The sequence below is a fragment of the Panthera leo genome, chromosome A3 (genome assembly GCF_018350215.1).
Source record: "Panthera leo isolate Ple1 chromosome A3, P.leo_Ple1_pat1.1, whole genome shotgun sequence".
NCBI lineage: Eukaryota > Metazoa > Chordata > Mammalia > Carnivora > Felidae > Panthera > Panthera leo.
In genome coordinates, this window is record NC_056681.1 from 127,816,471 (window position 1) to 127,959,775 (window position 143,305).

Genomic DNA, 143,305 nt, shown 5'->3' on the forward strand with positions numbered 1-143,305 from the left:
TCCCAGCAGCCAGAGCAAAAAGAGAACCTGGTAGGAATGAGCTTAGAGCCTTATTCATCGCAATGGTTTTTCCTTTTCCATGGCCAGAGTTCCATCTCATCCAAAACACCTAAGTAGGCCCCTTATCGACTCAAAAATAGAAAAATCAGGGTGATCGGACAGAGCTTCAAGAATCTCTAGGACTTGGAGGCCACTTAACTTTCTTTTGGCTCATGGGTACACAAACAAGGTTGCAGAGGCTGCAGAGGATTGGGGCAAATGGACAGGAAGTCTTCTGGAATGACAATTCAAAAAGGTCTTTCAGAGAAGTTTCATTATTCTCTAGTGGGGGAAGGGGGCGAGTGGAGAGATTAAACAAGAGATTCTCATGACTTTCAACATGCTCTGACCATCAGAAAATGTCCACGGCCATACTGCCAACCTCAGAGCCTTAGGACATGTGGCCGTAAACCGGGAGAAGGAAGACCTCAAGTTTTAACCCCCCACTGGCCTTTATAAAGTAGCCAAAACAGACAGGGACCCACATGGCCTGGATTCTACCATCACTGCTCTCCCCAAGCTGTGTGACCAAGGCAAGCATTGTCATGGCTGGACCTGTCTTCTTAGCAAAGACTTTTGTCAGTTTAGAGCTAAACTGCTGATGAATGAAACCTTAGAGAAATGACCGAGCACCGCTTTTCACCCCAAAGAGAGACAGCGTATTTGTAAGCTTTCAGTTCTGAGAGGCTGAATGCCTCTTAAGCAAAGGTATCATCACCTCCCAACAGGGAAACTCAGAAATTCCTTCCTAGCCCAACTGTGCCTCCCTCCAATTCATTAACCTGGCTTGTCCTCCTTCATACCTGTGTGAAGCCAACAGAGCTACACACGCCCCGGTGTCTCTCCAGAAGGAACATGGGCACTTGATCTGGACCATACAACTTCTGCCCCAGGAGTTCCTTGTGCCTCAGATTGAATGTTCCTTCAGGGAAGGAACCAACTTCCTCTTTTATTCTGCCACAATGCCTAACGTACAACCTCAAATCCTAGTGAATTTTGAAGAACACAGTCCTGGGGACAAACTACATGAGCTTATAAAGCCATCCGCCAAAGAAACAAACAGTACCGACATAGCCAAGTTTCACAATCCTGCGTGTGTTAATTATACTTCTCGCTCTAAACGGTTGAACAAGTCTGGTGTCCCCCCTTAATTCTCCGAAACATAAATGAAAGTGTTTAGTAAATTATTGAATGCTAGGAGTTATAACACATGGACACAAATGACGTCTCCATTCTGCGTAAACTGGAACAAATGCCTTTACGTCCCTAACCTCAGTTCTCTCTACCCTAAGTGAGGACAGTGGCCCGTCCCCAACTGCACGGATGTAAAAGGACTACCTGTAGAACCCAAGCTCCCTCTACAACGCGTGGACTATTTGTGTTTCAGGGACAGCGCTTAACTAGTGCTATGAAGGGGAAAAAAAAAAAAAAAAGCTGCATCATTTAATTGCTATTTATTTTCATAAACATGAGGTATTTCAAAGTGCTATAAGATGCAGCACTAAATATATACATTTTGAAGAACTTAAACACAGAACTTTGCATTTACCCAGTTCTATGAACCAAACATGAACAAATACATTAACAGGAAGAAACAGGCTAGGAAAAAGGCATATATATATAGTAAATTTCTTTACAAAAGTTTCTTAGTTCAAAAAGTGATAAAGTAATATCTACTCAAAACTTTCACAACTCATTTTCATACGAAAATATAAGTATCAAATTTAGTTATGTATCAGCATCATACTAAAGTATACAGGCCGTGTAAGAATTAGTACAGTACATAACAGAGATTAACAATATATTTGTATACAAAACATGCTCCTCAAACATTGAGGTATTACAGTACTTAGGTATGAACTTCCAGTCTAATACTGGCCGCAAAAGCCACCTCTCATTACCCAGGACGTATACAAAAGGCGGGTGTGTCAATGGTATTTACAGAAATGTTCCCCAGGGGTTATCAAATGGCAAACCCCTTACGTGACCGTCTGCTGGAACTTAAGCACCATTTTAAAAAAGAAGGAATGACTTTCCGTTGTTTGGAAACTTGGAACAAACAAGGTGACTTCAACAGCCCAGAGGCTCCCAACTGTCACGAACTTCGACCGCGGTCTCGGAGGTGACATGGAGGAAAACTGCAAGGGCCACCCAGCATCCCATCATGCGGGCCCTCTCCCGAGGTCCCGGCAGAACCCCACATGTCCTGCTCCCCACCCAGATCCAAACTCGACGGGGAGGGGGACCGATTTGAAAGTAAACCCACATTCTTAATGTCAACACAATGTTTGTTTAAAAAAAAAAAAAAAAAATCAAAATGTGCAAAGTGGCAGAGTGACTGTCCAGTTTCGAGAAACGTTTAGCAAGTCCGAGCGTGTTCAATTTTCTTTAGCAACTGCTGCTGTCTTGCCTGCAACTTCTCCTTCTCCAGCAAAAGCTGATGCTCCTCGGCCTGGAGGGAGTGGACGTACTCGGTGGCTTTTTTCAAAATGACCACCTTGGCGGCCTTCTCGTTCTTCACCAGCTCTGGCACGTGGTCCCTGAGCGTCAGGAAGCTGGACCGCAGGTCATTGCGGCGCTGGCGTTCCAGAATGTTGTGGTTCCGGCGGCGCTCGCTGTCCTCCGAGTCAGAGTTGCGGGGACTCAAGCTCTTAGCCTTCGGGGGGATGACGCTCTTGAGGGGGCGGGGCGATGCTTCGCTCTTGATCTTCTTCTGGGGCGGCACATCCTCGCTCTCCACGTAGGGGGAGGGGGCGGCGTAGTTGTGCTGCTGGTGGATGGGGACGCAGCGCTTGAGAATCAGCTCCCCGGACTGGGCCCTCCCCGGGCCCGGGGCTGCGTTCTTGGGCCGCACGGTGATGGTGAAGGTCGTGACGGCCTTGCTGTTGGAGGAGGACCTTCGCTTCTCCACGGTCACCACGTCAATTTCCTCCTCCTCGTCTTCCTCTTCGTCATCTTCATCATCTAAGAACGAGAGGGGAGTCATTCTCTTGGGGAGACACAGAGGGGCTACCCTGAGGTCCACGTAGAGGCTCTCACGTCAGGCGCCGGCCCAGTGCGCAATCATCGTGGATCCATCCACACGGATGTGGACGGCACTGCACGGTGGGTCTCGAAATTAGATACATCCGGGAGTTCCCCCCTCCCCCACACCGCTGGACTTTTTTTCAGCCTCCACACTCAGACTTTAGCCGGTGGCAGAAATATAAACCTGGGCTTTGGGGTCAGGCAGAATCCTGACTCCCACCGCACACCAGTTGTGGGACCCCGGGCAAGTTACTTAACCTTCCGGAGCCTCTATCTCTTCAGCTTTGAAATGGGGAGAACACCACAGGGTTCTGGAGTTGGACAGGTACTACGTGGAGAACAGAGCCTAGCAGACGGATGCTCCGCAAATGGTAAGCTTTGATCGATCGTCATTATTAGTTTGTCCCAAAGACTCACTCGTATTTCTCTCTCCACGCTTAAGAATTGAGGATCCCCATTTTAGGAGCATCGTCTAGCAACTGACACACAGTTGAGTTTGATTTCAAGTCCTTAAGCTTGAAGGGGCACTTTTACTAACGAAGGCCGAAAAATAACCCGCCTGCCATGAGCCTGAGTTCTGTATCAGTAAGCAGGTGTTCATCTAACAAAGACCAAATCTTAACTACAAAGTCAGAATCCACGGGAACTCTAAACCCCCAAGTGGGGGCGGGGCGCCGCTTCGCAAAGTCCCGGGCAATAACAGCAACAAAAACATGTAGCATCGTGTCTACGCTTCCCCCTCTCTCCTCTTTTACTACCTCACCGGGATCGAAAATTATTGTTTAAAATGCAAGCATGAAAATCAAAACACATCTTCTGCTTGATCTGAAGGGGGCCGGAAAGCTGAACAATTGTGGGATTTGTTCTAAAGCCGAAATGTGAGGCTGTTCCAGTCTGTGGGTCCCTTTAAGCCAATGTTTTGGTTTTCTGCCAAGAAGACAGCTGTTGGAAGGAAGTGCTCCCTCACCGAGAGCTGTCAAGGCACAGACATTAAAGGGACAGACCCGATTCAAACTGGAGGCTTATCACCAAGTTTCCTTCCAGGAGCCTTAGATGAATCCGTCCTCGGCCCTCAAGGAAATTTGGGCTTTTTTATCCACCTGCGTTCTGAAAACACTTGGGTTTTCAAGATCCAAGGGGCCCCCAGCTCCCTGCTGCCGGGACAAGGGCTATTCAAGTGTTTGGACAGAGTTCTTTTCACCTCCAGAGTTCCAGGCAAAGTCTGGGTTTTAACCCAACCCTTCAGTTTAAGGCAGACAGAGGCACACAATGGAACCAATTGGTGGGTGCTCCCAGGGTGTGTACATTCTGGAGGGCCTAAGTGCCTGCCCTCACCTTGAAGGGCACTGGGTCACAAAATAACTCAAGATCTGGCATTCTGGCCAGAGACAAAACTGGACCCGGTGCTCACTGCACGTCATGCAGAGGCAGCCCCTTGAGAATGTACACAACCGTGGCTGTCCTTGCCACCAGCTGCTGAATGGAGGGGGGGAGGCGGTCCCACCCCCCCCCCCCCCCAGCCTTTCAGATCCTTGGCCCGCCAGCCAGCCAGCATATCGCCGCCTGCTGGCCACGGACCAGGAGCAAATAGCCCACCACCCACCGAGGGCGGGGAAGACTACCGAGGCTTGAAAAAAATAAATAAATAAAACTGGTAGTAGCCATCTGTGCAACCTCCCTCTACCTTCCTGCGCCCTACATAGGATTTTTGCACCGCCTTTGTGTCTTCTCCCGGCGCCTGCCCTCCCGACCTGGGAGGCAGTCCCTTTCCACCCTGGTGCTAACAGGTTTCTGCCCAGAAAACGCACCCAGCGCGCCTCTCCACTCCCACCCAGCTTTAGCCACCCAACTTTTCCTAATTTTATCCCTTGGACCGGCCGCCCCGGAGAGGTGGGGGACGGGTGGGGTCCAGTGATAGAGTCAGGCTCCCGCAGAGGGTGGCAGGCACTTCGGTGAAGGTGAGACTTTGGGGAACACCCTCTTGGCAGCTTTCACTCCCCCTCTTCTCCTTATCCTGGGGGGGCTCGGCTTGGAGGAAACCGGCCCTCTGCCACCAGCACTACCTCCAAAATACGCTCCCCCGCCCCCCCAGTCAAACCCCATGGACAGTAACAAAGGGATCGCGACTCCCGCTCCGGGACCCCAGGGAGGCGGCCGGCCCCCGGCACGGTCTTTACCTGAGTCGCTCAGGGTGTCTTCTCCGGAGGTGCTGAGGGCCTTGTGGTCACCGCCACTGGCCGGGCGGCCTCCGGGGCGCGGGGGGACGGCAACCGGGGCTCCGGCCGAGGCTGCGGCACTCGCCCCCGACGCGACCGCGGCGCCCGCCGCCGCCGCCGGGGCACCGGCCGGGGCGGCTGGCGCGGGCTCGCGCTTGTTCACCGGGAAGGGGAAGACGACGGCGGGATCCACGCACTCGGCGGCCGGGTGGGCGAGCTCGGCGGGCAGGGCGGCCCCGGCGCGACCCGCCCCCGCCGCCGCGCAGTGCCCGCGGCCGGCCGGGCTGGTGGCGCCCGCTCCCGGGGCCGGGGCTGCGGGCCCGGCGGCGGGAGGCCCGCGGCCGTGCTGCAGCTTCTCGCTCACGGCGCGCTCCAGCTTTTCGCGGGCCGAGAAGCCGCTCCACATGCAGTCCTGGAGGATGACCGGGTTGGGGGTGAGGCCGCTCAGGCCCCCCAGGCCGAACGCGTCCTCTTCGGCCGGGTTACCCCACAGGTCGGCCTCGGGCAGCAGCATCTCGGTGGCCCAGTTCGGGGGCTCGGGGCTGTGCTCCGGGAAGGCACGGCTGGGCGACAGCGGGGGCGTGGGCAGCAGCTCGAACTTCTTCCAGATGTCCTCCCCCGGGGGCGTCGAGTCGGGGCCGCCGAAGTAGAAGTCATCTTCGTCCGGGTAGAAGCAGGGCTGCAGCGAGTCAAACTCAAGGTCTGGGTTCTTGCAGATCATCCCCGGCATGGTGGACGCGGTGCAGCTCGGCATCGGCTCGCCTCCTGGCCGGCGAATGAGGGCTTCTTTCCGCTCCGCTCCTTTTAGTTAGGGGGGTGCTTCCTTCCCGTGGGGGGCGCGGAGGGCGGGGGCCCGCGCCAATCTCCGACACTGCAACCGACAGACACACCAGGAGAGAGTTGGCAACCGAAGCCTAATGTGGGGGGGGGGGCAGTGGGCGCCCCCTCTCACCCGGCTCGTCAGTCTCCCCTGCAAGCCCCCCACTCCGCCTGGTGCTCCCGAAGGTGGAGGAAGTTCTGGCTCTCGCTCTCTCCCTCCCTCCTTTTGTGTACAAGCTGTCTACGACAGGGGGTGGGAGGGGGCATGCAGATGCGGGGGGTGGTGGTGTGGCTCTGCAACTTTGGAAACTGCCATTTCATTCACACTCGGCAGTGCCTGGGGGAGGGGGCCGCTCAAGGCTGCAGAATCCTAGCTCTCTCCAGCTCCCCGACAACCCAGTTGCACTATGTAGGTCCAGCTGCTCAAAGGAAGCCGGAGGCTCCAACCCAGCTACCGGCCAGATGATCTGGAGTACCCTCAGTCTCTCCTTTGTAAAATTGCAACCTCGGGAGTGCAAAAGGTAGCGGGGGATTTAGGAAACTTTGCAAAGGGAGAACGCCTTTCTCTCGACTGAGACCCAACGACGGGCACCCAACCCCCCCCCCCCCCATTAGAACAGACGCCCCTCAGCAATCCATCCGCTGCAAGCAGAGTCCTGCCAATAGCTTATTTTGAACCTTTCTAACCCCACCCCCACTCTTACAAACCCCCCACAACGTCCTCTTCCTGGGAGAGGGGAGAGCCTGAACCCCAGTTCCCCGGGAATGGTGCAGGGTCCCCGGGAGAGCCGCGTCTCCTCGCGGCTGGAGCAGTCGTGACCCAGATTACCACCGCGGCGGCCTCGCCCTAACCCCCCTCTCTTCTTCCTCCAGGGGCACCCTTTGGAGAACCCCAGCTTCGGGGTCGAGACGCACCCGCTCTCCGTCAGCTCAAACACGGATAAATGTTCTAGAGAAGGGCGAAATTCTTTTCGATGAAGCCATTACACCCCTCCTGGCAAAGGCTGTAAAAAGGATTAGGGCGGGTCTCTTCCACCCGGGGTGCCTTCGGGGCTGGAACTGGCTTTTCAGGGAAAACCCCGAGATGGTTTTGTTTCGGAAGCAGCAACAGTCCCCCGAGGATACTCGAGCGCCCTGTGCGCGAGCCGCGATCCCGTCCGGGGCTTGCCTTCCCGCCGCGCTCGCCACCCGGGGGCCGCCGGGCAGTTTGCAACCCCAGCTCCTTACCTCCCGCCGGCTGCCGGGGATCCAGAGGCGATTCTGCGCGGGGGTCTCCGGGTGGCCTGGGGGTGGTGGTCCTCGGGTGGTTGCAGTCTGTGCGCGCTTGCGCCTGGCTAGCGCTAGCTCGGCTCCAACCCAGTTCCCAGGAGCCCCCCGCATCCACCCAGCGCGTCCAGACAGATGACTGTCACTGGCTGCGCTTTGAAGCTCGGGGGATATTATTAACTGAAAAATCTGACACACCCGGGGGGCGGGGAGAGAAGGGGGCTGCGGCACAGACAAGGGGGAGGGAGAAAGGCAGAGGAAAGCGGCTTTACCCCGCCCTCCTGATTTCCATAAAAATCAGGGGAGGCGCCAAGGCTTTCGCGCCAAAAGCCACTCGCTTTTCTTCTTTGCAGAGAGGAGGCTGCAAAGCTGGGAAAGCCCGGGGTGTGCTCCTCCCTCGCTTTTAGACCCCCGGGCTTGCACCCGGTGCACTCTGCGAACCAGCTGCGCGCCGAGCGGTGCAATGCAGCACCCACCCTGCGGGCCTGGCAGTTGCTTGGCATTAAAATATTTCTTTCCGGAGGGCTCCGGGGGTGTGTACTGGGGGATGGGGGGGCGGGGGTGGGGGAGCCGAGGCTCCGATCCCAGCCCCCGCCCTGACTGCGTTTGTGTTCGGCTGAGCGCGACGGCCAACGTCGAGCAAGGCCTGGCGCTGGGGTTGCTCGTGTAATCTCGAAGGGAGGCTAGACCGAGGGTGCAAAATGGGAGGAGGAGGACGCGCCCATTTAGAAACGAGACCGCAGGATGTTTCTAGTTTTGAATTGAAAGGAGAGGGGCGCCCCCCTTGTTTGAAAATAAATAAATAACTTCAGGCTACGAGGGTGGCGCCGCCGTGGTTTCTTCGGCCGAAGGCGACACCTCGCGGAGACCGAGAAGAAAGCGGAGTTGCTGGGTCTGGTCTTCGGGGCTGGAGTAGGGCCACCCCGCCGCCCCCCCCCCCCCCCCCCCCCGCGGCACTGTCACCAGCCCTCCCCACTGCGCAGGGGGTGGCGGCGCGGGGCGGCTTCCGAGGGAAAAGAGCGTTAAGACCTGCCCCCACGGGCTCCCAAATTAGCTTTTGCAAAGCTAGTATTTTCCCGAATTATGGGGAGGCTGATGAGGTTCACATAGAAGTAGTGGTCCCCACCTCCTGGAGACCAAACCTCCTGGCTCAAAACCCTTGACTGCAAATTGTTGGAGACAAAAAGAAAGGCTGCTGTCGCTACTTGGCTCCTTTGTGCCTCAGTTCCCTCATTTGTGAAATTGGGAGTTGGTAATGGCGCTTAGGTCACAGGGTTGTTTTGAGAAGGAGCGTTATAAAGGAGCTTAGAACAGTGCCCAGCACCTAGTGAGCGTCTGCAGGTACAGGTAGTACCCGATGAGGTTTCCAGGGAAATGGAGACCCCCCCCATCCGGCAGCATTACCGTCTCATCCCACCCCCATGGTCAAATCCTCACTTGATTCTGGTCAAGCTATGCTATCTGCACAGGTGTTTGGGGGAGACGGGGAATCAGAGATCATTGCTGCTACCCCAAAACTCCCCAGGGAAAACCCGGATTCCCCTGGGCAGCCCTCTTCACAACCAAATACCTCATGAGGTGGAATTTTCCCTTGGAAAGCATTCCCTGGGTGGTTTTGGGGTGGGGGAACCTGGCCCCCTGATTGGAGTGGCAAACCTTCTCGGTCTCCCTTTTCCCAAACTGGAAATGCGACTCATTCCGGCCATTCACCCCAGCGTTCAAACTAATCACGGCTGAGGATGCGGGGGTCAGGGGACAGCCCCTAAAATGCACACATATTAGCATTTGTGAAGGCCCTTCCCACCCTTACCCTGGATGCCTACATAATTCTGGGGAGAGAGGCGAATTCCCAGAGTTCTAGGAAGTGGCCCATGAATGAGGATGGGCTGCCCCTTCCAGGCACCTCTATTATTATTATTTCCTTCACGTGTGTAAAACAACTCACCTTTGCAAAAGCTTTTACCACCCCCACTTCTGCTTTTCCCTAACCCCCTAATCTAAACCAAGCCCCCCTGCTGTATTCTCTGCAAGCATTCTGGATTTTCCTCCAGAGCACTTACTGCCATTTGTAATTATATATGCCTGGGAATGTTTGTTTAATGCCCACTTCCCTCGGGGGGCTGCAGGTGGGGGCGACGGGCTGTGCCTCCCTCACTAGACCTGTGAGCTCCTTGAAGGACAGGCCTTGTCGGAGGCAAAGCAAATTACCTGTCTACGGTAATAATACCTGACTACAGTAAGTCCTTGATGATCTGTTCAAAGGCAGAGATCCCAGAATGAGTCCTAAGGTGGCCACCTCTTCCAATATAGTTTCCGTTTATTGACAACAGTAGGAGAGAAAAATGAGTGTCACTCGAGAACTTTCTTCGGGCCCCCAGCAGCCACAGTGCCCAGAAAAAGCACTCAGAATTGCCTGCCCTACCATTTTACCAAAATGAAAGGACACTTAAAATAGGCCAATGTGGCCCCCCTTTACTACGTTTAAAAGTCCTACCTTTGTCCTCTCTCACCAGACGTGTGCCCTTCAGCAGGCCATTTGTCTTTCTCCCTTGACTTAAAAAAGAATGGAAAAAACAAACAAACAAACAAACAAACAGAAAAAGAGGGGACAAGGAGACAAGAGACCCAGCAAATCAGGTATCCTTCCAGGACCTCAATCTCTATCTCCTCCTTTTAATGCAAACCAGTAATTACTGACAAGTCTGAATTTGAAGGTTAACAGAATGATAAAATTCAACAAGTATTTATTGGTGCCTTCATTTGCAAGTGGAAAGATAAAAGACTTTGTCCGCCCAGAAACCTTGCCGCTGCTGCTTCCTAGCCTGCTTGTAGAGCATTTTTCAAATGTTGCGATGCTCTCAGGCTGTGTGGACGCACATTAAATAAAATCTTCAGATGGCCTCGAAGACAGGGTTTGCTTCAGCACACATCTACTCTGTCCCAAGTCAGGGCACAGATGAGTCACAAACCTCACCATGGACTCAGCCAGACACACTTCTAAAGTGGACCGACGGATTGCACAGAGTGATACACAGGATTGGGTTTACAAATAAGGAGATTTTTGAGGGAGGACAATGTTTTGGCCTGTAAATCCCTTCATTAAAAACAAAACAAACCCCACACACATTCACAAGGGTCCAGCCTCGTGACTGGCTAGGAGCTCCGCAATGTCGAGATATTTTTTTCCTGATCACAAGTTAAGGGTCTCCTCTGGGTCCAGCTTCAGGGACCACAGTTTCTCCTAATAACTTCACTGGGTCTCTCCCCGCTCCGAAACAAAAAATTGCGTCATTTTATTGCTGGTTAAATCCTCTTAAATCCCTGACCCTTCATCTGGAATATAGGAAATCCAGATCTCTGCCTTACCCAATCGCAAAACAGAAAGCAAACAAACAACAACAACAACAACAAAACCAAACCAAAGGGGGAAGAAAAACAAACAAACAAACAGACAAGAAAGAAAAGCCTGCATTGAAGATTTAAATAGAAAAAAGACTATAAAAGTATAAGAAGAAAATAAAGATTATTTTCTGAGACAGCCCAGAAACAAGGAGGGAAAAATTGACTATATTTGACTACCAATAAAAATTAAAATTGATAGTTAAAGTGCACCCTGAACGAAGTCAAAAGACTACAGTGTGACAGAAAATACTTGCCTCGTCTATAAGAGAAAAAAGTATATCCCGTGTATTCAAAGAGCTCCTACACATTGAATAGGAAAAACAGCCAGATAGTAGTAGGAGTCCAGGATAAGAGTAGGTAATTCACTGAATAGGAAATGCAAATTGTTCATAAACATATGAAAAGATGCTCAGCTTCACTAGTAGTCAGGGAAATGCAAATGAAATCTCAAGGAGATTAACATTTTTTGGTCTAGCAGATTGGCCCAAGTGTTGGCAAGGCTGAGGAGGGGGTGGGGGCCTCTCCTCCAGGGCTGATGTTCCAGCCCCGAGAGTAAAAGCAATCCCACTCTTCCATCTTATAAGACATAATAAAACAAAAATAGGTACACGAAGTTGCGTGTTGCAGGATTTTTGTCCGGAACAAAAACACTGAAAACAATCTCAATGCCCATCAATAGGGGAATGGTTGAATAATAGGCAGTCGCTAAAAGTAATGCATCAGATCTATAGGTAACGGCTAAGGAAATATCCGTGTGTAGGAAGGAAAATGAGCAAAGTATGGGTCAATGTGCCTGGCAGCTTGAATATTCGGGCACTTAGATGGGTCAACACAAACCCGTAACCGGTTATTGGGCGAAATGTGCAGCACGTTGCGAAGAGTGGTTTATTTTGAAGAATGGAATCAGACAGGTAGAGGGAGAAACTTTCCTCCTACTTTTATGTTTTGTTTTGTATTTAAACCGGTGGGATGAAGAGCCAGTTTAATTTTTTGTTTTTGTTTTTGTTTTTTCAAAAAAAAAATTTTTGTTACTCCCAGGACAGCTAATCATGAAGCTAATCATTTTGGGGGGGCGGGGTGTGGGAGTAAAGGATCCTCTCCTGAAGCCTAAAGTCGGTCCCAAAATTCTCTTTTGTTTCCCAGGCTTGCTGGCAGTCTTTCAGACCAAACTGGTACCACGCTGAGTCCACCGAGAGGGGGTTCAAGGAGACCAAGAGGAGACAAAATGGGCAGTGTCTTAATTAGGACTAAACTCAAACAAGCCAAAGCCATTTAAAGTACACGATGTTGCATGTGCCCAAGGCAAGACAGATTTTTTTTTTTTTTTTTTTTTTACTTCTGAGGCTGGAGGAAAGTTGGAGATCCAGCAATGAGAGGGTTTTGGGGTGGAGAGTGTTATTGGCATAATTGTGTTTAAAACAAGAATGATCCTCATTGAATGCCAGTAATTGAATGACAGATTTAGAAAATGAGAAGTATCCAACAGGCCCTGCGCTCCCCTCACAGACTGTCACTCTCCCTGGTTTTGAGGCAGCTCAGACAGCCCCCTCCCCCGGGAAGCCTTTTCTCAGGCTTCGTATATTACAGAGCCTTGGGGAAAGAGCAAAACCGGGGTGCATGAAAATGCTCCGCGAGCTGCAAAGAACTTTGTGGAAGGAAGGTGCTATTGCTGCTGTACAACTGAAATCCCCATTTACCTGTTTTCTCCATGTAAAAAGGCAAGACAGGAATGCTGTCTGGGAGGCAGGTAGGTTGCTCAGGGCCAGGCACCTTGGGGATGGGTGAGGCCCGTAGGCTGGCACTCTGGAAACTCAAGGGCTTGCGCGGAGGGGAACCCGGTCTTCCCAGGAGCCTGGGAGGGCTGCAGGGAATCCTGACTGCACAGCCCCTCTGCGCATCCATTTGGCATTGCCCCTCAGATGGAGCAGACTTTCACACCCCGGTCGTCTTTCTCTGGAATTACTTTCCAGTCTCCGGGACTTCATTTGGGTGTGTCCACCATCCACTACGTTTTTCAGACCTCCTCTTCAAGTGATTACATAATAAATGGTTGATTTGCCCACTGATTCTTGCTAATTTCAATTTCCTTCAATGCTGATGACACTCTCTATAGCTCCAAGGACCACCCAGGTCCACCTTAATATCTGCCCCGGGGGAGGGGGGGCCCTTTCGGTTTCCTTGTGTGTAAATAGTGATCGGCGATAAGCCCCTATCAGTCCATTTCCAGAAACTGCTGCCTCTGGCCTAGAAAGTCTTTCTTTTCTGCTTCAAATCCTCTTCTCAAAGATCAGCTGGAGACTCCAGAAAGGAATGCTGATCTTTCCCCAATCCTGCCTTTCCCCTGCAAGTCTCCGCCGACTGCATACAGCCTGCCGCCAGCTTGCATAATCCACTTGCTTTCTTTATCGGGGGTCCTGTTATGTGTAACTCCCCTCACGAGGGTAACAGTCCTTGAGTGGAAGAAGCCTTGCCCACATTATCCCGGCACCTTGCATAGTATCTGCTGGCTGCCTTGAATGGTGGAAAGCACCGAGCTCTGAAGCCAGACAGGCCAGCGAGCTCTGCCGGATCAGGTAACCGAGACAGCCACTCTGAGCCTTAATGTCTTCATCTTTATATTGGCCTTTCATGGGGCGCCTGGGTGGCTCAGTCGGTTGAGCGTCCGACTTCGGCTCAGGTCATGATCTCGCGGTTCGTGAGTTCAAGCCCCGCGCCGGGCTCTGTGCTGACAGCTCAGAGCCTGAAGCCTGCTTCAGATTCTGTGTCTCCCTCTCTCTCTCTCTGACCCTCCCCCGTTCATGCTCTGTCTCTCTCTGTCTCAAAAATAAATAAACGTTAAAAAAAAATTAAAAAAAAATAAATTGGCCTTTCATGAGGATTAAGCGGGGTAGCATCCATATTCTTGCCCCAGTCTGCATGCGAGAGTTTGGTTAGCCCTACATCAACAGAGCGCAGCACTTGGGTTCCCAGTTGAGCTGCTCCTCTCACGTACTGGGACTAGTTACTGATCCTTTCTCCAACCAGAACGACCCCCCGGGTGGGTCCCCCTCTCTCTCCTTAGCTTGTCCTTGACCTAAGTGACTTTGCACTTGGAAGAAAGTACTGCAAAGCCAAGGTAGCCAGGTAGCCTAAGGTAGTAATGGAGCACAAGACCACAGGAAATGAGTGGTTCAAGTCTAGAGTTGTGAATTGTTTGCTGAAGAATCTTACATTGGCCATTCAGCATCTCTTGGCTTCCCTTTCCGGGTTCATTAGATGGGAATAATGAGTCCCATTCCTGCTCTTCCTTAAGGGAGAGATGATCTCCATAGAGCAGTGGGTTGAGATTCCGAAATTAAGTTTAACATCCTGATACCGTATTGATTCTATAACTTAGGCAAGTCTCCTTTCAGCGGCCTAGTTTTCTAACCCACTAATAGGGGTAATAATACCCTTTTTATTGCAACAGAGCAGATGTGAGATCCCCAATCAAACTAAGACCAAGTAGGCTACCTTGCATTGTATTATGAACTCCAAGGAACTGTGGGGGTGAAAAGCTTTATTTTAACATAGCAAGTGCTTGAAAAGTGGTAAAATCTCTACCCAGGAGCAGTGTGGGATTCTGTGTGAAGTTACTAAGACAGGGCTGTTGGGGATGGACGCTAGAATCATCTTACAATATTTATGATGGTCATATTTCCTGGTAAGTGGCATCACATCCAAAAACCTGTCAAAGGGACAGATGGCATTCTTAGCACAAAAGAGGAAACCAATTAGAAGTTAAAATACAGAAAAACGGGAACTTGTAAATGCTAACAAATTGTTTCAGTGTGGAGGACTGTGCTATTTTCCCTGACACTTGCTAAGGAAGGTTTCCGTCTGGTTCGGCAACGCTCACGGGGCACTGGCTGTTAGTGTCTAAAGACATCGCACAAACTCTCTCTTCTAATCCCCTTGATTTCAAACTTTCATACCTAACCCAAGTTGTCAGGCAGATGCCTGACAATTGCACCTTGTCACTTATACAGTGACAGATTGTTTCTTTGCAGCTCGGAAATGAGCACTAAGTGCTAGACTTGAAGAAGCAAATCTCTGAACACTGTACTTACGTTCATTTAGTCTATCAACAAACCTTTATATATGATTTATAACTTCTGCTGTCAAGCCGGTGGGGGTGATAGACAAAGACATAGACAAATTCAGGAAAACTTATTTTGTGCTGTAACATACTGTGTGCACAGAGGAGCGAGCTTTTGCCCCTACCCTGGGGAGGGGAAGATGGCTTCACAAACTGGGGGACATTTAAGCTATGGGATGAAAAACAGGACTTGGCCCGAGGGATAAGTGTGGATGGCAGTTGTATTAATCAGCATGGGTGAGGCTATGCTGCAGTAACAACCCACAAATCTCAGTGCCTTAATATAGCAAAGGCTTATTATTTGTTATAGTTGTTCTCGTTACATATTACAGCATTCTTATTAGACAAGAAGCCACTTATGCAAAAAGAACAGGGCAAAAAAATATATCAAGACCGAAGCTGCAAAACTTCTCGTTGAAACTTCCCACTAGATTAAGATGGCCACCAGTTGGACAATACAGTGTGGGGGGAGAAAACCCAGAAAGCATGGCTGGACCAAAGAGTCTTCACAAACTGAAGGTACCGAACATAGCTGGAGAGAAAGAGGTATCTGGGTAGCTGGATCTGTGTGTCTAGATCTGCGAGGACTCAACTATTCACAGGGAGAAGCCCAGGCCTGTCGCTGAGCCCACACTCCTACTGTTCTTAGGAACTCTCTGTGCCACAGACACAAAATTTGCAATCGACTCAAACACGACGGTGGCACTTATTAGAACTTTTCGATTTTCATGATGCATGGCCGTACTTGCCACAAACAAAGTGCCCGGAAAATATTTGTGGAACGAGTGGACGAATTTCTCTCTCTTCTCCCAAAGCAAGACTGACTGATCTCTGCTACGCATGCATGGAAGGTCAAGGCCAGAGTCCTTGGGAAAAGTGAGGCCACAGACCTGCGGTTTTCAAATTTGGTTGTAGCAGTTGGTTTCGTAGTTTTATTAAAACAATAATAATAAACAACTTTTCCAGGAAGTCCAGTGTTTTTGAAAAATGAGATTGAAGTGGAATGGCTGGGGTGGATTGGGAATCGGGGACCCTGAACCCCAACTTCTCAGCCTCCTTCTGTCTCCCTCTAGAGGTACTTCTGGGCATCTTTAGGATTTTCGAACCCAGACTGAATGCCACTCCTTTAGAGAAATCAAATCACACAAATAACAAAAGCCCAGCACTCTCTCCTGAAACCAGCAGAAGTTTCTGGACGCCATCTTTCTTCCTGTTAAAAGCTGCCGTTGTCTCCACTCTCCTTTGAGGGGTTTGGGGCTGTGGTGCATTTAGTTCCACAACAGAGGAATGTATGCGTTTTCTTTTTTAAAGTTTATTTACTTATTTTGACAGAGAGAAAGCACGTGTGAGTAGGGGAGGGCCAGAGAGAGAGAATCCCAAGCGGGCTCTGTGCCCTCAACACAGAACCCAACGCAGGGCTTGATCTCAGGAACCAGGAGATCATGACTTGAATGGAAATCAAGAGACAGACACATAACCGACTGAGCCACCCAGGTGCCCCGACGTGGACTTTTTCATGAGGAGATCACTGAGAGAAGCCACTGGCTATGACATCCTCACAATGGCATGCCTGCAGGTTCAGGACCACCTCCAGAGGACAGATTAGCTAAGCGAGGTCCCCAGTGCCTCCTGAGGTCAGGAGTCCTGGTAGCTGTCACCTTTTCTGCAGAGTTTGCTTCGGGTCCCAAGGAAGACCGTCTTTCTCTCCACGTGATACTCATTTCTCACAGTCCGGGCTGCAGGGAAGGGAAGGTGATTGCCAATCGACTCCCCACCCTGGCCCACCGTATTAGCTGACCACAGTGTCTGCCCCTTCTGTGGGCGGTCTTCCAGTCCCTGCTCCCGGCACTGCCAAGGTCAGCCACACCCGCAGGGCCAAGGACTGAGCCAAGGACAGCCAGACCCGCAGGGCCCTCATCCTGCTGTCAGAGGGGCAAAGTCTCCTCGTCTCCTACCAGACTTCTGCTCGATGGGCAGAGCTGGACGCCTCAATAAACTTCCCAAACACCGCCATCCATTCCAGATGGGGTGTCTTGTCTCCTTTTCCTCATTCTGCTCCGTTAAAACCCCGGGTCAGCCTGAGATGATGCCACTCCACTCACCCCTGAAACCACGTGGATGAGTGCCGAGATTTTCATTCTGTAAGCTTAGGGGGCAAGTGAGGTCCCCTGCCCTTCTCTGCACTCACGGAGGCCCCGGCGGCCCCAGCGTCAGGCCGGGGAATAGTCCTCGGGCTCCAGCCACTCTCCAGGCAGCTGGGGCGACGGCATCCCCCACACAGGGATGGAGGTGGGGGTACATGGGCCCAGGTTGGGACAGAAGCCCAGTCGCCAGCCCAGTGCAGGTTCCACTGTCCCACATTTGGTGACGTCTCATAATGGGGCTGGCACCTCGGAGGTGCTCACCAAACCCTGGACCACTTACCGCTGTGTTTGGATCAAAAGGAGTCCCAGCCCCCAGCCTGATGTCCTAGATCCGCATTTCTTTCAAAATGAGGGAGTAGCTTCAGGTCAGCACAGCACATAAGGTCAGATGCCCAGGGGGCACTTGGCATTTTTTTTTAATGGTCTTCCTGCTGATGAGGGCTTTGAGGGGTCAAGTCAAGAAAAATCACGTTTGTTAGACAGACCAACACCCCCTGTCCTCCGCCTTCTCCCAAGGCCTGGTTTCCCAGCGTGGGGCTCCTTGAGCCGCAGTCTTCTCTAGGCTTAAGGTAGGGACAGTGGGTCCCTCTGTCCTTGGAGGGTCGCTATCAGTGCCAACTGTAAGATAAATAACAAAGAGCCGTATAATCGCGGCGTGATTCTCAATATTACCGAAACAATCCCCACTCATCCAGAATTACCTACTTGTCTTCTCTGGAGTATTTCCTTACTGCTATCTAGATCTTCGCCCTATTTAAGAGATGAAATATTTATCAGACGTTAACCTGAATCTTTCTGTTCTCATCCCACTGTTTGGGATCATGGACTCAAAGAAAACACCGCAGTTCACGGGCATCATTTCTTCTGAAACCTCCCTTTAAAAATCTATCATAACGATACGTGGCTGTGAAGAGGACTGAGCTGGGGTTATTGTCCATCATGCAGCGTGACAGAAAAGAAGAACAGTGTATAACATGAGCTCATTCGTGAAGTAATCACATCGTACTGATAAATGTGCTTATATCCGCGTATATGAAAGGTCACACACCAGGCTGCCCGGTGGAATTGTTGGGGGCTGAGATTAAAACTGGATTTTTAAAATCATGATTGGTTATTGCTTATTTAAACAAATTTTTAATTAAGAAGTGTTTAAATAATCCTTTTTTTTAAGTTTCATTTATTTATTTTGACAGAGAGAGAGAGGGTGTGCATGCACAAGTTGGATTGAGGCAGAGAGAGAGGGAGAGAGAGGGGATCCCAAGCAGGCTCCGTGCTGTCAGTGCAAAGCCCAATGCGAGGCTTGATCTCACAAACAGTGAGATGATGACCTGAGCTGAAATCAAGGTCAGACACGTAACTGGCTGAGCCACCCAGTTGGTCCTCTCATTTGTTTTTTAAAGTAGGCTCCATGCCTGATGTGGGGTCCAACGAGGGGCTTGAACTCAGAACCCTGAGGATGCTTAGCCAACTGAGCCACCCAGGCACCCCTGAACATTCTTCCTCATATTTAAAATTGGAATCTAGGGGCACGTGGGCGACTCAGTCGGTTAAGCTTCCGATTCTTGATTTCGGCTAAGGTCATGATCTCACGGTTCTTGAGTTTGAGCCCTGCTGTGGGGCTCTGCGCTGACAGTGAGGAACCTGCTTGGATTCTCTCTCTCTCCTTCTCTCAAAAATAAATACACTTAAGAAATAAATAAAACTGGAATCTACACTCCTAATCATTCCGTTTATTGAGCACCTGATACAACCCAAGCTGAATGCCAGGCACCTGATAGATTTTTCTCACTTATTCCACACTCTAACTTTGCAAGGTTAATGATTTTCATACCCATTTTCCATCTGAAGAAGCCAAGGCCTAAGGCCACACTGTTAATAAGTGGCAGAGCTGAACTTCTAAAGCAGCACAGTCTGACTCAGTCTGACCAAAGTGCACACTTGTTTCTAAAAGTACCTCTCCGCAGGTTCCCAGACGCCATCTTAAAGACTGCATTAAACCTCGTAAATATAATTAAAATTTTCAAACAAACACATATTTGTACATGCAACCTGATTTCCAAGTGAGTCGCCTATATAGCACGTCAACTCTCTTCTCCAAACACTGACACCCGTCCCCCTAAATGAGCAAGGGCAGAGGTAGATTTTAGGGTGTGCTGTCTTTTACGAAAATGACGTCTAAGTGAAGGCCTGGCAGCTGACTAATCTGTTCAGAACTCCTTCTCAGAGGTTTCTCAAATCCTGTAAGTCTGTGAACTTAGCCCCACAATGAGAAGAGAAGTCAGCTACAGAACTCCCGAGACCTCTACCCTAATGTCCTCACAGGGAGCAGAATCAGAAGTGAAGTTTTCTGTGTTGTTTCAGAAAGCGAAATGTACAAGCAACAGGGGCAAGTGACTGCGAAATCCTTTCCAGTACAGCGTAAGGAAGGATTTCGAAACCATCACAACAGGCCAACAGTGGATGCGGCTGTCTTGATCGGTACTGAGATGCCTGTCACTTACAGGATTCAAAAAGAAATGAGTGACGCATCAGACCTGCCAGAGAAGGGATTTTTGCATAAAAATAAATTCTGTGATTCTCGACCGTATGCTTTGCATTTTTACTCATCATTGGTAAGACCAACCCGTGACGTGGCCTTAGGGGAGGACATCCCTTAGATGGTAAGTTCTACGGTTCAAATTCACTCTGCGATTGTAGTGTTTGGGTTTGAAACGGGTTAGTTTCTGAAGGTTTGGATTGGAAAGACCATCCATCAATTGGTTGGTCCTAATTAATTTTGCTTGAAAACATCTGACACGTTAACAAAAGTAGCAATTAAAATTGAATGGTGGTGTAATCACCATCTCAAATATTTAAACAATGTGATTATATAATATCTATCAACAGAGTAAAAAAAAAAAATACACCCAGGGAAATAGACGTGAAGGGAAAACAAATATTGCTTCAGGGGCTGGAAAATGCAATTTCTTCTTATGCCTCCCAGATCTTCAAGGCACAAGACAATAAGACAAGCTCTTGCTGGCCCTTCGTGCTGACTTCTGACAGCCAGAGGCCCCACACCTTGGGTACTTAGAGCTGAAGTAGACCCTGCAGTTGTCTGCCTCGATCATAATCAGACAAAGGATGTTCTGTGTTTTCCCTTTATGTCAGTCTGCGTGGGGTCCTCCAGATCATCTTCTGAGCCCGGGGCTGAAATATTGGGGTGGCGGGGAGGTTCTGATTCAGCCCAGGACAGATTTATTGAGGGCTTACTCTGCACCCACGGAAACTTCCAGATCGCTCCAGACCTTATTTCCTAAAAGAAAAAACAAAACAACAACAACAAAAAAAAACGCTACCCCCACCTGTTTGACGCTCACAGGCATTGCCTCCTGGAATCTCAGAGATACACCACATTCAACGTGTTCCAGACAGAACTCCTTATCTTTCCCCTCAAGCCGGCTTCTTCTGCTGAATTCCGTCTTTCACTGAGGGTACCGCTTGTGACCCAGATCAGAAACCTGGCAGTTAGGCTCACCTCCTCCTCTTTCTTTATCTTGTATCTTTGCAGTGACCGTTTTCATTATTTCTACTTCCACCCCAGGGCTTACAGAAGGCACCAGAATGTCCGTGCCTTATCTGATGCTAGCTCTACTTTGGGCTAACCCTAGGACTTAATGGGAAGGGCATACTTGTCCTGGATGCTGGTGGCTCTCAGTCTCTCTGTACCAGTTGGTAAGAAGTCACAGTGCCCCACCAAGCGCGGCCCCCTTGGTTACCACTTCAGCCCCTTCCTCCAGAACGCCAGGGGCCTTCAGCGACTTGAGGCTGCAAAAGGTCGGGTGTGATCGGCTGGTGCCTAGGTGAGACCACTTATCAGTATTTGGCCACCATGTTTATGGCTCATGGATGGCTTACCCGCTAGGACCACGTAAGTCCTATGCCTGAGACCCGCTATATTTTAAGGGGCCCACAATAGTGTCTTTTAAAATCAAAAGGAGGGGCGCCTGGGTGGCTCAGTCAGTTGAGCATCCAACTACGGCTCAGGTCATGATCTCACCGTTCATGCGTTCGAGCCCCCTGTCAGGCTCTGTGCTGACAACTCAGAGCCTGGAACCTGCTTCAAATTCTGTGTCTTCCTCTCTCTCTGTCCCTCCCCCACTCATGCTCTGTCTGTCTCTCTCTCAGAAATCAATAAACGTTAAAAAAATAATTAAAAATAAAATCAGAAGGGAAGAAACTTGAATATAATAATACTGAATAATATATAAAAATGAATTGTGCCTGGCTTACATTTTTCCTTATACCGACATAGCCATAAAATATAATCATTGTTTTGAGTGGGCGGAGCCTACAAGAACAAAGGTCAACTCAGAACGCAGCCCCTTCTCGCTCTCCCCACCCATGTCTCCTCTCTGTGAATGCGGGATTTTATTTTATCATGCCTTTCTTTGTGCACTTCCTTCCTCTTTCCCTCACTTTCCTGCCACCCACATTTGCTGACCCCCCGTGGGTGCCAGGGGAGGGGGTTCAGAAATGAGGAAGGCGCCCCCCGCCTCAGGCGTGTTCTCAGTCCCGAGGGGATGAAGACACATGTCACCAACAGTCCCGTGCGGTAGGCGGCCCAGCAGAAGCCCGGGAGCGCCCAGGAGAGGCTCGCTCTGCAGGAGGGAATTGGGGAAAAGCCTCCCCAAAGAGGTGACGCTTGAGTTCCAAGAGGTTCACACTGTGGCTTCCCAGCTGAACTTCCCTCTCACCGCAGCAGGAAGGCACAGCCTGGGGATGCTTTCTGCGGTTGACCTTCTCCCCCAGCGACTGCGGATGCCCACCCTTCTGGTCGCGGTGTCTGTCCAAGATGAGCCCCTTTGAAACGCCTGGGCTGTGGAGAGTGTCTGGACCTGGACGGAGGCTGGTTCCAGGGTGAGTCATCACCCTAGAGAACCGCCACTCCTCACCTTGGAGGTTGGAGCCAACGGCAGCTGCGAAAAAGCCAGTCTCCTGAGGGGGTGGGAGCAGCTTAGCCAGAAGTGCTGGGATGTGTTTGACCGTGGGGACTTCTGTGATCCACCTTGTTCCTTGCTGCCCTCCCGTCTGCCCAGGACAGTCAGCGGACTGGTGTTTAGACCTTGGCCAGAGGGAAGGCAGGTGTGTGGATGGGTGGCCAGGCATGACGGTGGCCTGTATTCCAGCAGCTCTGAGGACCCCCGCCCCGCCCCCCTCTCCTCACCCCCACTCCACAAGAGCCACAAAGGCTGTCCTGACCTTACACGATTCCTGTGTGTTCACACCTCTGGGCTACCTCTTCTCTAGTTCTGAAGGTTGACTTGGCCATCAAAGCCCTCAAAGTTCTTCAGTGAAAGCCAACTGTATCCCGACTGAATTACTCAAAACTTTCCCTGTGTTCACAAAACGCACAACGAATTTATAAAGGTATGTGACGGTTCTTAAATATTTTGCAATGGCCTGTGTCTCATTGCATGCATGCGCCTTGCTCCCTAGAAGGACCGCTTTGAGAGCAGGGACCGTGTGTGATCTTTGCCTCCCCAGAGACCAGGCCGACCCATCAAGGAAGCTTATTCTCAGCAAATGCTTATAAATGACTCACTCCTATGGGGGCCTAGAAGTGTAGGGGATCCCGGAGCAAGTTGCTCATGCTTCGTTTGCCAAATTCTGCCTGTAGTTTGCCTGTTCTTCCTTGGAGCAAACCAGACAATCAGAAAGAAGTAGGATTCCACTACCGGCAGCCGGGACAAGTGCGTCTTTCCCATTATATTCTAGCGTTAGCCCAGAGTAGAGCTAGCATCAGCTAAGACCTCACAAGGCTCCAGGAAGGGTGACATGATCCTCTATCAGCAACATGCAAGCCGGGAACCCTGCTCTTCCTCGACCTTGAGTCATGACAAAGATGCCCTTCCCAAGGACTCGTACCACTCTCCTACTGGGAAAATCTACTCACCCTCGAAGAACCATTTCAGATATCAGCTCCTCTGGGAAGCCGTCCCGAGCTTTGTCAGAAAGAGTTAATTGTTTCTTCCTCTGGACTCTCCAAATACCTCTCTCCTGCCTGTGTTATGGTGTTCGGCACATTTATTAAAATGATCCCCCCGCCTATCTGGTTTTTTTCCACTGTGCCAGACGCATATGGCAGTTACTTCTGGGAGCAATGATTTAAAAGGAGACAGACTACAAAACACCCAGAAGAGAGCAACCAGGGGTGAGGAAGGACCTGGAAACCCATGCCCCATGAGGTGACCATATGTTGTGGTCGGCCCGGGACGTTGCTGGTTTACGCATGTTGTCTCGGTGTAATTATTAATAGCACTCACTCTCACTCTCCAAAATGTCTCAGTTTGGTCCATAACATATACAGTCACCCTATCAAGAGGAAGAAGTAAAGGAATCAAAGTTGTTCAAACCAAAGGAGTTTGGGGGGAACCCATGCCTATCTTCAGATATCTACAGGGTCACAGTCAAGGTGTGGCCAGGGTGTTCTGTGTGGCCTCAGAGGGGACCTAGGACCCATGGGCCAGGATGACGTAACGACAGCCTTTCCACCATCTGTTTTGTTTACTGTTTTGGGTACCAGGACTTGGCACTGTTCCTGGAATACATTAATCTTCTGATAAATATTTGGGGGAGGAAAGCAGGAGAGGAAAATCTCCAGCAACTGAGCTCAACACATTTGAAGGCCAAGTGCCGCGGTCAATGCCAACGCCCACCGGAGAGGCCGAGAGGCTCCTTGCGGGAGGTGGTAGGGAGGCGTTGTGGGCTGCCTTCCAAAAAAAGACACGTTGAGGTCCTAACCTCCAGTACCCCAAAATGCAACTTTCTTTGGAGATAGGGCTGTTGCAGATATAAGTAATTCAGATGAGGTCATAATCCAATATGACTGATGTCCTTATAAGAAGACAGCCGTGCCCAGACAGAGACGCACGGGGAGAACCGTGTGACAAGAAAGGGAAAGATTGGAATCATGTAGCTGTAAGCCCAAGAAATCCCAAATGTCGCCAGCAAACCACCGGAAGCTGGAAGAGACAAGGAAGGATTCCCCTCTACAGCTTTCAGAGAGAACGTGGCCCTTGTCAGCCCTGTGAGTTCCGACTTCTAGCCACCGGGACTATGAGAGCATACATTACCATTGTTTTAAGCCACTCCGTTTTGGGTGCTTCGTGATGGCCGCCCTGAAACACTCAGAAAGAATATGTCTTGGGAGGGTAGGTGAGGGTAACACTCCCAGGGGTCTCTGTCACAGAGGACTGGCTGGACTTTCATCCATCTCTGAGCCTGACTGGAGTGATGGGTTTGCCTGATACACCGCACAGGCCCACGGAGCGTCCGTCTAGCTCTGGACAGGTGGCCTGCACCAGGGAGCAGAGCACGGGCTCACCAAAGCCAAGTGCAATACCAGTGTCCTAGAACCCCCTTCTCTGTCCAGCTGGCCAGGGGTTGGGAGCTCTTTGACTCCCAGAATGTCACGGCTTGAGCAAGTTCACAAAGGTAGCCAAGTTCACCCCCTTATTGGCAACCCAGGCCCACGAAGGGGTGGGGGGCACCTGGACCCTATTCCCTTCCTTCTGCACACACTCCAAGTTTATTTTCACTAAGGAATTCTGGAAAGGAACAGCACACTGTTTAGAATCTAATGAGTACTCAGTAAGCACTGAGTGAATGAATGAATGAATAAATGAATGAATGAAGGAGTGAAGGAGTAAAGTGACATTCAAGCTGAGCTTCTTCGGCTTGGTGGAGTGTGTTCCTGGCAGAGGGAAGAGCACTGAAGGTGCTCAGAGGTCAGACGGGCACAGTCAGGACAGAAGTTCAGCGCTGGGGGGGGGGGTGGGGGAAGAGGCAGAGTGAGAAAGGACCCTGGAGAGGAAGCAGCGTCCTGGGTGTGGTGCTCAGCTCAGGGTGTTCTCAGCCTGACCCAGTGCCAGTCCAATGCCACTGACACCTGCGGACAAGGACTAAAGGGGACAAGGACAAGTGTCTCCTTCCCATTATATTCTAGGGTTATCATATTGGGCTCATCATTAAGTCAGTTGCCTCAAATTATTATTAGTCGACAGGTAAATATAACTGTTTAATATTAACCACATGTCTGGGTAAGAATAATTGTACATCTCTGAGGAGGGGAAGAGAGATATAGGGCTTCTTTCAAACAGCCTCGGCTAGCTTCTTTACAGCTGTGACATCCGTTAAACCCCAGAACAGCCTGATGCAAGGATTACTCACTCCATTTCACAGGTGGGAAAACTGAGGCTGGGAGGACCTAAGTAACTTACCCACCGTCGCCCAGGTAGTGACCCAGGATTCAAACTTAGCTCTTCTGACTCCGAAGGCTGCCTTCTCTCTCCTGGATTGCACTGTCCCCTCCTAGATTTCTGGCTCGGACCCTACGGGGGTGGGGGACAAAAAGAGTTGTGTCCTTCAGGAGGTCTTTGCCCTGGTGTTTGAAGGTGCTCCTGGGCAAGTCAGGTAGCAGCTTTCCCGAGTCTCATCTTCTTTATTCAAAATGGGACCGGTGATTCCAGCCTTACCAGTTTCACTGGGTAGAAGAATGTCTCTGAAAAAGTTTGGTAGACTAAGCAACCATACCTCCGGGATTTGATGCTGAAACACGCCCCAAAAAGAGGGTATTTCTTTCTGGCACTTCACTGTGTGCTCTGAAATTCTGGAATGGAGGTGGACTGTAGGACTTCTGTCCCCCATCCTATCCTATCCCCAGCTCTGCTCTAGCCCTAAAGGAAAGTCCTGAGGGTGGAGCGGGAAGAACCAAGCCCCTAGAAGGGACGCCAGGACCTCCTGCTTCTGTGCGAATGGTAAACACACCAGCCACACAGAGCTCTCCTGGGGCACAGAGCTGGGAGCTCAGCGCCGAGAGGCAATCCATCCTTGGTCATCAACTGCCTGGCCCGGCAGTAGACGTTCTGGACTGCCAGTGGCAGTCCCGAGAGTTCTAGAACTCTAGGATTGGCCGAGAGTGCCAGGACGCCCCGGGGGGAAGCAGGTCTGCGCGTGGCACTGTAGACCGTACCCCCTGTGGAAGCAGGCACAGGGCCGTCGGGGAACTCATTTCCTGTTCACTTTACTGGACTCCGTGACGGATGGCAAGCCCTTGAGCTTTACAAGTAAGGCCCGTATCATAGGCTGGGTGCCACCGCTGACTTGACCAGGTTGCTTAATCTAGTCGAACCTCCATGTCCCTTTCCAGAGACACCTGGGATAATTTGGGCACCCGTCTACCTCCTGCAGTCCTTACAAGTATTGTAAATGAGACCTGCACAGTGCCTGGCCCATGACTGGCAGCGAAGAGCAGTCATTATGAATTAATAACTACCACCATAGTGGCCACATAGTAGGTGCTCAATAAAAATGTAAGGAATGGAAAATAAGGGCAAAATGCTCCCTGTCAGTCCCATCTGACTTCCACCCAGCCACCGGGGACGGGAGGGGGAATCCAACATATCTGATGTTTAGAAACGTCACATCCAAAAATGTCTGCTTTCAAGTTGCCTTGCGTCGCTTTCCTGCAGCTGTCAGAGGCGGGAAGTACTTAGTAACTGTGGCCAGCTTTTCAGGAGATGGGTCTGTGGGGGAGAGAGCTCCTAAGATGAAGAAGATAACAGACCGAACAAGTGGCCCCATCCAGTGATTATGCCATCTGGCACAGCAGCCTAAGTGAGGACACATTTCCCTTGTACCTGACAATGACATCTTTTCAAAATAAAATACGTCGAGGTTGAGAAGTTTATCTTGGCGGAGGACTGTACCATTAACTCAAGATTAAACGCATCCTGTCCAAATTCTTTTGCTACTTGTAATGGGCCTCGGGCTCTCGGCCTCCAGATGTTGATTCTATGGATGCCTCACGAGGAAAGGAAGCTAATTGTTTTTTGCATTACAAGGGTCCAAAGTGGGGCTATGGTAGATGTCCCCGTGCACCCCCCAAAACCCCTTCGGGACCAAAGTGCTCATTCCCCCAGCTACCAGCAATGTCTCCAGCTGAGCAGCCCCCTCACACACACCACCCTTGGCTGAAGGTCATCGCCACGTTCAAAGTTACAGCCCTTCCCAGGAGGCAGCTCAACCCAATATTTGGCTGATGCATAGGTACCAAAGACCAGTGCCCCTGCTTTGGTCTGGGAAGAGCCACCGCAGCTCCAGATTTCCCCTGGGATATTAGCTGCGCCCTTGTTGCAAAGATGCTAGGGTTCAACTTCTCTGGCTAACTTCCTTTACTGCCCCCACCCCCCCCAAGGGGTTGATCGAGAGAACCTTCACGAATAAACTCACTGCCCACGCATGCTTTCAGAAGCCCATCCTGCTGGGGATTTTCACTCGCCAGCCAGCGGCCACGAGGACCCCGGCACTGTGGTGGAGCCCCGATTGCCCAAGGGTGCTGTGCCATAGCTCCAAGCCCCATGATGAACTTGGATGGGATACCCATGGACAGGAATGCCCTGGGAGTGCAGTGTCTCAGGTCTTTAAGAAGCTGGCAGTGGGGAGGAGCAACAGAGCAGGACAGGCTGTTGCTGAGAACCACTGATGCATTTGAGAAAGACCGCGGAAGGCTGGAGGTGACTAATCAATAAGGTCAAGTGTGACAGCCCTAGTGTTCTCCTGGTAGCACATAAAGAGACAATGATCTCCTGTAACCTGAAGGCACAAAGGGCCGAGTATCAGGTTCAGGACTTAATTCTAAGGTAGTGGGGCTCCAGAGATGATTAAGTTCTCAACTCCAGGGAGTCTGCTGTGGCAAGGTCAGGGTCCTTGTGCAGGGGGCCAGCATGGCTCAAGTACCCTCTCCTGAGGGTCCGCGGCCATCGTGCCTCACACGTGCTGTTCCCAAGAACACTCGCCCATCATCCTCTAACACTTTCAGGGTCACCTTCCCAGGGAGCCCCGCATCAGACAGGCCCTCACGGCCATCCCGAGGCCAGACGCTCTGCTCCTCTGTCTTTCCCCAGCTTGTCATTCAGGGCTCGGCTCAAACATTGCCTCCTCAGAGGCCCTCCCTGACCGCCTCTGCTCCGCCCATGCCCGGTTGTCCATCACGTCGCCCTGTTTCCCTGGGTGCACAGCCCTAACAAGCACCTGAAACTACTCACTCGTTTATTTCATTTTTCAGATCTCTCTCTCTCAAGTGTAAGTTTACAGAGACCCAGACTAGGGTTCAGTGTCCTGTCTGGGTGCCATGGAAGTATGTTCAAAAGGGAAAAAAAGATGGGTGACTCAGTCGGTTGAGCATCTGACTTCAACTCAGGTCATGATCTCGGTTCGTGGGTTCGAGCCCCGCCTTGGGCTCGCTGCTGTCAGTGCAGAGCCTCCTTGGGATTCTCTATCTCTCCCCCACTTGCGCTTCTCTCAAACATAAATAATAATAATAATAATAATAATAATAATAATAATGAGGGAAGGATAGAAAGAAGAGAAGGGAAAGATGAAAGAGTTGTGCATTCAAATTCTGACTTTGGTAAGCTTAAAACGATTCCTTGACCTCTCTTGGCTTTTGATTCCTTTTCTGTCAAAAGGGGATACGAATTATTTTTGGAATTCAGTGAGGTAATATGTGGGAAGGACCCATTTTCCAGCTTTTCCCCTGGAAACTTCTGGAATGTTCTCTTCAGAATAGCACTCAACTCCTTCTCCTTTCCCTTCTCACTCGCTTTGTCCCCCTCTTACCCCTCGCTTCCTTCTGAAGGAGAAATATCCAGAAAATTGAAGTTTCCAAATGGGAGAGGTTTCTGAGGTTGAGGTGTATGCACGAGAAGGCAGCCTGTTAGCAACGTCAAGAATCTTATACCCACCTTTGATGTGTGTGTGTGTGTGTGTGTGTGTGTGTGTGTGCGTGTGTGTGCGTGTGTGTGCGTGTGTGTGCGTGTGTGTATGTGTTGACGGTGGGGTGTGGGTGCACACGCGCATGCACATGGGGTGGTGCCATAGGGCTCGAACCCTCACCGCAACAGTGGCCCCAGGCCCTCGGGCAGCCGGCCGCACCCTGGAGCGGCCGTGGCAGTTCCCCAGGGAAGGCTGGCCTGGGCGCTGCAGACCAGGAGCCCGGCCAGCTGCCCGCGACTCAGGGATTTTCCATCCCGGTTGTGACTTTCTTTTCAAAGTCTTTTCCTCTGCCTTCCTGAGAATTGTAAACAGGATGGGTTTTGTTCACTTGCATTTATTGACTCACTTTTTCTTTTCTTTTTTTTTTTTTAAACGAAAGTAATAAATAGACTTGGGGAAGCTCTGGACGGGTACAAATAAGGAGGGGAAAGTAGGCAAGCCTGCCATTTTCATCGGTACCGGTGTTCTCCCGGGATTCTTTCCATACATTTCCTTAGATTTAATTTTGTTTTGTCGAAGGGATATTTACACGTAGTTTCCAAAGCCATAGATTATTGGCTCTGATGACAACCGGCAGTCTCCTGCCTCAGTTTCTTCGCTGCCCCGGGTCCTCCTTGCTAGAAGCAACTGCTTTTCCTTCCCTGGGCCGCATCTCTGCCGGCCTCCCTGCATCTGCCTCCGTGATATGTGCACATCGCCGTTTCCCCCAGCTTTACTGAGACGTAACTGACACCGACCACTGTGTGTGTGAGGTGTACAGATTCTGATTTGACCCCCGTATACACTGCGGAATCAGGACCACAGGGAGATTAGTTAACACACCTGTGGCCTCACCTAACTATCCTCTCTCTTAATATATTACTCTGAGATTTTGTCTTTTGACTTCTTGGTCTGGGAGTCGAGATTTGGGGCCTCTTGTGGGCTCTCTCCCCAGCTACTAGACGACACATCAGTTCCCACCTCTTTCTTTCCATTCCTCCCAGCATTTGAATTTGGCGAAATAATGTTACATCTTTTTCTTTTTTTAAATTTTTTTTTTAATGTTTATTTAGTTCTGAGAGAGACAGAGACAGAATGCAACTGGGTTAGGGGCAGAGAGAGAGGGAGACACAGAATCCGAAGCAGGCTCCGGGCTCCGAGCTGTCAGCGCAGAGGCTGACAGAGCTCAGGAACCGCGAGAGCACGACCTGAGCCGAAGTCGGACGCTCACCCGACTGAGCCACCCAGGCGCCCCAATCATGTTACATCTTTACGTGTATGCAAGTACGTTTAGAATAGAGCCACTTTTTACACTCCCATTAGATTTCCTACCTGATGCAACTTTTTGGCCCCCTTGCAATTAATAATCGCCTCCTTTTGTTTACTTAGCTCAGTGAATTTTGTCTACCTTGCTCTATGTATCTAATTCATGCCCAAACTCTCCAATGGAACTGTATTTCCTTAGGGTTTCAGTTAGTGCATTCAAATACACAAAGGAAGTATGTCTTTCATTTGTTTCTGGAGCATTCCACCCTCTTGTTCTGATCTGGCTGACAGTGCAGGGCTGGGTCCTAGGCCTTCGGTCTACCCCTTGCCTGGCACCTCCATTTCCTATCTCTTGTGTTGGATCCCCCAAATCCTATATCCCAGGTCTTTTTAAACAGGGCTTTATGCCCCTTCTCTTTTTAACAGCCTTATTGAAGTGTAATTAACAAACAGCAAATTTAGCGCATTAAAATGTACAACTTGATAAACTTTGACATATGTAAGTTTTACATGGCCATGATCAAGGTCCTGAATATATCCATCACCTCAAATTTCCTTGTGTCTCTTTGTAATCCCTTTCTTCTGCTTCTTTCCTATGCCTACACAACCACTGATCTGCATCCCGTCACTGAAGGGTACCTGGAATTTTCTAGGATTTATCATAAACGGAGTCATAGAGTATGTATTTGTTTGTAACTCATTTTATTTGCTCAGCATAATTATTTGGAGGTTTATTCATGGTGTTGTCTGTATCAACAGCTTGGTGTTTTTGTTTTTGTTTTTGTTCTGTTTGTTTTTGCGGAATAGTATCCCATCATATAGATGGAGGACATTTGTGTTGTTTCTAGTCTTTGGTTATCAAAAAATAAAGTTTCTAGCAACATTCATGTGAAAATTATTGTATGAACATATGCTTTCCTTTCTCATGGGTAAATAGCCAGGAGGGGAAGGATTGGGTCCTATAGGGTTTTTTTAATTGTTGTTTTGTTTTGTTTTTTGCTTTTTTTTTTTTTAAGAAACTGCCAAATTGTTTTCCAAATGGTTTGTAGCACATTACCTTCCCACTAGCAATGTTATGGAGGCTCTACTGTTCTACATTCTTGCCACTATTTGGTACAGTCAGTCATTTTAATTTTCGACATTCTCTCCGATGTTTAGTGGTATCTCACTGTGGTTTTAATTTCTTGTAGACAACATATAGGCGCCCCTTGTTTTTTAATCTACTGTCTGTAATTGGGGCATTTTAAAAGCGTTTATTTATTTTGAGAGAGAGAGAGAGAGAAAGTGCACGTGAGCAGGGTGGGGGCAGAAAGAGAGGGAGAGAAAATCCCAAGGAGGCTCCAGGCTGTCAACACAGAGCCCCACACAGGGCTCGATCCCACGCACCATGAGATCGTGACCTGAGCCGAAATCAAGAGTTGGACGCTTAACCAACTGAGCCACCCAGGCACCCCGTTAATTGGTGCATTTAAACCATGACTTTCAAAGTGATCATTGATGGAGTTGGGAATTAATATTTACATGTTTGGTACTGTTCTCTATTTGTTACCCTGGTTCTTTGTTTCCCTCTTTCTTTGACTCCACTATTTTTCTGCCTTTTGTGGTTTTAACTGACTGTTTATATAATTCATTTTCTTTTTCTTTTTTCTTTAATGCTTATTTATTTATTTTTGAGACACAGAGAGAGACAGAGTGCGAGCAGGAAAGGGGCAGAGAGAGAGAGGGAGACACGGAATCTGAAACAGGTTCCAGGCTCTGGGCTGTTTGCACAGAGCCCCACACGGGGCTCGAACTCACAAACTGTGAGATCATGACGTGAGCTGAAGTCGGGCACTTAACCGACTGAGCCACCCAGGTGCCTTCCTTTTTTTTTTTTTTTTTTACTACTTTTAGCCAATGCCTTTAGAATTTGCAATATACATTTATAACTAATCCAAGACTACTTTCAAATAACTCTATACCACTTCCCAGGTAGTGTACCTTATAATAACAAAATAATCGGAATGTCTCCCTCCTATCTCTTGAATAATTGCTATCGCTCATTTAATTTATATATAAGCATTATATATATATATATATATATAATTTATATATAAGCATTTAATTTATATATAAGTGTATATATATGTATATATATGCATACATAATCAAATATATTGCTGGTATTATTTTGAATAAAATCTGTTAGATCAATCAAGAATAAGAAAAATAAACATATTAAAGTTTGTTTATTTATTTATTTATTTATTTATTTATTTATTTTTGAGAGAGCAAGTGGAGGAAGGGCAGAGAGAGAGAGAGGGAGACACAGAATCTGAAGCAGGCTCCAGGCTCTGAGCCATCAGCACAGAGCCTGATACAGGGCTCGAACTCATGAACCTTGAGATCATGACCTGGGCCGAAGTCAGATGCTCAACTGACTAAGTCACCCAGGCGCCCCAAGAAAAATAAGCATTTTAATTTTATCCCCACTTATTCCTTCTACAATGTGATGCTCTTTCATGTAGACCTGAGTTTTGATCTTTTACATTGCCATATGAATGTTAGAACTGGCATGTCAATTCCTACAAAAAAAAAACTTTGCTGGGATTTTGATTGAAAGTATGTTGAATCTGTAGAGACTCAGTATGAACTGAGACTCAGTACAAACTAGACTATTAAGAATATTGAGTTATTGGATGCATGAACTCATATCTTTCTCCATGTATTCTGGTCTTCTTGGATTTCTTTTAGTGATATTTTGTAGTTTTCAGTGCATAGATCATGCACACCTTTTGTCAGATTTATCCCTAGGCGGTTAGTATTTTTGATGTCATTGTAAATTACATTGATTTTTAAATTTTAATTTGATTCTTTATTGCTAGTCTATACCAATACATTGATTTTTGTACGTTGATCTTGTATCCTGCAAGCCTGTGAAACTCAGTAGTTCTAGCGGCTTTATTACAGATTCAAAAGGATGTTCTGTAGGGGTGCCTGGCTGGCTCAGTTGGTAGATTATCCGACTCTTGATCTCAGGGTCGTGAGTTTGAGCTCCACATTGGGTGTAGAGAATACTTAAATAAATAAGACTTTTTTTTTTTTTAAAGAATGTTCTGAATAAATGATTATGTCACCTATAAATAAAAACAGTTTTATTTCTTTCTTTGCAATCTAGATGCCCTTTAATTCTTTTCCATGCAGGGGCTAAAACCTCCAGTATAAATGCTTCGTAAAAATGCTGAGAGGGGACATGATTACCTTGAACCTAATCTTAGGAGAAAAGCATTCAGTCTCCGTGTGAGGGTAATTTTGGGGGTCTTGTAGATGCCTCTAATCTGATTGGAGAAGTTCCCCCCTATTCCTAGTTTGCTGAGACTTTTTATCACCCGTTTCTGAAGGTCAGAAATGCTGAAGCAGCTTAGCTGGGCAGTTCTGGCTCAGGGTCTCTGATGAGGTTGCAACCCAGCTGTCTGCTAGGGCTACAGTCTTGGAAGCTTTGACTGAAACCAGACAATCCGCTTCTGAGCTCACCAAAAAGCTGTTTGCCAGAGGCTGCAGTTCCTTCACCACGAGGGCCTCGCCATGAGGGCCTCTCCATCGGACCGCTCACAGTGTGGTTTTCCCCAGAGCCGTTGATCCCAGGGAGAGAGAGAAAGAAAGAAATGCCACTCTGCCTTTTACAACCTAGTCTGCGATCACACCATCACACCTGCCTCATTTTTAGTAACTCACTAAGCCCAGTCCACGCTTAATGGGAGCGGCTTATATGGTGGCGTGAACACCAGAAGGCGGGTCTCGATGGCGGCCATCTTGGAGGCTGGCTGTGACAGAGCGTTCACGACATTTACATTTGGTGTGATTATTGAGGTGCTGGGGTTCAAGCGTATCATATTACTATTTGTTTTCTATTTCCCTCACGTGCTCTTCGTTCCACTTTCCCCTTTTTCCGAACTCTTTTGAATTTCACTGTGTATTTCTTGTTACTCCATTCTAATCCCTGTGTTGGTTTATCAGCTATAATTCTTTGTGTTGTTATTTTGGTGGTTGTCTTGTAGTCCCCAGTGTGCATCTTTAACTTTCTACAGCTACCTTCAAGTGATGTTACACTACTTTGTGTGTAAGAACTTTACAACAATATGTTTCCATGTCTTCCCTCTAGGACTTGGTGATGATATTCTCACATTTTACTTCTATATATGTTATCAACTTTATAATACATTCTTAATATTTTTACTGTAGTTTTATCTTTTAAAGACATTTCCATAATAATAAGTCTGTATATTTATTTGTAAATTTTATTTAGCTGGGTACTGGATATTTTTACACTCTTAAAAGCATTCTTGAATTCTGTTCTGGGTTGAGGTTAAATTACATGGAAACAATCCCTTTGGTTTTTGCTTCTAATCTTTGTTAGACTGGAACAGAGCAATAGTTAAGTCTAGGGTTCATTTTTCCCCAACACTGGGGCAAAACACTGCTTAGTCTGCTGGCGGATGCGTCCAGAACCATGGGACTGTGCAGTCTGACAGGTGGGCACAGACAAGGTGCCAGCCCTCTTCTCTCTAACACTACAATGGCTCTTCCCCTGACCCTGGCTGGTTTTCATGGGAAAGTGCTCAGCTCAGCGCTGGAGGAGACCTTCTTCAGATCTCTAAGATTCCCCTTTCTGCAAAATGCTTTCTGCTCAAGTGTTCTACCCTGTGAATGCCAGCTGACTTGGTTTCCCCAGACTTCCAGCTCCATCTCTGGGTATCACCTGCTTCAGCGTCCCTGCACAGCACCCCATCTTCCATCTCCCGGGGATCAATGGCCTTCATTATCTGGGTGTCTAATATCCTGAGAGCCATCGTTTCCTATATTTTGTCTCATTCTTTGTTTCAGATGGGACCATATATCTGGTCGCCACTCCCCCATCTTCGCCATTGTCCATGTCTGTCACATCCTTGACTCTCATTTTGGCTGAGGACATTCCCCAGAAACTTTCCAACGGAGGGTTCATGAGAGATGAGTTTTTGAGATCTTCAAGTCTGAATTTTTTTCTAAACTTACATCTAATTGATAATTTAGAAGAGTATTATACTGTCTATTTGGAAAATATTGTCCCTCAGAATTTTTAACACACTGCTTTCATGTGCTTTAGTTTCTAGCTTTCTGGTTATCTTTGTTCCTTGGTTTTCTCTTTATTCTTACTATTATTGAGTTTTATAACAATGCCTCTTTTTTCATACATTGTGTTGGGCCCTTGAAGGACCCTTTCTATTTAAAAAACAAAACAAAACATCAAATCCTTTAGCTCTGAGAAATTTTCTTTTGTGATTTCTCCGAAAATTGACTCTGGACTTCCTAAACTTCAAACAAACATCTTCTGATTGGTCTGGTTTTCCCTTTGTCAAATTGTTTTGGCTCCCGTGTCATATTAAAGACTTTCCACACAAATGGCACGATCTTTGGGTGCACATCCCTATTTAAGTCTGAGGCCCTAAGCAGCTTTGTGCAAATATATGAACCTTGTTGACTGGTAGGCTTTATTATAACGTGATCACGCAGGGACCTGACTGGGTCTTTGGGTAAACGTGCAAATGTTAATATTTATAGATTTTTTTTTTGTCTTGTTTTCATAAGTTCGTTTCTGCAACGATGGTTGCTCCATTCTCTTGCCAAAACGTGCAGGGGGAGACGTGGTATAAGCGACCTGCTACTGTTTGTGGAGTCAAGCAGAGACGGGAGCCCAGGGGTAGGCAGTGGAATCAGTCTGCAGTTGTATAAACTTTTCATGTTGTCCCCTTGCTTTCAAGAGCAAACGGCATCCTGTTTTCAGCTGTGCCTGGCATCTCCACTCCCCTCTGCTGTGCCATGTCCTCTGCCCTCTGCAACTCAACTTCTTTAGGGAGCAGACTTTCAGCATCGTACCAAAATGGGCACATGAGGGCTGGGTGGGCAACTGGGGGGCGGGGGTGTGTGTGTCTAACTGCCCCTTAAGAAGTCTTTTCACTAATTCTCAAGTTTTTAGCCTCATTCCGACCCCTCACCTCCTGGGAGATCTGGGGCTTCCAATTTGGAGCCTTTCCATAGTTGTAGGGTTCATATCAGCTTATTTCTAGTTGGCTTACTGAAGTCAGTTAGAACTCACGTTTCTCCTCTCAGTCAGATCCAATTAATCCATCTGCTTTGTGCTTTTAAAGATTTGTTGCCATCTCTTGGCTGCTATTGTCTCTTCTCCAGTAGACTCGGGCCTACTGAAGAAAGTTAGATTCTTCTTCTATCTCCTAAGCCCGTTACCACTAAGCCTTATTTTCCAGCTTCTAAAATGTCATGGGTATCTCTTGTTTGCTGTAAGTCTCTTCTTCTGTTCTCTCTGTCCTTGTGGCCTGTGCCTTTTACATTCCTTTACTATCATTTTAGTGGGATTCCAGGAGGGAGTGGAGATAATGTGTGTGTCCACGGGGCATGCACAGGAAAGAGAAGGCAGGGGTCCAGACAACCAGTCTGGGAAGTGTGGGAACCTGCAGTGGTCAGGCAGATCAGAATCCATCCCGCTGGCCAGAGCTTGCTGACTTCCACTGACCAGTCAGGACTAGCTCGAGGAGGAGCGAGGCAGAGACTGCCGATGAATCACGAAATACTTGAATCCTCTGTCCCCTAGACGCGGCTGTAGGAATTCATTTAGTTTATTCCACGTCTAGGTATTGGCGGGCCAGCCGACTCCAGAATCCCCACTCCTGACCACTTTGATTTGTTCTATATCAAGCGAGATCAGAGAAGCAACCCTAGCTGTTACCTTGTCCCTCTTTTGAGATCTCATACTAGCTTCTCTCCTCGAGCAGCTCGGAGCCCAGTGGCCAGAGCCCTTGCGTCCTGCCTATGTTAACAGAGGTTTGATATTAAAGCCGATGAGGGGGGAGGAACTACTCGCTAATCTAGGTTTTCTGGTGGTGAACTTTAGCTGAACAATGCCCCTTTGATCTTCGGAAGCAGGCTGCAGAGTCCTGCCTACTTGGGGCTTAGACCAGGCTGTTGAGGTCAGTTGGAGGCCCTATAGAGGCCAGTTTCCTTAGCTGCAGGTTGGAGTGATTTGCATTTCAAAGGTTCTAAACAACAGCCAAAAAAAAAAAAAAGCACATTGGGGAAAGATTACTTCTAATTCCTAAGGACTCAAAAGGGCTTGGTCACCGTTGGCCACCCAGCGGAAGCCTGTCCAAGGGTGAGTTTTAGGGTGAAATCAGAGAAGGTAAAATAAGAAAAGGTAAAAGGCAGCCAAGCACGGGGACGATGTGAGACATGGGGAGGTTGAAATGAGGGGGAGAGAAAGCAGGCAGAGCTAAGATCATTTAGAAGTTCATGTTAATATTTTACTGCATTTCCATCAATTTCCTTTCCTTTCCAATGTAAGAGCAGGAAGGAACTTTCATCATTTTCTGGTTGGACCCCTTGTTTCACGAATGGAGGAACTTAGGTCCAGAAAGCCAGGTATCTTGTTTATGGCCCACACTTGGGCCACTGAGCCAGGATTAGAAACCAAGTGTCCAATCTCTTCGTCCTGGATTCTTCCCTCTGCAACTCAACCATCCTGGGACACTACGGGTATTAGAACAAGCTGGCCCATTTGGCTTTGGAACCTGTTATGATGAGGCACAGAGGACATGAATTATGGGGAAGAGGTCTAGAATGTCTGTGCCTTCGATGTCTCGTTTCGCATTTATTTCAGAAGCTTTAGAATTTCCACAGTGACTCTGATAGGAATATGCATTAAGAGCCTTAGAGAAACATATCCTTTAACCTCGCAGATGCACTTCCAAAAATTTGTTCTCCAAAACTCTCGCCAAAAGAATGATTCTCAGTTCTTTTTGGTTTTTCAAAGCCAAAAAATTAGAAAGAAACAGCCAACATTAGGGGCAGAGTTGAGTAAATTTTGACATATCCATATAATTGACAACCCCATAACTATTAAAGGGATTTTATAGACCATGTTTAACAAAATAGAAAAGCGTCTGACATATAAATATAAATGAAGAAAGTATGTTATGGAAGAGAATACAATGTGTGTGCTATTTTTGGATAAATGATACATACATGAATAAAAAACTAACTAGAAGTATATGTCAAAGTGTTTATAGTAGGAACCTTGGGTAATGAGATTGTTGTCTCTTTGTATTTTTCTATATTTTTCACATTATCAAAAGGAATGTATGTTGCCTTTCCATGAAATAAAAAAGTTTAAATCTTTCTCAGAGTGACAATAAACTGCCAAAGAATATAACAGGACAAATTTTGACTCACTCTACTTCTATAGAAGTGTGGATCTTCTAAGTATCAACTCATTAACACCCTCATAATAGTAATTCTTCCTACAAATCCCGCTAGATCAGCCATTTTGTGCTGGCCCTACACTCGATTTTTTAAAAAATCATTGTACTGAACTGTTGTGTTTTTTAAAATCACAGAATAATCCCTATCTTAATGAAAAATGTTTTAAGCTCTGAAACAAAACCAAATCATTAGACATCTTGGCTTCCAATTTTATTTTAATTTTTAAAAAATGTTTATTTATTTTGAGAGAAAGAGAGGATGAGTAGAGGAGGGGCAGAGAGAGGGAGACACAGAATCCGAAGCAGGCTCCGGGCTGTGAGCTGTCAGCACAGAGCCCGACGTGGGGCTCGTACTCACGAACCGTGAGATCATGACCTGATCCGAAGTCAGACGCTCAACCAAATGAGCCACCCAGACGTCCCTTGGCTTGCAATTTTCAACAAAGATACATACAACTGTCCGCATTGAGCGACTTCGAAACAAAGCCTACAATATCAATCTTGACAAGCTTTGGCTGGTTTTACCTCGTAGGTTTCAAAACAAAGAGAAATAAGAATTTACAAGAGGCAACTCTCTGAGGTCTGAAGCCAAATGTTGCTCAAACAAAACCTAGTTAGTGAATTTGTGGGGTGAGCATATCACACAAACCAGGATACTCTTGAAAGGCAACAGTCAGAAATCAGGACTGCCTGGAACAAAATGGGACTTATGGTCGACCTATGAATTTTCCTTCTTTTTACAGACATTTCTGAGAGGCGATGCACTGTTGAGAGAGTGCTGGAATGAATGCCCTGGGAGGACAGTCACCGGTTTGCCTGATGGGGAAGCTGAGGCACAGGGTGGGGAGGAATTAACTCCAGGCCACCCTGAAATGGGGCCAGAGGCAGCCCCTAATAGTAATCCAAGGCTGAATGCCTTTTGTTCATAGTTTTCTGTGAAAGAAACAAAATCCTTTTACCGAAGGCCACGCAGATGGGCCCTAAGGCTTTCAGAGGAGAGGAGGCAACGCAGAGAAGCCAGAAAGAGATCGCCAGAAAGACCTGGCTTTAGGGGCACCTGGGTGGCTCAGTAGGTTGAGGGTCCTACTTCAGCTCAGGTCATGATCTCGCTGTTCCTCAGTTCGAGCCCCACAGTGGGCTCTGTGCCGACAACTGGGAGCCTGGAGCCTGCTTCAGATCCTTGGTCTCTTCTCTCTCTGCCCCTCCCCGACTTGTGCTCATGCATGCGCTCTCTCTCTCTCTCTCAAGTATAAATAAATATTAAAAAGAAAAAGAGAAAGAAAGAAAGAAAGAAAGAAAGAAAGAAAGAAAGAAAGAGAAAGATCTGGCTTTAAATCCCAACTTTATTTCTCTGGCTTTATGACTTTTGGGGGTAGTCACTAACCACTCTGAACCTCCATTTCTTCATCTTAAAACTGGAAGGGTAACGAGACCTCGCAAGGTTGTATTGCTACGTATTGGGTACTCTATAAGTGGTAACCATTTTTATTACTCTGTACATTGATGTTGCTTTGTTTTTTTAATGTTGATTTATTTTTGAGAGAGAGAAACAGAACATGAGTGGGGGAGAGGCAGAGAGAGAGAGAGAGAGAGAGAGAGAATCCACAACAGGCTCCAGGCTCTGAGCTGTCAACACAGAGCCCAAGGTGGGGCTCTAACTCAGGAGCAGTGAGATCATGACCTGAGCTGAAGTAGGACGCTCAACCGAATGAGCCACCCAGGCGCCCCTGACATTGATTTTTAATTGTGGTAAAAAAATACATAAAACATAAAACGTGAATGTCATTTGCCATTTTAACTATTTTTGTGTGTATAGTTCAGTGGCATTAAGTACATTCACATTGTTGGGTGACCATCGCCACCATCCATCCCCCAAACTTTTCATTATTGCAAATGAAAACCCCATATCCATTCAACATCCACACCGCATTTCCAGCCCCTCGTTCCAGCCCTTCCCCCCCCCCCAACATCTACTCTCAGTCGCTGTGAATTTGACCATTCTAGGGACCTCATCTAAGTAGAATCAAACACTTGTTCTTTTGTGTCTGATTCACTTCACTTAGCATAATGTCTTCAAGGTTCATTCGTGTTGTAGAGATGTGAGAATTTCTTAACTTTTTAAGGCTGAATGATAGTTCTTTGTACATGCATACCATATTATGTTTGTCTATTCGCCCCTCGATGATATTTGTTTTTTTCTTTTATTTATTTATGTATTTATTTATGTATGTATTTATTTATTTATTTATATCCCAGTTAGTTAGCATATAGTGTAACGATGATTTCAGGAGTAGATTTCCGTGATTCATCCCCGATGTGTAACACCCAGTGCTCCCCCTGACGAGTGTTTTCCTTAATGCCCCTTCCCCGTTTAGCCCATCACCCCACCTCCAACCCCTCCAGCAACCCTCCGATTGTTCTCTGTATTTAGGAGTATTTATTTGGTTATGAACCTGGATATGCAAGGAGCTGTTCCAGTCCTGCTTTCAATTCTTTTGTGTATACACCCAGGAGTGGAGTTGCTGGTCCATATGGGTGTGTATTCCTATGACGCGATGCTTTTTTTATGACCTCGGACAGGTCACTAAACCTTTCTGAGCCTCGTTGGAAATCATAACTGTCTCACGCTCTCCCATAAACGTAACCTACTATATGTGTAATGATGGTAAATAATCATGTTGGTTAAAAAAAAAAATTAGTTGGTTGCTCCAGGGCTGTGAACAGGTTGAGGTGACCAAAAAGCACTTGTCCTCGTCAGGAGGCCTCAGCTGAGCTCCTCTTGCCCTCGCAAAATCCTACAGTTCCAGAGATTTCCACCTCCCAGCCCTCACTTCCCTTCAGCAGATTGCACCCCTGGAAAGTTTTGTTTAGTAATATTTTAAACGCACATTATTCAAGGAACCCTGTGGTGGTTCCTTCTGTAAAAGCAAGCCTTCGTTGGAGGAAATAACAAACTCTAAATTACTTGTAATAAATTAGAGCTTTGATGTAAAAAGTTCTGACCTCCGTGTGGGACTTCACAGTTTACAGGAGGCTCTCGCCTGTGCTAGTCTGAGTCCTCTGGTGTTTATGGGCAGGAGCCACGGAGGGAATCTTTGACACCACACCAAGGAAGTTGGGTTGACTGTTGCGGCAGAAAATACGACTTTGGAGACCCAAAGCCCTGCCTTCATCTTCCTTCCCTGTTACCAACTATGCAACCTTAACTAAGTTATGTCTCCTTCCTGGGCCTCAGTTTTGTTACCTGGAAAATGGAGATGGTCACTACCTCGTGCAATAGTTGCAAAGAGGAAATAGGCTAGAAGGGCTCGGCACAAGGTAGGGAGTCCAAGCAGGCTGTCCTGCTCCAGAATGAGCATTATAGTCAATATTCATATGAAATCTCAGAAACCATGTACTAAAAGTAATTGTTTTCGTGAGGGTGTCAGACCAGCCAAAGGGAAGTTATTTTTTCCTGCAGAAACGTCTGTGAAAAAAGGCCTTCCACTACCATCCACGGATGGCTCTCAAGCAATCCCCTGTGTTCTGTCAGCTCTGGGGAGCTGACTTCATTTTCCTATTACCGCTTTTCCCCTTCTGCCTTTGTTACCTGCTCTTTATAACGAGAAAGTACAGCCTTCTACAGGCAGCAAGGTTTTTTTTTTAAGATGGAAACTGTATTCAGTATAATGCAAATTGTGTTCCCTGAGCGATGGCTTAATGTATAATCTCAAGGTAAAAGCTGGAAGTGGTTTTCTATAGCAGCGGCTGTTCCTGCCTCAATCGGTTGGAAGGACACAGGTCATGCCATCTTTTTGCACTTTCTGGAAACTTCGCATTCTTCAGATTCCCTCAGCCCTCTAGATAGGCAGCACAGGGACCACTGTCTGGATTTACGGTCCGAAAACCGACTTCCAGAGAGGTGAGGTCAGTTGCCCCAGGAGACCGGGCTGATGGGTGGATAAGGTGGTGTCTTCTCCCTCCGCACCAGCTCTGTGAGCCCCAGAGCTGGGGGTGTCCTCAGGTGGGCCCTCTTTCCTGTCCCGGTCCAGGACCACCCTAGCAGCCTCCAGTGGGGGACCCGCTATCCAACTTCAGTCAGGGACAGGCTGTGGGCAGAGGGGCCCCTCAGGGGGCCAGAGGCTGAGAGCTGGAGAGAGGGGTTGTTCCAGGGAAGAGCTTTGTTTATGGAACCAAGCAGGTCCTGAGTTCATTAATAAAAAATGACTGTCATTCTTGATGTTTCAGAGGCAATTGTACAGTGCCTGGGGAGGCAGTCGGCCGCCTAGAGGCCTCGGTGGAATTCCTTGGTTTTGGAAAGAGCCTGGAGAACAAAGCACCCTTATCTCTGGAGAGGCAGCTGAGATTCTGTGGGCTCCTGCTCCCTCGGGGCTTGGCTTGCCCCGCCGTCCAGGGGCCACCATCTGGACCCAGAAGCCTGATGGGGGGGGGGGGTCCACAGACTAGCCGGCCACCCACCTTGGCACATAGGGTATTTGGTATCCCCTAGGCATGTTGGATAAAGACAGGTAGCCCTCTAAGCCTCACTGTTCCCATCTGTGAAATGGGGATAATAAAAGTACTCAACGCAATCCTGCTGTGTGTATTGAGTGAGCGCCATCGGCAAAACAGCCCGGCAGTGTCAGAATGTCCAGTGGGTCGGCAGCGGTCACTACTTCGGCTCCGGTTCGTGGGGGAGAAGAGAGGGGGGCCCATCTTCTGCGTTAACCCCAGCAGACCTCCCGCGCGAGGCTGGCCTCGAAGGGCACCGAGCACGGGGCCTCACGGGAGAAGGAACGAGGGCCTACAAGGTGGAGGGACCCACAAGGGCAAAGGCGGCGCGGACAGAGGGGCCAGGTGGAAGGGTGGACAGCAGAGCAGGCTGCGTGCTGGCTCCCAGGCCCTCTTCCTGGCTCTGTGCTCAGAGCCGAGCGGACAGCTGCCCCCCCTGCCCCTCCTGCCTCCCAAGCTCGGGTCACAGCGGCAGTGGAAGGGCACACTCAGCCCGTCAGCCTCAAACCTCCGGCTGCGGAGAGGGCGTCGCAGCAAGTCAGAGCCACTCTCCTCATGCTTCGCGTGCACACGAATCTCCTGGGACTAGTAACCTGCCCTCTGTAGGCCCGGCTCTGAGAGTCTAAACACGCCCAGGGAGGTCGTGGCTGCTGGCGTGGGTTTGTGGACCACACTTGAGGTAGCTGGTTGAGGAGGCCCTTAGCAACACTCCCGGGGCTTCTGGTCCCCGGGACCCATGGTGGGTGGGTGGAAAGGGTTCTTTGTTACCTGCCCGTCGTGTGTGCGTGCGTGTGGGTGTGCACGTGCGTCCCTGCTTTTTAAACGTCTGTGTCTGTGCTCCTCTCCTGTTGCTCTCTCTTTTTCTCTGATTCCCGCTCTCTTCCTCCACTCCTGTTTGTCTGGGCATCTGTCTGTCTGGCCGGGTCTCTGTGTCTCTCACCTGGGTCTCCAACCTAACTACAGGGTGCTCGGGTCTTAAACGCCGTCTGTCCCCTAGACCGCCTGTTGGAAAGTTCTTCTGGGCTCTGGCTGACGAGGGGGGCTGTCACGTGGCAGGGAGAGGGGCAGAGTGCTAACAACTGGCTGACAGCTGGTCACAGCTGGTGACAGCTTGGGCAGGCCTGGGCGTGGGAAAACACAATTCAGGCAGCAACAGATGGGAAGGGGACCACACTCGGAAGACAGCCGACAGACCGCCACACAGCGTGCACAGGGCAGAGCCCGGGCGTCGGCTCCCGCCGGCCGGGCCCCGGGACTATCCTCAGTCTTTGCCTCTCCCGACGCTCCCCGAAGTCCCCGCTCAGAGTGGGCTGTTCCCTCTCGGGTCTCATGCAGCTGTTCCCTGCTCCCGTTCCAGCAGAATGTGGATTTTCTTCGCTGGGTGCGGGGAGGGTAAGAAGCGACCGTCCGTGTCTACCCATGAGGCACCTATTCGAAAATTCTGGGTGTGTGCGTGTTTGAGCGTGCACGCTCTGGGGGGCGCGTGCTGAGGAAGGGGGCGTGGTGCCAGACAGGTGACATTTCTAGAAAGCTAACGCCCATTGTGAAGATTAAATGGGTGTAGAGAGTGCCCGGTAAACAGCAGCTAAGCAGAAAACACAAATGCCAGTCATTGTCATCGTTATTACTGTCGTTTCAAACACTGAACTTTTATTCCAGCGTGTTTTCCTTTTAAAGTTTATTTACTTATTTTTGAGAGAGGGAGGGGCAGAGAGAGTAGAAGAGAGAGAATCCCAAGCAGGCCACATGCTGTCAGCACAGAGCCCGAGGCGGGGCCCGAGCTCAGAAACCGTGAGGTACGTGAGCTGAGCCAAAATCAAGAGTCGGACTCTCCACTGACTGAGTCACCCGGGCGTCCCTATTCTAGCATTTTGAATAGAAATGATTCTAAGACCTATAGACATTCTATGTCAGTTATACACACTTAAATACAAAACGTTTATTAGAAAACATTAAAATGCTACACACACACTTAAATACAAAACGTTTATTAGAAAACATTAAAATGCTACACACGGCCTTGCTTTCTTAATCTGGGACTGTTAAACGAAGAGCGTGTCCTGCCGGGGGAAGAGACAGGGCACACAGGGGTCGGCCTGCGCGCTCGCACCGCCCTGCCCTGAAGTTCTTGGCTTCTTCCTGTACCGGTAGCCTCCTCCCTGACTCAGGGCTCCGGTTCGTGGGGGAGAAGGGAGGGGGGCCCCATCTTCTGGGTCAACCCAAGGAGACATCGCGCGCGAGGCTGGCCTCGAAGGGCACCGAGCATGGGGCCGCACGGGAGAAGGAACGAGGGCCTACAAGGTGGAGGGACCCACTCAGCGAGGACTGCCGGCGGCTTCCCCCAGGAATCCCTCCTAGTTTGCTTCTTCTCACAGCTCTGCAAGCAGATAACAAGGGTTGTCAGAGCCGGGTGCTAAGTAAGAGTGGACGGTGCTCAGTGAGGCCTGGAGGCTGTTGGAACAGTGCCAGGTGCAGGGTAGGGCAATTGGGTGTCTACTCGGTGGCCATGACTCGGTTGTTCAGAAGTTCCTTCTTATTTACCTACTTTAGGCTGATATTGTGTGTGTGTGCTGTGTGTGTGTGTGTGTGTGTGAGAGAGAGAGAGAGAGAGAGAGAGGAGTCACAAACTGGCCACTCCCCAGAAACTGAGGGCAGAAAACATGCGTACGCAGGCCCCCCAGCCTGATGTTGGAGTTCGTGTCCTCCCTGGGGACTGGACCCCACACCCTTCAGAGGAAAATCCAAGCAGCTCTCCCGAGGCCTGCCTTTCCCACGTCTTCCAGCCCTGCACTGGCTCACCACACCCCACCACACTGGTTTTGTATTTCCCCAAACATCCCCGACTCTTTCCGGGCCTTTGCATGTAATTGTTTTGTCCACCTAGAATGTTCTCCCCCCAACCCCCATGCATCACCTCTTCAGAGAGGCCCTTGCTCGCTATCCCACCGAGCAGGTCCCTCCTCGTCGGCCCTTCACCGCCTTCCCCCTGTGTATCTCCTTCAGCAGCGTTCATCACAACTGAGAATGTGCGTCCCTTTTTTGCTTGTAACTTGCCCCCTCCACCCCCAACCAAACTGGAAGACTCGCGTGGGCCTCGGACGCCTCTGATTTGCTCGCTGTCTTGTCTCCGGCACAGCCCTCTGGTCCATTACACATTCAGTGAATGGTCGGTGAATGAGCAAACACCTTTGCACACCTTGGAAGTCCTGGCCTCATTGAGCACAGAGGCTTTCCAGAAGGACTGGAAGGGGTGTCAAGCATCTTTCCGGAAGGACCAGGCTGCCACCATGTGCTGAGTCCCCTGCTCAGCTTGTTAAGGAAGAGGTAGATGAGACAGTTTCCCTCCTCAACAGGTCTCTGGTCCACTGGGGGAAGGTCCCAGGTGCGACGGCTCCCCCAAATATTGCTCCAAAACTTAGCAGCACAAAGCAACCAGCGACTGTGCTCACCGATTCTGTGGGTTGGGAGTTTAGATAAGGACGGCCCGTCTCTGATCCACGATGTCTCAGCTGGGAGACTCAAAGTCTGGGCCCTGGGATCACCTAAAGGTCTGCTCCCTTACCTGTCTGGTGGTTGATGCCGGCTATTGGTGGGAGCCCCAGTCCCTTCCTGTGGGCTTCTCCACGTGGACTCTCGCGAGGGCTGGTTTGCGCTTCCTCACAGCATGGTGGCTGATCTCAAAGGCAGGCATCCCAAAAGGCACCTAGTAGTTACGAATGAGCCTCCAAAATCAGGCCGCATCGCTTCTGCCACATTCTACTCGACACGGCAGTCACGGCACCCCACCCACGTTCAAGGACAAATGAATGCTACCTCCTGCCAGGACGTGGCAAGGTTCTAGGAGCCTATGTGGGATTGAAAATGTCGCTGCGGCCATTTTTGGCAACAGCGGGCCAACAGGAGACGATAAGCGATAGTATAGGATGAGAAGAGGCACTAATATCCTGAGACTTCACGTTGTGGGCGTGGTCTTGGGACAAAACAAAAATCCTGGTAGGAATAACACTGGAAATAAATGAAAATGCGTTCACCTGACCATCTACTTACACAGCGGGCCCCGGGTAGATGTCTCACACACAGTATCTCACTCAATGAGATAACGTTAGTTCTGTCTTTCACAGCTTACTAAGCATTGTTACGCATGATATTTTAAAATCCTCGTTACAAACCTCCTAGGCCTGAAGTGTCAGCGTTACCCAGGAGAAAGCTGAGGTCCAGGACAAGTGAGGGGGCTCTGCCCCGATTCCCAAAGCCTGGAAACATGGGAGTCGGCCCCAGGCACACGAGATTCGGTGCTACGGCCACCCAGCCGTACCACAGATCTGATGACAGACAGACACAGATAGGATTTCAGATTCTTTAGACCGGGGGAAAGATGTTGACAGTTTAATATCATTTTGCACTTTGCAGCTGGTGTGAAAACAGACGTTTGGCTCTGGGAGGTTTCTGTGATTTCCTCCCGCAGACACCCTGCTGTCCCCCAAGTGGCTCCTCCTGTGCCTGTGGATAATGAGGCCACACCAGCTCAATCTCCAAGCCAAATCACCAAGTCCGGTCCCGTCCAGAGAGCCAGCTCCACTTTCTCACGAAGTGTGGTTTCGAGAATGCGCACACTGATATCAGGGGCTCTCGTGAGCCCTTTGGCGTTTGCACAACTCTGTGGCCGGGGCCATCCGGTCCAGTGAAAAGAGGGAGGACAAGTCAATTCACCCACGCGAGCTTCAGTGTTGCGCTCCGTAAAAACAGGAACATGGCCTTGCCCGCCATGTTCTCGGGACAGTAAAATCCACAGGTGGAAGGCTGGGTGACGCCTGAACGACCAAGCCCTGTGCCCATCGTCTGCTGCTGGCCAAGAGAGGAACCCATAGGGGGGAAACCCACACTCTTCTTTTGGGGTGCAAATTTTGAAAGTGTCTCTGTTGGGAAATCTGCATGTATTACTTTGGGTAGAGCCAGCTGCGTTAACAAATCAGCTGGAAAATGTACACTGGGTCAAACCAAGGAGAAGTGTTTTGTTTCGTTTCTCAGTCACATGAAGTCTCAAATGAGTGTCTCTGGTGACTTTCTTCCAAATGCCAATTCGACAGCCAGGCTCATCCTCCGCCGTCTTTAATACATGGCTTCCAGTATGCTCGTGTGCACCAGCCCACAGAAGGTGAAGACGAACAAGAGACAGATACCGGCTCGTAGCCTCCTTGGCCCAGGGGTGGCCCAAGTTCCATTGGTGAGCCCTGTCACGTGACCCCATCTGGAGTCAAGGGGCCTGAGAAACGCAGTCTCTGCCACAATTGCAATCCCAAGTGTCTCTCTTTCTCTTTATGACGGGAAAGAGGAAAAGAAAGGCTTTGAACAATTTCTCTCTGTCTCTGACTCTGTCTCACACATACACGCACACACACCCATGCACTCACACGCATGCACGCACTTCCTGCCCTCTAATTGTCTAACCCCCGGCCCAGTGACCCAGTGCACTCTGACCTTCCTGGCCTCCTCCCTCTGAGCCTGAACCACCTACCCCTTGCTCCCTAATGAGTAGAGCTGGCCATGAACCTGCTGATACACTCTTTCTAGAAGCAAGAGACAAATTCATTTGTAAAAGGCCTGGCTAGGGGTCTTGGGAGGACCTTGGAGTCACAGCATCCGGTGATCAGGCCCAGTGTTTTTAACCCATGAAATTGTTATGTGCCTATCCGTTGTGCCCAGGTAACAAGAGTTGGGAGGGTCAAGGATCTGGGTTTGCTTCATCTGTGGTTCAACATGGGAGACGGGTTGGGACTCAAGACCAGCATCTACCTGGAGATCCAGGGTAGCAGCTTAGGGGACCAGGATGCACCGTGGAGGTAATCAGGTCCACACGACCTAGAACGTCAGCAAAGCCAAATTCCTTTCAGAAAAGCAGAGCTCCAAGAAGCCGGAACAGAATCTGGGGGCCGGCGCTGGGCAGAGCAGGCCGAGGAAGGCAGTGAAGACAGGCATGGAGAAGCTTCAGGAGACGAGGGCAAAACAGCGTCTGTCCAGACAAGTCTATCATCCGTCAGTGTCACCATCCTTCCGTGTCCCCTCCCGGTTTCCTCCTCCCCCTATAGGTCATCCTTTTTATTTGTTTTGTATTATTCCTTCCACTGAAAAGAACCACAGGCAAGCACATGAGTGTAACCCTCCACACCACTGTGTCCCCTGACAAGTGATAGCATCATATTCTTGTTTCCATTGTCCTTTTCACTTAACAGCATATTCTGGAGATGTCTCCATTTCACTGTGGTTAGCTGGTTCTTCATCTTCTGGTTACATAATACTCTACTGCATGGATCTAGCATAGCTTATTCAATTAGTCGCCTCCTGATGGAAATGCGGATCATTTCAAGTCTTCTGGTGTTAAAAATGTGATCTATCTCAATTTGGATACGCAGCGTCTTTTCCAGAAGAATATGTATACTCTCTCAGCCCTCAGAATTCAGTCAAGTCACACCTGAGGAAAGAGACCCTGCTCTCATCCCAGGACAGGTGGGACCCTCACATCCTCCCCGCCCCCCCCCACCTCCATTTGCAAGTGGAGGAGACTAAAGGGACGTGTTTACCACCCTTGGTCCCCCAAATGTAACAAATTCCTCCTAAGTCAGGTTATTTAGCTTTGGACTCTGGGCTCCTGATGCATAATTTCACTTCAGGTGGCTACACGATAATTTATGGGACCATCCCTATAGGTTGATTCTGGTTTGGATTTCAGAATTTTAAATGACAAGCTGTGCTGTGAATATGGCTTCAAAATGCATTTTATGTTATTTTGGTGGGGTCTGGAGATGGAGAGGATTTCAGCACATGTGCTCAGTCTGAGTTCTGACCCAGAACTCTGCAGGTTTCTTTATATAACTTCCCGTTAGAGAAGATTTCAAAGGCGGACATCCCTTCATCATATCCGCACTTCAGCATTATCAATATTATGCTCATCTTCTCTCATCTGTTTAGACATTTATTTTTAAACTTGCTGGAGTGTTTTCAAGGAAGTTCTGAACACCATATAATGCTACATGAATCATGTAGCCCTTAACATTTTTACATCTTAGAATTAGATATTTTATTCACTTGGCCTAACGTGGAAACTTTTCACCTACCTAGTTCCTTCCCAGACAAAGCCAAGGTTGTCTGACTCTTGTCAGATGTGCTCTTGTACATCCCATCCAGGACGCTCGATGTATTTTCCTCCTTTGTGACCCAAATGGCAGCATATCGTAAGCACCGTTCTCAATTTTGTTTCCCCACCAGATAACATGGCAGAGATTTTTCCATATTTGTTCATAACGAATGCCCTTAATACTTTTTTTTTTTTATGACTGCATGCTATTTCATTGCAGGAATCTATTATAATTAATTTAATTCATTCCTCTTAGGTCGTTTGTCTCTTGCCATTACGGACCCCACCACAGGATACAGCCTTGCTCCCATCACACCTATATCGGTATTTTTGAAGTCCCCTGGGTGCCGATCCACAACCTCGCCCCATCTCTTCCCACCCCCCCCCCTGAGTTTCCTTCCTCTCTGAATTTGGGTTTCAGGGTCCTCTTGATTTTCCTTAGTGTTTTGCCTCGTATGTCTGCATCCTTACGCAATGCCTTGCTTAGATGTGCCTGATCTGGCACCTCACAGAAACAGACACAGACACGCTACGTATTCCTCGGTGATTTGCTCCTTTTCTTCAATATCCAGTTGTTGAGATTTAGCCACAGGGTGCCACGCAGTTACAATTCATTCATTTTCCTTTCTGGGTGCTACTGGGTTATACTAATACATCATACATTTAATTAGCCATTATCGACAGACTTTGGATGGCTTCCGGTGTTGCTGTTACAAACAGTGCTGCCCTGATCACTCACCTCAGTATCCCCACATGCACAAGTGGAAGACTTTTTGCAGGGCGATCGCTGAGACGAACCATTGCGGTCTATGCAGCCATTTCTCATGTCAAGCCAAATTACTTTCCAAAGTGATGATGCCAATTCATTCCTCCGCCACCAGCACATAAATATCCAGGCGGTTTCAACTTCACCAACAATTGATACGTTCAGAGTGTTGAATTTTTGCTGCTCTGGCAGGTGTGAAATGTATTTCATTACGATTTAAAATTGTGTTTTCCTAATTGGTAACTAAATTGAGCACCTTTTGATATGTCCATTGATTATAGAAGATTCTTGGTAGGAAAGGTGCCCTCTTCGAGTCTTCTGCCAAGTTTTCTATGGGGTTTATTTTAAGGTGTAGATAACAATTAATGTTTTGTCTGTTGCATGTATTAGAAATGAATTCTCCAAGTTTGTGGGCATTTCCCAGTTTGTGAAAGTTGTTTTCCCTTTGTGGTGTCCTTTGAGCAGGAATTTTACATTTTGTATAGTCAGATTTATTTACCTTTTTCTTTGTGAGTTGTACATTTTGTTATTGGTATATCTTTTGGCGTGTTCACGAAATTCTTTCCTTTTCTAAGTTTTTATTTGTTCACTTTTTTAAAAAATATTTTGTTTTTAAGTAATCTCTACCACAATGTGGGACTCAAACTCATACCCCCGAGACCAAGAGTCGCACCCTCTACCTACTGAATCAGCCAGGCACCCCATTCTTTCCTATTTTTAGATCAAAAACATATTCTCTTGTGCTTCCCTTCTAAATATTTTATAGTTTTATCATTCCTATTTACATCTTTAATTCACCTGGGATTGATTTTTATGTACGGTGTGAGGTAAGGAGTCTAATATCCTATTTGTCAGATGGGCAACCAGTCGTCCCAACACCATTTATTAAAATTCCATCCTTTCTCCTTGGTTTGCCATGCCTGCTCTGTCATCCGTGAAGATCCATGTATGTGCCGGTCTGGTCCTGGCTCACCAGTCTACCCTTGCCTGTCTGCTCGACAGTCAACCTGGCTATTCTTGAACTGACACTACATCGTCTCTGTTAGCATGGCTGATATATGTCTCTATCAGTATAATAGTCCTTGATATTCAATAAGATTTGCCACCCCCCTCACTTTGTTCATCATCTTCAGAACTGTTTGGGATATTCTTGGCTACGCTTTTCTCTCTACATTAACGTGAAGTATAATTCTAAAGTGAGGGTGGTTTCTACTTCTCAGGATGTTTGAAGATTCAATCAAATGATATGTGTGAAGTGTCTACCATAATGAACAGGTACGTGGTAAGTGATTGGGGAATGAGCTGCTGAGTCGCCTTGAGGAGGCCGCTCTTGCCGTCTGGGTCTGCTTCCATCATGTGTGGTATGACGGTCTTGTTCTTCCCAGCAAACCACAGAGTCATGGGAGCAAGGGAAGAGATGTGGGAACACTGCAAACTGCAAGTCGTATGATGGTTTGTATTCATCCCACGGGGATTATCGAGCGGTCATTGATGTGATTGCACAGCCCTCAGATGAGTGATAATTGACCCTGAAGGGCTCACCAAATACTATGCAAACAGAGAAAGTTAACAGTCTTGTTCTCAAGAAGCATTTTCTTTTTCTTTTTTTTTCTTTCTTCCTTCCCTCCTTTCTTCCTTTCCTTCCTTCCTTCTTTCTTTCTTTACAGGAGTCGGACTTGAACTCACGACCCTGAGATTACGAGTCGCGCACTCTACCAATTAAGCCAGCCAGGTGCCCCTAAGAAGCATTTTCTATTTTCACTGACACCATGAAGACCTTTCCACGCACTTGTTTTCTTTTCCTTTTTTTTCTTTTTTTTAATTTTGATTGCACACACACACTTAGCTCACTGAAATGGCATCAGAGGTTTTTCCTGGACACGAAGCTGTGAGGGAAGAAACTTTGGGTCAAAAAATTGGCTGTCAGGGTACAGTTGACTTTGCTCTTGTAGGGGAGGAAAACTCTTCCTTCCACCTCCTTAGGTTCCGTGACTGGACCAAAGAATGAAATGCAGGTAAGACAGATTAACGGGAGAAAATGTACACGTTATTTAATATTTGTATGATTACATGGGAGTCTTCAAGAAGAAAATGAAGACCTTAAGAGGCGTTCAGCCCAAAGACATATACTTTTTCCACAAAGGACAATAAATTGTGGAGCTGGAACAAGACAAAAGGGCATGGGCTGGGGACAGTAAATTTTGTGACAGTGACTGGGAAATGTATACAGGAAGCTAATAGAAGATATGGGCCATTTCAGTAGGTTTGTTTTCCATGCCCATTTTGGCATTGACGCCAGTCTCCAGTGATAAGAATGTTCTTCTTTCCCTAGTACAGGGAGGGCACTTTTCTCATGGGAAATCTTCGGACCTGCAGTTAGGTGGAAAGGGGGAGGGCAGAGAGCCTTCCTTAATTCGGCTGTTTCGCAAGTGTCTTCAGGTCCAGATAATCATATGCCAAAGTAGCATATTGTGGGTTGGCGTGTGCGAGTCCCTTCACTCCCCAACTCTCAGCTCTCTTTAAGGGGCTTCCAAGCTTTACCAGCAGCCTGAGATCCCTCAGCTGATCTCACTCAGCACAAGGTGCTTGCCCAGCATTTGGACCGTCGCCCCTGCTTGGGCAGCAGCCTCGCCTTTGCTCTTTGTCGGCAGAACCCGTTGAGATGTTGCAGTCTCCCACGTACCCCAGCCAGTCCCGGCGGCATCCAGGCTGGAGGAAGAATGCCGGCTTGGGACTTCGAAGGTTCTGGATTCAAGACGCTTCTGGGCTCTGTGACAGGGCCATATGATTTCTAACCCCTGCACTTCCTCTCCTGAGAGTTCCATGCTGTTCTTGTTCTAGGTAGCATGTGTCTTTTGACATAAGGACCTCTCTTCTTACGTATTTTTTCACAAGTAACTTTAAATCTACAACTCCATCATCCTATTGCTGAGAAGGCTCTGCTGTCTCTACTATATCTGGAGCTAGTGTTGGTTTGTTGGTTTGTTTGTTTGTTTGTTTGTTTGAATCAACAGAGAATGGCTTGTCTTTCAGTTTTTTGTACCAGTTCTCTCTTTAATCCTATCTCCGTCCAGTCTGAGGATGGAGGGATCCACCTGACTGTCTCCCTGGACAGCTCCTGTTCTGATGAGAGGGGTCGTGGTGCTAAAACCCAGTTCCCATTGGCTGGATAGGTTACTTCCAGATTAGCACTCAAACTGAAACAGATTCCTTCACTGGGCAAAAATATATGTGGTGAGATAAAATCTTAAAATAGTAGCCTCTGGGTTTTTCTTTTTTGCAGTCTCCTCCGTTGCCCGGGCTCCTCCTAGGACACGGGCATCCAACTCTTTGGGAAGTTAGGTTTGTCCCAGCAATAATGCAAAGATTAAGAAGCAATATCCATTCCATTCATTATTACTTCCAAACCAGGCTCTTGCAAATCACAAGGGAAATCCCTTTTATTATTGTAAATAAATTCAGAAAGATAACAAAGGAGAGCCTGACGCCTGGATGAAAGTCATGGGGCAGGCAGGTAGAAAGGGTAACAGGCAAAACAACATAGTGTTAACTGAGCGTTCTCTGAATTAATTACTATTAACTAAAAGAGACACCTCTGTGGCGTAGATGTTAAGAGGTTTTCGTGAAAGGCTGCTCTGCATGAAGCTGTGAGAAACTAGCCCTTTGAACCTGAGAAAACTACTTAAACTCTTTCTCAATTTTGTTTAAATTGTGGAAGACCACAAACACACAAGGAGGAAAAAAGAAAGCCTATCAACGTCTAGCAAAATAAATACATTTAGAGCGAGCACCTGTGCACCCATCAGCCGGGTCGAGAACCAGAACACTGGCATCACCCCAGGACGCCCCAGAGTGTTCCCTCCTTGTGCACACTCCCTTCCCCATCTCTCAAAAGTAACGACCATTCCAAATTTTATGGTAAACACTTCCTAGTTTTGCCACGTATGTATGTAACCCTAAACAATGGGGTTTAGTTTTGCCAGTTTTAAGTATTATATTGATGGACTCATACTACAGATGCGCTTTCTTCTTTCACTCAATGTGCTCTTAAGATTCATCCGTGCTGTTGCATTCAGCTCAGTTTCATTAACTTTCACGGTGCATAGTAGTGCATTATATGAACTTTCTGTACGTTATTTATCCATCCTACTGTCCACAGAGATTTTCATCGTTCCCAGTTTTCTATGACAAACAGTGCGGCTACGAACATTCTTACAGAGCCTCTGGAATTTATGTATTCATCCTGTCCTCCTCTCATTAATCCCCCTGCTCCCAAACCCTCGGAACCGCCGGTCTTTTTACTGTCTCCATAGCTTTACCTTTTCCAGACTGTCATATAGTTGAAGTCACATAATATGTAGCCTTTTCAGATTGGCTTATTTTACTTCCAAATATGCATCTGAGTTTACGTCTTTCTGTGGCTTGATAACGGACTTACTTTTTATCACTAATATTCCATTGCATATTTGTACCACAGTTTATTTTGCCATTTACTTATTTTTTTTTAATGGTTATCTATTTTTGAGAGAGAGATTGCAAATGGGGGAGGGGCAGAGAGAGGGAGACAGAGCATCCAAAGCAGGCGAGGTCAGCAGAGAGCCTCATGCGGGGCTCAAACTCATGAACTGTGAGATCATGACCTGAGCTGGAGTCAAGAGCTGGATGCTTAACTGACTGAGATCCCCAGGTGCCCCCATTTACCTACTTTTTAAAAATGCTTATTCATTTGAGAGAGAGAGAGAGAGAGGGAGAGAGAGGGAGAGTGTGTGTGTGTGTGCGCGCACACACACACACACACACACACACACAGGAGAGCATGAGTAGGGGCGGGGCAGAGAGAGAGAGGGACAGAAGATCTGAAGTGGGTTCTTCACGGTTGGCAACGAGCCTGATGCAGGGCTTGAACTCACGAACAGTGAGACCATGACCTGAGCCCCCCAGGTGCCCCTATCCCTTTACCTATTGAAGGACCTCTTAGTTGTTCCAAGTTTTGGCAACTGTCAATCAAGCTGCTATCAACATTTTCTGTCGGTTTCTGTGGGGACATAAGCTTTCAATCCGTGTGGGTGTCGTTTTTATATTTACAGAGCCATCCATTGCTTTACCTCTCTGCTCTCTTCATTTTATTATAAGCAACTTGGAGATGCCAGGCAGCCCCATTCTGCCTGGAAATTCCTCTGGCTAGATTTTTGGTGCATTAGGCACGTTTTCTAATTTACACGTTACCACAGGTGATAATATTGTTTAAAATGTTCCTGCACGCAAGCGTCTTCTTTCTTCCAGCTTCCGGTAACACCTTTTTCTGCATCCCTTCGTGTCTACACCAACGGCCTCCTCCAGATCCTTCGGCTTCTGCCACCATTGGGGCTCAAAGCCAACACATCATTTAGGTGTTGTTATAACACCAGACTTCTGGTATCAAATCCCTTCCAGGTTTCCACAGCTGCGTGAGAAACTAGCTCATTCTAGGTGGCCAAAAACGACAGTGGCTTCTTTTGCCCACGACTCTAGCCAGGGGAGGGCGGCTCCTCTCTGCTCCTTGTGGCCTCAGCTGGGGCACTCACCGCTCACTGCCTTCCTAGGAGAACGCCAATCTGAATGTGTGAGTCCTTCTTGCCTTTTCCTTCTTTGTCTCTGTGCTATGTTCCGCATCATTCCTTTACGTTCCAATCTACCAATTTTCCCTATTGGTTCTGGTCTCCTTTTAAACCCATTTAGTAAGTTTCTCGTTTCAGTTTGACATCCCTTCCTATAAAAACGTGCCTCTGTTTTATCAAAGTATGATTTGCAAATGGCAAAACACATGCGTTTTAAGTGGACAGTGTGGTGAGTTTTAACAAACGTAGGCACCCGGGTAGCTATCACCGCAACGAAAACATAGATTATATCCTTCACCCCCCACCGAAGGTTCCTTTATTTCCTTAGCCACTCCCAGCCGCCACGCCCCATCACTCTCTTCCCAGACCACTCTGATCGCGTTCCTACCGCTGCCTGTTACTTCTGCCTCCTCTGGAATTTCATATAAGCAGTGTCAATATGAATTCTTTGACAACAGGCTTCCTTCCTCCTCAGCAGAATGATCTTAAGATTCATCCATGTTGTTGCAAGTATCCGTGTTGTTCTTTATCGTTGTATGAGTATGCCACAGTTCATTTATCCATGTACCTATTCAAGGACATTTGTGGGTTCTTTTTCCAGTTTTTTATTAGAGCGAATAAAGCTATTATAAACATCACTCTACAAGTCTTTTCGGGGAACAGATGTTTTCATTCCTCTCGGGTAATTACCTAAAAGTGGAACTGCTGGGCCATAGGGTAAGTTTATGTTTAATTTTTTTACATGACAAAGTCAACCTGGTTTGCAAAGCGTTTGTCCCGATTCACACTCTCACCGGCAATACAGAAATGTTGTCGCTCCACACCCTTGCCAACGCTTGGTGCCGTAAGTCTTCCAGACAGGTTTCCCCGTGTTACTTGGATTGTAGTAGGATCTCACTGTAACTTTGGGTTTACATCTCCCTGAAGACGGAAGGAGGTTGAACATCTTTTTACGTGCTTGGTGGCCATGTGTATCTCTTCTTTCTGAAATGTCTATTGAGTCTTTTGCTTGTTTTTAAATTGGACTGTTTGCCTTCTGACTAGGTTCCAAATTTCTTGACAGGTTCTAGACGTAGACCCTTTGTTAGCTGTGCCTACTGCAAATACTTTCTCCCTGTCCTTTCATTTAAAAAAGAAAAACAACTACCATGCTTTTACTAATTTTTTAATTTTTATTTTTTTAATGTTTATTTATTTTTGACAGAGAGAGAGAGGGAGAGAGAGAGAGAGAGAGAGACAGAGCACGAGTGGGGGAGGGGCAAAGAGAGAGGGAGGCACAGAATCTGAAGCAGGCTCCAGGCTCCGAGCTGTCAGCACAGAGCCCGACGCGGGGCTCGAACTCACGGACCACGAGATCACGTTAGAATATATTTGTTTGTTTGTTTATATATTTATTTGTTTGTCCTGGCTTCCCTACTAGAATGTAAATTTCATGAGTGCAGGGTCTTTGTCTCCTGACTCAGTGCTGGACCCTCAGTACCTAGAACACTGTCTGGCACCTGATAAGCATGATTAAGTATTTCTTTAAAAGAATGGATAAGGTCCAATGCTGCCTCTCTCAATGGAATAATAGAGGCTCCGCTGAACATTTATTTTGAGTGTATGGACATTTACTTTGTCAATTGATATCCAAAATAAAAGGTTGGAGTACCTGCCTGCTGCCTACTTTACAAGGATTCAAAAAGATTACCTGCGTGGAAGCAACATTGGATTCTTACAGGGTTAAAGGAGATGCCTCTGGAAAATTATGCCCTTTTAGAAAGCCCTTAAAAGCTATTGTCTTCAATCTTTTTTTTTTTTTTTTTTTTTTGGCCTGTTGAGATTTTTAAAAGAGGAGTTGAGACTGTTTCCTCACCGGGAGTTATACAATGAACGAATAGCCATTATCTGTGCATGCACAGTCTGACAATTGCAGCCTTGGATAATGGCATTCGTCGAGAGAAGTTTCTGAGAATCGGAGAGAGGCTGACATAACAAAATATATTTATAGAGTTCTCTTGTCTTGACTTTGAATAATTTGATATCAGAATAAAACTGTTAGGCATTAACCCTTTGATCGTAATTACATGCTTTTTTGAAGCTATTGGACAAAGTGTCAAGTATTCTAATACACAAGCTCTTAATTTATAAATTCAGCAGTGTCTATAAATTGCATTTCACGATATTGCAGTTTTTTCCCCCAACACTTTTACAGGGTAGACCTTGGCTGACCCAGAGATGGTTTTACCAACTCATTGATACCTTGGTAATTGACCTACCCAGCCAGGAAATCTACTTACGTCTACCCAGTTCAGGTTTCTGTCCTTGATATCTGTAGGTCTGTTTAACTTGGCACTCAAGGACTTGGTTCTCAAGAACTTGGTTTAGTCTTCAGATGGAGTTATGTACAGATGAACCAAGTTTTATTAATATAGCTGTATATTTACACACACACACACACACACACACACACAAAGATGCTAACGTTTAAGTAAAATAACATATATGTGTAATTCTGAAACGGTTCTGGTGGTAATTAAGTACTAATCCCAAAAAGTAGGACCTGTGTAAAGTTCTTACTCAGAATCCCAGTCACGGCCTGCGCAGGGTGCCCTCTCCATGAATGACACCCCCTGGGGTCTGTGATGTGAACGGTGCTCGATCAAGTTGTCTGATTGGCAGCTCTGGGGTTCATCTCTCTCTCTCTCTTTGGACACGACTGTTTCATCATTTTGTAACCAAAGGCTTTCCAGTGTCACTACTTTTAAGCTCCCTGCGGAGTCCTCTCAGACTCTCCATTTGCAAACGTTCAAAGATCAGTCTTTAAAGAACAGATGTGTTCTACCCACAGGACTGTGGCAACTCCTTTTTTTCACCATTCTTTTGGCTGTGGACATTGTAAGTACCTCAAGATCTGCGAAGACTATAAAAGTCCAGTTGAACCTTCCATCACACGCTGTTCTATGGTTACCTGTGGTTCCAAGTGGGAAAAAGAATTTTCCAGAATGCATCCTACCTGGACGGTATCTTTTAAGTTTTTAGTTACCATTACTTACTGGCTGTTAAGTATTTTACTATGGAAGTGAGGCTTCTGGTCACTGGCTATCATTTTTAGTTATGATAGCAATTTAATAGGTGAGTATATTTAGAAATCAAACCAATTTATAAACCCAGACATGATTCTGTTAGCGCCTAGCTCAGTGCTTGGCACAAGCTCAGTTAATATTGTTTGATCTGAATTAAAACTGAAATTTTGTAACGAGGTAATTAAATTGGTTGTGAGTTATTTGTACTGGTTGTGTAGTAGAAATAATAGACTGATGAACTTTGAATCGAAATGATAGATAAAGGGATTTATAAAAATACAAACAAACAAACGAACAAGATCAATGAGTTTGTATTTAATAGAGATCTCTACTAAATTGGCTGAAGTCTTGTCTCAAAGATTTTCTTTCTGATCCGTAAGGCTCTTAGATGGTGGAAAATTCCTTGAATTGTGGAAATCAACTACTTTCGAAATTTTTCAGAACAGAAGAAGCTTTTTTTTTTTTTTAATGATTGGGGCATTATCTTAAAATAATCAGGGTGAAATTTCTCATCGATAACTAACAATTTAATAATAATTGACTGGAGTGGTGCTTTTCAGTTTAACATATGTCATTGTATAAAGTATATCATCTGAGCCACACATCAGTCTTGATATTATGTGACTTATTTTCATTTCCATTTTGAAAACAAAACTGAAGCTCAAAAAGATAAAGTGATGGGTCTAGATTAATCCAGCTGGCAAGTGTTCAAATTCTCAAGCAGTATTCTTTCCACTACATCGCACCATTCATTTCAACGCCATGAAGGAAAACAGAATGATTCGTATTAACAGCCTGTTAATTCACATTTCAGGTGTTGTACTAGGTGTTTGAGGGCCAAGGATACAAAAAAGGAAGAGCTCCCTGGAGCACTACAGTATCCCTGAAGTGTGATGATGGTAGAAAGCCAGTAACTGTGCCATGTGCCAAGTGCCCGTGGAAGTTGCTGCCAATGCTGTGTGCAGACAGCATCCGGAATCTTCTCAAGGGCAGGGCCCTGTCACAGTCCTCTTTTGATCTCTTTGGAGCCTTAGGCACACAGTGGGTACTCAGGAAATGTTTATTGGATGGAGAATAGCTGAATTGATAAAATAAAGAATAAGTTAGGTGACTCTTACATTCCAATGTGGGTAGAAATTTTCCAGGACATTCTAGGTAGAGGAAGTAGTGGGGTCCCCGTGCTTCTAGAGGTCACCCATTTTATAGAGCAGCCACATTGGCTAAAGAGACGTCTGCGATTTCATTGTACAACATTCTGCAGCTAGTGGAGTTCAACACATGGTCTCTAGCTCTGTGCATTTCACCATGGAGGGTGTTGTTAAGTGGGGCGAGGAAGAGTCCATTTTCACGAGAAAAAGAACACTGGAAATTATTTTTCTCTCCCTTCTCTCCCCATTGCTTTAAAATTGCACTACCTTTCTGTTCATATTAAGTGCTGCTCTTGAGAGAATGATCTCTGTTTCCGAGTGATTCGTCGAGAACATTGAGTGCCAGACCACATGCTAATTAAGGCTTGTCACATACCATAATGGCACCTTAGTAATACACCAATTAACAGTTTCTTTAATTACACCACTTAGATGAAATTAATGAAGAGTCTAGCTGATGAGAAATAAGAACCTGTACATTAGAGCAACACAGAACGTTCATGAAGTTTCTGGTGAAACAGCCTTTGAGAAATCTGTTCCTCCCCACTGCCTAGTAAAAAAAAAAAAAAGATTCAGGAGGTGGGGGAATAGCTTTTTGTAAAATGAACTGGCAGCACATGGAAAAAAAATATTCTTGCTGCTGTAAGAGCTGAGCACAGAGGCTCCAGTGTCTAAGAGACTGGGTTCAAATCCTACATTTGCCCTTTTTTAACTGTAAACCAGGAATAGAAGGCAACTTCCCCAACCTGACAAAGTGCTTCTATAAGACACCCACAGCTCATATCATACTTACTGGTGGAAGACTGGATGCTTTTCCTCACAAATAAGACAAGGATGTCCCCTCTCACCACGTCTACTCAACACCCTACATTGTAGTTTATAGCTTGTGTGATGAGACAAGAAAAGAAAAAGGGATCCAATTGGAAAGAAAGAAGCAAAAACGTATTTGCAGATAACATGATTACCTATGTAGAAAAGCCAAAGAAATAAACACACACGAAAAGCTCCTAGGATTCGGAAGTGAGTTTTGCAGGTTGCAAGATACAAGATCAACATATAAAGATGCGTTATATTTCTTTAAAACAAATTTTTTTTAACGTTTATTTATTTTTGAGACAGAGAGAGACAAAGCACGAACAGGGGAAAGGCAGAGAGAGAGGGAGACACAGAATCGGAAACAGGCTCCGGGCTCTGAGCTGTCAGCCCAGAGCCTGACGCGGGGCTCGAACCCACGGACCGCGAGATCGTGACCTGAGCCGAAGTCGGACGCTTAACCGACTGAGCCACCCAGGCGCCCCAAGATGCATTATATTTCTATATACTTGGGCATCTTTCTAGACTCTCTAGATCAATTTTTTTTTATCTGCAAATTGGCAACAAGTTTATAAGCTTTACAGAATTGTCTTAAAGGTTAAGAAAATGTGGGTTCCTAGGCCAAGGTTCAGTAGATGTTGGTTTAGTCCCATTTTTAAAGCATACCAGATGCAGCTTTGGTGAGCCTCGCGTCGTATCTTACCTTCCGGGCAAGCATGACAGATTGAGTGATGCAAGAGGGGAAAGTGACTCCACCCTGGGGTAACATCCAAGGGGTCCTTGAATGCTAGAAATCCTGCAGGTGGAACAACGTTTAAGAGAAGTTCCAATCCCACATCTTCTCTCTCTCCATCCACACCCCTCGGCTGAACCCACCCATTCCCATTTCTTTAGTTGATGCCTGGACCTTTTTTTTTTCAATTTTTTTTCTTTAACATTTATTTATTTTTGAGAGACAGAGTGAGACAGAGCATGAGAGGTGGAGGGTCAGAGAGAGAGGGAAACACAACAAAATCCAAAGCAGGCTCAGGGCTCCGAGCTGTCAGCACAGAACCTGACACGGGGTTCAAACTCACGAACCATGAGATCATGACCTGAACTGAAGTCAGACTCTTAACCGACTGAGCCACCCAGGCGCCCTGAGGCTTGGACTTTTATAACAACCTCCCGTACCCTGCTTCCTACTTTTGATTTTGTCCCTCTTAAATCCAATCTATTGTTGGCAGCCAAAGTGATCTCTTTAGAATGCAAATCTAATCACCTCATGGCGCTATTTAAAGCCTCTCGTGGTTCCCTATTGAACTCAGAATTAAGCCCAAGCTTCTGAGCCTGGCCTCTGCACAAATACACTTGGCACGTCTTACACTGAACCACTTGCACTTTTTCCAAGTGTGCTGCTTTTTCCAAGCATTTTCTTGCTTTCCAGCCCTCCTCGGTTTGTTTCCCCTTCTTAAAAGTCCTCCGACTTTTCTCTCCATACCTGTCAAGCCCACCCCAACTATTACCCAACCAATGCAAGGTCATCTCTCTGAAGTGTCTCTAGACCGCTCTAGGCCGAATGGGTTTCCACCTCCTTCCATCCCTCTAATCGTGGCACTTATCACATTCGACAGTAATCTTCTGTTTACCTGTCTCTGAGCTCTTTAAGGACAGGGCGACACCCAGTTTGTCTGTGTGTCCTCTCTACCCAGCAAAGCGCTCTGTAAATGTTTGCTGAAAATAGTTGGAACGCTTCTGCTTGTTCCGCCCAGGCCTGGCAAAATCCTAGCTGCTCCTCTGTGTCGTGAGGGCCATCATCTCTCCCATTGCATCCTATCTCTGAGATCTTCGGCCCAGAGGGAATTCAGCTCCTTTCAGGAGGCTTTCCTAGAGTTTGCTCTCCACTGCATTCTTGGTGCCAGTTTTGCCCTCTTGGTGGTTCTGGATGGCTTCCTGGTCTTAGTCTTTGATCTGCCTTCTCCTAGCACTCTGTTTTTCAGCATTTTAGAGAGGGAGACGTAGAAACAAATCAGGCCCCAGGTTCCTAGCTGTCAGCACAGAGCCCGACGTGGGGCTCGAACTCACAGACCACGGGATCATGACCTGAGCTGAAGTTGGACGCTTAACCGACTGAGCCACCCAGGCGCCCCTTCAGCATTTTCTGATACGAATGATGACTCAGGCACACAGATTCCTGAACCCCTCCTTTAGAGATTCTAGTTCCCCAGGTCTGGTGGACCCAGGAACGGAGGCAAGCCCCGGGTGATTCTTGTCAGGCTTGTCCCAGGCAGGCCCACTCATCAGTCGTGAATAGTGGGGGACAGGGGCATGCTACCCTTCCCTTTCCTCCAGGACTGTGTTCTTCAGGCCTCAGGGGATGCAGGTTTCCCCATTTCCGAGATGAGCACAGGCCCAGTGTTCGCAATCTCGGTGCTTCTTCTCCACCAGCTGCTCCGTGGGGTGTCAGAACATTAGCAAGAGGAGGAGCAAACTCTACTTTGGGAGACAGGGTTCCAAAGGGCGGCTCCCCCATCCCAAATGTCACCTGGACGGAAAGCGGATGCAAGTAGATGAAGGCAAAACGAAACAAACAAAATTAGAGACACAGATTAGGAAGACCTGCCCCACCACTCTCTAAAACAATGCGCAAAGGTAGGGTACTAGCGTGATATGCACAGTCGATCAGTGGGAGAGGAGAGCTGGATCCACACTGGCTCTGGAGGACGTGGGAACTTAATGCGCGCTGCAGGGGGCCTCACAAAGGGAAGGTTATTCAGTAGATTGCGTAGGGACGATATGAAGTTATTTTTTTTAAAAAAAGCCCTCAAAACTGTAGATTCTCACCTCATAGCATACTCCAAAATATATTTCAGATAGGCTCAAGAATTAAATATAAAAACATAAAACCATAAGAAACGTAGAACATATAAAACACTTTACATTATGAGTGGGGATATCACCTCAATGTAGGGGAAGACATCACAAAGAGAGTAGTCAGTAGACTGGAATACATAAAATATGCCTTAAAAATGGCAAATATTAACATGTTAAATAAAAGGGGGGGGACCTGTGACCGATGTAACATAAGGTTAATATGTAATGTAAAAGGAGATTATACAAATACATAAGAAAATCATCTTTAGTTTCCTGATTTGTTCGTTTTAGCCACTCTGACTGGTTGATGGGAAGGCAAACTGGTGCAGCCGCTCTGGAAAACAGTGTGGAGGTTCCTCAAAAAATTGAAAATAGACCCACCCTAGGACCCAGCAATAGCACTGCTAGGGATTTACCCAAGGGATCCAGGAGTGCCGACGCAGAGGGGCACTTGCACCCCAATGTTTACAGCAGCACTTTCAACAAGAGCCAAATTATGGAAAGAGCCTAAATGTCCATATCAACTGTCAAATGGATAAAGAAGATGTGGTTTATATATACAATGGAATATTACTCGGCAATGAGGAAGAATGAAAGCTGGCCATTTGCAGCAACGTGGATGGAACTGGAGGGTATGATGCTGAGTGAAATAAGTCAGTCAGAGAAGGACAGATAGCATATGTTCTCACTCAGATGTGGATCTTGAGAAACGTAAGAGAAGACCATGCGGGAGGGGAAGGGGAAAAAAATAGTTACAAACAGAGGGAGGGAGGCAAACCCTGAGAGACTCTTAAATACAGAGAACAAACTGAGGGTTGATGGGGGGTGGGGGAGAGGGGAAAGTGGGTGATGGGCATGGAGGAGGGCACCTGTTGGGATGAGCACTGGGTGTTGTATGGAAGCCAATGTGACAATAAATTATATTTTAAAAAAAGAAAACCATCCTGAGACTTTGATTCTAAACAGTTCTGGAAAATGGGCTTCATTAGACAATACACCTGAGGGCAAACAATAGCTGCAAAGCGCTGTGTAACATCGAGTCCCCTCGAAATCAAATTCTCAAGCAAAACTATGACATTCAAAAACATTTTTTAAAAAGATTGTCTTTTTAGGTGATCCCTACATCCAACACGGGGCTCGAACTCGCAACCCAGAGATCAAGAGTCACACGCTCCACTGACTGAGCCAGCCAGGCGCCCTCAAAAAGATCTTAAAAGGTGATAATACTCATTACTGATGAGGATGCTATAAGACAGACTTTTCTCATGTGTTAATGGAAATAGAACTGAATGGAAAACGATTTGGAAGTAAGTACCGAGAGCCTGAAAAATAATTGCAACACAATAGGCTGCAATTGCACAGGGCATCCCTGGCTGGTGTGATTTAATTTGTCATATCCATCCTTTCTTTTATTTTGCAAATTATCTGCAAGAGGGTTAACTTTACAACGGGTCAAAAGTTTTGTTTGAAACCTTAAAGAAATATAGAGCTTTTGGCCCAATAATCCCACTTCAAGAAACCTCTCTGAAGGAAATAATCTGAAATAAGAAAACAACATGAGGACAATCACCATCATGATCTAATTGCCAGTGCTTCCAGCATAATGCTATTTACAACTGCCAAAGATGTCCAAAATCGGGTAAGCGAGGCTGTATCCCGTTAGCGGCATACTAAATGTGATTAAAATTACGTTTAGGAAGTGCTTACAAAAACACGGGACCACGCTTACACTCTTCTTGTTTGTTATTAGTTTGCAGACGGAGAGGCGGTGGAGAGGAGGGGACAAAACGGAGTTCCGCGGACTTGGGGGGTTCAACAGGGGTTGGTTGTCTCATGGTCCTGGAGGCCAGGAGTCTACCCTTCCGGGCTCTGGGGGAGAATCTGTTCCAGGCCTCTTTCCTAGGTGCAGGTGGCTGCTGCGAATTCTTGGCATTCAGCGGTTTGTAGCAGCATAATTTCATTGTGTGTGTGTGTGTGTGTGTGTGTCTTCTCAAATTTCCCCCTTCTTTTTTTAAGGACACCCGTCCCGTTGGATTAGGGGCCCACCCTATTCCACACGACCTCATCCTAACGTGATCATCCACAAAGACCTTATTCGCCAAATAGGTCACATTCACAGGTACTGGGGGTTAGGACCTCGATATCTGTTGTGTGTTTTTGTATGATGTGACACATAAACAAAATTAGGCTGTAAAATTGTATGGGTAAGATCATAGCCATGTTTTAAGACTCTGTATAAAAAATTACTGGAAAGCGATACGGCAAGATGTTAACAGAGGTCATCGTGGGGAGCAGAACTATGCGTGGGTTTTCTTTCTCTTCTCTCCTTGTATCTGCCACATGTTCTGCACTGAGACCCACTCGTGCTCTTCCTCCCAAGCTTGCTGCCCTTCGACACGCGAAGAAGGCTCCCTCCCGGGTGCTTTCTATAATCGCAACAGCCATATTGCCTCTCGGCTTCAAATCTTCTGGAATCAGCCCCATGGTCCTGGGGATGGGGCTCTGCAAACCACATTTCTGCCTTGCCAGCTGGCTCCTTAGAGGTGTCTGCTAATAGGAGTGGGGTGGGGGGAGCCCCAGGGCTTAACGATTTGCTCTTCCTCCAGCCGCATTCTTCCCAGCTCCTTCACCCCGGCCCTGGCAGTGCCTTCCTGGAGCACCAGCTGAATCCAATGTTTAGTTTTTCTATCTCTTGCAGACCAGCCTTAATTTGCCCTCGACCTCAGGGACCCCGGCAGCAGCAAGCAGAACCCTTTCTTCAGAGAGGTCTCGTTCCCAGAACGCTGCTTCCAGCTCAGAGAACCACCCCCCCCAACACACACACACACACACACACACACACACACACACACACAGCTCCACCTGACGCCTGGGGTTCAGCTCTGCAGGTCCCCTCCTCTAAATGTCAGTTTTAAATATCCCAAGCTCTCCCCTTTGTTCCCGGAACTCGAGGGGCGGTAGGCCGCCTCTGACCTGGTTGCCTCTGGGATACTGGAGAGTTCTCTTTTTAGCCTCCCAACCCCCAGTTCACAGCTACATATACCTAGTTGACCAGTCTTCATATTAACCTCTCTGTGTTCGCGAATCGTTGCGGTTTCTGCCTCCTGATTGGACCCTGATTGACGCAGCTTGTCTTCAACCCCACGAAAAATGCCCCCATTGAGCTGCTAGGAATGTCCAGAAGGCTGAATCGACCCTCACTCCCACCCCCCATAGCTTCAGGAGCAAAACGTGATATTCTTCTAAGAGAAATCAGTGTCTTCCTCTTTGTTCTTGCCCTCAAACTTCCTCTCTCCCTCTCCCTCCATCCTTCTATCCCTTTCTGCCTTCCTCTGTCACTCTCTCCCTCCCTGTCTCCCCCATCCCTCAGGGCTCAGCCGCCTGGACTCCTCTGCCTCTCCCGAGCCTGTCTCACACCGTTCGGCCTGCCCCTCCTTTCCTCCAGAACTTGCTCCCACGGTTCTCGCTCCTTCACCTGCAAACTCCTACTCTACCTTCAAGGCCTCTGAGAAACCCCCCTCATCTATTACCGTTACCGGGGCCAGGCTGTCTGCTATGCTCCCATGAACCACTGGGGACCCCGCATGACTTGTCATTGCCCTTGTCACTGCTGTCACTGATCACTCTCTCTCCCACCAGACCGCAGCCCATTTTCAGGACAAGGACTGGAGACCCAGAACCGTGCCTGGAACAGTAGACAAGGGTTTGACCAGCAGCCGCCTTTGTGGTAGACTGATCAGTGCTGGTGGCACCCACACACCATCCTCACCCCTGCTCGGCTTTCAACCTTCTAGGAGGCGGGACTCTCTAGGTGGTCATGACACCCGGGCAGTGACCGGGCGGCTGGGGGCGGGTGGGGACGTCCTGACTCCGGCGGTGCGGTGGTCCAGGGCAGAGGGGCCTGGCTCCGGGGCCAGACTGTCCCTCCCCTGGTACAGTCTGTCCCTCCACCGTGAGGCCGAGGCTCCCAGACGTTTCGCTGTAAACGCCTCGGGATCCAGAGCGTCTTGTACACGACAGCTGTAGGCTGCTTAGGGCCCCGGCTGGTCTGCGGGAACACACCGCCCGGCGGGTCTGTGCGCGGCTCCCGCCCGGCCTGGCCGGCTGCCAGGCACCACTTCTCCCTCACTGCTGAGCCCGGGGGTGAAAGACAACAGCAAACGCTTTCTGGCAGAGAGTGCTCGTCTCTGCACCCCATCTCTCCCCTGGTCCGTCCCGCGCCCCTGGTTTCCCAGAGGAGACAACTTCTCCAGGGTGAAGTGCTGGTCTGCCTTATCTGCTCCCCACGCCCGCCCATCACCTCTGTGGCCACATCCCCGTCGCCCTTCCCAGCCAGCTTCAGCACTGCCTCCTCTCCTGGACCCTAACCCTCCAAGGGTCACCAGCCCCCGGCAGGCAGGATCGAGGCCTCTGTCCCGTGTGTCCCATGGCGTTCGTACAAACCTCTCTCGGAGCCCTGGGCTCACCGTCCTGCAGTCACCGTCCTGCAGTCACGGGCCGGCCTGTCTGCACCCTGACTGGACAGCAAACGTCTTGCTGCATCTCTGCAGCCCCAGGGCCAGGCACACACCCTGTAGGCAAAGGCCCTTTCGAAGTGCCCTGACTGTTGTGTGAGGTCTGGAAAGGCCCCGTTGTAGCTCAGGCTCCTGGAATGCGACTCAGAGTCCGAGATGAGCACACGGAAGACTTATCGGGAGCAAAGGAAGCAAATCTGGGCAGGGACTGGAGCCGAGTGGGCATGCCCTCGCAGCAGAGGCCCCAGCCTGCACTTGGGAAGCTGCTCTGGACGGAGGTGGGGGCCCGGACCAGTCACTGCATGACGGCTGGGACCCTGCACTCACAAGGCAGGGACCTGTCGGCCCTCAACACCCCACAGCCCAAAAGGAGCATGGGACCACACCAGCCCACGGCACCCACTTCGGGCCCTCAGCTCATCATCCCCTTCGCGCTTCTGCCGGTGTCGGCTGCACACTGCCGTCTCCCCCCCGCCCTCCCAGCTGAAAGCTTGTAAGAGGAGAAACAGACTGCCAAGGGGGACGGGGCTGTCTGAGCTGGCACAGCTAATCAGTGGAAGGGCCTGGATGAACTCCTGGGTGTCCTATGGTGCAGGTGAGGGTCCTGGGACGAGGCCCAAAGAGCACAGGATGAGCGGGCCGAGGGGCGGGGAGGGTTCATGCAGTCCGCCCCCCCCCCCCCCCACCGCCCCACTCCCCCCCATCATCGCCCGCAGCAGAGAACAGCAGCTTTCCAGAACAACCCGCTCCCAGGTGCCGGGACAGGGGCAGCTCTTGTGATAAACGCAGGTCAGAGGTGACCTGTCCCGGCCTGCCCCACCAGGGAGGGAGGGGCCCTGGTTTGTGCCAGCAGGCACCCCCCGCCCCCGCCAGCCAGGGAAGGTCCCGGTGTCTCTGATGCTGCCCCCTGGCCAAGACTGCAGACAGTCTCTCATTATCAAGAATGAGGGGCAGGGGGTGGGGGCCCATTCCAAAGAGCAGATGGTCACAGTCTATCACGTGCTTGCAACACGGAGTTACTGTCCCAACAACACCCTGCGTATCACCTCATCTAATCCTCCCGGCAATCCAGGGCCGGAAGCAGTGTTGTCAGGTGCCGTTTACGGATGAGAAAATGCAGGCACAGAGAGCAGCGTGGCCTCCCGTCATGACACGCGCTATTTTTCGATATCAGGTGTTACTGTCCCCATTTTGCAGAGAAGACTGAGGCTCAGAAATAATTAGCGATGTCTGGAGACAATGAAGAGGGAGATACAGGCACAGATAGTTAATGTGAAATGCGTTTTCCTACCAGGGGGAATGACACTCCTCCCCTGCAGGTAAAGGAGGCTGGACCGAGAACACGGTGTATTCAAATACCAGCAAGCTGTGAGGGTCAAGGGCGAGAGACCAGGAACAAGGAAGGCCTCGACCCTCAGGGGGAAAGGCGTGAGCACCCACAAGAGGTCTTGGGCTCATCCTTGGGTGACAGAGCCCCTGAGAGGTGCTAGGCTCTCTGTGCTTTCTGAGCTGGGGAGGGGAGTGTGGCCAAAGCAGGGGGGTCGGCAGGGGGCAGATGGGGGGCACCTTCCCTCCACACCCCCAGCCTTCTGTGGATCTGCACGTGACTCTGCCCGGGAAAACGGAGGCTGCTTCCTGCAGATTTAATTCAACGTCAGCTGCAGAGCTCTATTAACTAAATTGGCCATCAACCCCGCGTGTCTGTTCCACATAATGGGGTTTTGTACAAAACGAGTTTTTCACTGCGTTAAAAAGTGTCATGTTTGAATCAAAACTTATTCCAACGTTCGGGCTAATGAAAGCCTCAAGTGAGAGTTGATCAATGGGTCCCGAGGTGTTTCCATGGAAACAGGAGGAGGGAGGCAGATCTGATCTGAAGCCAAGCACACCAAGGTGATGCTCTGGGGTGCTCATGGCTGGGACCTCAATCAGCTCCACCAAGGGACAGAGACCTGGATTCAGACCCACTGTGGGCAGAGTGGCGGGGGACGGTGGGATCAGAGCTTCCTCCGCCTACCTGGGAGCTGAGCTTTTAGCTCTGAGTTTAGCACCCTCGCTGTGGAAGCCAAACCTGTATTTAAGGATTTATTTTCACATTTTTACTGGGCCTTCAATGCCTCGGCTCCAAGGCTCCCCCAAAGCAACGACTTGCTGTGCCCCTGTCTTGCCGTTACAGCCCTGGCCAACCCCCGAGCAGGCTGGGGGCCAGGCAGCCAGAGTTGGGGTCAGGCTTTACAATGGAGGCTCACGGCGCACCTCGAGGAATCATTTTTCCTCTCTGGCCACCAGTTCCTTATCTCTAAAATAATGATCAGAAAGGCACCTGGGTGGCTCAGTTAAGTGTCCCACTTCGGCTCAGGTCATGATCTCACGGTTCATGAGTTCAAGCCCCACACCCGGCTCTCTGCTGACAGCTCAGAGCCTGGAGCCTGCTTCAGATTCTGTCTCTCTCTGTCTCTCTCTCTCTCTCTGCCCCTCCCCTGCTCAAGCTCTGTCTCTCTCTCTTAAAAATAAATAAGCATTTCAAAAGTTTAAATAAAAATAAAATAAAATAATGATTAGAGTCAAGCTGCTATCTTTGGGGTTGAGATCTGAATTCCAGTCCCTCCTTGGCGGGGGCAGATCACTTAACATCTCTGAAGGGCAAATTCTCCACCCATAAATCTGGGAGCAGTGTCTCGGGTCCCTCTAGGACGATGTCACAGGAGCAGGTTCCCGACGGGCCACGGGCTAGCCGCACAGACAGCTACATGTCAGGGTGAGGCCCACCGGCCTGGCAGAGAGGGCAGACCATGTGGCCGGTCTGACCACGCTTTCCTGTTGCTTACAGGGGCCTCGGACCCACATAACACCCTCACATTGGCCTGGGCTTCCGGGCACGTTCCTCATCCGTGCCACGCTCCCAGCAGCCCCGACCACTGTTCTCATATCCCACGTGAGGCCACACACGAGGGGCGGAGCCATTTTCCACGGTTCCAGCGCTGCTATGAGATATGCTGGATGACAACCCAGGGCCCCTGCTTGTCCCTCCCTCCGTGTTCTCTCGGCCTGCCCCATCCCCGATGGCTGTCAGCCCAGCATCTGTCCCCCAGCTCCACTTGGACCCAGGGACCCTGGAGACAGCCCTTCTCAGCTGGCCTGTGCGGGCTGCTGCCAGGCCTGGCCGCCAGCCACCCGGCCACCCGATTTCCCTACACCGCCATATGGTCCGGGGGTCTGTTTTGCTAGGGGACGGCAGGGCCAGTGAATGGCCCTTTCTGAGCCAGGGACCAGCGCCTGATTCAATTTAAACCTGCTCGTCCGGGACCTGCCTGGGGGAATAAAGAGTGCTCTCTCTGAGAGATGCAGCCAGGCTACAGCCAGAGACCCCGTAATCAGGTTTGCTGGGGCCAGCCCTGGCCTCCGCCCGGCACCGCGCCCCATTATCACCAGCCTCTGAGGGGTCAGTGTGGTGGCACGCCTGCCCTGTGGCTTCACAAGCCTCCTCTTTCCCGTTAATCGAATCAGCCTGGCATTCCCCCGGCCTGAGGTCATCTCCGTGGGGAGGGGAGCCAGCATAAGGCACCAAGAGCTAGAGATGGGAGGGACCCAAGAAATCACTGCTAGCTCACGGCCACAGACACGCGGGTGTGGGGTGGGGAGGGGGCGGCCAGAGAGGGGTGGGCTCACCCTACCACGGTCATGGCCACTGGACCCCTGCACAGTGGGGAAGAGAAGGCTCAGGACCCCAGGGCCCACCCGGATGAGGAATTCTTTCCCCCACCCTGCTTTCAACCTGAAAGCGATTTTTTTTTTTTTAATGTTTATTTATTTGAGAGAAAGAGAGTGCAAGGAGGGGTGGGGCAGAGAGAAAGGGAGAGAGAATCCCAAGCAGGGGGCTCGAACCCACAACCTGTGAGACGGTGACCCGAGCCGAAATCAAGAGCCGGGGACACGCAAGCACCCGAGCCACCCAGGCACCCCTCAGCCTGCAGGTTAACACGAGGACGAACACTACTGCCCACGCCATCCCTGAGTCTCACAACAAAGATGCGTCTCGAAGCCACAATCATGGTGGAAAGTGGACACCAGAGAGTATGCATCATGATTCCATCCATGTAAGGACCCGAAGTGAGAGCAATGATGGTTCTAGAAGTCACAGGAAGTTACCTCCCGCTGGGAAGGAGCGTGGGGAGGCCTTGCTCCCTGAGCTGGTGATACAGAGTGTTTGCTTCATCAACACTGATCAGGCCAGACTCTTAGGGTTTGTGTCTGTGTGTGTGTTATACTCCAGTAAAAAGGCTTCAAAGTCTGAAAACGGGGGGGGGGGAGTCTGTATTCTTACAGAAACATCTACTGAATACCTGCCCTGTTCTGCCTCTTTGCTGGCAGCTCAGAGGACAAAAGCTCGGGGTCATGATAGCTGGACAGTGAGGGGTAGCCGGTGTTCTGACAGACGGACATGCGCGGTGTTGAGGGCACAGGGAGGGACCGGCCAGTGAGGGCAGGATGCTTCTGGAGAAAAAGGAGAAGCCAGGCCCCGTCTCCACATCTTGACGCTCTTGTAGGAGTAAAGGAGGGGCAGAGGGGTGCCCGGCCCAGGGCCAGCACACCCCAGGCAGGCAGATGTGGTGGCCCGGGGTATGCTCCCGGAAGCCACGCCTGACAGGATTCCGGGTTTGTGGAATAGTCTGGAGTGGGAACTCGGGGCAAGGACTTTAAAGGCTAACGGTGCCTAAGCTTGGGTACGCTTTGGGGTTGCCCAGAGGGCCTCCTGGCTCCACCCAGGACTCAGGGACCCGAATCTCTGGGAGTATTAGAATCAAAACAAAAGCTTCCCCGGGGGAGCTGTTGATAAAGTTTTAGCAGGAGGCAGTTGATGAAGATTCGTTTTCTTTTTTTTTTTTTTTAATTTTTTTTTTTTTCAACGTTTTTTTATTTATTTTTGGGACAGAGAGAGACAGAGCATGAACGGGGGAGGGGCAGAGAGAGAGGGAGACACAGAATCGGAAACAGGCTCCAGGCTCCGAGCCGTCAGCACAGAGCCTGACGCGGGGCTCGAACTCACGGACCGCGAGATCGTGACCTGGCTGAAGTCGGACGCTTAACCGACTGCGCCACCCAGGCGCCCCAAGATTCGTTTTCTAGAGAGACGGTCGAACCCGTGTTTAAGATCACGGTGCCACGCACACTGATAAGGTCATGAGGCTGGGTGGTAGCTGATATTTATCATTCCTTTCTGCCCAGACGTAGTGTCATCCATTCTCTAATTAATATATTGTTCATTTTACTTTTTTAATGTTTATTTATTTGTTTTTGAGAGACATCACAGAGTAGGGACAGAGAGAAGAGAGAGAATCCCAAGCAGGCTCCGCACGGTCAGCCCAGAGCCCAGCGTGGGGCTCCAACCCACGAACTGTGAGACCATGACCTGAGTCGAAATCAAGACTTGGACGCTTAACCGACTGAGCCACCCAGGCCCCCCTTACTTGTGTTCATTTTAAAAATTGGGCCATAGTTTAAAACCCGTAAATTGGGTTTTTTGCATACATGTCTATGAGTTTTGGCAAAAGCATACAGTCATGAAACCACCACGACAATCAAGATACGGAACAGTTCCCTCGGCCATATTCCCCTGGATCCTTTTGTCATCAACCCCTCTCCCAAGTTCCAGCCCCGGGCAACCAGTGATTTGTCTTCTGTTCCCATAGTTTCACCTCTTCCGGAATGTCCTATGTTCCATTGTACGGGTCTACACAGTTTGTCTACCTTTTCACCAGCCGAGGATCATTTAGGTTGTTTCCGGTATTTGGAGATTACAAATACAGCCCCATATAAGTATTCACATACTAGTTTTTATGGCAATATGGATATTCAGCTCCTTGGGTAAGCACCTTGGAGGGGGATTGTCGGGTCATATGTTGAGTCACATAAGTGTATGTTTAACTTTATAAGAAGCCATCCAGCTGTTTTCAAAGCAGCTGTACCATTTTGCACCCCCTATCAAAGCATCATGAAAGCTGTTCCAGACCCTTGCCCGCACTTGGTGTTCTCAGTTCTCTTGTTTTTCTTTTTTCTTTTCTCTCTTTAGCCATTCTAGTGGGTGTATTATTTACTCAAAGTATATTATTTCATTCTGATTTGGAGCTCATCATAGGACGGCCAGGCATTATACGCACATGCATTTCGCAGAGGGGGAGCTAGAGATCCTGATCAAGCAGGTGGCTCAACGTGATCACATTTAGTGACTGTCAGAATCAAGACACTGGAGGTCTTCTGACTGGGACCAGGTGAAGGGGAAAACGTTCTCCCAGCCGTGGTGAATGAGGGAGAAAGACAGGAGGAGCGTGGAAGTGATCAGGAAAAGCAAAGCTTTGGGGCTACTCAGGAAAGTCCCCACGCAGGTGGGAGCTGAGCTGGAGTGTGGGAAGACAGAATGGGGAAAGCGTGTCGGGCAGAGGGAAAAACAGGAGCGACAGTGCACAGGTGGGAAAAGACGAGCCGTGCCTGGGGTCGTGCTGGTCCAGCAGGGTCCCGGAAGGACCCCCAGGCTCAAGAGATGAGTTGGGTCCAGAGAAGGAAGAGTCCGTAGTGGGGAAAGAGCAGGGCGTCATAACATGAGGATACCTGGGTCAGAGACACAACCTCACAACTGCACTTTGCACATGTGTAACACGGAGATAATAGTTCCTTCGCCGTGTGTTCAAGGGATCAAAGGATACAAGGGGTGAAATCTTTGTAACTGACGTGCCACGTGGATATGAGGAACAGTGCTATGCACGTGGTGCCTGCACGTGGGAAGCCTTCCATGGTGAGTCTGAGATCAGGGTACAAGCACAGTCAAGTGGGTCCGGTTTCAGCTCATGTCTTCACACGTAGGAAGGGGATAGAGAGCTTTCTCAGGCCGTTTCCCTGAGGGCACTAATCCCATTCATGAGGGTTCTACCTTCGCGCCCCCATCACCCTCCGAGGGTCCCACCTCCTAATAGCATCACCTTGGAAATTCATTTCAACATATGAACTTTGGAGAGACACAAACTTTCAGACTATACCCCCAATAAATATCACTCCTAGATAATCAGGAGCAAATCCTCCTTCCTTAATCTGTGTGGCTATTAGCGCTTTTCGGCAGTGATTCGAAACCTGGAAAAGCCGACATCCGGTGTATCTGTGCGGGTGGACCTCGAGCTGGTCTCAGCAGCAGAGGCCACAGGGAGTGGAGGAAGGCGCACGGCCAGCCTATCCGAGAGCGAAGAGACCAGGCGGTGGTGATGACAGACGGTAGGAGGTCTGAGCTGTCGCAGGGGATCACTTGGTGCTGCCTTTCCTGGCTCCATTTACGTTGAGGAGGCGTCTCTGTGCCACACCGCGCTGTTGCCCCTCCGTTCGGCCTCGGGTGCAGGTGGGCACCTCTCGGCCCTCAGACTCCTCCAGAGTCGCCCAGCCCATTCCTTCCCAGCCTTCTCCCCATTATGTCTGTCACGTAGACGTCGCTCTTGCTTCCTCCAGGAGGCCACCCAGATGCGTCCCGTCAGAGTCCAACTCCCGCTGCCCAGGCTCCCATGACACTCCGAGCAGAAATCCGCCCTGTGCCAAGGCTTTTGTTTCTCAAGTGTGGTAAAATAGACACAGCGTGAAGTTTTACCATTGTAACCATTTTTAAATAATTTTTTCAATGTGTACTTTTGAGAGAGACAGGCAGAGTATGAGCAGGGGAGGGGCAGGGAGAGAGGGAGACACGGAATCTGAAACAGGCTCTGGGCTCTGAGCCGTCAGCACAGAGCCCGATGCGGGGCTCAGACCCACAAACCACGAGATCATGACCTGAGCTGAAGTCGGCCGCTTAACCGACTGAGCCACCCAGGCGCCCCATGAACCATTTTTAAGTGTAAATTCAGTAACATGCATTAAGTATGCTCACAATGTGTACGAGCACCTCCACTATCTGTCTCCAGAAAATTTTCATCGTTCCAAACCGAAACTGTACCCGTTCAACAACAAGTCCTCGTGACGCCCTGCCCAGCCCCCACTTTCTGTCTGCGTGTCTTTGTCTGTTCCAGGCACCACGGAGAAGTGGAGTATTGTCCTCCTGTGTCTGGCTTATTCCTCTCAGCATAATGTCTGCAAGGTTCAGAAATCCCTTAGGATTTCATCTCTTTTTATGGCTGAATAGTACTCGTGTGGTGTGCATGCATCACATTTTGTTTGTCGATTCATCTGTTGACGGACACTTGAGTCATTTCCACCTTCTGGCGGCTGTGCATGAGGCCGCTGTGAACACTGGTGTGCAAGGGTCCGTTTGAGTCCTCGGTTGTGATCCTCTCGGGTGTCTCCCGCGTTGTGAACTTTCTGGGTCAGATGGCAATTTTGTGTTTAATTTTTTGAGGAACTGTGCCAGGCCTTTGTATGTCCACCTGCACACTGACCCAGGAGTATGAGGACGTTCGTTTCCACGTGGCAAAGGGGTCTTTGGAGCCTTTGGGGCCAGACAACCCTGGGGTCAAATCCCAGCTCTGCTTCTCGATAGCTGAGCCTCTGTTTTCTCGTTTTTGAAGCGGGTCATAATGCCTATCTCTCAGGGTTACGGTAAACCTTTTTCTTAAAGTTTATTCTTATTTATTTTGAGAGAGAGGTAGAGAACAAGGGAGAGGGGGCAGAGCGAGGGAGAGAGAGAGAGACGGAGTGACAGAACCCCAAGCAGACTCTGTGCTGTCAGCGCAGAGCCTGATGTGGGGCTCAAACCCATGAACCGTGAGGTCATGTCCTGAGGCGAAATCAAGAGTCGGTCACTCAACCGACTGAGCCACCCAGGTGCCCAGAGTTGCTATAAACCTTACGTGTATTAATAATACGAAATGCCTGGCACACTGCAGGTGTTCAGTAAGTGTTTGCCCAGCCCCCGCCCTCCACTTCTGTTTCCTCATCTGTAAAAAAGCATCCTATTTACTAACTGCCTTGTAAACCCCAAATGCTTGCAGGACGACAGGGTAGAAATGTTCTGTGGCAACTTTCTTTAGAAAACATGCCCCCCCCCTTTTTAAAAAAGCCCATAATTCCTCCACATGCTTCCCCATCTGTTCCCCCAAATGTGATAATTAGGAAATGATGCTGTCACTTTCCAACGTGAGAAGTCTGCCCCTCCCATCCCATCTCTGAGCGACACGGCAGAAGGATGAGCACATAGATCTTAATGTTGACAGCCGGGCCCATTCCCAGTCTCCACGATTTTGATGTGGTTCGAAAACCAGGTCACTCTCCCCTCGGAAGCACCCCGAGGTGCTGGTCCCAGGGGATCGGGGTGCAAGGGGCTTTGAGACCACGTCAGGCGCCCTCACCACTGAACGGTTCTTCCCTCATGAGTCTTCCCGGGGTCTAGAGCAGTGAGTGGCACCAGCCCCGTTTAAGATGAGGGAACAAGGCCCAGAGAGGTAAAGAGAACTTCTGAATAGAGCAAGTTGGTAGGAGAACCGAGATGCACCCCCTGACCCCCTCCCACCCTGCTGCCAAAGATGTGGGCAGCACAGCCCCCGGCCCCTTCAGGTAGGCTAAGAGGACTGGTCTAGTCTTCCCAGGAGAGTGAAGTAATCTGGAACTTTGCGCTGCCCATGAATACTCCTCAAAACTTTCATGCCAACCAGTCCCGTCTCCCCTACCCCTCATGGAGTTTTCATATTCTAGCTTCTAAGCCATTGAACATGAAGTCCTTGGTCTTAGTTAGAGTTCCCTCCGAAGCGGAGCCTGAGACAAGTATTCGAGTGCAGTTTGCTCATTTGGGAAATGATCCTGGCAAGCCGGAGCGAGGAGGAGACAGGATTAGGGGGAAAGTTAGAAAGAGGTATGTTGTTGAGCTGGTTTTCACTATGGTAATGAAGACCCGATCCATTGGGAACCCTCTGAATCATGATACAGAATTATTCCCCCAAAGGATAAAAGGCTGAGGCATGTATTTCTATCTCTCATTGGTTAAGAATTGGGTTTGTTATCTAATGCTGAGGAACAGTTTTGCAGCCCAGAATTTACTGGCTTACAGCAACATACATTTATTATCTCACAGGGTCTCTGGGTGAGGAATCTAGGACTGGCTCAGCTGGATGGTTCCAGCTCAGGGTCTCTCATGAGGTCACAGTCAGACTGTCTGCTGGGGCTGCCGACTCTGAAAGCTTGGCCAGGGCTGAAGGGTCCTCTTCCAAGGTGACAGCCTCACACAGCTGTGGGCAAGAGACCTCAGTTCCTTGCCTTAGGGGCCTCTCCATAGGGCTGCTCACGACCTAGCTTCATCCAGAGTGAGTGATCTGAGAGAGAGGACGAGAACGAGCACCTAAGATGGAATCTGTAGTCTTATCACCTAATCTTGGAACTGACACACTATTACTTTTGTGGTTCACTGTTGGCCACCCGATCAACTCTGGTACAACATGGGGGCAGAGGCCACTGGGAGCCATCTTAGAAGCTGTCTATCACAGGGGTGATCTTCAAGCATTAACCCCCTGCAAACACACACACACACACACACACACACACACACACAGACTCCTAAGATGAAGGAGCTCCCAGTTACGGAGCTAGGAAATGCAGTGGGTGCTTGAGATAGGAAGCAGTCAGCATGCACAGGAACTGTCCAGCAGTGGAACCGACAGTTGGCCAAGGGCATGTAGCACAAGGCACCAATAGCACCTGTCTATGTCCCATGCTGCGAAGTCCTCCTCCTCCTGGCCTTCCCTCTGCCACTCTCCCCTGCTCCGATCATGTGTATCCTTCAAAGCTGCCCTGTAGCCATACGATCATCCTGAAATCCTCCTTGACCACCTGGCTCCCAACCCTTCACATGGGCTTGCTTTGGTGTTTGCACAAATGCTGTTAGAACAGCCGACATATTAGATCCCAAAGGGCGGGAAGCATTCTTCACAGTGTTCACTGTAATCCGAAGGACTAGAAAAGTCCTGAGGTAGGGTGGTCTAGACTGGCTACTGTAGTGGCTAGAGGTATCATGAGTGTCCAGATATGTCCCATCTCTCTACTCCCCCTCAGGGTGTCAGCCTTGGCTTTAGCTAGTCCCCTCGAACTCTAGAAATGTCAGCTGAGCAACCAGCCAACACATCCAGACACAACAATGCCCATAGATAGAAAAGAAGCGTGCATAAAAGCAAGGACAACTTTCTTGGAAACCCCCGGACGACTGCTCTTCACATCTAATTGAGAAGATCTTGGTCCCCTGCCAACCCTAAACTACTCTCTGGCAAGTAGAATTGGATTGTCATGACCAGCCTAGAGGGATCAGTGGCCACCCAAGAACAGAAAATGGGATCACATTCCCTGAGCATGTGGCCACAGTGGGAGTGGATGCTCCCAGACTTGGAATTAAGCAGCGTGGGGCTCAAGTCCCTACTTGGCCACCTACTTGCTCTGAGCCTGTTTCCTTGAGGACAGTGAGACACATTTTGTATGGTTAAAGTTAGGCCCTAGCACCTAACATCTCTCCAGTTAACTAGTTCATGGCTCACCATCCCCATTGCCACCAATTTGGTCCAGCCCCCTCCAGCCCTCCCCCCTTTCTCTCTCTCACATGCACACACACACACACACACACACACACACACACCCCCCACACACACCTTTTAGGATTTATAATTGACATATATCTTACATACAGAGGGTATAAAAATCTTAAATGCACAGCTCCATAAGTTTTTACATATGTACACCCCCACGTAACCACACACAAATCAAGCTGTAGAAAATTTCCAGGACCCCCAGAACACTCCCTTGTGCCCCTTCCCAATTAATACCCCCCCAAGGTAACCTGTATCTGACCTCCAGCATAATATATTAGTTTTTCCTGTTTTTGAACTTGGTACAAATGGAACAATACAGTATGTATTCTTTTGTGCTGGCTTCTTAACTCAACATAACGTCTGGGAAATTAATCCATGTTGTTGTGGGTAGATTTCTCTCACTGTTACATAGTGTACCATTGTATGAATATGCCACGATTTATTTACCCAGTCTACTGTTGATGGACACTTGAGCTGTTTCCAGTTTTTACTATTATAAATGATGTTGCTGTGAATATTTTTGCACAAATCCTTTAGTGAGCAGCCATTTTTACTGAATACACAGCCAGGAGAGGAACTGCTGATCGTAAGGTGTATGTAGGTATAGCTTTGGTAGTTTCTACCACATGTCTTCCAAAAGAAATCTACTGATTTACACTCATAACGGAAATGTGTGGCCTCCGTAAGCTCTTGTCTGGACTACTGCAACACCCTGATCGCTCCTCTTACACTTGGAACACCTTCTCAAAATTATCTGAGTCCTACCCTCCTTCGTGCCTGGGATGCTGGAGGCTGGCAGAGCCACTGGGGAGGGCTCTAGCATTCATTTCTCCCCATTGGGGTGCTTTCTGACCTTCTAATCCCCCCAACCCCACATACAAGGTTGACCAGATGCCTTGAGGAACTCTAAGCCTTGTACCCACGGGGTTGTTTGGGGTTCCTATGGTTATTGCCAGCCCCAGAAGGGCAGCCTGGTGACCAGATCACTCTTGTTGCCATCATTGTATTTCTTTTCTAGAATCACATAAGAATGGACTGCCAACATGGAGGCTTCAGGTTGATTTGGGGTGATTCACAATAGACATAGGAGGACTTCAGGGTTCTGGGATATCCTTGCTGACCCTTAGGCTTGAGCTGCACATATGGGCCCATGCACCATGCACTCTTGACTACTCATACTCCCATCACAGTGCCTCCTGCAATCTACTCTACCCAACAGAGGTGTGGGGGGAGGGCAGCAGACAACCTTTACCCTTGCATCCCCACCGTTGGCACCCTGAGTGGCAATCCGCTCCCTCCACAGGCTCCATACCATTTACCAAGCTGTCCTCTGTGGGTGGCTGCTCTTGTCTTCTCCTGGGCCTTCTGAAGACAGTTGCTAAACAAACCAAATGGGACCTTCCAATCAATGTCCTCTCTTGCCTCCAGTTGATGTGGGATGTATGCTCTCCCCAGGTGATATTAAGCTGTGAAAGATGAAGACAGACGTTTCTTGTGCCACAGGTCCTTTGCCCATCCTCCCCACTGCTAGCAGTGAGTGAAAGGCAAGGTCGGCATTGAAAGAGATTACATTCTTGGAATGCAGTGATAATGACACACAGACCTCAAGATCCTACGATTATGTTACAAAATTCTGAACAGTAAATTTAACATGATCGGAACATGAGCTATCAATTACATCTTCCTGTATGAGACTTACACTGGTGATGATGGAACCAGCCTTCAACAAATGGTATCAGGAAACTGCAAGAGGCAAGAGGTTCTAGATGGTTTCCATACAAGCACATCCTGACGAGCCATAGTGTTGTGAGCACTGATAGTGTTTCTTCTTTTTCTTTAAGTGGGAGATCGGCAACTAACCAGGAACCAAGCGTTTGTTAGTAAAGACCCTGTCGAAATGATCCCTAGATCTCAGCAGTCACAGACGGTGTTCGGACACTAATTGGGAATCTTCAGCAGCACTGATTAGATGATAAACAAACAAGGGCGCCTGGGTGGCTCGGTCAGTTGAGGGTCTGACTCAGACTCAAGTCATGATCTCACTGTCCGTGAGTGCAAGCCCCATGTCAGGCTCTGTGCTGACCGCTCAGAACCTGCAGCCTGCTTCAGATTCTGCCTCTCTCTCTCTCTCTCTCTCTCTCTCCCCATCCCCTGCTTGCACTCTATCTCTCCAAAATAAGCAAAAATGTTTTAAAAAATTTAAAAAGATGATAAACATATAAGTACCTCTTTTCTACTATCATTCAAAATCTTCATCAAGAAGCCATTATACGGTTGATCCTCATTATTTACATGTTCTATATTTGCAAATTTTCTTCCTCGCTAAATTTATTTGTAGCCCCAAAACCAATACCCAAGTTGCTTTATTTTTAAGGTTTATTTATTTATTGTGAGGGAGAAAGAGAGAGAGAGAATGGGAGAGGGGCAGAGAGAGTGAAAGAGAGAGAATCCCAAGCAGGCTCCATACTGTTAGTGCAGAGCCCGATGTGGGGCTTGAACTCACACACTGTGAGATCATGACCTGAGCCAGTAACCTAGCAGTGTGTAAAAGGCAAGGTCAACATTGAAAGAGATTACATTCTAGGAATGCTAAGTCGGACACTTAACTGACTGAGCCACCCAGGTGCCCCCAATACCCAAGGTGCTCTTGCAGTTATTTGCATGAATGTGCAGAGTGGTAAAAAACTTGAGTCACCCAGTGTGCACATTCCCACCAGCTGAGGTTGGATAAGACAATGGCCTATCTGGTCTCAGTTCTTGTACTGTAAAAAAGTGTCTTTTTTTTTTTTTGAGGGAGAGAGAGGGCACAAGTGAACAAGGGGCAGAGAGAGAGAAGCGGGGCTCACCCGATGCAGGGCTCGAGCTCACCCAAAGCGGGACTCGAACTCACGAACCGTGAGATCATGACCTGAGCTGAAGTCAGATGCTTAACCGACTGAGCCACCCAGGTGCCCCGAAAAAGTGTCTTTTTCAATTACATTTAGTGTCGCTTTCTTTTTTCCGGAATTTTTGTGCTTTTTCTTGGTGATTTCACTGTTTAAAATCCTGCTCACCACAAGCACAGTGCTGAAGTCTCTTAGTGTTCCTGAGTATGAGAAGGCCGTGACGTGCCTAACAGAGAGGACACGGGTTCAGGCATGAGTTGCAGTGCCGTTGGACATGAGCTCAATGTTAATCAATCAACAATACGTATTGAATAAGTTGTCTTTAAACAGAAGCACATAAAACAAGGTTATGCGGTGATCAGTTCACAAAACTGGGACCAGAGGCTCTCAGGAACCTACCCCTGTATTTCCCCGAGGAGTGATAGTTCAGCGTCCTTTAATTTGATGTTTGCAGTAACACCACGAGTATGAGACCCGTTGGGTCTCATGTGGGTGCATGAATCTCCCAGCAAAAAAATGTTTGCAAAGGGTCCTGCATACCCAGGGGCAGCCCTGTTCCCGCAGCGGGGTTGCAGCAAAGTGCTCTAAGGTGACTAGGTTTTAGCATCTTGAGCCATCCCAACCTGCCCGCCCCCCTGCCCTGCCAGAGTGTCGGCAGGGAGAGACACAAAGTGACCGGGCAGACCCTGGGTTGGTCTGTTCAGACCACCAGGACAAAATACCACAGATGGGGGTTTAAGCAACCGAAACTGATGACTCACAGTTCTGGAGGCTTGAGGATCAAGCTCAAGGTGTGGGCCAGGTTGGTTTCTCCCGAGACCTCTCTCCTTGGCTGGTAGACAGCTATCTTCCTTTTGTGTCCTCACATGGCCTTTTCTCTGTGAGTTCAAGTCCCTGGTGTCCCTTCCTCTCTTTATAAGGACACCGGCCATATTGGATCTGGGCCTCACCCATACAGGGCCTCTTTAAAGGCCCTGTCTCCAAATACAATCACATGGGGGTTAGGGTTTCCACCTACGACTTGCGGGGGGGAGGTGGGGGCGCGTAAGTCAGTCCATAACAGGTCCCATGTGGACAAACTCACAGTCATCGTTTCCTACAGGACAGCCAGAGACTGAGGGAGTGACGCCACGGACCTCAGGGTGGAGGGCTGATAACCCGAGCCCCTTCCCCCACTGCCGCCTTCCTTTTGTGGTCTTCTCGAACCTGACAGCCTCCACTGTTGGCAGAGCAGCTGGTGATTCTGACTCAAAAGAGCTGGATTTGAATCTCTGTGAATGGAGGCTGGAGGCAGTCAGTGTGAGCCTCAGTGGACTCATCTGTAAAGTGGGTTTTCCAACCACTGACCTGCCTCAACCTCATAAAGCTGTTGTAGGATCATCTGGGAAAAAAACTCGAGAGGGTTTCATAAACTGGAAAGTCCTCAAGTATGAGAAGGAAGGGCACCTGGGTGGCTCAGTCAGTTACACATCCAACCCTTGATTTCGGCTCATGTCACAATCTCACGGTTCATGAGATCAAGCCCCATGTTACAGTGCAGAGCCTGTTTGGGATTCTCTCTCTCTCTCCTCTCTCTGCCCCTCCTTCGCTTGTGAGCACTCGTGCACTCCTCTCTCTGTCTCTCTCTCCAAATAAATAAAAAACGTTTATAAAAAGAGTGAGAAAGGAAAGGGTGACTACATAAGGGTCAGATTTACTTGGGCAAGAGCATATACAGTAATACCTTTTAGCCCTTGACTTTGTGTGTTTTGGGAGGCTTGCTCCCAGCATTCTAGAGGAGGAGCGCACTGGGCAGGAGAAAGCTTGGGACACCGTCTCCCCCTTCCACTGTGGCTGCACAAGTAGCAGTCGAGTCGGAGGGTCGCAATTTTTTTAAGTTAAAATTTTCAACCATAGATCCTGGCAAACTAACTTTTAGATTGTTGAAGAAAACAGACACACATATGCATTTGTCATTCAGACACTACCACGGGCCTCAAGGCAATCTATTGAATTTTTTTTTAAAGGAAGCAATTTAAATGAGAAAAGTTAAGCATTAGAATCAGAGAGCATTGTCAAAAAACCCAAAATGGAATTCTGGTTTAAAAAAAATAACGGAAGAGATACCTTAATATAAAATCGATCAATGTGTATATGAAACGGTGAGGAGATGGGTGGAAGACAAAACCAACTCTGAATCTTTTAGTAAATTTCATAAAAGTGCCAATTTGATGGATTTAAAACACTTTATGAAATGTGGGGGGAAAAACCCACACGAATACCTAAGGAAACCCATGAAAATGGCTGAAGCAAGAATTGAATGGAGTAATCAAGGAAAAATCCATCCTTTGCTTCTTCCTTTGCCAGCCTTGCCCTAATCTGGGTGGTGGCCCTTTCCTTTCGCTCCTGGCCCACATTTGTCCCCAGCAGCCTATCCTCGGAGAAGTCAGATCCTCCATTAATAACCCACAATTGACCAATTAGGTTCAGCTGCAAAGCTGGAATTAGCCGAAATTTTAAATGTTCCAGTTCAGCTTAGGATGTTTCCAGAAAGCCCCGTTTTACGTAATCAAGCAAATTTACCATCATTAGTGGCAATTAAGATAAAGTGTTAATGACTCTGTTTACCCTGGTGGGAACATACGCAGGGTGCGTGCGTTCGAGGCAAGGAGAGGAGCCGAACACGGGCGATGCCTGGGAGGTGGAATCTCGGGGTTTGGAGGAGGTTCTCTCCTCGCTCCTCGTAGAACATCAGAAGGCGCACGCGCCCTCAGGGAGTAACGCTGTACGTGGGGAAACTGAGGCGCAAAGCGCGTCCGGGGCTTGGCTGCCCACGGCCCCTGCTCTGCACCGCTTCCCACGTCACTCAGCTGCCTCACTGGCCTGAAGAGTTATCGTTGGTGGAAGGAGTCAGGAAGGAGAAGGAGAAGGGGGCTGTTTAAGAGAGCACCCCTGCGGTTAACTATGCATGCGCGCTGGGTAATTAACTTACTCTACCCTGACAACCACCATCTTTCCCGGAGAGACCTTCTCAGCCCCATTTTACAGATGAGAAAATGGAGGCTGGGGAAACTCAAGTCCTTTGCCCAGGGTTACTCCTCTGAGTGTCTGGGTCGGTCCATTCCACGACCCAGTCTTCCAGCTCCGCCCCTTGCCCCACTTATACCCCCACAGCCAGGTTTATCCCGAGCCTCTGGAGGAGGTCTGGAGCGGGAAGACGGGGATCAAAGAGGGCTTTGGGCCTGATGGGGCCTGCCTGCCTCTCCTCAGGCTGCCTGCAGTCGTGGGACAAGTCCCAGGGAAGTGGCTTCCCCTTGTGGCTTCCAGCCTGGGAAAAGGGCGGCTCAGTGGCACTCCTCAGCTCAGGACTGGGGGGCAGGAGGGAGATAATTAAGGCGTAGGGAGCAGTGGGGAATTGAAGCAATTATCCAGCTAATTGAGGCTCAGTGGCCCACTTTCCCTGAACATCGGGGTGCCAGGCTGGGAAGGCTGACCGCCCGAACCTTCAGGTGATGGCACCTGAATAGCCTCCCGAAACAGGGAGCTCTGGGAACCTGAAATCCTTGCTTCGGGCAGCGTCTCCAGCCTCTGCTTTTCCGCAGTGAAGGCAGGTTGCGCGTGAGGTTGCGGCCTCCGGGAGGGACTGAAGGAGAGGGAGAGGTCGCTTTCCTTCACGGGACTCTGGATCAAATCATTTCTCCTCACTTTTGTCATCCCGCGGAATCATCACAGGGACCCCATTTCACACACGGAGAAACTGAGACCTCCACAGCGTGGGCCATCTGCTCAAAGTCACGTCCCCGAGCCCGAATTAGCCGGCACGGCCTGGGTCTTTCGACTTCTGGCTCCGTTATGTCTTTCCCCGTGCCTCCCAGCTCCTGCCTGGAACATGAGTTTGGACACGCACGTGTGTTCCACCCCCACCTTCCCGCCTCCAGCCCCTACCCGTGGAAACAAACCTATTCGCCATCCGCGGAATGAGTCTTGAGGTCACCGTTTCGGGAGCTGGAATTCTCCTCGCTGCCGAGAGCCCAGCTTTTGTGTTTGTTGTGTAGACAAAGGCGGCCTAAGTTAGCACATGTGTTCCAGAGGCTCCCGCCCCATCCCCTCCCCAGGGACCCACGGGGAATTCTGCTAAGATAATTATCTCCAACTGGGGTTTTGTTCGGTCCTCTGGTAAGACAAGCTCCCCGTTTAGAATAATAAGGCTATGCTATTGAAGGCTAGCCGGGAAATATTTTTCAAACAAGCAATTCACGTATGTGTTTCACATATGCCGCTCATTAAGGTTTATAAGACCTTTTGGTCTTCACCATAAAGCTTGTTTTTTTAAAGGTTAAAGTCAGCATGGCCCGGTTACTGCCAGCACCCTGCTTCCCTCTTCAGATGCGACAGAATCCTGGGAAGTGTTGAAAGGGAATCAAAGAAGCTGAAGCCTCCCGACCCCGCGGCAGAGGAACTAATGGTGGCCCCAAGAATTCTCTGCCCCACAAGAGCAGGACCAGGAGGGGGGCCCTCCTGCCTGACCCCCGCGTGTGCACAGGGTTCTCCGATTTAGAAAACAGGGGTGCGTCTTCATCCCGGTGACTCACAACCTGGGAGCACGTTAAACTCACCCGAAATGTGTACGAAACACATCCGCCTGGGTCCCAGCCACCCAAATCCTGACCGAGCCAATCGGAGGCAGGTGGATCCCCGGCACTGAGTAGTTGTTGAGCTCCTTGGGTGGCCGTGATGTGCAGCCAAGGTGGACATCATCCCTGGGCTCCTGGGTCCCCGAAGCTGTCCTGCAGGTGGGAGAGCCAGGATTCATTCTCTGTCTTCTAGAGACGAGGAAAACACGGCCCCGGAGCAGACACAGCATGCCTGTACGTGGCAGAATTAGGACTTGAATCTGGCTGTCTGACGCCTTCTTCCAAGCCCCCCTTGCAGTCCACGTGATAGCGACAGCCACCGTTCACGGAGCCTGGCCACCGATGTCGGTATTGGGATGGCCATTTGGCAGATCAGGAAACTGAGGCTCGGAGAGGTGACATGACATGCCTCATGTCACATCACACACAGAGGATCTGATCGCAAAAGTCCTGCAGGAAGCAGGTAACGTGGGGCATCGGAGTTTGGCCATTAGGTTTCCACCCCTGGGCAGTGCGACCTCTCTTTCCTGTGTTTAAAGTGTCTCTGAGGTCCTTTAAGGACCGTATGCAGAAAGAGGAAGCGAATGTCCGTTTACCGTTCACCTACCATGTGCCAGACCCTCTGCTGGCTGTGTTACCTACATCTTCTGCGTCGAGTCTACACGACAGGTGTTGCCCTCCACATTTTAAAGGCGGAGATGCTACTGTCATTTGGTGACCTGCTCCAGGCCACAGAGCTGGCAAGTTTCAGAGTAAAACCCCCTGTCTGTGGGCTTCCACACACACACGCACGCACGCACGCACGCGCGCGCGCGCGCGCACGCGCGCACTGCCTTCCCGCTCTGGTCACAGTGGCAGGTGCGACCTGCCCAGACATACGGAAGAGTTTCGGGCAAATTTGAAAACAACAAAGATAATTAAAAAGGGGGGAAACGGTTTTATTGTGGCCTTGGCTGGATTTCGTTGTTTTTGAAGTCATCGTTAATTTGGTGCCAGGGCATTTTAATCAATTAGGTTGAAGCTTGCTGTTTATGAACCCACTAAGAGTGTGCGTTTGCTTTTGTTATTAATTAAGAACATCATTCTTTCTAAGCGTTCTTTGAGCAAACCTTTCTTTGCCTCCTAGCTTCTTTTACACATGGCCATGGGGGGAATGTAGAAATAGAAAACCATGACTTGGGGAGAGCCCAGGACGGGGAACCAGGAAAGCTGGGTCTGACCCCGGTGCTGTCCCTGACCCTCAGCATGGTCCTGGATGAGTCACTTGACTTCCGCGAGCCTCGGTGCCTTCCCCAGATGGGAGATGATGATCCTCATCCCAGCTTCCTATCAAAGATGCTCTGAGAAAAAATGAGAGAATCAAGATAAAACCTTAAAAACTGGAAAGGGTCATGCAAAGAGGAAGGTTTTTTTGCGAAAGAAAGTATTCCTGTTCAAATCTAAAACCTCTTGCCGTACCGTGATGTAAGATACACACTGTTATTCCCATTTGGAAAAACGTTATCAACCACAATGGAGGGCCACACTTGTTTACTCGGCGTCCTTTGCAGTTTGGGGGATCCACCCACTGTGGGTGGTAGAATCAGCCGTTCATTCATTCGGCCACTCCTTGCATGACCACGAACCCAGCCTGGCCCTGAGTCGGGGAAGGCGCTGGGATGGAGACGACGCACAGCCTCCCAGGTCAGCAAGGGAGACTGCCAACCACACATTTGCGTGAGAAGCAGGTGAGAATATAGCAGAGGGAAGGAAAAGTTTCCATGGGAGCCCCAAGAAGTTAAGTGGGGAGGGATGAGCATGTGCTCTGAGGGCTGAGGATTTGGACTGGTCAAGTCTGTGCTTTCCTCCCACGGGCCTTTGCTCTCGACCTTCACGCTCCACTAGGGTTTCCCCATGACATGTCCCTGGAGAGCTCTCGGAGGACAAGGGACCACAGCGGCCAAGGAGAGGCCCCTGGTCTGAAGCAGGTGAACACAAAGGGGGCCCTTTCAGTGGCAGTAGGGCTTGGCTTGTTACCTTGGGCTGCTCTGAGCACGGACCCCAGAAACTCGTCAGAGAGAACATCACCAACGGAGCCTCTTAGGTCGGGGTCTCGGGTGTATGTTGTGCCCATTTACCTATCCATCTCTCATCTCTGCACTCACCAGCTCCCAGTGACCTACATATGTCTGACCAGTTGACGTCCATCTGTAGACAGACCTCCTCAGAACCCACACCTGGAACTCCCTTTCATTCATTCGACAAATGTTTGAGAGCCTGGCATTGACCAGGTACTGATCTATGTCACAAGGCCTTTCTTTAAACTCCTTTAAAAGGCCTTTCTTTAAACTTCTTTAAAAGCCTGCATGAATTCAACTCACCATTACAAGGAGGTCCTTTCCTCTTTCCAGATCACCTAATCAGAGAAAAGGTAACTTATCCGCCTGGTGATTATCGTAGCTCATTACATTGGTACCTAATATTCCATACAGCCTAATCTTTGCACATGGAGTATAAAATCTAGATTCACTTACCTTTTAGGGCTAGAAGGATTACAGTGACCACCTCCCATTTTACAGATGGAAAACTAAGGCCCAGAGATAGAGGGTGCACTCAAGGTCACACAGGAAGTCAACGGAGAGCTGAGACTCTTTCCCTGTCCAATTCTGGTCTCCAGCCCCATCTTACAATATGTCCTAGAATATGCCAAATGAGCTTAGACAAACTGTCTTTTGGCCTGCTTTCTTACCCAACAAAAGAAAGTTTGCTGCTGACTTCTAATCAACCTGCCAGCTATATTTTCTAGATCTCTACAAAAACATATAGACTGGCAGGTAATCATTCAAGTTTCAGGGAGTAAAGCCTGCTTTTCACTTAGAATTGGATGAATGTGTCCGTGGACTCTGCTCAGACCCAGGGCGGTTGTCCATTAGTATTGTTAGCCCATTCGGAACCTTGGGTGGCCTGGCCCGAGGACCCTTGGGTCAGGTTAAAGGCAGAGGTCTTCTCTGGTCTGCGGGTCTGGCTCCTACCCTCTTTAGGCACGTCCGACTCTGTGGTTCACCAGGGAGGCACGTGGAGCCAGCCGTGCTCTGATCCCTGGTCCTAAGAGTATGAGTGCCGTGCCCACAGCACACAGGCTTCCAGCCCCAGCCCCGGCCCAGTGGGAGCTGGCAGAGCCTGAAACGTCCCACGTTCGCTCATTCGCCAAGCCAACCAGCAAACACCAGCAACTGGACCCCGTCCAGTCCGGCGCAAGCTGCTTGAAGAGACCCACGGAAATCCAGCCGAATAAACCACCAGAGGACGAGCACGTGGAGAGCAGGGACCGTGTCACTCATTTTGTATCTCAAGTGCCCACACTGTGCAGGTGCTCCGTAAGTGGTTGTTAGCTGAATGGCTTCGCGGTCAGGGAGCTCCTTACTGGCCTGAAGATAGCGGGCAGGACCCCCTAACCTCTCGGAACCTCTCTTTGCTCTGATCTAAAGTGAAAACACTAATCACACTAACGTGAAATGACTCTTGGGAGGCTCCGACAAGAAAAGCTATGTGGAGGAAAAGAAAGACCTTGCGAACGGCAAAGCCCTAAGAAAAACGTTAGCTCTGTTGCCGCCGTGCGGGATAACGGAAGTGGACAGGGCTCCCAGGATCCGAGGGACAAATTAGGTTGAACAGAATCTCAGGGGGCGAGGGAGGGGAATGTTAGAAGAAATGCAGTATTCAGAACCTAAAAGATAAGCCGTACTATCAGAGATCTGGTAGTTCATTTGCTTGTTTGCTTTTCATACAGGAAAAAAAAAAAAAAAAAAAAAAAGAATGGCCAAGTGAAAGATACCGTGACCCGAACAAAGCGTTTTAGTGAAAAATGAGCTTTCCTTTTTGTGGTTTAGACGTGACCAAACTGCGAAGAGGTAACAAGCGTCTCTTGAGTCCTTGCTAGGCCCAGGGCACTTTTGGGTACCTTATCCCATTCAATTAAGAATTTGAGGGAGATTCAAAACTGCCGTCCCTGTAGTCATTTGGGTTCTGGAATCCAGGGATCTGGGAGGGCTCAGGTCAAAGGTTTTCCCATTATTAAAGTGTCCAGAATGACAGAAAGATCCAACGCCTGCCGCCTGACCTCCACCTCCACCTCTGTCCCTCCCCTCCCACAGCCCCGGCCACGGTCTTATTCAAATAAACAGTCTTGGGTCCCAAGCCGAGTTCCTTGGAAGCCAGAGCAGAAATCCTAATTGTGGTTAATGAGGCCCGGGGTTTGCTCTGACTGGGCTGTTTACTGAAGCAATTTCAGTGGTGCTCCCTTTACTCCTTCTGGGCAAAGACAGCAGCCACTGGCTAGCCTGTTCGGGATAAATGTCACCACAGGCCCCGGGGGAGGTTGGACGGCTCTTACCCCCTCCTGTGTCACCTGGCTCTGTGAAAGGAGCCTAGGAAAGAAGAGGAGGAAGGTGCAGACCTGGCCTCTGAGGTCTGGGGCGGCAGCACTTGGAGAAGGGACAGCACTCTCAGAGACAGGACGTGGGTGCTCCGGGGGCACCCGTCCCGCTCCCTTTGGTCAAAGGAAGAGCTGGTCCCAGAAGGCTTCCCGCCTGGCAGCTGCTCAGGGGGACTCTGTCCTGGAACTCAGAGTGCTGTGCCCTTTCCCGCAGTTCGCGGCCACCCCGGCGGGCTGTCCCTTCCCTCAGCCTCCTGCAGGGCTGCGAAGGTCCCCCAACCCTCCACTAAGCCCTTCCACAGCGCCTCTGTGCACCAGGCGACTTTAAAAATCTCTCGGTCCCAGAATCCCAAAGAAACATACGTTTTAAGTGACCTGACCAGTGTGAGGTCTCCCTGTGACCTGGGAGGTGCCCACCCCGGGAGGCTCAGCGCCTACCGCTTTGAGAGCACAGCACCCAGCTTTTTTTTTTTTTGTCTTCAGTCCCAGGCCTCAGAGAGAGGCAGCAGAGGAAAGAGAAGGGAGAGAACATTTACTGAACATGTCTAAGCAAATAGCAGCTCCTTTCACATTTTGATCGATCCGTCCTTATCCCAATGTTTAGAGAAAAAAAACTGAGGCTCCGAGAGGCAGTGACTTGCCCAAGGTCACACACTGGGGGGCCAGAATATATTCTGGAATTACCGATGCACTCACCAGTTACTGAGTGCTAATGACAAGCCAAGCGTGGTTCTAGGTGCTGTGGATATATCTGGGAATGATCAAAGACCTGGCCTCACAGAGACAAGATTCCAGGCAGGCAGACAGCCCGTGAACACCTTGATATATAATATAATATAACATCTGCAAGACCCGTCTGACTCAAAGCCGTTCTTTTTCTCCCACAATGCACAGCTCCCTCGCAGCCCCGAGCATCTGGCCTCAGACGATTCCCCGAATCCTTTTTATTTCCAGGGGCCCGGCTTTCAGGCTCGATAACGCACTGCCTATCTGCACGCCCTCCATAAACCCTAAATGCTCCTTTGGGGTTTTGTGCCAACCCCACAAAGGCAGTCACGGCATCAAAGAAGAACTCTGTTCTCTGCCTGATGCCTGCCGAGCAGCTGTCCTCAGCAGGCCTGGAATCCTCCCCAAAACAAGCCAGCCCCTGGGGTTCTCCCGTCCTTCCTGGAGGTACCCTCTGAAGTTCCTGGCGAGGAAGTTCTGGTTCAGATAAAGGTTACCCAAATAGCTCCAGCCGCCCGAAATGTGGTGGGAGATTTACAGGAAGCAGGGAGGGGCAGTACTTCCAGGAGCCGTAAATCTCTCCTGCCCGAGGCTGGGGAAGAGAATGTACCGCCAGCACTAAATCAATTTCATTGGCGTGCTCCGGGGTTTCTGCACTTGGAGGCTGGGCCAGGGGTGGGAAGGAAATAGTTGTCAAACATCAGGACTGATGAGGACAGACGCCGGAATCAGAGGTTGTGATTTCCTGTGGCCCAGAGAGTTTGCCTGGTCGTGGCCTTTCCTTGGGGGTCTTGTCCCCAGAATGCCTCTGCCCCAGGCAGTAAGTAGCAAAAGCTCAGTGGCCTTGGGTGCCAGACAGCATCGGTCTTCCCCGGGGTCTCTTGGGTCTTTTTACAAAGGCCCCTCCTCCCAGCTCCTTGTGCGGCGGCTTCCTTCTCACCAGCCACATCCTAGCTCAGCCGGCCCTTTCCAGAGAGGCCTTCCCTGGGCATTCTACCTCAAGTAAGGCCCTCTATCTGGCCATTGTCTCAGTATCTCTCTGGTTTCATGCCTTCTGGGGAAAACCTGGCTTACAGAGTCTTGTATATTTAACCACCATCACTGCCTGGTCACCCCGCTATGCCAACTCCACGAAGACTGACTTTCCTGCCACTGTATTTCTGCCACCGAGCACAGAACTTGGAAGATGCCAGGTGCTCAATAAAGATCCACCGAATGAAAGAATCGACAAGAAAGTAAATTACCAAAAGGCATCCACTCTAAGCTTCGTCCCATATCCAGAGCAGCGAAGATGGTGGTGGGGAGGGAAATAAATGTACTTATCTCAATCACTAGGAATGCTGAAGGAGAACCATTCTGTCAAAAGCATTCACGGTATGCACTTGGCTCCGAGAGAGAGACGTTTATGTCTGCATCTCTTGCAACTAAAAGACCTCACAGAAGCAGAGCTCTCCCTCTTTTTCACTGAGGGCTTGAGCCTGGGCTCTTCGGCAGGCACAGTTGGGGCTGCTGACCCCAAGCCCGCACCTTCTTTCCCCGGATGGGTTTTTCCACTTCCGAAGGCCACACGTAGCTGCCGTCAGGGCCCGTCTCTCCTCCTGCTGTACTGCTCTGACTCTGCCCCCACACCACGGTCTTCCTGTTTCCCAGCCCTCCCTGGTAAGGGACTGGCAAAGGCCTCTCTCCTTCATACGTAAGAGTGTGGCTCACACGCTCCTGCCCAGGGCCGGGGATCCTGTGCGGCGAGAAGCCTTTAGAGGTCCTCTGGCCCCAATCTGTCATTTTTCAGAGGGGCAAGTTGAACCTCACAGGAGGGACCGTTTCACGGTCAGGTGACCAGTCGCAGGCAGGGATGGGCCTAGGCGCAGGTGTCCTGATTCTAAGTGCTCCTCTAGTCGTGCCAGTCTGCTCACCTGGGAGGAGGAGAGGCTGTGGCCGGGTGGGAGGTGGCCCCCTCTCTCTGCTGTAGAGCAGTCCCGTCTTGTGGGTGTGATGAAGGGAAGAGCAGGGCCTTGGGGTGGGAACAGACCAGGTCTCCCCATGGCATGGCTTCGGGCAAATATTTCAGCCTCCAAGGCTCATTTGTAAAAGCTCGGAGAGGCCCTCCTGGGGTGGAGAAAGGGTAAGGGGTGGGAGAGCACTTGTGCAGAGAGCACGCCCAGAGTTAAGGCTCCCCTCTATTCCTTCCTTTTTCTCCCAGTCATTTTTACGGTGCTTCATCTCCCACTCCCAAAGACCCTATCCCTCCCCCATACATGCCAATTTGCCTTCAGTTTCAGCTCCCCACATGTCTACTGTGGTCCCTGCCAGAGGACTTGTTCCTCCCTTGCCATTGATCCAAATTAAAAAAAAAAAAAAATTCTTTTTTTTTTTTAATTTCTAGTTACCTCTTCCAGGAATCCTCCTAGGATTTCCAGTCCCATTTTCACGGGAAAGATGTCAAACAACACGTTCAGCTTCTCTTTCTGGTTACAATTTTCGACAGCCAGCACGTTTCAACGTCCATTGATTCAATTAACACGTGTTGCAGACACGATCGTCACCCTCCACACATACAGGCAAATCAGACTGGGTCCCTTCTCACCGAGCTCCCAGCCTGGTGAGAAAGACACGTGGGCAGTTACGTAGGGGAGTGGTAAGAGGCCAACCGAGCAAATCAGCTAGGCTAGTGCTGGCTGCTATAACAATGAACCCTAAAATGTCAGCGGCTTCACACAGCAGAAGTTTGTTTCCCACTCATGAAGCGTTCCGTGTGTGCGTGCTGGCTGGCGGGAGGCTGGGCCTGGGGACAGTCAGTGCCGGGGAGCTTCCCGGGAGGGGAAGGAATGGGCAGTTCAAGGGCAGACCAGCTGAGCCAGCTCAGGGGGTGACTGAAAGCTCTGGCTCGTGTGTTTAATATGTGCTCAGTTGCGCCCATCCAGGCGCATCCGAAGACTGGCTCTTCTTAGGATGGAAATACACAATGTTCAAAAAGGACAGACAGAGGCACGAGTCCGGAGAATCTCCGTTCGGCTGGCCTGCCCCCTTTGCAGCCACCGTGAAGATGGGGTCACTTTTAGGAAAACCTGTGGGCTCTTTCTGTTTTGCAGCATGGTCGGATGAAATCCAAGACCCAAATGGGTCAGGGAGGGTGCGCGCAGGGCCGCCTGGGGGGCTCAGTCCGTTAAGCCACCGACTCTCGGTTTCGGCTCGGGTCGTGATCTCACGGTTCATGGGATGGAGCCCCGCGTTGGGCTCTGCACTGAGTGTGGAGTCTGCTTGCGCTTCTGTCCCTTCCTCCGCCCCTCCCTCACGTCTCTCTCTCTCTCTCTCTCTCTCTGTACGTGTGTCTGTCTCTCAAAAAAGAAAAACTTAAAAATTAAGGAACAGGAGGGTGCGCTCAGCTCAGATCCGTAAAATTTATCGCGAGGGGTGGGGGAGGACCTAAGAGGAGCACCTGTGGACAGGCACGTGAGCACGTGGTTTGCAAGGCAGGGGCACCCAGCAAAGGGTACTGCTGCTTTGTAGGCGAGACAAGCCCTCTGACCGCCTCCAGCCAAGGACCCGGAGCTGCCTGGGCCAACCCTTCCACCATTTGGCTCCCTGGTCGCCGAGTTTCCCGTGAGGGTGGCCCGGTCACAGCTGGGATTATCCCACTAGGCAGACTGGGCGGGTGGGGAGTTCGGAGAGAGAGATTTCCTCAAAATCCAGTAAAATCTGGCTCCAGGACCTTCCATTCTCAGGCCCTTGTTCCTCCTCTTAGACCCACAGATTGTCTTCGTCCCTCAATGTACACTCAAAGAGACAGAAGGGAAAAGGGACCTGCCCATCACTGAGCAAATTCAAGGCAGGGCTGAGATTAAAAGCCAGCTCTCCTCATATGCGGTCTGGGGCCCTTCCCACTTCGTTTTGTCAAATCTGTTTACAAAAGAGAAAAACCAAAGGAGCTTTATTTCTTCCAAGTTGGTTTGAAATCTCGAATCGCGCGGAGGCTTTCCTGGTGAGACAGAAGGCACGTGGGAGGCTGGAGGAGGGGCCCTGCTTCTCCAGGGGACCGGAGGTGTCAGGGAAATGTGACACGAGGAAATGCATTTGCACAGAATGAAAATGGGGGAAAGGGAGCAATTTTCAAACCTTCAAGCAATTAGGAAAAAAGGCATCTCAGGAAATAAAAAATGACCCTTTCAGGAATGTTCTTTCAGAGAGTGAACGAGAAGCCCACACATCTATTACATAAAGTAAATAGTCTGGTTACCTGATTTTCTGCATAACTGATGGGGATATCAACATAATCACTCTGGCATTCATTAACAGAGCTTGAAAACTAGTTTTAACACTTGCCACACACAGAAGAAGAAGAGGAAGAAGGAGGAGGAGGAGGAGGAGGAGAGGAGAGGAAGAGGAAAGGGGAGGGGAGGAAAAGAAAGAGAGAGAAAGAAAGAAAGAAGAAAGAGAGGAAGGAAGGAAGGAAGGAAGGAAGGAAGGAGGGAAGGGGAAGAGAGAGAGAAAGAAGGGAAGTGAAGCAAAGGGAAGGGACGGGAAGGGAAGAAGAAAGGAAGGAAAAATCCCCCTGGAAGGAATTTATTTCAGTGCACCACAAGCAGATCTATGCAGATAACAGCAATCTCAGAAAACTGCTCCTGTCACTGGGTCATGTTGCCGTCTGCCCCTGTCCACCCCCAGGATGTTCAGAGAGCTTCTCCTCCAGGACCACCTGACCGGTCCCCACCCTGGAGAGGGAGTGAGGAATGGCCGAGGAGAGGAGTCTGGTCCTCCAGACTCCAAGGCAACAAACAGCTGGAATCCCATTCTGCCACTTACTTGCCGTGACCTTGGGCCTTAGTTTCCTCTTCTCTAAAATGAAGTCCAGTTTAGTTACAACCACGAAACCATACCCACGGAGTGCTTAGTCACAGGCCAGGCACGTGGTCAGTGCTTCATAGAAGTGGTCTCTTCCTATTTTGTGCAGCTGTCTGCCCACCCCCCGAAAGAGCTCGCAGGCACTGGGGGGACAAGACAACACCAATGCAGCATCCAGTGCTCTGTAGGGAAGCCTGGCGGCAGAGGCAGAGATGGAGAGGAGAGGAGAGGAGTTACCTCCGGGAGGGAGGGAGTCAGGCTATGCCTCACTGAGATACTCATGCTCATGTGGGACTTTGCTGGATAAGGTGTGAGGAAAGGGGAAGGTATTCCAGGCAGAAGGAATGGCCAACACAGAGGCTCAGAGGTAGGGCACAGAGGGGCATGTGCAGCAGACTGCTGTGACATTGGGGGATGGACAGGAGCAAAGGAGGGGCTAGCCTCATCCCTTGAACAGGGATAGAAAGCTGGGGACCAAACCCACACTCGTATCCAAAGGTCACTGCCACCTGTGTGCTCCTGAGAGGGGGCAAGGGGTCTGGTGTGGCACCCTACAGTCTCGGAGCTGGCAGGGGCATTTCCTTCTGCCGGAAGCCCGCCCCCCGCCACAAGTCCCCCTGATCCGAAGGGTCAGCCTGGCTTTGCAGCTGCACAGAAAAAAGTTCCAGCTGCCCAGATTGGAGGCCTGGCCATGTAGCAGAGCAAACAGAACTCTTGTAACATCCAAGAACCTGGACCAAGGAGAGCCCTAAGGAGCCAGCGATTTGAACACAGAGGGGGAGGGACCGGAATGTGGCCCTACGGGGAGTTGGCGGCTGACCCTGACTCAGGAGGGCTAGAAGCCAGGTCTCCGGATTCCCAAGCCAGTGCTCCTTTGGTGGCACATTGCCGTCTCCCAGCCGGTGCCACTATGCCCCATGGATACCAGGAGGCTCCGTGCTCCCTGTGGGCAATGGGAAGGGTGCCCCCTGGATTTGTGCAGGGCACAGCCTGTGCAGCCGTATGGGGCAGCCCTTCTCCGGCGGGCGATTCTGATGTTGTGTGGACACAGAGCCTGATGTTCACCACAGGCAGGAGCTGAGAGCTCATCTAGTCCAAAGTCAGGCCTATGACCCTAAGGGAAGCCCTTGCGCCACCCCAACCTTGCCCTTGGCCGCTCCTGCTTGTTCCTGCTACACCGAGAAGAGGCCTCCCGATTCTTCTCCACACGGGGCCCAGGACAGCCATCACCAGTTCATTCACTCGAAAAAGGTTTATTCGGTGCACCCGGAGTGGCGATGACCCGGATGCCGAATGCGATTTCTGACCCACTAGTTCCGTGTCCACGCAGGAAGTCCGAGGCCCCAGAGGAGGCTGACCCGCTCACGGTCACACCGCCAGCCATGGAGGCCCCTCTCCTGACTCCTGGTCAAGTTCTTCCTCCTCCATCACGATGTCTCCCAAGCTCCCCACTCCTTTACCACCGTCCCCGAACTGAAGGCCGCCGTCGACACTCGGAACGCTCGGCGCTGTCTGAGGGAGACGTGGCTTTTCTCCAGCGTGTCTCTTGTCACCTGCACCTCAGGAGGCCACAGCAACTAGCCGGACCGTCGCTGCCAGCCCAGACTCTCCCATCGTCTACAGACGGAATTGTATTTGGCGGCTCAGCTGCACTGAGCAGTTTCCACACATCTTGTCTCGCACGCGTCGTAAAGGAAGCGCGAGCAAGCCCATTCCGCACATGGGGACGCCGAGCGGGCTGACCTGTCCTCGGAGGTCACGCAGCCAGCGGGGGCTGAGCTAGGCCCCCCGGTCACCCTCCCAGCGTCTCTCGCCTCTGCCGCCTTTCTCCGCGGGCTGCGAAACCTCACTGCTGTGCGCCTCGCTCCGTCCACCCTCGGACTTGTCACCAGGGATTTAAATTTTAAATGCTTTCCTTCGAAATATCCTGCTTTCACTTGGCAGTGGCTTCTGCAACTGTGCAGTTTGGGAAACAATATGAAAATCAGCATTTCATCAAGATGTAAAGCTTGTTAAGTGAGATCTTGAAATCCCTAAAATTATTCTTCCAGGATCAAGCGGAACAAAAGGAGGCTTGAATTTTAAGCATTCATTTTGAAAAAACTGAAATGTATGTCCGTGAATCTCTGAAAAACAAGCCCACGCGGAGAGGGTGGAAGGCTCCTTCATCCGGGGAGTCTTTCCATCTCTCTCTTGGGGAACGGAGTCCTGGTCCCTGTCTTACGGAAAGAACTCCTGTCCTCAGGGAACGGAGTCCTCCAGCCCGGCAAGGGGACGCGGGGGCAGGACGCCGGGGATCTGGGCACCTTCCCCTGTCTGGGTCCACCTTTCCCCCTCAGTCCCATAAGGCACTGAACCGGGTGCCCTTTCTGGTCCCTCCCGCCCATGACCGTCTATGAACGCGGCCTCTACTTCTGCACAAATGCGCACTCAGAACCGAGTTAGATGTCCCGGCGGAGGGCGCCGTCTCTGTCGTTCCGTCACAGCTTGTGTTCCTTCAGGAAATTCAGTTCTGTGTGCAGCAACAGGGATGGCGTTTGTGCCCAAGGGTGGCTTGGTGGCCAGCTACGTAGAGCATCACCACATCTACTTAGAGCATCGCCAGCGCAGACCACCCCTTCGGGGACCTCCACGCCAAGGGAGAGCGGGAAGCTTCAAGGTCTCCCCAGCCCCCTTCCCTGGGAGCCTCTCCTCTAGCTCTGCCTTTCCGGCTTCTGGCAGGAGACACAGGTGGCTGCAGTGACAGCACGCTTAGAGAGCCAGCTCAGAGGAAAGCACATTCAGACAGAAGGAAGAAGGAAGACGCTGTTCTGGAACCTGGCAGAACCAGGAGACCATCACCAGAATGCTACGTAAGGGCAGGCTAGCAAAACATTCTACCTGTTCGGAAGCTGGTGTTGCTTAGGGGGAAAGACCCGCGCTCTTGATCCGCCCGGCCTCCCACTCCCTACCCCCGCACAAGGGGATAATAGTATCTACTACAGGCTTGTTTTGAAGATTTCAATTAGCTAATACACATAAGGCATACGACGCTGTTGCTGGCACATAGTGAGTACCCCAGACATCAATAAAAATAGAGGCTTGAGGGGGCCTGGGTGGCTCAGTCAGTTAAGCCTCTGACTTCGGCTCAGGTCGTGATCTCACGGTTCGGTGTGTGAGTTCGAGCCCCGCGTCGGGCTCTGTGTGACAGCTCAGGGCCCGGAGCCTGCTTCGGATTCTGTGTCTCCCTCTCTCTCTCTGCCCCTCCCTCTCTCCCTCTCAAAATGCTCTGTCCCTTCTCTCCCTCTCAAAAATAAATAAACACATTAAAAACGAAATAACTAAAATGGAGGCCCGTGCTGTGTGAGCAGTGCTTTGGGGAAATAACTGAATTCAAGCAAAAGACTCTTCATCCTCTGCTCTTTTTCTTTTCTCCTTCATTCTCACGTTGGCACATGCAGCCAAAGAAAACCAAACTGACCGCTCCCATCGCCTGCGCCTGTCGGAGCCTCCACACCTGTGGGTACAGCCCTGGGTAGTGAAGCGGGGAGGTTGGCCCCCGGGGTTTTTTTTGTATTGTTATTATTATTGCAGTGCAATTAATATTCAGTGCGATATTAGTTTCAGGTGTACAATATAATGATTCAACACTTCTGTACATTACTCAGTGCTCATCATGGTAAGTGTCCTCTCGGTCCCCTTCTTCTATTTCGCCCACCCCCCACCCATCTCCCCTCTGGCAACGACCACTTTGTTCTCTGTATTTAAGAGTCTGGTCTTTTGTTTCTTTTTTCCTTGTTTGTTTGTCTCGTTTCTCAAGTTCCACAAATGAGTGGAATCATCTGGTATTTGTCTTTCTCTGACTTATTTCACTTAGCATAATACTCTTTAGGTCCACCCATGTTGTGGCAAACGGCAGGATTTCACTCTTTTTATGGCTGAGTAATAGTCCTCTGTGTGTGTCTGTGTGTGTGTGTGTGTCTCACGACATCTTTTTTTTTTTTTAAATGTTTATTTATTTTTGAGACAGAGAGAGACAGAGCATGAACGGGGGAGGGGCAGAGAGAGAGGGAGACACAGAATCGGAAGCAGGCTCCAGGCTCTGAGCCATCAGCCCAGAGCCCGACGCGGGGCTCGAACTCGCAGACCGCGAGATCGTGACCTGAGCTGAAGTCGGACGCTTAACCAACTGAGCCACCCAGGCGCCCCAACGACATCTTTATCCATTCATCTATAGATGGACATCTTCCAGGGTTTTCAAAAAAATGCACACAGGGGCCCCTGAGTGGCTCGGTCAGTTAAGCGTCCGACTCTTGATTTTGACTCAGGTCATGATCTCAGGGTTCGTGAGTTCCAGCCCCACATTGGGCTCTGCGCTGACAGTGTAGAGCCTGCTTGGGATTCTCTCTCTCTCTCTGCCTCTCTCTCTGCCCCTCCACAACTCATACTCGTGCTCTGTCGCTAAATAAATAAATAAATAAATAAATAAATAAATATTGCAAACAAAAATCAAAGCAAGCAAAACCCCCCTCTTCTTCCTTTATGACTTTGGCTCTTAACAAACAGAGTAGTTGCATAATATCTGTGAACTTACACTTTACTTCCGGGATTGGGAGCCTTTTAGACATCACTGGAGTCTTTTACATATTTTCCAAGAAGTATTTCTTCCCTGCCTTCCTCTCCACTGGACTGGGTCCACTGTGGCTCCCCTGCTCCCCACCCCCCTGTTCTTCTCTAAAAGTGCTTTGCAAGTTGGCTGGCACCGTCCATCACCCCAAGGGCAAGGGCTGTGCCCCGTTTCTCTCTCAGTACCTAAGTCCTCCTAGTACCTGGCCAAGAATGGTGGTCCGTGAATGTTGAACGAAATTCAGTGGACTCAGGTAGGTTCAATTCATTTAAAATGTGCACGGCAAACTGTCAAGATAAAAAACTAGAGCTGAGAGTTTAGGGCCCACCGGGAGCCTCCGTGACTGGTAAGGGTTTGGCAGGGCAGTCTGTCTTCCCCAGTCCTGAGGCTGGTTACCATGAGTCTGAGATGGAATAACATTCTGGCGGCGTCCTTTTCCTCCTGTGAATGGCCATAGGCAGCCTTCTAGCACAGGGGTCTGAAATGGCAGTCAGACCCACTCTTGTTTCAGGGTCGGATATCCTCACACAAGGATCTTACGTGAAGCTTTCATGACGAGGGAATAACCATGACACGAGAAGGTTTCCAAAAAGGCCACTTGGCCCCTCCTCCTCCTTCTTCTTTAGGACAATGAAAGAGCTGACTGCCATTCAGCTTGGAGAGTAGCAGAGTTGGTAGAAACAGCCTAGGTTTGGGAGTCAGAAAGGTCTGAGTTTGGGGCACCTGGGCGGCTCTGTCCGTTGAGCGTCTGACTTGGCCTCAGGTCATGATCCCATGGTTCGTGGGTTCAAGGCCCGAGTTGGGCTCGCTCCTGTCAGCACAGAGCCCGCTTCAGATCTTCTGTCCTCTCCTCTCTGCCCCTCCCCTGCTCACATTCTCTCTTTCAAAAATAAATAAATAAATACATATTTTTTAAATGTTTTTTTAAAAAAGGTCTGAGCTCAGGGGCGCCTGGGTAGCTCAGTCGGTTAAGCGTCCGACTTCAGCTCAGGTCACGATCTCGTGGTCCGCGAGTTCAAGCCCCACGTCGGGCTCTGGGCTGATGGCTCAGAGCCTGGAGCCTGCTTCCGATTCTGTGTCTCCCTCTCTCTCTGCCCCTCCCCCGTTCATGCTCTGTCTCTCTCTGTCTCAAAAATAAATAAACTTAAAAAAAAAAATGTCTGAGCTCAAAATCTGGTTATGTAACAAGTTGTGTGATTTGGGGTAATTCTGCTTACGCTCTCTGAGCCTCAGTTTCTTTACCTTTAAAATAAGGACAACAATACTCATCACAGTGTTGTTGAGGATTAGGAAAAATATGTAGGAGCGCCCAGCATGCAGGGGCCTGGTGCACAGTAGGTACTCAGCAAGTGGCACCTTCCACTTGGATTGCTGTTTTAAGGTGACTCCAGGGAAGTCACACAATTCCAGTTGGAGGGCACAACATGCTTCTCAAGTGGATCTTAGCCAAGTAAGTTGAGGACGGTTGGACAGTTCATGACTCTCCCTGAGTAACTGGCTATATGAGACCCGAAAGGAGGTGAGTCAGGAGAAGTCGTTTCCTTGTAAAAGGCATCTGAAAGCCCCCAGACCTGTCCCCTCCAAGGATACCTGGGTCCCCTGGGAAGGGCGTGAGGAAAGGGGAGAGGGCTATAGCCCCACGGGATACCCAAAGAGGAGGTATCTTGAGACTTTGACTAGCCCCCCATTGCAGGGTCCCCTCCAGTGTTATTTACCCGGGATCTGATATAGATCCATACCGCTCTTTCCTGCTAATACTTCTCCCACTTTGGGGGAGGCAATTCTCAGGTCAGACCCATCAGCAGACATTTTCTCCTGCTTTGCTCCTGCTGTATGCCAGGTCTTAGGCCGGGCTTATGCCAGGTCTGTATGCCCACGGAGTGGTGCCACCAGCAGCTCTCAGGGGGCTGCCTGCACCCATGGTCTTTAGTCATACCTTCCCACAAGGCGTGGTCACGTGGTCATAGCTAGGCTTGTGCTGGACCCCTGTAATGTGCCTCTCAAGCTCAAGGACGAGCTGGGCTGGGGAACGGGGTGATGTGCCCACAATAGCTGCAGACTGGCAAGGAAAATACCTCAAAGCCAAGACTTTCCCACCACCCTGAAGAGGCGGTCTCTGTCTAGGCAGTGCACCGAGCGAGGAAGCAAAGCGTCACCAGGATGAAAAGTTGGAAGAACTGAGGCAGCAAGCAGGATTTACACTGGACAAGGCAGGGAGCTACTGGGGGAAGCACAGAGAATGGAAAGCTGGTCTTAGGAAGAGATTGAAATCGCTTTATTAAAAAAGGATTTTCGGAAGCTTTGTCCTGTGTTATGAATGCAATCTTCCTTTGATATTCCCTTTAGACACTGAAGTTAGGATTTCTGTTGCTTTGAAATTGTTGTGGATGCTGGATTGTTCACTGAATGAAACATGGAGCAGACACCAGGTCTCGTGGCCCCTTCACCTTGGTGACATTTTGCTTTAGGCTCAAAGTGTAATGAAATGCCTTCCCCCACCCCCACCTCACTGCCATGCCAAACACGAACCTCTTAAGGACAGGGTGAGTGTCTTGCTCTGTCTTTGAATCCTCACTGACAGTTGGGGCTCAGTATATGTTGTTGAAGGAGCCAATGCTGAGGACCAAGGAGGAAGAGGCCTGAAGCCAGGGGCTCTACTGAGATCACCCCCTGCTCATTTTTTCTTCTTACTGCCTGGTAGGCTTCCAAAGCCCTAACACATGCCGGAGGCCTCAGTCTAAGAGAGGATTTGGAAGGACGGAGAGGAACGCCAGTGTCAAAACCCTCTCCAATCCTTCCAACTTGGTCTGTTGGCAGAGTGGAGTCAGAGGGGAGACCGGCCTCTGGGAGGTGAGGCCACACGGAGCTCGAAGGTGAGAGGAGAGAGGAGGGCAAGACGCGGGAGCTGAAGAAGGAAGGAGAGAGCGACAGGGGGCAGGGAAGTTGACACTAGAAGAGGGGAATGAGAGAGATGGAGGGAGGGACCCAAGGGCGGGCCACTGGCAGTTGCAGCGACGGGAACAGGCCCCTCCAGGGCTCATCTCCCACGTGAAGAGCCCTACCGCATTGCACAGGCACACAAGAGCTTTCAAAACGGGGCTGCTACTTCCGTCAATGGTCGCCTCCAACTTCCTTTCATTTTTTTCAGACAGTGATGAGGCTTTATCTCCATCCTTCTACACAGCATGCCAAATGGATCTGCATGGTCAGGCCTGGTTGGGACAAGACCCTTCTCGCCAGGTGACTCCCTCGTCCTCTCTCAGGGTCCTCACTCCCTTCCCCTCCCTCTGGGCGAGGGACAGGGGAGCCATGTTCTGGGGATGGCTGGAGGCCCACTCTCTCGAACAAAGCAGTGATTTCCTCCAGCACCACTGTGGCCCACTCCCCACCCCCCACCCCCAAGTCCTCAGGGAAGGGCAATTTGTGGAAACGGAGCTGCTGGGTAATAGATTTCTCTGTCAACATGATGAGTGAAAGAAAGAACGAGGTAATTACCAGTAATGCACTTCAATTATGGCTCTGCCTCCCATCCCCCAACTCCAGCTCCACGTCCCCATTTAATTTTCGTTTAAAACAAAACAGTTGCCACAGACCCAAGGCTAAAAACAGAAATCCCTTTCAGCTCCTGGCAAATTAGCAGGAATGTCTTATTATGGAAGCCGTGGGCGACGAACTTCTTCCAGAGCAATACAGGAAGCGGGCCTCCTGGTCACCCGGCATCCCCTTGCCTCACCACGCCATTCTCCAATGCTCCAAGCAATTAACCTTGTCCCTCAGGACCTCGGATCGCCCTCCCCTTGCAGGCCGGGCTTAGCCTCTTTTCAAAGTCCTTGCCTGAGGAATTCTGTCAAAAATCAGTAGCACCTTGAGGAGGCCTGAGGTCAGAGGACTTCCTTGCTACACAGGAAGGCGTGTTCTATCAGAAAAGGGAAATGTTCTCAGTCCCTCAGATCTTGGGCAACTAAAAATAAACTAATAGGCCTTAAATTAACGTTTTCTTTTCTCCCCCCCCCCCCCCACCCCACCAAGACTTTTCAACTTGAAGGAAAAGCATTTATTATCTGAGAGTGACACACAGGAAATTAGACTTATAAATTGTGCTTAAAATGTTATAGTTTCCAACTTTCTTTAATGCTAATCTTAATGCTAATAGGTTGTGAGATATGTGTTTTGACTTGAGAGATTTTTTTTCTTTTTCTAATTAATTCTCAGCTACACCACATGAAACATTTGTGTGGAGGGGCTCCGGGAGTGTGCACACTGTTGGAGAAAGGGCCTCTTGGTGGGGTTCAAACAGCCACTTCCCGAGAAGGGCTTCAGGAAAAATTCTTGGTAGTGTTAGTGGAGACCATCCAGAGTCAAGAGCGCTCACTCAACTAGCGGTAAAACACAAACTAAAGGATTGGGGTTGACATTCCGTTATGACCCCGAGTCACCTCCACAAGGCTGGTCTTCTCCCTCCTCTCTCAGGTACTTTCTGTTCTAGTCAGGAAACCCCTCTGCTTCCTGTGAGCACCAGACTCACCCAGCACCACGGTTGTCTTGACTTCCCCGCTTCGTGTAGATTCTCATACCCGCGGCTCTTGCTGAACTCTTGCTGGCATTTGTACATATCTTTTCTTCGGTGCGGTTGGTACATGAGCAAGCTTGGGCCACAGCTAGGGAAACGCCCTCCTCCAGGACAGGGACGGGCATGTCTGGGCCTGGCAGCCGCTCCAAGATGCCACGGTAACACAGTAGACACCAAATCCATGCAGTGGCTGGAGGGGGTCAAGAACTCTCTGTGTCACTAGGTTCCTGTCAGTCATCCGGGACAGGAGGATGGTGTGACGTGGGAGGAGTCTGTTTTCATGGCTTCCCAGGTAAGCCAAGACCATTGGGCTCATCTTATAAGCCAAGGGGGTTTGGTTGATGGACTGAGACCCTTACTGAGCCTCTACTGGCAGTTTGGGAAAAAGCATTTTCCCATTTTCTTATCCTCAAGAATGAACATCAAATACAGTAAAACCTTGCATCGAGACTAACTTGTTCTGCAAGTGTTTCACCGGACAAGCAAGCATTTCTAATAAATTTTAACTTGATAAACAAGCAACGTCTTGCAATACGAGGAGTATGTGATGTGTTTGGCAGAAATCAGTGATGTTTCAGAACGTTGGAAGGTGCCCACAACTGGCACTCGTGTATTTTTTGTCGCTTCGAAGCACCTATCGACAGTCCTTTGCTTTTCCATGCAAGAGTAAGCTTCAGAATGCTTTGCTTCGTTCTAGGTCAGGCTGCCTGCAGATACAGACCCTTTCTTCTGCTGCCTTAAATTTACATTAAAGAAAGTTACATTAATTAAGTATATGACAAGAGTTTATTAATACTGTACTGAAGCCAACACCTGTGCAAGGATGTATGATGGATCCCATGCAGAAAAAGATTCCATTGAGTCAATAGATAACAGTGACTCCATTAGTGATGGTGAAAGTGGTCCTACACAATAACCTTCCTCTCTCTTGTCTCCCTCACACCAATCATGAAGGTTTTCAAAGGGAAGCGCAGGTTGATTTATTTTTCTTTATATTTTGTATTTTCTTGATTATTATGTTGTATTATATTACAGTATCGTAATCATTTTTATATGACTATCTTGGGGTTTCAGAATGAATCATCTGAGTTTCCGTTATTTCTTACAGGGAAATTCACTTTGGTATACAAGTGCCTTGGATTACAAGCGTGTTTCCGTAACGAATTATGCTAACAAACCAAGATCTTACTGTACACGGACTCTTAAATACTCGCAGAAGAGATTAGTTCGTTGCGCCCCAAACTACTTCCCTTTCCCTCCTAGGCGTAGTTATGCTACCTTTCCCAGACTCCCTTGCAATTAGCCGTGCTGATGTAACTGACCCCGTCCAATAGAACGTGAGGACCCATGCTACACACCCGCCCCGTCCTGGCCCCTAGTGTTCCTTCCCTTTCCTCCTCTGCTGGCTGGATTAGAGGGATCTGGAGCACTCCAGACTCTAGAGAAGGGTAGAGCCCTACATGAATGGTTTTCAACTGGGGATGATATTACCACCCAGGGGACACTGTGGTAACGAGGAATGTGTGTGTCCTACTGGTGTCTAATGAATAGCATCCGGGGATGCTGGCAAATGTCCTGCAAAGCACAGGACGGCTTCCTGCAACAAAGACTTCCAGCCTTCCGAGGTGTCAGTAAGCCAAGGTTGAGAAACCCTGCTCTAAATGGAAAGAGCCTGGGTCTCTGAATGACTGTGTGGATCTCGGCATTGTCCTGGGATGGAGGCAGGACACAAACCTTAATCGGTTAAGCCGCTGAGACTCGGTAGCAGTTTGTTAGGGAGTCAGCTCCTTGTGAAGAAAACCCTGCTCTCGGACCCTAGATACTCAGCACTGAAACAGGAGGCGTACTTGTACATTCCAGGGCAGCCCTCCACACCCCCCCAGATCTGAACTCATGAGCGCTCCTCTGTGCTCGCCGGCAGTCGCAGTGCTTTAGCTACCTACTGCCAACCCCCACTTTGAAAAGTTATTCGTGCCCATAGGTGCACCTGAAACTCACTGTGAGCTCCTCGAGGCCAGGAACTGAATCTCAGCCGAACTCTGATGAACGTCGTCAGCTTTTCCGAGGAGTCTCCTGTGCACCACGCTCTGCAGATCGCTGGGGGTGGAGACCTTGATATGCCCTCGTCCTTCCCTCAAGGACTTTTTAGTCCAGCGGGAGAGAAGCTTAAAGACATGATGGAAGGCTACGTGGTGAATGTTGTCGTGGAGGTGTTCATAAGGAGCCGTGATTTTACAGTCTGTCACGTGACGTTACGGTTTCCTCCCCTTAGGACGCATTCTTGGAAGCCGTGGATCCTTGACCACACCTGACAGGAGTGATAGGGAAAGCTGAAGAGGAGCTAGATGCCGCTGACAGCACTCGCCAAAGTCTTCAGAAGCTTCTGCTTCTTCTCTCCATCCCCTTGGCCCCACTCTGTCCTTGAGCCTTCTGCTGCACATGCACATGTGTGGGTGACCCTCAGGGGTGTTCCGCCTCCAGTCACGCACTCAGTAAAGACTAGTGCAAATATGCCACGGACCGCACCAGGCACTAGAGCAGGGAAGTCACCAGGAGAGTCCACTTTTCGTGTTACAACTTCACCTTGCTACAAGCTGGTGGGAGCATAGGCTGTAAGTAGGCAAGGACCGTGCTGGTGCAGGCCGCGGGGGTAACACAGGGCAGGAGTACCTCACCTGGCCCTGGGGGTCAGAAAAGTTTTCCAAACAGAAGGGACATCTAGGTTAAGATTAAGAGTAGTGGCATTGGGAGGGATAGGGTTAGGAGGCGAGCAGGAGAAACGGGAAACCATATGCTTGCGGGCCCGGAAGAAAGAGAACATGCCAGTTTGAGGAACGATGGGTTTTCTGGTACACAGAGGAGGAGTGAAAAGTGGCAAGAGCTGAGGTTGGCAGGTGACCGGTGGCCGAACCATGCAGGGACTGTCGGTGGGGTGATGGCAAACTCCAGATGGCTTTAAGCAGGATGGGTCGCGCTGACCTCTTGGGGCAAAGCTGAAGGTGAGAGATGACGGTGACCAGACCATTGTGCTGAGGATGGGCTCCACAGAAACACTGACTTCAGTCCAGTCTCCAGCCTCATCCATCCCGCAGCTGCTAGAGAGAGAGATGTTTAGACACTCGTCCATCAATCACGTCACTCTCCTGCTCCAAGTTCTTCAGTGGCTCCCATTGCCTATGGGATCAAGCGCTAATTCTTTGCAGCCAAGTTCTTGCAGAATCCACTTTGCTTCTGTCTTCCTAGATGGCATCATGTCTCAGTATAGCTAGGCTCAAGCCTTGCTCCGGCCAGCCTCGAACTGCTCACCCACGGCAAATCGGCTCCATTTTCTCCTTCTTTAGGAGTTAAAAACCTTCTTTATTTCCATCCAGGCTGGCTTCATGCCTTCCCTCTGTGAGTACTTGTATCCTGGTCAGTGATCAGTCCAACTGGATGGGGAGCGTCCTGAGGACAGGAACCAAAGCATTCGTGTTGACATGCTCAGGACCCAGCACAGAGACTGAGTACATGTACACGTGCTCAGTAAGTATCTGTTGAGAGAAGCAATAGATGGATGAATGTCTATCTACACATTCATGCATCTGGTTCCTCTCAATTAGAAAGACTTGTTTCCATCACTTCCTCTGGAAGGCTTAGCTGGCCTTCAAGGCTGTGTTAGAACCAACTATACTGCTACAATAAATAGCTCTCAGGAATCCCTTAGTTTTAAGAACAAGGAGTTCAGAGTGCCTGGGGAGCTCAGTCAGTTGAGTATCTGACTCTCGGTGTCATACGGCTTAGGTTATGATCTCACAGTTTGTGAGTTTGAGCCCCACATCCAGCTCTGCCCTTGCAAGTGTGGAGCCTGCTTGAGATCGCCTCTCTCCCTCTCTCTGCCCCTCCCCTGCTCTCTCTCTCTCTCTCTCTGTCTCTCCTTCAGAATAAATAAATAAACTTAAAAAAAAAGAACAAGAAACTCATTCTTTTTTCATATAGTCCTGGACTGTGGGTGGAGTGGCTCAGATGGACAGTGGCTCTGGCCAATTCCATAAATCAGGAATACAGGCTGACTGAGGCTGGCCATTGTTCAGTATCTGAGCATCTCAAGATATATTTTGCCCCCATTCTGTTCTTCCCCACCCTTCCTCTAGAGGATCCAGGAATATGGGGAGAAAAATGTGAGTATGTAGACATAGCAGACCATAAAACTTCAAGTGTCCCGGGAAATACGTGTTTTTAGGGTAAAATGAAATATAGCCCTTTACTGTTTCCAAAAAGGCTTTCACATTCATGACCTCACTTGATCTTTTCGCTTGCCACTGACACGGCAGAGATCATATATTCCTATGTTAGCTTCTCTCTTTTTCCTAATGACCAAGAAAACAGCCCATCCCTTTTTGGCTCCCTTCTGACTTTGCAATAGAGCAGGAGAAGAACACCAGAGCAGGAATCAGGAGAGCCAGCTGGCTAGCTGCCAGCTCACTCTGTGGTCTTAGGCAAGTCACTTCCCCTCTTTGGGTCTCTCTTTCCCCAAACACAATGGGGAAGAGGTTGGGTAAAATGCCTTCTGGGGTGTCCAGCACCCCTCTTGCTCTGTGATCCTAGATAAGCAGCCGTCGCCCCTCTGCCCTGACCTCACCACCCACCTCAGCCCTGCAGGAAATCCAGCGTGGGCCCTTGCAGCCTGGGCCAGGGAGAAAGCGGTGAGGCCAGATAGCGAGGCAGGGCATTGGAGTGAGCCCTGGCCCCGTCATCCCGTCGCCTTGGGAAGTGGGTGTGTGCTTCTGAACCTTAGTCTTCTCTCTTGTAAGTGAAAACCCACCATCTGCCCCACAGTGCGATTGGGAAGATCGAGTGAGGTCATGCATGTGAAAGCCTTTTTGGAAACAGTAAAGGGCTCTATTTCATCTTACCCTACAGACATGTATTTCCCAGGACACTTGATGTTTTCTCATTTAACATGTCTATATAAGCACATTGTTCTCCCCATATTCTCGGAGCTTCCAGAGGAAGGGTGGGGAATAACAGAATGGGGGCAAAAGAGATCTTGAGATACTCACCCCAGGCCAGCACACCCGTATCTGTCCCACCTCTCCTTCCTGGGCACCTGGCAAGACACCTGGGCTGGTAAGTGAGGCCATGAGACCAGTCTAGCCAACAAAATGGTGGCAGGATGGTGACACGCGTCACTTCTGGGCTGTGGAATTTGAGGGCCGTTGTGCTGGGACGACTTTGGATGTCACATGTAGAGATGGTGGTGTCAGGGGACAGAGGGAGCCCGGCTCCCTGAGTCTTGAGTGCTCACATAACCGATCACCTAAGGTAGGACACTTTTGAGAATGAAGGAGAGGGGCCAATGTCATTAGGATCGGATAGCAGGTGTAAACCAACATGGCCCCAGGCAACCTGCACGTGTGGTCCTCCGACCTGAGTCGCAGGGTAGAGGGGAGTCCCCGTCCTCCTGCACTGGACTCAGAGCAGACGATTTGTGTTATACTGTGCCACTGAATGCTTGAGGCTCGTCTACTGTGGCAGTCAGTGAATATTTACCCTGATTAATACATTCACACCATCAGCTTCAGTTTTCACTAACATTCTGTGAGGCAGACATTACTTCCCCCAGATGACGCAAAACCAACAGGAGGTTTGGTCAACTTGCCCAAGATCTTGTGCCAAGATCACACAGCTAGGGTGAAGCTCAGCTTTGCCTGATTCCAAAGCTCACGCTCTTTTTTCCAATCCATGCTGTTGCCTTCCTTTCAGCAGAGCTAGACTCCCCAACTCCCAACAGACCCATAGAGGCCATGGTTTGAAAGTGACATGTCTTTACCCCCACCCCCTAGGGCCCCCAAGAACACGGCTCCCTTGGCTTCTCCCTCCCTTGTCTCTGAAGGGAAGTACCCATATTTCATTTTTAAAAAAAGAAAGAAAAAGATCAAACACCCTCCACCGGTGACTTTAACTTATTTATGGGTTAGATTTTTTTTTTCCCCTGGATCATTTCCTTTCATTCCTGCCAGAACTCCTTGCCTGCAATCCTCCCAAGTTATTAATAAAAGAAGTCAAACGGTAGCGAGTGCAGGGGAACGTTCTTGGCTCCTGCTGATGTGTTTAGTTTGTGCTGGAAGCAGATGTTTTCACCCGGATCACAGACACTTGCCAGGCCTTCCACATCTGCCCTGTTTTCAGACGAGGACAAAAGGAATTCAGAAGACAAAGTCTATTTCCAGGCCAAATAAGAGAGAACGGAGGATAAGGATTGCCACTCACGTCACGTATGATATACACACAATGTCTACGGCTCTGTGCAGGACGCTAAGGACCCCAGGGTGGGCAGGCCAGCCCCAGATGGTCACCCGATTGCCCTCCAACTATGCCTCACCTGGTCGAGATAGTCCAGAAATTTCTGACGTGGGCATGGTAGATGGCTGCTCAGGCCCACGGTGTGTTGCTCACCGTTCACAGCGCGGGCTAAGTCATTTTTGGTCTCTTCTGCCATTTTTTTTAGGAGTCCTGAATTCAACAAAACAAAACAGAACTTAGTGGAGACGTCTGGAATATATATCTAGGCCGAGGACACTTCACAGATCTTGTGATTGAAGATTCCGGCCCCCGAAGGTAAAAACTAAGCAAGTAACACTCCTCAAGGTACTTAGTCGGGGCCATGACGGCCTCTCATTCCCTTGACCCCACCTCCAGTTAGGGAACCAGTTAACACGCCGGATGAATTTTTCCCTGGTGTCTGAGTCGATGGCTCTCTCCCCCAGCAAAACCAAGCTGAAGCTTCCTCTCCTCATGACCATCTTCCATTCACTCTTCCTGAGCAGGAGGAAATCCTGGGACTGAGCCCAGCTGGGTCAAGAGGACCCAAGGGCCCAGCAGCCGAGGCAGAAGGCAGGTTGCCATGAGCTTCCAGAACAAGGCAGGAACAGTGAAACTCGAGAGCCAGGCAGTATCCATGGGGAGCCTGCTGACGGGAGAACCCAGGCCCAGGGCAAGTGGGCAGACGCTGGGAACCCCAGCAGAGCAGGGGTGGGAGAGGAAGGAAGACTTTTGACGACAGTCACCTGCCCTGGCCAAACCGTAGCTGCTTTTTTTTTTCGGGGAAGAGGTTTTCTGCTTTGTTGACTTCAAAAGGTGGCTGTGAGAATCAAATGAGACAATCAAGAGGAATGGCCGGGTGGCTGGTAGGTCTGTCCAAGCTCTACGGTAATTTTGCAAGTATTTGCGTGTTTCTGGGGAGGTGCGCCCAGGCCTCAGTCACTGGACCCCGACCTTTACGTGTGGGGCATGACCGCACGTGCACACACATGGGTTTCTGTTCAGTTCTGGAGGGACTTCGGACTGGCAAGGGTCTGAGGTCACGGGCCTGCATTCCCGTGGCGTTGCAGACTTGTCTCCGTGGAGGGGCACAGGCCCAGGCAGCCCTCCCTTGGGTCTTGGCTGGTAGCGGCCCCGAGGGGTGAGGCCGTGTGCCCAGCGTTTCTCTCTGGGGCCGGGTCTGGCTCGTGGCCCCGACCCACCCCCCACCCCAGGAGCCGGTTCATTAGCATGCGGCCCCGTGGGGTCCCGTGATGGGGGCCACACAATGAGGCAGTCATGCTGGTGCCGCTGGCCTCTGGGTTCCAGGCCAAGGTCTGCTCTGTCACTGTGGGCCGCATTCATTCCAAAGGACACACAGCCCCCCTGTCGCCCCCAAACCCCCGCCTCCGGAGCCCGCCCTGGGTCGGGAAGGCTCCAGCCCAGTCTTACCCTGGGGGCAGCTGAGGGGCTGTGCCACGCGTCCTCATCAAACATTGCTCAGATTCTTGGGGGAGGAGGGGAGAGCACGCTGGAGGCCTTGCCTCCACCCCTCTGGGTTTGCTCACTTCCTGACTCTTGATTCTGCCGGTGCCACCCAAGGCTGGCCTGTCACCCTGGGCAGATAAGGAATAGCTCAGGGACAACAGTGCCCTTTCGGTCAGGTTCCGCTTTCTCCAGAGACCACCGCTGTAGCGAAGGGACAGACGGTGGGGGTCCCAGATTTGCTGCCGACCCACTGGGCGACGTCAGCCCAACTGCTTGGTCTCTCTGAGCCTCAGTGTCCCCGTTTGTAATGTGAGGGTATTTATTTCTGCCTCTTACGACTGTTGTGAAAATGAAATCCAATGAAGTGTGCAAAGCGTCACCACGCCCGGTGCGGAGTCGGTGCCGGTAAGGGATTGTGGAATTGACTCGATGAGGCGACCTCGGGCAGGACATTTCATCTCTCTGGCCTGCTGTCCACCTGGGAAGTGAGGTGACCACCCCTGATCGCCCATCCCCAGGGGTGCTGTGGATGCAGCTGAAGGGACAGACGTGGAAACATTTGATGCACCAGAATCCTATTTTGGCTTTGTTCTATCCTCTGGGGTGCCAAGCAGTTGCCGATATGATCTCAGAGCCCTTGGCATTCACTACACGTGGGTGGGGGTGGGGGTGGGGGTGGGGATGGGAGGCCAGGGATGTGCCTCATGCCAAGGGCCACGCCAAACACGCGGTATAGACCTCTGTAGTTCCGACGGTCCCATCCGGTGGGTCTTCCCCTCAAAGTGCAATTTCCCAGGTTCATTGAACCCGCACAGACCCTTTCATGCATGTGTTTCTGATTCTGATTTCATGCGCTGACATCACTGAAACGGTATGCCCGGGGTTAGTCTCATGACCACCGAGCTAGGAGCGCAGGAATTTTGGTGCCAGAAAAATTGGATAATGTGGGACATACTGACTTTGCTCTCCAGTTTCCAAATCCTCCTGGGACACTTCTGAGCCTGCCGGAGGCTGTGGTCCTTGTCACTCACGCACAGGGAGGATCGGGCCGCTGTCCCGGTCACCAGGTACCTGAGCTCCCACCTGCACTGCCTCCTCGTCCAGGAAGCAGCCAGGACTTCACGGCTGGGGTGTCTGCCCGCGAAGCCCTTCCAAGACCTCTGGGTACTGCTTACATAGTCTTCCTGCCAATCCTGGGACAACCCTGGGATCAGGGACGGTGTTAGGGGCATTTGGAGGGATAATGTCAGGTCAGGAGTCCCAGCAACCTGCATCTGAGACCCGGCCTTGCTCCTTTGGGGATTTTCAGGGGGTCGTTGGTCTCTTCTCTCTGTCACAGCATCCCAGTGGGGTTGCTCCAAGCGCTAGGTCCAGGCCGGGTGTCCCCTAGGTGGCATGGTTACATGCATTTACCAATGGGTTTTTATTTTTGCATGCACGGCACCCAGCACACCGTCTAGAGGTCGTAGCTGTGCTTGTGTCTAGGTCAGTCCGGTCTGTACTGAGCACCTGTTCTAGACTCTGCAGGCACCACCTGGGGAAGAAGAAGCCACCTGTTGTTGACCAGTAGGAGCAAGAGGGTGATGTGTGTTTACTCTGCTGACCCTAAAGTAAAACAGACCCAGGGCCAGAGCCATTGGCTGAGAGAGGGCAGCACTGGGTGCAGAGTGCTGAGTGGGAAGCAGGCAGACTATACCCGTCAGAGAGAGGACTTCAGAGAAGCGGGAAAGTCTAGGGTGAAAAGGAATTCCCAGCCAGAGGTAGAAGAAGGACAGCCTCAAAACACAGGTCCTTGGTGACTGTCTGTCCAGCTCACATTCCACCTGTGTCCGGGATGTCCCAGGACACCCCTCATCCTCCAAGTCTCAGTCTGGACAAAGCTGTGTCTGACTCCTGCCCTCGGCAGCCTTGGAAGCCCCAGATGATCCCAGAAGCCCCTCTGCTATGACACTCGTGACCCTGTATTGCTATCATCTCCCTCTGTCTTCCCAGGGATGAGTGTTCTTCATGCTGGATGCCGAGGACGGACCCTCAAAGCTGGTAAGGAAGGGTCCCTCCCGAGTGGGAGGTGGGGATTGAATGGCACAGAGATGGGAAAGTGAGGCAGGCAGCTTCGTGATGGGGGCAGGCCATGGACAACAGTATAGAGGGTATAGCTGGGGAGTGTGTGTGTGTGTGTGTGTGTGTGTGTAATTTATTCATAGTGAGAGATAAGGCTGGAAGTATTCGGGCCAGATTGTGGGCGTCTTGAAGCTCAAACTTGGGAGGCTGGGCTTTTCCCCAGAAGTATCTGAATCAGCTTAGCATCCTTTACAAACACCTACTCACCATGTCTCCCTCCCTCCCTCCTTTCCTGCTTCTCTTCCACCCTTTCTCCATTTCTTCTTTCCTCCCTTCCACCAATATTTATTGAGGTTGCTACGTACAGACCATTCATTTGCAGATCAACCAGCTAAAAGCCTTAGGCTCAAAACGTTCACAGTCTAATGGAGAAAATACACAAAAACAAGTAAGACGGTGTGCCACATTCTGTGATAGAAGTAGATCTGGTGGCAGCTCAGAGGAAAGTGTGTAACCTCAGCCAGGTGGGGCATGAGTAATCCAGAAGGCTTCCTGGAGGAGGCCATGTCTAAGCTGAGACGGCAGTAGTAGGGTTTTCAGCAGGCAGACAGGAGACGCGGGAGAGCATTCCAGGCACAGCCGGATGAGTGTGCAGAGGCACAGGAGGGCGGAAGCAGGGAGTCGGGGTTACAATGACACACGGAGCCCGGGTGCGGGAGGGGGAGACCGACGAGACGTGGAAGGCGGACGGGCCGCAGCCTGAGGGGCCTCGTGTGCCAGGCTAGTGAGCCGCGGGGACCGGGAGCCGCCTCGGGGCCTCAGGCGGAGCGGGTGATGCGGCTTCTCCTTGACCCCAGCCCAGCGTGGCTGCTGTGTGGGAACCGGGAGACCGGATATCTCGGTGGCCCAAGTATGCGCTGCTGGTGGCAGGCCCGCGGGTGGTGGCATGCCCGTGGACGGGAGGGTGGAAATGGCCACGTGGAACGGACCGAATGAAACGCACGGGCTGGGGGAGGAGGGGAGCAGCCGGAGCTCTGGCACACGCTGGGGGGGGGGGGGGGGGGCGGTGCCACAGCCCAGAATGAGCCCGAGGAGGGGGAGCGGACCACCCCCCGGGTGACCCACACCCCCCCCCCGCCCACGTGACAGAAGCGGGGCCACTGTCGCATGCCAGCTCCATATCACTCTTCCGGGGCCAGGATGAGCCGATTCTTCTGACAAGGCTTCATGTCTGAGCCTGGTCCATCTTTGGGGACAGGGCTATCGGACCATTTGTTCATATCTATTTGGGACCCCTTGGCCCTCGGAGGCCTCACCCCCAGGGGGCTGCATCACAGGCAGGGGGTGATCGCACACCTGTGTGTGTTGGGCTCCGAGTGGCCGTGAGGCTCTCATGTCCGGCGTCTCCAGCCAGACCCCTAGCCATGAGGGCAGAGGGCCGCCCTGGGACCTTGCACTTGGATGGGCAGGGGCCTCAGATTCCCTCCGGCACCCACCCTCCACTTGACCGGTGCAGTCAAGGAAGCCTTCCTTCACGAGGTGCTGTGGAAGCTGAGATTGGGGAGTGGGGGACACTTCTCAGCAGGGAAGGAAGGAGGAACAGCGGCGGCTCCGGTAGGGAAGTCGGTCTTACTGCATGAAAGTAGAAAGAGGGTTCGCTGCTTTTCCCACCTGTCAACACTGGCTGGGGGATGGGACAAAGCCAGGAGGAAAAAGGTCCTTGCACAGCCCTTCTCTCTTCTTAGGGAGTCACCACAGAAGTGGGGTGCCCACAGAAGTGGGGAGCTCAGAGGTGGAGAGACTGCGGTGGCTGGGGCAGCCAGGGAAGGCTTCCTGGGGGAGAAGGGCTGGGAAGGGGAGGGAAAGGCTGTCCGGGCCTTGCAGAACAGCAGAGAACAGGGCCCAAGCCTTCCACGATCCGTGAGCCCTGCGAGGTGGCCTTGGCGGCCAGGCTGAGGGCCTGCATGTACCCAGGGAGCCAAGGTCGGCCTCTCCATCCCCGGCTTTGTATTTCCAGCTCTGTGGTTTCCTAATTTATTTGGCTTGAAATTTGTGTCAAACTTTTTTTTCCAGGTGTAATTGAAACCAACCCTCTAAATGCTTGTTCATTCCTGAGGGAAATTAAAGGTGATTTCAAGCAGGAAGATCACAGATTTCAGAAAAAGGGCCTGGGGGGCTGCACTGTGGACTGGACGGCTGGGCTGCTGGAGCCCCGTTAGGGGAGATTAGCTGCAGCCGATTGCACTTTCCGGAGGGAGGGCCGGCCTCGTGGGGAGACCCCTGCCCTCCTGCCCCCCCTCCACTCGGCAGAGGTAAGGAGGCCTGCCAGCTTCAGGGCTTGCTGCCCGCGGCCCCCCACCCCAGAAAGAGCCAAGGTGGAGTCAGGGATCAGAGCAGGCACCCAGCTCAGACCGGGCTCCCTGAAAGGCCCCCCAGCCTGTGTGGGGGGGGAGCCAGGGCCAGAAGGGCAGACAAGGGAGGAGGCCCGGCGAAAAGCCCCCTGGTAGCCTCATTCAGGTGCTGGGCGATCTCAGACCAGTCTTCTCTAAACCTCTGTGCCTCAGTTTCCCCAGCTGTATAGAAAAAATGGAACCGGTACCCGAGAGCTGCGGGGAGGGTTGCATTAAATGAGGTGACGCCCGTGACACCCTCAGGGTCCGGACCATTCGGGGAACAACAGATACTGATGGAATGTGAATTGGCATCCCAGCAGCTGAGGGAAAGAGCCCTTGATGAAACACAGGGACTCGGCCAGGACACTCATTTTCCATAGAAGGTGAGGGCAGGCTCCACACGCGCCTTAGAAACAAAAGCTATCTTTTCCTCCCTTTCTGGCCCGGTGGGGGGGGGGGGGTGTGCAGAACATATTTTAAAAGGCTGCAACCTTTCCTGCATGCCGGGCACTGTGTGGGCCACACAAATGCCGAGCATTTGCTACTCACAACAGAAACGAGGACCGGTTGTCATTGCTCCTGTGTTACAGACAAGAAAACTAAGATTCAGAAAAGCTGTGTTATTTGTTCCAGGGCACAGGCCAAGGGGTGGCAGTGCCTGTCCCAGCCCCTCATTCCTGGCTGGCCTGGGAGGCTCGGGGACGCGTGGTCCCGACCCTCTGGCTCCGCACATGCCGGCAGCAGTGAGCTCGGCACCATCTAAAGGGATCCTCTGGCCCGAACGCCCCACGAGAAGGTGCTTCTGACCCCCAACCAACCTCGGCCTGCCCCTCTTGCCTCACCCCTCCTGGAGCCAGGTGTCCAGCACCAACTTCCCTAGCCACGGTCCATCCTCCCCGCCTCCCGGCGGGCTCCTCTCAGATGGTTTTGGACAACATCTGTTTCCCCCAAGCCTGGAACCATCCTCTGCGGGGACCACACGAAGAGCAGGGGCAGCAGCTCAGTGGCCCGGACCTCAGAACCAGGCGAGATGTTGGTTTCTTAGATCTGAAAGGCCGTGTGTGATTTCGGCATGCGTTCAGTGTCTTTAGGGCGGAAGTCCGGAAGCTGCAGGAAAGAAGGTTCCAGCTTGTCACAAAGGAGGCTTTTCCGGGGTCAGGGGGCTTGGATACGAAATTGGCTTCCTCGGGAGGAAGTGAGCTCTCTGCTGCCGGAGGTGTGCAAGCAGAAACTGGGCAGTCCCTTGGCGAGAGTGACACAAAGGGGACTTGGGATTCAGCTGGGGGGTAACGGTGGTTGTCCCCCAGCCCCAGGGGACTCCGTTCCACCGGGACCGCATCATGGGGTCTCTTGCTTGCTCCTGGTCTGAAGCCCACGTGGGACTGTGCTCAGGCCTTTTTCTATTTGCCACGGGTTATTTCTGCGGAAACTCCCTCCGAGACCACAGTCTGCACTCTGACAGGCTGCAGCCAGGCTGGGAGGAGGAACACTTGGGCTGCTAATCTCATCCAGCTGCCCCCACCGGCTCCCCAGTCCTGGTGCCTGTCCTCTCTCTGCGGGAAAGCCTCATCTGTCAAGCACATGAATATGAACTTGGACTGAGAATACACTAAAGCTTCCTGCTTTCCCCGAAGGCCCTGCGTGCCCATGAGAGCGCCTCCAGCTTGGTGCCTGGACCCAAGTCCGAGCTTCTCACCTCTGCATTTTCTCCCCATGTGACCTTTGCCATGGGACTTAATCTCGCCGAACTCCACCTTCCTCTTCATCCCTAGAAAGGCTAAGTGATCTCAGGTAGGGGTGCTCAAGCTGTGGGAACACCTGAATTTTCTGGGAGTCTTGTTAAAATGCTGACTCAGCAAGTCTTGGGTGCGGACCTAGGAGTCTATATTTGTAACAAGCCCCCTGGTGATGTCCATGCTGCTGGCCAGGGAGTATCTGGGCTCCCTGGACAGGGACGGGAAGAAGGTAGAGGAGAGGTTAAGAGCTGAGGGTCTGAACCACTACACCTACCTATTAGCCATGTGACCTTGGAAAAACTCACTAAATTTACCATGCCTCAGTTTCCCCACTTGCGAAGCAGAGATCGTTCTTAGCAACTAACCCCATACGGTTTTTGTCAAGATTAAATGAGTTAACGCTGCCCCACAGGTAGTCCTGTTGATCCCCCCTCCTTCTTCCCTCTTCCCATTCCTTTCTCCCAGCTCCCAACACCTCTGCACACTCCTGAAATATCCTTGCATCCTAGATTGGAGTTCTGGAAGTATGACCACTGAGCCCAGAGCAGGGCATGGGGCTTGAGCAGAAGCATCCGCAGGGTAAGAGCAGAGCCTGTGAGGGGCAGAGGTGCTGAGCCGGGCGGAGGGGGAGGTCCAGGAGAGGCGGTAGCAGGGCCTGGGCCACTACCCTTGCCCAGGAAGATGGCCTGGCTGTCCGGAGCTTCCATAGATGGGCGGTACCGACCATGTCAGCTCCCACTGGTCCCCTCAATCGATCACTGAGTTCCCAGTGGCGCCTGTCACTCTTCTCTGGCGCTTCTGACAGTCGCCAGGATGGAGCCGAGGTTCCGATCGGTCCCGGACCACACGGTGTCGGGTCACGGGGGCAGCTTGTGTCCACACCACAGTGTGACACAGAGGTGTGTGCACATCCTTGCCATATGGTTGTATGACCCTTCCTTGTACACTGTCTTTCGTACATGGCACCCAGGACAGAGAGGAAAATAGGTGCTCCTGACCTCACCGTCTTCCCAACGGGATAGGTACGATGGAAACAGAAACAGATCATTTGATCACACCAGGACAAGGGTGGCGAAGCTTTTTCTGTAAAGGAAATTTTAGCTTTGGGGGCCATATGGTCTCTGAAGGAACTACTCAACTCTGGCACTGTAGCGTCAAAACAGCTGTAGATAATACGGGTAAAAAAGTGAGCATGTCTATGTCCCAATAAAACTTTATTTACAAAACTAGGCAGTGGGCCAGATTTGGCCCTTGGGCAGTAGTTTGAGGGCCCCTGATCTAGGACCTAGGTTATATTTTAAGTCATTTGGAAACACAACGAAGGAGGGATTAACCACCACTGGGGTGTTGATGAGGTGCTGGAAAGCCTTCAAGGAAGGAACAACAAGATGTTCGATAGGCAGAAACTGAGGGGAAAAAGAGAGAGGGGGGAAGGAATCCCAAGCCCAGAAAATAGCTTGAGGAAGAGACGGTCAGCATGAAATCGCAGGTGTATTCGGGACGCGGAATAATCTAGTTCGCGTGGTGCTCCACACAAGGAGGGAGAACCGGGGCCTACGACTCTAGCACCCCAGATTATAGAGACCTAGAAGGCCAGGAGAAGTTTGCAGTTTATTCAGTAGCAACAGGGAGCCAGTGGGGACTCACAGGAAGTTGTCTGCAGAGAGGTGTTGACATGATTACAGCCCCGCTTTGGAGCATCTGAACACATCTGGTGACAGTCCCATTCAGCAATGCCCTCTGTGCACGCAGCATGGTCCAGTGACAAAGCGCTGGCCAGGGCCTGAGCCCTGCTACCTTCCCCTCTCTGGGCCTGTATAATGCAAATGTCCCCACGGCATTGCACAGAGCCAGGAGCGCCTCGTGAGCCATCCCGGGGGACACAGAACCCTGTGACCCATATGTTCATGCACCCCTCCTATTGGGTCTTTTCTATTTATTGATGCACTGAGCGCCTACTGTTTACTAACTGGGCACCACACTGAAAGAGCACTACGCTAGGCTCTTTACATACATTACCTGATCTAAACCTTAAAACAATGCAGTTAGACAGTTATTTTTATATGTGTTTTATAGGCAAGGATGTTGATAAAGGAGACACGCTGATTTAGCAAGTGCCTGCTGGGTGCAAGCTTCTCTGTCTTAGACAGGGAGGTGGTGGGGTTGTGGGAACCGCCCCGGTTTTTCAGACGGAGGTTCTTGGTTCCTCATTTACTATTTGGGTTGGAGAAGACGTAAACTCTCTGACGCTTTGCTTCCCCGTCCGCAAAATGGGAATACTGTGTCTACCTTGAGAATCAGAGGACAGGTGTTGATGCCTACAAAGGGCACGTTACGGCACCTGGTAGGCACTCAACAAATGGATGCTGGATAAAGAAGTGCATTGCAACCTCAGATCATGGTCTCTGCTCTAGCAACTTTGTAAACCTCTCACACATCCTTCCTAGAAGTTTCTGTTCAGGGGGAGATCTTTGGCTGACCCTGAGACCAGGGCAGAAGGCCTCACTTCCATGTGGTTACAATTGGCCCTTTGAGGGGCCAACACCCGAGGGGACAGAGCCGGCTTCCCCCACCTCCACATCAAGTGGTCCGATTAGAGCCAGCCACCAGAGTGAGGCATCCGGGGGCAGAGGCCGGGCAGTGATGGATAACCCCATCCAGGGACGCACACACAGGGCTATTTTGGGGCCTCCTGCCTGGGAGGCGGCCTCCTCGGGGCACGGGGGCCACTGACCCGGAAACAAATTAAAGGCACATCTGTTGGGAGGCCATTTCCAGCAATGGCTCCAAGCAGCCGCCTGCATTCCTGGAACAAGGGGGCTGTGTGTTTGGTGAGCCAGGCGCACACTGTCCGTGCCGAGAGGAGCGGGGGCTGCAGCCTCTGGCCAGGAAGGAGCAGCCGTGGGGGATGTGAGGCCTCAACAGAAAGGAAGGGCTAAGGGAGTCTTGATCCTCTAAAGAGGGAGTTGTTTTGTTCTTGAGTGACTAAGGACACAAGACATCAGGATATTGGGTGTTGAAGATATCCCCACACTCAGATTGCCGTATCAGCACTCTCCACTTGAAGGAAACTGAGGAGGAGCTCTCTCCTCCAATCTCCTACTGACAATCGAAGCCTTTATGATCACACATAGACCATCCTGGTTGATATGCTACAAGGGCCAGGAATTCACTGCCCTCCAAACTGGATTCTAGGGCACCTTATTGATAATAAGATAACATTTTGTCTCTGGGGCCTCCATCCAGTGGCCTCAGTGTGTTTCTGAGGTCAGGTTTGTGTTCAGTAAGTATTCTATGGATGGATAGATGGATGGATGGATGGATGGATGAAGGATGTTGGATAGAGGAAGGAAGGAAGGAAGGAAGGAAGGAAGGAAGGAAGGAAGGAGGATTTTGGATAGATGAAGGATGGATGGATGGGTGGATGGATGAAGGATGTTGGATAGAGGAAGAAAGGAAGGAAAAGAGGGAGGGAGGGAGGGAGGGAGGAAGAAAGGAAGGTGGAAGGGAGGCAGGCAAGGAGGAAGGGAGGCAGGCAAGGAGGGAGGAAGGAAGGAAGGAAGGAAGGAAGGAAGGAAGGAAGGAAGATTTTGGATAGATGAAGGATGGATGGATGGGTGGATGCATGGATGGATAAAGGAGATTGGATACATGAAGGACAGATGGACGGGTGGATGAATGGATGGATGGATGAAGGATGTTGGATAGAGGAAGAAAGGAAAGAAAAGAGGGAGGGAGGAAGAAAGGAAGGTGGAAGGGAGGCAGGGAAGGAGGAAGGGAGGCAGGGAAGGAGGAAGGGAGGCAGGGAAGGAGGAAGGGAGGCAGGCAAGGAAGGAGGAAGGGAGGAAGGAAGGAAGGAAGGAGGATTTTGGATAGATGAAGGATGGATGGATGGGTGGATGCATGGATGGATGAAGGAGATTGGATACATGAAGGACAGATGGATGGGTGGATGGAGGGATGGATGGACGGGGGGATGGATGATGAAGGAGGTTGGATACATGAAGGATGGGTGGAAGAATAAACTGCACTTAATGAATAGCCTGTGCTAGATACAGAGACTAAAAAGGAGAAGATAAAAAGACACCTAAGGCACAGGCCCGCTTTCAAGGCTCAGCATTCTGTCCACATAAAAGGAAATCCAACATGAGCTTCCTCATGTCTAAATCGCCCCTGTTCGTTCTTTAAGGCTCAGTACAAACACTTCCTCTGTGGAAGCTTTCGTAACTGACCTGCTCCCTCCCCCTTCGTGGGAGAAATGAAATGGCAGACACTGTCAGAGAAAGAGGAGAAATGAGTTCTGGGATCTTGGGTCCAATCACTGCATTTGGGAGAAAAAGGGCAGCCGGCAAGAATTTCTCCACAAAATAATCCAGGGAAAACGTTGCCTCGTTTTGTTGTCTGCCTGTGGAATTCGAAAACCTTAGAGCGCGAAGGTCTCCACTATGTTCATTGATCCATTCACTGACCAAATACGTTCTCTGAGCACCGTAGGCCAGGCTTCGTGTGAGGAGCTGGGAAATCAGCACAAATCATCAAAGTCCTGCCTCCAAGGGCCCACCGTCCGGTGGAGAAGGCAGGCTGTCTGGAGGAGGCTTCACTGCGCACGGCACTGCGGCCAGATTAGCGGAGTGCGAATCCTGGCTCTCCCGCTGCCTAGCGGTGCGGTCTTACACGACGGAACGGCGGAAATGGGGAGGTTTCCCGGTGCCGCCCGTTCCTGAGCAAACACTGAGCACACTCAGGGACAAAGGCCTCGTGAACGTGGTGGCATCTCGGGTAGACCTCATTTGCTCACCTCATATCCGTTTATGGCCACCCATGACACTCCAGGTGCCGCGGTGGGCCCCCGATGGGCCCGATCTTCCGTGGCCCCCTCGCAGACAGATGTGGTTGCTGTGCTCACCCCACACATGAGGAAACTGACTCGGCAAGGCTAAGGAACGCGCCCAAAGTCACGCAGCAGGTCAACGGCAGAGCCAGGCTGCAAACCCAGGCATCCTGGGTTTTGGATCTGCCACTGTGCTGCGTGCGATCTGACGCAGGTTACTGGACGTTTCTGTGCTCGGGTCTGCTCTGGGGGCGGAGGGCGGTGGGATCATGATGGTACCTGCCTCTGGGTGACACGTAGTGAGTTCACGCGTGCGACGCACCTAGGATAGTGCCAGGTGCACCGAAGGGTCTGGGAGAGTCAGCCGTCGCCGTCGCCTCAGACTCTCGAGCCCCCTTGGGACCGTGCCGCTCGGCGGCCTGCGGTCCCCTGCAGTGTCCCCTCTGAGGAAACGGTTCTGTGCTTGGGAACTGATGAGGCTTTCACTACGGTGGTGGTGATGGCGGGTGGGGGGGCGGGGGTCTGTTCATTGAGGGCGGCATGTGGTTTGAGTTTGAAAGTTTACTTCCTCGAAGCCTAATGAGCCTCTGAAAGTCATTAAGCAGAAGACAAAAAGGTTAAGCCAACGCCTTTTTATCGGAAGAAGTAATATCAAGCCTTAATGTCCCCAAATCCGTTTCCCACCAGCTCCTGCAATCTCTCCCAAGAAGGGGTTATTTCCTGGTGGTGATGGAGGTTCCAGCCCAAGCTCCCCGACATCCAGGCCAGACGAGGACCGGCCGGCAGCCCCCGTACAGTGGGTTCCTTCTCAGTGGGCTCGGAGCCCCGCTCCCTCGGTCAAGCTCTGAACTAGCACCCTGCCTCCCCAGTGTCCCTGGGAACCAGGGCTCCCTCGTGTCCCCCGCGTTCTGCTCAAGCTCTTTCTGCTTCCCCGTCAGGAGCATCCCTGCTCCCCTTCTGAGGCCTCGGAGAAGACACCCTCACCTCTGCTCTTCCTCTTGGCTGAGTGAACTCCCGGGCACACAGACTTGCAGGTTTATCCTCACGGGGGCTCCCGTCCCTCGACTGACGTAGACATACCACAAATCTGGGATCCCAAAAGAAAAGCCTCACGGCACCAGGCAGGGATTGCCTAGGGAAGCTTCTGTTCAGAGACCAGAAAGAGGGTTCCCCAGCCAGCCCAGGTAGGAGCCCCAGCGTGGGCTGGTGTGCCGCAGCAAGGCGGAGAGAGGCCCCTGTGGCCGTGGGAGCGTCTGATTTACAGGGGATTTGCTGATCACCCGGTGTCACTGGACTTGTGACTTTGGGGAGGTGTAAACAGAAGTGTCCCTTCAGGCAGGTGAACATCCGCTCAACACCTGGAGGGGACAGAAAGAGAGGGCCCCCTGCCACCTGCGGCCTTTCCCGCCGCTCACCGGTCAGGGGGTGCTATTTGAGACCTCCCTCCAAAGCGCTTCCTTCTTGGAAGCGTCTCTATTCCTCTGTGACCTCTGCTCCCCTTGCCGTGTGTTCCTGCCATGCTACACTTGGCCCTTCATGAGTCTGTCTTCCCGTGAGGTGGAGGAAGCATTTCCCGAATGTCCTGAGGGGCAGGCCTCAGAGAGAGCTCCTTCCTACCCTTGCTCTTCGAATCTAAGAGCATTGCACCTCTCGTCAAGAGCCTTCCAGATCGCAGGAATGGACAGATGAGGCCCAGAGAAGCCAGGGAACCTGCCTGAGGCCACACAGCTGTGTACGATACGCGTGTTGGCAGACAAAGACAGCAGATGTGTGGGAATTTGAAGTGGGAAGTGTGTCGCGTATCGTGCGTTACGGGCGTAGGCCGTGTGGCACGTGTGTTGTGCGCTGTGTGGTATACGCGTGTGTTGTGTGGATACGAACATTCACACCTGCCACCAAGAGCGGTAAGTGTGGATAGGGGCATTTCATACGGACCATCAAAATCGTTCGGACATACGGGCAATTGCTTTTTCTGAGCAGGAGAGCATACTTTCCTAGGCGGGACCCCGTCCAGGGCGCGTATACACAGATAAACCAATGCCCTTCCATGTGATCTGGACAAACCAATGGATGGGTGTGTGTACCATACGGTAGAAACACAAAGAAGGGCAGACGTGGTGGGCTGTCTGACAGGGAGGCTGGTGGTCAAGACTGTGTTCCTAGAGAACATGGTTTGAGCTGAGTCCTGGAGGAGTATATTAGGATTCTCAGAGAAACAGAACCATGTGAGATAGAGAGAGAGAGAGAGAGAGAGAGAGAGAGAGAAATTTATTATAGGAAAGAGTTAATGCAATTACGGAGGCCAAAAGTTCCCACGATCTGCCATCTGTAGCCTGGAGAACCAAGAAGGTTGGTTGTGTAATTGAGTCCGGGTTTGAAGGTCCCGGAATCAGGAGTGCCAATCGCCAAGGGAAGGAGAAGACAGGTGTCCAAGGTCCGACAGAGCAAATTCTGCTGAGGATGGGGCGTGGCAGGCAAGTGTTCCTGCAACTAAAACTCAAAAGGCACTTATCATGTACTCCAACACCCGGCTGGCCCTCGGATGTCCTGTAACGCGTCCATGCTAAGTCCTTCATCGATTCACATGCACCCCTCTGGGCACAGGGACGTCGCTACTTCTCAAAGCAGACACTTCCAGCTTCGAAGCTCAAACGTTTTTCTTGAATTCGGAATTGGAAATCTTGCGACGACACCTGTCCATTTTGGGGTGGGAAACAGGAGCGCCGTTATCTTCAGGGTGGAGGGATTCGTTTTTTTTAGCACAAAACATGAAGTCAGCCCTTGTGAATGTCTAGAAATGGTGTGAGCTACATTCGGGCTGAGCCATCATGGACTAGGAGGTAGGAAACTCGGGGTCTGGCCCCACCCCTTCCTTACTGGCCTGTGCCTGTGACTTGATCTCTCCAAGCTTCTGTTTGGTTCTCTAAAAAAATGAGGTTGGGGCGCCTGGGTGGCTCAGTCGGTTGAGCGTCCGACTCTTGACTTCGTGAGGTCATGATCTCACGGTTCATGGGTTCGAGCCCCACATCGGGCTCTGCACTGACAGCTCGGAGCCTGCTTGGGATGCTCTCTTTCTTTCTCAAAATAAATAAATAAATTTTAATTTAAACCATGAGGTTACTCTACGCCTATTTCATAGGGCTGTTGGGAAGGGCAGGTCAACTCTGGCGTGTAAAAGCGCTGTGAGAAGTGCTCTTTCGGTGCAAGGTATTGTCATTACTAATGATGATGATGACCATTAGCTTGGGTGGTAATGAGAATAATAAGAATTCATCCAGAGAAAGTTTCTCTCTAAAGCCTGGGTGGAACTTAGAGCACAAAGTCAAGACTTCAGCCTAAACAAACATTCAGCCTGCTGCGTGGTGTGGGTGGCGGGGAGGAGGTGGGTGGGCAGATGATAGCTCACCTGGGGAGATTTTTCCCATGAGCTGCCCTCCAAAGGAACAGACCACCTCCCCTTGGAGGAGTGAGCTCCCCGTCGACTGGTGGTATCCAAGCAGCCCCGGGTAGCCCCGTGTCTCTGATAACACAGAGGGGATTCCTGTCCCAGGGGGAGGAGGTTAGGCTAGTTGGAGTACAAACCAGAGATCTCTCAGAACACTCCTGCCCAGCCGGAGAGGGTGACTCAAACAGTAACCTGCCTCCCAATCTCCCCACCCCTAGCAGCAGTAGTCACACTGTTGTAAAATCCCCTTCCTGGTCTCTCTGGGGCTCCCTGCCCCCCCCCATCTCAGCCCCTCCTCTCTTGCAGGGTGTGAAGACAGGGGTCCTGGGCTCTGCTTGCATTCCTCTGCTGAGCTGGAGAGAGGCCCCCCCCCTGGGGCCAGCTGGAGCATCATCGGGGTGGTCGGGGTCCCCTCCACCCCCGCCCCCACCGCCTCTCCCCTGCCCAGCCAGAGGATGGGAAAAAAAGGCTGGGTGACCTTCCTCCGCCGTTATCTGCTCCCATCTGTAAACAGGCCCAGCCCTCCCTGGGGCAGCCTCGGCCTCACACTCCGGGTGACAGGGTGTTTGGACGTTCGGAGACCCTCACCCAGCCGCCTTTGTTCTCCAGGCTTAATGAAGGGACTGCTAAAACCTCGCTTGCCAGATAAGATGACAGGGCAGTCTTTTAGGGTTATGGATGGTACACAGAGGTGACGGGACGGATTCCTGCGCGCACAGGGGTCCCAGCACACTGCCTTTTGTCCAGGGATGGACTCCTCTGAGCTGGTACAAATCTGGTCCTTCAGCCTCCAAAACAAACATGTCTGATGCATGGGGAAAATTGCAGGAGGACCCAGGAGACAGCCGCTCGGAGGGGAGCAGAGAACGCTGTCCCCCAAAGCGAAGCCCGGCACCCCCGGGAGGGGCTGTCTCCATCGGCAGCTCCCCTCCAGCCTGGCCCACGTCTGACTTCTGTCATATTCGTGATAAGGAGCCATCGCGGTCACTGCAAGCCGCCGCCTTCTGTGTGAGCCCTCATTTCGTTCACTGCAGGATGGCGGCCGCGGAGGGACAGCGTTCCCCTGCTGCGTTCACGGCCGCACCCGGCCCGAGAAGTGCGTGGAGCACAGGAGGGGCCACGCCTCACGTTTGGCAGCTGAACACAGAGCTGATGGGTGCACTTGAGGGCCCCTGGGCTCTGCCAGAGCCGGCGGGCGGGCCGGCTTCTGTTTCGAGGTGCAAAACCAGGCTCAAGTGTCTCTGGCTCTGGCTTTGAGGGCTCTGCACCCCACAGCCCCTCGGGGGCGTCTCTGACTATGGACGGAGGGCCTGCTCGGGCAGCTCCTTCCCGGGGCCTGTTCCCACTCAGTCCCGCCGTGTCAGAGAGGCCGCTGTGGTGCTGGGCCCACCCTCGGCTTCCACACATCCCAGGCAGACCAGGCCCCCGCCAGGTGGGTCCAAACTGGCACCAGCTCTAAACACTGCCTCCTCCCTCCCCCACCCCGACACACACACACACACACACACACACACACACATACTCCTCAGTGCTCCGCTGTGGCTGGTCTAGAGACCAAGGACTGATTTCCTCGGACCCGCACAGTCTCCAGCTGGACTCGAGCGTGAGTCCTGCCACCACTCAGGCCTCTCCTCACTTATGAGGCGTCCAGAGCTCTGGACAGCAGCCCCTCCTCCCCAACCCCTTACTCCAGCCCTTAAAGACCAAAGGGGAACGAGGGTCCATAACGACACCGGTATTGGAGGAGACGGTCCAATTCGGGGCAGATTGTACCATTTCTATTTTATTTGCTTCAACATCGAGCAACCTCCTTCCAGCACTTTCTATGTTGACAGAATCTTCTTCTCTTGCAGGTAAGATAAGTAAACTGAGTGAGTGGACAGTTGATTGTCCCAAGGCGAATAATGAGGTGTGGACCAGCTATGACAGCTTTTTGATGTGCCCTCATTTGCCTGCCTTGTAGGTCCGCCGGCACCCGGGGTAGAAGCCCCTCCCAGGAGCTCAGCCGCCTTCAGGAGCCCGCCCACCCCAGGGGGACCCAGGAGGGGCCGGTCGGGGGGCCGGTCGGCCCAACTGCCCAATCACAGGCCCACGGGCAGATGCCGACAAAGGGCTCTGGGGCAGAGTCTGTGGGGTAGGGTCAGCCTGATGCATTATGTAACAGAAGATAGACTGTGACAGAGAACAATAAACAGTGCGCCTGGCAGAGTGACTTTCTTTCTGGCGACAGCCCTGTCGGTGGAGAAACGCTTCTTCACCCACTTTCTTCCTCCCACTGACGCACCCACGGGAAGTGACAGTCGTGTTCAGGGAAGTCCCCTAGGTATGCCCTCCCACCCAACTCCATCCGCTCTGGCCTTCTCTCCAGTTCTATCGCAGGAGACTCTGCCTTGGTCTCCCTGCCCTCGGTACGGCCACCCCAACTGAGACAAGAGCCACCCGTCTCCACAGCCCTCAATGGCTCCACATTGCCCCAGGATGAACACTGACGGTCTAGGTTGGGAATCCAAGGCTTTCCCCAGTTCCCAAGTCACTTCCTTCACCTCAGCAGCCAATGCCACACTTTCTGGGTACACCGTTCGCTTTCTGGCCGCCACGCCATTGCTCATGCTGTTCCCGATGGCTGAGATGCCGACCCTCCCCGGTTCTTCTTCATCCGTAAATCTTTCTCATTTTTCAGTTTCTAACTGAAACTCCCCAAGGCATTCATCCCCTCTATGCACTTCTTTCTTCCTCCAAAGCATATTCCCCACACCCTCATTTTGTAGTTGGCTTTGATATGTTTGTCTTCCCATGTCATTGTTAGTGGCTTGAGCAAAAGGACTGTGACTTATTCATTGTTGTGCACCCCTCGCTGCTCTGGAAGAGCTCAGATCCAGACGGGGGACGGCAGACACTTAAACAAATGCAGGCAGCAGAGCCTTAGAGGTGCCACCGCAGAAAGACGCATAGTGTATTTGTTTCAACATCTAGGTCATGGGAGATGTTGGGTGAAAGCAAAGAGAGGGAAACGTGTATATAAGGACCACAGCGGTTAGCTGAGTATTGTTGGAATGTTCCAGAGCGAGAAGACCAGCCTTGTGCGTATTGTCCTGTCGTGGGTGGTAAGACTCTTTGAAAGAGTTTGTTCATTATAAATCATAATAAGCTATCTTCACATCAATAAATATCACAAACCCTCACTTACCAGGGGGTTTCCATTAATCTAAGATATCCAAAATAGCACCAATGTAAAGAATAACAAGCAACAAAGGAGTAAGAAAAACCTGGGGCATTCACACCATGCTCTAATTGGCCACCTTGCCGATTAGAAGATGCACCCACAGAAGATATTGAGCTTTTGGCTCTAAAGCAACCAAGTGGACAGAACTGGGAGCAGGACAGAGGAGAGCCAGAGAGGTGACAGAAGGGCGGGGGGGAGGGGAAGGGGTGGGTGAGATTGATCAATAACTTCAAACAAAAGGAAATCAAGTTGACAGATTGATTACAGGCAAGGGCTATTTCTTCTACTTTGTTTCATTCCCAAAGATATTTGTCATGGTAAGGAGAAAAAAAGTTTGAAACGGCAAATAAGAGAAAGAGGTAAGGAGGTTGAGGCATCACAGCCTGGCGCACAATAGGAGCGGCGATAACAGAATTGTTGACGGGTAGAGGGGAAGTTGACAGATCACAGTTAGCTCCCCCTTCTCTCTGCCCGCTCAAACACAAGTATAAACAAGAACAACTTGTAAGAGAGAATCAACAGGTATGCAGAAAACTCTGTATATTTCAGGTTACTCCCCAAATCTCAGACTAGACCGGTCCTTGGAAAGTGTCTCCTACCTCTCACCAAACAGCCACCCTTGTTTGGTAGCACCCTGATTTACTTGCCGATCACTTCAAAAACGTCTAGCCATCCTGCGTGAAAGAAAATGCTATGTTCGTGTCATGAGACTCCTGACCCACATACCAAAGTGCCCGGAACAGAGCCAGACAGATGGTGGACGCTAAAAACGTGCCGGTAATAAACCAAATGCTGTGCGTACGTGTAATGGGATATTACTCAGCCCTGAAAAGAACCGAAATTCTGACATCGACTAACAGGCATAAACTGTGGTTCCACTTGCGTGACTAGAATCGTCAAATTCGTAGGCACAGCAAGAGAGCACAGATGTCACTCCGGACGGCGCCTGGGGGGCTATTTATTGTCTAATGAGGACAGAGTTTCCATGCGGGGTGATGAAATTCTGCAGATGGACGGTGGTGGTGGTTGTACAGTAAGGAGAATGTACTTAGGGCCATTGCGTTGGACGCTTAAAAATAGTTGAAATGGTCAATTTTAGGTTATGTATATTTTACCACGGGGGGAAAAAAGCGCTGACAGATCTACGAGGTCCAGTGAGAGGAGCAAGCAGACACAGCTTTCAGCCACCGCTCTGCCCTCCCCAACATCATTCACACTACATTTTCTGGCTGGAGAGTTGACCAAAGGGGGTTGGGCTGTCCAACTTCTCTGCGTTGTTTGCTTCGGTCAGAAATTAAAGAGCTGGCCAATAGGGTTGGGCAGCCCCGGGGGCTAACGTGAGCACCTGTCCCCCCGCCCCCCGGTGTTCCAAGGGGAGAGGGCAGGGGGCTTCAGGAAGGCCAGAAGAATGGGACAGGCGATGAGATGACATTATCTGCAATGTCAACACAACAGGGGAGGTTGACATGCTCCCCTCTGGAGGATGGATTGTGTGTTCAGAGACTGAGGGGGAAATTGTACATGGATGAAACGTTTACACGCGTGTCACACATGGTTTAACGTGACCAGTGCTTGCCTTTGGACGTCACACGAGTGTGCAGTTAGGTGCTGGGACCCAGGTCGCCTAGCGCCCAACCTCTCACTTCATGGGGGGAGAGGGACCCAAGGCCGTCAGAGGGGCTGTGTCTTCTAGACTGTGTCTTCTAGGCCTTCTAAGCCAACCCTGACTTGCGTGCTCCATGGCTGTGGCTACAGCCACCCCCCTGTCAAGGGCTAACCTACCTGGGACAGAAAGGCCAGGGGAGGTCAGAGACCAAAATCCGTTCCCAGAGACTGGCGAGTGGGAGGGTTTGCCGTCCTGGCCCTGTGGGCATCCTGTGGGGCACAGGGGAGATCCGGGTCCCAGCCCCAATCCCCGCCACTGTTGCACAGGGTGGCTCAGACACATCCCTCTACTTCTTGACCTTCGATCCTCTGGGCCACCCTGTCCCACCTGCCGGAAGGAAGTAACGCACAGGGAGCTCCTCAGAGACATAGGAAGTGCTCGCCACTCAGACCTGAGGGATGGCTGTCACCCCGTACCTTCGGCTGGCTGAGCAGTGGGGCCTGCCGGGGCCCAAAGGTGGGTGAGGGGGAGCAGAAAGTTTCTTGGGGCAAGACCAGGTCCAAAGATGGGGCAGGATTTGTGCCGGCGGGGGAAGCTGGGGGAAGCGTCTCATTCCTCCTCAGGAGCGCTTTGCTCAATTGTTCCTTGAGGAATCGCCTCCTCCCTGGCCATGCCTTGATTTCCCTCCTTGACCTCTGAAAGGGAAATGGCCAGGACAGTGGTTGGAGGTATGTGGGAGGGACGGGGGCTAGGCCTTCTAGGCACTGTTGCAAAGCAAGGGGATTGCTACTCTGACCACACAGCCCTGAAGTCTCATCTTTCCCGGACACCAGGGAGGCCATGCACCCAGAGGGGACCTGCGGGTTCTGGGCACAGAGGGACCTAGGCACGCCTGGGAAAACTACGTTCAGATTCAAGTTTCCAAAGCCTAAGGGTGAATTGGGCCAGAGAAACAGATGTCGGGGATCTGAAGGAGGAAAACAGGAGGCATGATGGACACGGGGCCCAGAGGTGAGTGGAAGGTGGGGCAGCCGGCCCGGGGAGCGCACGCAGAGCCGGCTGCAGCAGCGGCCTGGCCGCCCCCTTGGTGTCTCCAGCCAGAGGGCAGCCGCCGCCGGGAAGGCAGGGACCTCGGGCCGGGGCCAGGCGGCGCACAGAGAGGCAGGAGCGGGGCCTGGCGGTGAGACGGATGCGACGCCCAGCAGATACACCTTAGATTCCGGCTGTAACCACTGCCACCGCGCCATCACCCTCCCGTTAGGCTACCGCCTCTATTTCCACTTTCCTGCCTTCGGTTTTCCCGTCTGTAAAACAAAGGGTGGCATCCCACGATCTCACAAGACTTTTCCAGGCCTGGTTTTGCTGGTTCCCTACCTGTAGAATTCTAAAAGCCCAGGAGCTGACGACGCCGTTGGTCCCTGGGTCTGGCTCCCAGCGCCACCATTTACTGCCTGTCTAACTTTACACGTGCTCCTTAAACCTCTGAAACTCAGTCTCCCAGGCCGCAGAATGGGATCGTAACAGTAGCCTCCCTAGCAGGAGAGTCGTGAGGATTGAGGACGTGCTTCTAAAGGACCCCGCACGTTGCCTGACCCACAGGAGAGCCGTGAGAGATCAGAGTTCCCTTTTCTTTCTCACTCTTTTTTTTTTTCCTCAGTGATTCTTTTCCCAGGAAGGCAAGCTCTGTTAAGGGGCAATCAGGGAGAGGTAGAAGGCAACTCTTCTTCTCAAAGTCCTCCTGCTGCATTCAGAAGGGTGTGCAGAACGGGAGAGACGAGGCCTGGAGGAAGGGAGTAGGAGGGCCTGGCTCCAGGCTGGTGGGGACAGAGGGGAACGTGGCTGGCCACAGCGGACGGAACGTTTGCTGAGCTACGAAGCCAGGATTCCAGGTGTTGTGCCCGCCATTTAATCCCGACAGCGGCCTGCTGACGACGGTCATCCTGTCCCCGGTAAACGTGCAGACGGTGAGTCTCGAAGAGTTAACCGGACCTTTCCTGCTGCCTGGGGCCCCTTGAATGCCAAAGAGCAAACTGGAGGAGAGACTGTTTCCGGACAATATCCTATTAACACTCATTACCCATAAAACGGGTAGTTTTCAAATAGCCAGATAATTGAGGCCATTGGCTGGAAGGGGGCCGAAATTACCTGATTAATTGCCTCACTTCTGGGCCTCACGTGTTTAGACACGGCCTCAGAGAAGCTGTTGGTGCTTTGAAGTCTTGCTCCACTTTCCCTGTCCCTCTGTGTCCAGTCTAAGCATCCAGCCTCGCTTCCTGCCTTGTCCGTGAGCTTGCACACCTCATCAGTCAGCCCGGGACAGACATTAACTTTTATTTTTCATGCTCATTTAAAGGAGCAATCCCAGTTGGCCCTTTCTCCGCTTTTATCTAGGCCCAAGGACCATAGACTCATTCATTTATTTGTTCATTCAAGAAAAACGCATCCAGGGACACCTGGGTGGCTCCGTCGGTTGAGCGTCCGGCTTCGGCTCAGGTCACGATCTTGCGGTCTGTGAGTTCGAGCCCCGCGCCGGGCTCTGTGCTGACAGCTCAAAGCCTGGAGCCTGCTTCGGATTCTGTCTCCCCGTCCCTCTGTCCCTCCCCCATTCGCGCTCTGTCTCTTTCTCTGAAAAATAAATAAACATTCCAAAATTTAAAAATTTAAGAAAAGAAAAGTGCCTACCACCTGCCAAGTTCTGTTCTAGGCTCCAGGGGATACAGCGGCAAAAAAAGAAAAGAAAAGAAATAAAAACAAAAACAAAAACAAAACCAGAAATAGAATGGGCCCTCCCCGTTCAAATCTAGGCTCATCTCCAGAAGGTGTGGGCAAGGGATTGAACCCCTTCCAGCCTCGGTTTCCTTCCTCGTAAAAACCAGGGCGATGACAGTACTTGCCCGTGGGGGTTATTTAGAGAATAAAAGGGCACATTATCTAAAATTAAAAACAAAATGAAATTCCCTGCTTATATGGAGCCTACACTGTACAGCAGACAGGGAGACAAATAAACAAGCACGCGTACAATATTCCAGATGGTGATAAAAGCTTTGGACGAGGAGGAAGGAAAGGTGAGAGGGGCGCTATTTTACATCTGGCGGTCAGAGGAGGCCCGAGCATGGGGGGAAGGTGGGGCGGGGGGGGGGGTGGCGCGGCAGCCTGCGTGGGCTTCCCAGGAAAGTGAAGCATGGGTCAGGGTTGCAAGTCCCATGCCCGGAGAGCCTCTCAGTCCTGGGGAAATCGGGCAGCTGGTCACTCTAGAACAGGAAGTGCAAAGCCCTGAATGGGGAGCACAGAAGAATGAAGCCAAATGAGCAGGTGAGACGTGCAGGCTGGTGGGTAGAGCCGGGACAGCACCGGCCACACGGGCTTTGCCACTTCAGGCCTTACCCTTCCATGATCCCCCAAGAGCCAACCCTGAAAGGTATCAGCGGTCGGGGTGTGTTTTCAATAAGAAAAGGATGGAGAGACTTTTTTTTTTTTTTTCAGCCAACACCTAGTTATAACACCTGGTATCTTCGATGATGCATCAGAATAACCCCAGGAGGCAGGCACAGTCACCCTCCTTGTTTTACAGAGAAGGAAACCGAGGCTGGGAGGTGTGCAGTCACTTGCCTACTCTCCTGGCCGCGAGCCTGGGTTTGATCCGGGTGGCCCACTCCAGGGCCAGCGTCCTTCCCAGGACACTGCGGTGCCCCCGGGGTTTTGCGCAGGCCTTGTCTCCTGTCCCTCTCACCACGTACCAGAGAAGCAGGCGGGACAGGGACTAACTTTCCATGTTGCAGATGGGGAAACAGAGTCCGGGCAGGGAGGGGTTGGTGTAAGAGCACATAGTGGGTGCTTTGTTCAGATCCTGACATTCCAGCTGGGGCCCTGGGAGGCCCCTTCCTGGCCCGTGTCGTTCTGGGGTGACACAGAATAACCAGTAATGCCCACAGGGAAAAGAGAGCTTCGTGCCCCAACCCCGAGCGAGTCTCCTCTCAGGGGCCAGCTTCCGGGGAGACATGTAGAGGTCTAGTGGTGCGGCTGAGAAAAGGGGCACCTTCCCCTCCCCCCGCAGCTGCCACTCCCCACTGCACCCCTGCATCCGGGGAAAGCCCTGAGAGAATCTGCCCGGCCAGCTTTCGCCTCCCCTCTCCCGCCCACATCCCTGCTGCTCCTTTCCCAAGGGGGAAGAGAATTATTTGTTTTTCCTGTTGCCCTGATTTATGGGCCACTTTGTTCTTTATCTATTTGCACAAACTCGGTAAAGTGACCCCCTCCTTCCCAGAGGCCAGAGATTCTGTCAACACCTCGGGGTCACAGGTCAGTCGACCTGCCCGGGGTGGAAGGGGTTGCAGGAGGTCACCTGGGAATGGACGGGAGATACCAATTTCCTCAGCCTACGAGGCTCCCAGGTGGAGCTCCTGAGGCAGAGGAGAAGGGACCATGTGCACAGCTCCTGCCATGCACCGGGGCCTGAGCTCCGTCTTGCCCTCCCATCCCACGGACAGTCTCCACGGGGAGACCATAGGTCTCCGTCCTGCCCTCCCATCCCACGGACAGTCTCCACCTCACAGGGGCAGGAACCGAGGTTTGGAGACGTGGGATGAGTCATCCAACATGGCACAAAGCGGGACTCACCTCAGGGTCTCTTGGCCACTTCCCGTCACACTTGTCCAGCGAGGCACACCGGCCGGGGGCAGGGGGGTCCCCTGACCGCGGCTGACATGTGCCTCTTCAGGTCAGAAAAGCCAGCCCAGCTCACTGTCTTCCTTTCATCCTCCGCGCTGTCAGGGACCACAGTCCTGTTGTCCCCCCCCAACTCCTCTCTGTGAAACCCAGCACTGCTCCATTACAGGTTTGCGGGGTTATATCGACATAAACACCAAAGGGGGACAAACGCAAACCTCTCCGCGGGCAGACATCACCACATACATTCGCAGGCACGTTGGGACCCCCGACTGGGCCCCAGCGTCAAGCCTCAGGGAAGCTCCGAAGGGCTCTGTGAGGGGCCCCATCCGGAGGCCTCTGCAACTGGCGGGTGCCCCCCTGGCCGCGTGACCCTGAGGAGACCTCGTCCTCCATCAGTACGATGGCGTGGACTGGCCAGGGAGGTGGATGCGGGTCCCACGGAACAACACGTGGGAGTGCTGTGCGAACTGTGAGCGATTTCATTCCCCTCATTTCACAGAAGCTGCGATCGAGGCTCAGAGAAAAAATGGAGCTCAGACAGGGAAGCAAGATGGGTCCAAACTGGCTTTGCCTAAGACCTTGCTCCGCCAGACGACCCAGGGGTCCGTAGCTCTAATACGGTGCCGGGGGCACATCCTCTTCTCTCACTCTGCAAATAGATCCCCAAAAGGATTCACCAGACACTCTCGGGAAGTTTTAGAAATCTTCTAGGGGCACCTGGCTGACTCAGTCAGTTAAGCGTCCGACTTCAGCTCAGGTCATGATCTCGCAGTTGGTGAGTTTGAGCCCCGCGTCGGGCTCTGCGCTGACAGCTCGGAGCCTGGAGCCTGCTTCGGATTCTGTGACTCCCTCTCTCTCTGCCCTTCCCCAGCTCACGCTCTGTCTCTCTTTCTCTCAAAAATAAATAGACATTAAAAGAAAAATTTTTTAAATCTTCCAAAGACCTGCCTTCGCTAACCAGTGCTAACCTGATGCAATCCAATCTATTCCAACTCATTCCAAGTCAGCCACTTGAAATCCTATTCAGATCAGTCAGCTGAACTCCTTGAAGCTTAGAATGACCAAAGAAATTCATGGCAATAAACACAATTCAATTAAATTTGACCCATGCCATCTCAATATTTCCATCTCCACAAATTCCATCATATTCCGGTTACTATCTGAATCACTCCACCCAATGTCACCCAATCAACCCATCCAAGACAGCTCATCTCTGAGAACAATGACCCCAACTCATGCTAACCCAGTTTGGTCTAATTCATACCTATAAGATGCCAAATGCTTCCAGCCTCAAACAATACAGTCCAACCTAGCATAAGCAAATGTCTCTAGACATATCTTGAAGATAAAAACAACTTTTTTTTAAAGAGGAGAAATCAAATCTGAAGAAATCAGCACCTTGTGGTGTTTCTAACCACTCAGGTTCCGATAATTCCTTCGAGGTAAGTCTTCTTTCGGTGTGAATGGCATGCTATTCTCATTCCAGCCTTGACCTGGGAAGCTTTCCCTCCTACTACTCATATCTGCTTGTCACTGTCGGTGCTTTGGACACCCCTTGCCTCTGACAAGAATGACTCCTGGGAGATTTTAGCACGTGGTTTCTCGATCTTTCCCCCTACAGTCACTGAGGCTCTTCTTAGCCTAGGTGAGAGCATATACTATGAGGTCTTTAATGTTTGTGTGAATGGAGACTTCCCCAGTCACACTGTGAGCTTCTGGACCCAAGAATCATTATGATAGTAGATTCCGCATAAAGTATTTGGTGATGCTTGTCATTTCAATGATCATTTCAGCCCTGCACATTTTTTTGTTCTATGCATTGTCTTTGTCTTTAGAATCTCACCCTTTCAGGGGCGCCTGGGTGGCTCAGGCAGTTAAGTGTCAGACTTCAGCTCAGGTCACGATCTCACAGTTTGTGAGTTCGAGCCCCGCATCGGGCTCTGTGCCGATGGCCGGAGCCTGGAGCCTGCTTCGGATTCTGTGTCTCCCTCTCTCTCTGCCCCTCACCTCCTCATGCTCTGTCTCTGTCTCTCAAAAATAAATAAACTTAAAAAAAAATTTTTTAAAAAAGGAGACTCTCACCGTTTCAAAGGATACCGTTCTCTTACACTGGTCTTTCCTTATTCTTGCTTCCTTCCAATTCATTCCTTACTCCGTAGCCAGGTTGTGGTTTAAAACCCTGTCACTCACAGCCTTAAAAATCCTTGCATGGCTTCCCGTTTCCCTTGACATAGCCCAGACGCCTTAATACGGCTTCTAAAGTTTCTCAAGACATGTCCTTCACTCACCTCATAAACCTCAGCTTCCCCGATCCTCTGCCCCCCACCTCCTCCTGGCCTTTGCATGTGCTGTCTCTCTAGCAGAATATCATCTCTGCCCCTCCATCCAGTTAGTTTCTTCTCATACTTCAGTTTTTAGCTTAAGAAGCACTTATTTCAGGAGGATTTCACAGACTAGATTGGTTTCCCTTGCAGTCTGTCCCCATATCCTGCCACCCTTAACCTCATTGCAGTTATTTGGTTAATGACTCTCTTTCCCCATAGAAGTGAACTCCATAATGGCAAGAACCGTGTCTGACTTTCCCCTTGACATCTTGTGTTCGCAGTAAATAGGGAACGAATGAATGAGATCCTTTGCATTGCCTCTGACCTAATTACGAACTTTCCAGGTCACTCATTCATTCGGCGTTGCCCTTATTGTCTCAGTAAAAATTCCTCGAATACATTTCACACACCAGGCCCTGCTGTGCGCTCCAAGAGATCCGGTAAGAGGACGCTTGCTTTTTCAGGTTTACTTAGGTCTACACGCTTCTGTGAAAGGAGCTTCCGCTTTATCCACTCACTCAACCGTGTGTAAGGACAACCTTGTCCCCAGCCCTCTGAGGGCACACAGGGGAATTCAGGGCTGATGAGCTCAGACTGGGTTTATAGGTAGGTGGGGGTCAGGGAAGTCTTCCCAGAGAAAGAAACACTTGAGAGCCTCGGAGAATGGGGAACCCTTTGTTAGGCTGCCGAGGGTTTGCGAGCATTGTAGGTAAATGAAGAGTCTCCTCTGAAGGTCGGGGCCGTGACTAAAGAGAGGGCAGCCTGTAAGAGAAAGAGGGCAGAGGGTGAGATTCCACTCAGCCTCGCCCGGTCAGTCAAGGAACTCCTCTGGGCCACCTGAGCTCACTCATGGGCACACACCAGCCGACTTAGCCTCACGGAGGACGTCGCTGTGAAATGACATGCTTCAAGAAACATCCCGGCAAGTGGTAGAGCTGAGATTCAAGCCCAGGTTTTCCTGAACCCTAAGACCAAGCTCTTTTCCCTGTGCTCTGATTTTTCAGGGAAGCCGCTGACAAAGTCCAACCTTTCTGGGCCTTGAAGGAAAGACACAGAAACCCTGTATTTTGGTTTTGGGAAAACTCACTTTCCTGAGAGTTCTACTTCTGAATACGCTAAGTGAAGATCTGAGGCAATTATTCAGATAATTAATGTTAGATACACTCCCACAAAATTTTTTCTTCTTCTCAATTATTAGCATATTTCAGGTGTAAAGTTTTGGGTTTTTCACTTAAATTATTTGGTTAATTGCCTTGCAGGTGGAGACATATTCTCAGAGGGAAAAGACTGCCAGAACTGTGTGCCCAGACCCCAGCCTCAGGCACCTTGGCACAGAGAGACCTTTGTGAGTGAGCCATCTAGTAGAAATAGCAGTTATTACTATTTGAGAACACGAGATGGTGGAAAATTGGCCTGTGCACGAGTGCAGAAAATGTGCCCCCCCTCCCGTCCCCGCCCAGGAATTGCCTGTATGGGCAGAGGCACTAATGAGCTCCCTCGCCATTATTTCAAAACTGACCTGGTAGGAAATTTGGCCCCTGGAAATACCGCCAGGAGTTCTGAGATTAATACAGTTGGAGAATGTTTAACCATCAGAGATGAAGAGCTCTTAAAATCATCTAAGCAAACCACAAACCCCTTCATTTCATAGATGGGAACACCAAGGCCAGAGGAGGGCAGCCGCTGGCCCCGGGTCATGCCAGCTGGCCTGGCCCCAACCCCTCGCTGTGCTGAGTCTGACTTTGTCTTCCCGTGGAGGAGAACAGCCACGTTCCCCTCCTCTGTGCCCTGTCAGTGACTCTGCCGTGCCAGCCCCCGGGGTCAACGGCATCCAGCAGGGGACAAGTGGGTTCTGATTCTATCCGCTCAGCCACATCTGTCCTCATTTTCCTTTCAATGCCTTCAATGAACCAGGCGCTTAATCTTCACGGAGGCTAGCATTACTATCCCCATTCTACAGAGAAGAGGGACTGAGGCTTACGAAGCGAGCCTTGACAGAGGCCCCAGCTAGGCGTCGTCACCCCAGTCTGACGGATTCGAAAGCCCGTGTTAGTTGTGTTACTAACAGCAGCCTCCCCTGTATATCTGATGACCACAAGCTGGAGAGTAGTAACACAGCAAGATTAAAGAGAAGAGAGAGGGGGCCGGGGATGGGACCGGGTGACTTCGGGCAAGTCCCTTCCCGTCTCCAGGGCTCAGTCTTGCTGCGTTTAGAATGGTGCTGGTGGACAAGACACTTCTGGCCTCTCCCAAACCACAGCGCGAGAGGCCCTCACACACACCCCTTCCTGGGGCCCCGCGGCCGCCC

General features: G+C 50.5%; 1 protein-coding gene across 1 annotated transcript; it reads right to left on the bottom strand.

Moving 5' to 3' along the window:
• Positions 1-1,478: 1,478 nt before the first annotated feature.
• Positions 1,479-6,108, bottom strand: MYCN (MYCN proto-oncogene, bHLH transcription factor). The gene is made up of 2 exons (XM_042930295.1): positions 5,244-6,108; positions 1,479-3,003 (listed from the first exon to the last, which is right to left on the bottom strand). Exons 1-2 carry the CDS (start codon positions 6,034-6,036, stop codon positions 2,399-2,401), a joined length of 1,398 nt encoding a protein of 465 aa, XP_042786229.1. The 5' UTR covers positions 6,037-6,108; the 3' UTR covers positions 1,479-2,398.
• Between the last annotated feature and the right edge of the window lie 137,197 nt (positions 6,109-143,305).

Coding starts and splice junctions, on each gene's coding strand:
- MYCN (XM_042930295.1), bottom strand. CDS start 6,036: ATGCCGAGCTGCACCGCGTCCACCATGCCGGGGATGATCTGCAAGAAC. Junction 3,004..5,243: donor AGACACCCTGAGCGACTCAG/GTAAAGACCGTG, acceptor TCTCGTTCTTAG/ATGATGAAGATGACGAAGAG.